Raw genomic sequence first — 115121 nt, forward strand, 5'->3', positions numbered from 1 at the left:
GGAGAGAAAAAAGACAATACCCGAATATAAGCTGCTCCCTTAAAATTCCGCAGGCTCACCCGTTCCGTTTTACCGTTATGTCTGTTTCAGCAGCGATAATCGTAAAAGACAATTTTCGTACGGTCGCAAATTTAAGCTGCACTTTAACTTTTCACAGTCAGAATTTGGAAAAAAAAGTGAGGCTTATATTCAGGCCAATACGGTATTATCAGTCCACGAATAGGCATTCAAGCAGCTGAATTAACTTAGGATCATAGAATTGTAGAGTTAGAAGGGACCACAAGGGCCATATAGTCCAACCCCTTGCAATGCATGAATCTTCCCCCAAAGTGGAGCTCGAACCCAACACCCTGAGATAGAGTCTCATGCTCCACCAACTGAACTTAACAGTTGGGAAGTAAGACAAGGGCCACCAGAAATTTAGGTACATCTGTTCCTACAGGGTCAGATTTAAGGTGCTGGTTTTGACCACTAAAGCCCTTCGCGGCCTAGGATCCTCGTACCTACGGGACTGCCTCTCCCGGTATGCCCCACGGAGAGCCTCAAGGTCAATAAATAGCAACACCCTAGTGGTCCCGGGCCCTAAGGAAATCAGATTAGCCTCAACCAGAGCCAGGGCCTTTTCAACACTGGCTCTGGCCTGGTGGAACGCTCTGCCTTATGAGACCAGGGCCTGCGGGATCTGATTTCTTTCCGCAGGGCCCGTAAGACAGAGTTGTTCCGCCTGGCCTTTGGCCTGGAATCAAATCGATCCACTTTCCCTCTTCCTTTTTCCTTCTCCTTCTGTGATGGAACTCCTATTTGGGGACTTCCTGGCTTTTTTTCTGGCCCACTTAGGACCAGTCTGGATAGTTGGCCTTGGTGAAGACTTGATGTTTTCATCCCCCCAAAAGTTTTTGATTTGAGTTCCTACTGAAATGAGGCTGCATTTTAATGTTGTATTTTAATATTGTTTTTAAGTTGTATTTCAATCCATTGTTTTTATACCGGTGTTAGCCGCCCTGAGCCCGGTCTTGGCTGGGGAGGGCGGGGTATAAATAAAATTTAATACCGTGGTGCCTCGCAAGATGAAATTAATCCGTTCCATGAGGCTCTTCGTATAGCGGGTTTTTCGTCTTGTGAAGCAAGCCCATTGACAGCTTAGCGGATTAGCGCTATTAGCGGTTTAGCCGCTTTTAGCGGATCAGCTGGCGAGGGTCTTTACTAAGATCTTCAACAAGTCCTTACACCAGTCTATTGTCCCACCCTGCCTGAAGTCGTCAACTATTGTTCCTCTGCCTAAAAAACCCACTATCAGTAGTTTGAATGACTACAGACCAGTTGCACTGACTCCAATCATCATGAAGTGTTTTGAGAAACTGGTGCGCCGTCACATTATTTCCTGTCTTCCACCAATTTTTGACAACTACCAGTTTGCATACAGGGCAAATAGATCCACAGAAGACGCTATCACCACCACTCTCCATGCTGCTCTGTCCCATCTGGAGCAGCCGGGGAGTTATGTGAGGCTGCTGTTTGTGGATTTTAGCTCTGCTTTTAACACTATCCTCCCCCATAGACTGGTGTCCAAGCTAGAGGCGATTGGACTCTCCAACTCCACCTGTCTCTGGGTTTTGGATTTTTTGTCAGAACGTTCTCAGAGGGTTAGAGTAGGGTCACATATGTCCAAAGCCCTTAGCCTTAACACCGGCTCACCACAGGGTTGTGTGTTGAGTCCCCTGCTCTTTACTCTCTACACGTATGACTGTACAGCCATCTATTCCAGCAACAAAATCATCAAGTTTGCTGATGACACTACGGTGGTGGGGCTCATTTCAGGAGGGGATGAGTCCGCCTATCGGGATGAGGTGGAGCGGCTCTGTGTTTGGTGTGGAGAGAACAATCTGGCTCTTAATACAGCTAAGACCAAGGAATTGGTGGTGGATTACAGGACAAAAAAGGCGGTCATTCAGCCCTTGTATATCAACGGGGAACGGGTGGAGAGGGTGGCGGAATTCAGGTTTTTGGGAGTGACTATCGATCAGGGCATGACTTGGAGCGCAAATACCACTGCTCTGGTGAAGAAGGCTCAGCAGAGAATTTATTTCCTCAGACTTTTAAAGAAGAACAATCTGAGTGAGAAACTGCTGGTGTCCTTCTACCGAGGCTCCATAGAGAGCATTCTCACATACTGTATTTGTGCTTGGTTCTCCAGTTGTACAGCTAGGGAGAAGAAGGTGCTCCAGAAGGTCATAACCACAGCCCAAAGGATTATTGGTCATCCTCTCCCATCTTTGGAAGAACTGTACGGTTCCCGTTGTCTTAGGAAAGCAAACAACATCCTGCAGGATTCATCTCACCCGGGATACAGTCTGTTTGCACTACTGCCTTCTGGCAGGAGATATAGAAACATCAAGTCAAGGACAAATAGACTGAAAAATAGTTTCTATCCAAGAGCTGTGGCCTTTTTGAATGCTGTAACTCGATAGTGTGACCTGGAAGTTTGATGGGTGTGGGTGTGGGTGTGGCTGGAATGTGGTTTGTTTGGTTGTTGTTGCTGTTTTGCTTTTGTTGTTTTTTTAAGGGATGGCATCCAATTTCGTTGCACTGTGCAATGTTGCACTTGTGTAATGACAATAAAGAATCTATCTATCTATCTATCTATCAGCTGATAAGCGGCTTATCAGCGGATTGGCTGATAAGCGGTTTAGCGGCTTAGGAAAAGGGGGGAAAAGGGGGGGGAACCCGCAGGAACTCGCAAGACATTTCGTCTTGCGAAGCAAGCCCATAGGGAAATTTGTTTTGCGAAGCGCCTCCAAAACGGAAAATCCTTTCGTCTAGCGGGTTTTCCGTCTTGCGAGGCGTTCGTCTTGCGGGGCACCACTGTAATAATTTAATAATACATTCTCTAGGGAGATGCAGTTGTTTGTAAATTAAAATAACAAAAAGATTTGTTTAAATTCCCAAAACCACCTGACCAACAGCTTCTGAGCTTAAAGGAGGCTGATGACAATGTAAACTATAGAATTGAAGAGCTGGAAGGGGTCCCGAGAGTCATTTGGTCCACCTCATGTCTGCAAAAAACACTTCTTTCCCATTTCCAAATTTGCCCACCACCAGACAAGTTTGGGAAGCCTTGCTACAAAGAAACCAGAAGTTGGAGAGACTGTGCGTGAATCACATATTTGTGACACAAATATGTGGGAGAAAGTTGAAAATGAAAACAGAAGGGGAAATGGAAAAGAGAAAATCGATTTGCTCAAGCCTCTGGCAGCTTATCGTTAGTACCTTGGAGAGAGAAATTGGGGCAGAGGGTTTATGTGTCATGTACCGTATTTTTCGCTCTATAAGACGCACCAGACCATAAGACACACCTAGTTTTTGGAGGAGGGAAACAAAAAAAAAATATTCTGAATCTCAGAAGCCAGAACAACAAGAGGGATCGCTGCGCAGTGAAAGCAGCGATCCCTCTTGCTGTTCTGGCTTCTGGGATAGCTGCGCAGCCTGCATTCGCTCCATAAGACACACACACATTTCCCCTTACTTTTTAGGAGGGAAAAAGTGAGTCTTATAGAGCAAAAAATACGGTAGTTTTAAAATGAAACTTCTTTGTTATACAGGGATGGTTCAGTCTGCAGAACTTTACCCTTCTCTCTCCTCACTCCTTCTAAGAACAAACTCAGCTGCTGAGTACTGACAGTGCTGTAGACAAAACAGGGTCACTGAAAAACAAGAGGGAAGCATTCACTTAGTAAACTGGATCCCAGTGTTTCTGAAATACAAAAAGAAAAAGAAAAGCATGTGGGGGGGACTTCAAATCTGACCATTGATTAGTGAGCATGTTTCATGAGAACAAAATACAGAGTTTGGGAGGGAGGAAGAAAGCTTGAGGGATGTGGAATGGAATGGAATGTCCTGACAGCAGGATGTGGCTGGTGGGAACCCTGAGCAAGTATACTCTGTACTGCAACATTTTGCTGTAGGTCCCACCTGTATAGCTCAGAGGGAACTCTCTGAGTAACGGGCAGAGGATAAAACAGGTGCTGGACTAGGACCAGGGAGACCAGAGCTCACCTTCCCTGCCAGGGTCCATGATCTTTTCTTGCCTACTCCTGAACCTTTATCTCCCCTCCCAAAAAAATCTGGAGCAGCATTACACAGCTGAAGAGCTACATACTGGTCTGCCAGGTCATAGTCTGACACACTAACCCAGGGGTCCCCAAACTAAGGCCCGTGGGCCAGATAAGGCCTGAGGGACTCGTTTATCTGGCCTGCAGCGACCCAGCCACCCACTGCCGCCGCCCGCTCTTAACGGCGCTGTGCTGCACGGCTGCCCACTTCGGGGTCGGAGGAGCACCAGAAATAGCTTGTGTGCATGTGCAAGCATTGAGCGCATGCGCAAGCGTTATTTCCGGTGCACATCCGGGTCGGAGGAGGCCTGTGCACATGCGCACAAGCTATTTCCAGTGCTCCTCCGGCCCAGAAGTGCACTGGAAATAGTGTGTGCGCACACATATGGGCACGCGCCCCCCACCCTCCGGCCCACCGCGCAATCGGTGCTGGAGACACTGGCCCGAGGTGCGGTAAGTTTGCTGACCCCTGCACTAACCACTACACTGCATAACTGAGTTTCTGTATTACAGTTCATAAGACAAGTGTTATACAATTGATCTACCATAAAGCTGATCATCTTTGGATCAGTGAGTTGCATCAGGGATAGGGGGCATGTGGCCCTCCAAATGTTGGTAGACTACACCTCTCACTGTCCCTATCCATTTGCGGTGCTGGCAGGGGCAAATGGGGGGGGGGGTGGTTCAACATCCGAAGGCAAGGGTGGACCTTGGTAATATGCCACTTTGTGCAAAGACAACATTTGATGCCCTCCCAGCAGCCCTCTGCAGCACCAGTTTAAGATGGATAAACAACACATCACTCCTTGGGAAGAAGGTGCAAGGCTCTAGCAGGGTCCTAGAGCCCTCCCTTCTTCCCAAAGCATGGTAAGTGCTTGCCCAGCTTTGGAAGAGAGGAAAGAGGACTCTAGGATCCCCTCATGCCTTGGCCTTCTGACAGCTCCCTCCCTGTGAGAAGCGAGGTTACAGGGAACCAGGCAGAGGGCCTTCTCAGTAGTGGCACCCACCCTGGGGGAAGCCCTCTCATCAGATGTCAAGGAAATAAACAACTATCTGACTTTTAGAAGACGTCTGACGGCAGCCCTGTTTAGGGAAGTTTTTAATGTTTGATGTTTTATCATGTTTTTAATATTCTGTTGGGAGTCACCCAGAGTGGCTGGGAAAACCCAGCCAGATGGGCAGGGTATAAATAAATTATTATTATTTATTATTACTGTTAGTCCCAAAGCCTGACAAGAGCTTACCAGGCTCTGAGACAGCGCCCTCTTCGGATGCTCAACCAGAACTCCTGGACTGCTTGTGCTGCCCTAAATCCCCCTCTTCTGAAGCATCACAGGCTGCTCATCCCTGATTTATGTTTTGGAATCTTTTTGAAGTGGCTCGAGCGCTCTGTAGTTTATTTGGAAAGAATGAAGAATCTTCCTCCCCACTGCCCCACATCTCTCATGTCCAAACACTGAGCAAAAAGGATGTTGTCCCTGATCATTGCTATACTGACACTGTCCTGCTGTGGGGAGAAGTGGGCCATGTCCCCCAACAGCCCTCCCCAACCTGGTGCCCTCCAGATGTTTTAAACTGCACCTTCCATCAGCTCCAGCAGTCTGCTTGGCCTGTGGTTAGGGATGATGGGAGTTGTAGTCCAAAATACCTGGCAGAATGGAGAAGGGCATCTGAGAAGGATTTTGCCCCCAGTTTCATATAGGGGTGGAAAAGAGGAGGGGCAGGCAGAAATTTCCAGATTCAGTCCCTGGCATTTCTCGATAGGTCAGGGGAAAAACACTACCAGTCCATATAGACCAGGGTTTCCCAACCTTGCATCTCCAGCTTGTTTTGGAATACATTACCCATCATCCCTGACCACTGGTCCTGCTAGGGATGATGGGAGTTGTAGTCCAAAAACAGCTGGAGACCCAGGGTTGGGACCCTGATGCAGACCATACTCTGCTTAGGTAGACCAGTGGTCTGGCTCCATATAACAAGGCTACCCAGGTACCCGTGGTGTGCAGTGAACTAGAAGTGATGAGATGAGGTCAGGGATCTTATCAGCATCACTGTTTTCATCTCTTTAGCTCTGGGGACTCTTGACATTGATGGTTCAAAATGACAGGCAATAGGTTTCTCTAGGAGGACAAAATAGATTAACATGCAGCTGGGCTGAGCAAATCTAATCTGTTCATATTTAGAGATTTGCTTAAATCCTGATTTGATTTAAGAACATGTTAAAGTTGTTACTCCACCGACCAAATCTGATTAGGCATTCACTGGATATTGCTTGTGTTCATTTGGAGGTTCATTTCACTAGCTAGTAATTATTTTGGAGGGAGAGGGATACAGATCTATTATACTTAAATTGCTAAATTAAGTGGTCAGCCATCTCTCCTGGGCCACTTTCCACATGGAGAGAAACTAGGCTCAGAATTGCTTCCCCCGTTCTCTATATAATAGCAGCAATAATTTTATTATTTATATGTCACCCATCTGACTGGGTTGACCCAGCCACCCTTGGCGGCTCCCAATAGAATATTAAAAACACAATAAAGCATCAAATCCTTGCTTCAGTTCATTTTCTCTTAGTGTATTCAAAGGCTGGCCCGCAAACAGTGCTTCATTAGATTACATATGACCTATCTGCTACTTGGAGAGTTATGTGCTCCCCACTGTTGTGTTCTCCCCCACTTCCCCAAGTGGCAAAATGTTCCAGGGACTGTACCAGTGATGGCTGGCCCCCATTGGGGGCTGGTAAGCTGGAAGGCAAGGAGCCAAACAGTAGGGGGAGCCAGAGCCAGCTAATTTGACCTTTGTCCCCATCTTCCACCCTGAGTCTATAACTCTATGATCAGGTTGCCTCCTACGTTTTCTGCCAACAAAAAGCCTTAAATGTTGTGACCTTTCCTTATAAGGGTTTTGCTCCATCCCTCTGATCAGTGAGCCTTGTAAAGAGTTTGCCACATTAAAAGTCCTAATTTGCCCCCATCTCTCTCGGCCACCAACACTTATTTTTTTCTTGGAATCTCTGAACAATCTGAATGAAGAGGTCCCTACATGGAGTGTCCAGCACAAAAGTTACCTGGAGGAAAAGATGGCCACATGCTTCTCCACCACAAAGGACTGACATGTGAGCAACAGGGTCCAAGTTTCAGATGTAAACATTCCTTCCGATGCCAAGCATAACATTCCACAACTTTCCATGTTATGCATTTTTAAATACACAGACTAGGGAAGCATTTCTCCCTCGATCAAGCCAGGACAATTTCCCAGGACGAAGTGTGACCCAGTAGTGTGATTTGGGTGCCCCTTTTACATCCTGCCTGTTGAGAAATAACTGGTGGGAAGGGACTTTTATGGCAACCAAGAATCAAGGCCCTGCTCAGAAGTAGTAAGTGTTTATAAAACACATCTCTCTTTCCTCTGCATATTTAGGATTGAGACTAATAACTAAGCATTGCTTCATGCCTGCTGGATTAATGCCATTAAGTGACTTGGACCTGGGCTCCTTTTCTTGCTCAACTACATAATCACTAGGCGTTAACCCAATCCTTGGGTAAACTGTGAGCAGGTTCAGTTCCTCATCTGCAAAATGGGGAATAATGGCACTCTACCCTACCAGCAGCTGTATCGTGCAAACATGCTTGCTTGTAAAAGCTCTTTATGAACTGGTTGCAGAGTATTCAATGCATCCGCAAAGACTGACGGGGCTAAATCTTCTTCCTCCACTGTGGCAGGGAGATGACCCATCCTAAATGTGAGTATGCCAGGGGAAGGGGGCCACAACTGAGTAGACACTGTCAAGGCCTTTTTCAGCAGGCACTCACCAGAACTGTGTTCCGGCACCTCTCAGGTGGGTGCCACTGCCATTATAAGGGAACAAAGGAGGCTTTCATGGTGAGTTCCGGCACCTCTCTTTCGAGAAAAATAGCACTGGGCACAGCAAATGTTAGTCTAGGGGGGTAAAGGTCCCAAATTCAATCCCTGGCATTTCCAGGTAGGGCTACAAAAGACTCCTCTCTTGGACCCGGCTTCCAGTCAGTATAAACAGTGAAGTTAAAGGTTCAATGGTCTGATTCGGTATGAAATGGGACTCTTCCATGTTGTGGATAGCAAGCTTCTTTTGGTCCCATTAATTCTGTTGTCCACGTGGCAATCTCCTCCAAATCACTGCCTTCCCACACTCTCCACAATCCAGATTTCCTCATACCTTCTCCTTTCCAGAGTATCCACAGCATAAGAAAATCCCTGTGGATTTTGCAAAGGAAAACGAAAGTTCAGTGTACTTAATATTCAAGGGCCATCGACTTTTGAATAGAAGCACTACAGTACAGCCATACCGCACAGTGCTCATTTTGACTCCATGCAGTCAGGGGTGTGAGCGTTTTTGTGCTTCCAATAAGGGAGTGACACTTTCCTGCTTATTTTAGACTGAAACTTGCCAGACTGAGAACACAGCTACGCAAAGCAACTCTGCAAACAATACGTGTGTCAGCTGAGGTGGCTTACACCTATTGAGTGTAATCTAGGGCAGCCTCCTGCAAGCTAGCAGGAGTGTAATCTAGGGCAACCTCCAGATGTTGGGTTTGGTGGGAGCTGTAATCCAAAACATCTGGAGGGCACCAGGTTGGAGAAGGATGCTGTGGAGTGTTCCCAGTTTCCAGAGAGGTAGCCATGTTAGTCAGTCCCAAAAACACTGAATCTTGCAGCTCTGTTAAAGTGGAACACAATTATTGTAGCAGAAACTAAGTAGTGTATGAAGTGTTAAGGTAAAAAGGTAAAGGATCCCTGGATGGTGAAGTCCAGTCAAAGGTGATTATGGAATTGTGACGCTCATCTTGCTTTCAGGCTACGGTAGCCAGTGTTTGTCCACAGACAGCTTTCTGGGTCATGTGGCCAGCATGACTAAACTGCTTCGGGTGCAACGGATCACCATGACAGAAGCCAGAGCACATAGAAACATCGTTTACCTTCCCGTCACAGCGGTACCTATTTATCTACTTGCAGTGGCATGCTTTCAAACTACTAGGTTGGCAGGAGCTGGGACAGAGCAACCGGAGCTCACCCTGTAGCGGGGATTCAAACCACCGACCTTCTGATGGGCAAATCTAAGGCTCAGAGGTAAACCTAAAGACCACAGCCTCCCCTTGTTTAGGGAAGCTTTTAATGTTTGATATATTACTGTATTTTAATATTTTGTTGGAAACCGCCCAGAGTGGCTGGGAAAGCCCAGCCAGATGGGCGGGGTATAAATAATATATTATTATTATTATTATTATTATTATTATTATTATTATTATTATTATTAGCAGGTATATAAGACACACACACCCTTGAGTGTATAGCAGGGATAGCCAACATGCTCCCTGCAGAATTTATTGGACTACAACTTACCATCATCTCTGATCAGTAGGTATGATGGCTGGGGCTGGTGGAAATTGGCAGTCCAGCAACATCTGGAGGGCTACAGGTTCCCCATCCTGGTGAAGAAAGAGAAAATGGAAAGCTTGAGGGAAGATGGCAGTTATATGGAAGATGTATATACAGTGGTGCCTCGCAAGACGAAATTAATCCATTCCGTGAGGCTCTTCGTATAGCGGTTTTTTCGTCTTGCGAAGCAAACCCATTGACAGCTTAGAGGATTAGCGCTATTAGCGGTTTAGCGGCTTTTAGTGGATCAGCTGTTAAGTGGCTTATCAGCGGATCAGCTGATAAGCAGTTTAGCGGCTTAGGAAAAGGGGGGGGGAAGGGGAAAAAACCCGCAGGAACTCGCAAGACATTTCGTCTTGCGAAGCAAGCCCATAGGGAAATTTGTTTTGCGAAGCGCCTCCAAAACGGAAAACCCTTTCGTCTAGCGGGTTTTCCATCTTGCGAGGCGTTCGTCTTGCGGGGCACCACTGTACCATGGCCCTGTTTGTACCAAGCACATGCTAATTTCCAAGTCAGCATAAAAAGCTGCCTCTATGGAATTGGAAGGGACCCTGAGGGTCCTTTGGTCCAACTCCCTACAATGCAGGATGCACAGCTTGATCAAACATGACAGATGGCCACCCAACGCCTGCTTTTAGAAGTCCAAGGAAGGAGAACCCACTACCTTCCGAGGGCGTTTGTACCACCATCATACAGTTCTTACCACCAGAAAGTTCTTCCTGATCATTTAGTTGGAATCTCCTTTCTTGTAACTTGAAGCCATTGATTTGACTCCTAGCCTCTGGAGCAGGAGAAAACCAACTTGCTCAATCTTCCACGTGAAAGCCCTTTAGATATTTAAAGATGGCTATCATATCATATCATAGGGACATGGGTGATGCTATGGGTTAAACCACAGAGCCTAGGGCTTGCCGATCAGAAGGTCGGCAGTTCGAATCCCCGTGACAGGCTGAGCTCCAGCTGCTCGGTCCCTGCTCCTGCCAACCTAGCAGTTTGAAAGCACATCAAAAGGGCAAGTAGATAAATAGGTACTGCTCCGGCGGGAAGGTAAAGGGCATTTCTGTGTGATGCTCTGGTTCGCCAGAAGCGGTTTAGTCATGCTGGCCACATGACCCGGAAGCTATACACCGGCTCCCTTGGCCAGTAAAGCGAGATGAGCGCTGCAACCCCAGAGTTGTCCACGACTGGACCTAACGGTCAGGGGTCCCTTTACCTTTACTTATCATATATCTCAGTCTCTTCTGCAAGCTAAACACACCCAACCCCCTCAACTGTTCTTCATAAACTGTTCTTCATAAAGCTTGGTTTCCAGGTGATGCAGTGGTTAGAGGGTCAGGCCAGGACTAGGGAGACCCGGGTTCAAATCCCCCCTTGCCTGTGAAACTCGGGTGACTTAGGCCTAGGTGGCCTTACCTAGGTCTTTACCTTTAAGCCAAACCTACCTTACAGGGTTGTTGTGGAGGTAAAACAACCCAGGAAGCAGTCTTATGCCGAGTTAGAATTTTAATCCTTCTAGCTCAGTAATGCCTACCCTGGCTCACAGGGTTTCAGACAGGAGCCTCTCCCAGTCATACTTTGAGATACCATGGGGGATTGAACCTGCAGTCTTCTGCATGCCAAGCAGAGTCACCACCCTTCTCCTGAGGAGGGAGCGCGGGAGAGAACTAAGTATATCAGCTTGAGCTCCTTGGAAGAAAAGCAATAGATGAAGAAATTAATAAATACGTAATCAACTAAACTGACAAATTCTGGCATTTTCAAGGACTTCACAAACTTTGCTCTACAGCTGCTTTTGGACTACAACTCCTATCATCTCCAGCATAGGAGCCAACTCCTAGAGGTCGAGGTCCCTTCGCCCCACCATTAAATTTTTTGAGTCCCTCCCAGCCCCCGTTTATGAGCATTACCATTCAATTGGTGTGTGTGCACTGCAGCTTGTGATCGGTTATGCACATAGGAGCCAAGGGGCCGAGGGGGTCTTCTGCCTCCCCATAAAATATTTGAGGGGGCGCCCCCCCAAGTTGATTACCATTCAAATAGCGTGCGTGTGTCGCATCATGTGAATGATTATGCGGGGCGGAGCTTACCTACCCCCGCCCCCAATGCTTTATTCAGGTTGGCACCCCTGATCCCTAGGTAGCAGGACCAGTGGTCAGGGATTCTGACGAAGATATCTACGCAGCTCGCTGACTTGTTCGTGGGTCCGAATGAAAGGATCGCGTTAGGCTTTTTTCCTTTGCCCCCCGCCCCTCCTTCTCCCTGGCTCCACCGGCAGCGACGGCGTCAAGCGGCCATCCGGCAGCATCACCAGTTGCAGCGATATCCCAAATCGGCCCCAGTTCTCTACCTGCTTGGCGGGTGCCTTGCAACTTAAACGCCCTTGCTTAGCCCCCGCCTCTGCGATCAGGAAGGGTTCAAAACAAGACGGAACAAGAAGCCGTCGCTGGTGATCACAGTCGGCTTCCTCCAAACAAGAGCTGCAACCCGGGATCCCTTCCGCGCCTCTGGCGTCTCCAACCGCCACCTGTGCGCTCCTCCCGCTTGGCACCTGACGGGGCTCCTCCCTTTCCCCGGGGCGCCGCCCCCTGCCCTCCCCCACCTGCCGGACACGCCCCCACTCGAGTGGCTCCTCCCCCCTCCGGTTTCCCCCCTCCCCCTCGCCCCAGCTCCCGGGCTCCGGCTCCTGCACCTGCTGCCGCTGCTCTCGCTTTTCTCCTGGCCGCGCGTCGGGCGCCTCCTCGGGGAACGGGCGCGATGGAGCCTCTGCCGCTGGCGCTGGGATTGGCTGCGTTGCTGGGTGAGTGAGATGGTCCGGCGGGAGGGATCGGACGGAGGGCGAGGAGAGCGCGGCTCTCCACCCGGGGCGACGGGGCCCGAGCCTTCGCCCAGCCCGTCGGCCGGGGTCTCCCCTGGGCGCCTCAGGTGCGCCTCCGGAGGCGCTTTCCTTCCTCCGCCTGGACGCGCCCCGGCTTGCCCCGCGTCCCCATCTCCCTGGAGTTTCCGAAGTGGCCGCGATCCTTCCCTGCGAGTAAGCTCCGTCTAGCGCAGCTGGGGACGCACTTTTTTGAGGGTGTTGATGCGTTGGATCGCGAATAGGATTGTGCTGCGCGACCCCCCGCGCCAAGGAGGTGAAGAGTGCGGGCGGCGCAGCTTTCGCTCCGCTGCACTGAAAGGCGAACTTTTGCTCTCTGTCTAACCCCGGAGATGGCAGGGGGCTGCTCCGCTCGCTTACTGCGAATCAGTTGCCCTCCCTAAGAACCTGGCTAATCAGCGTGCAACTGCAGTAGGGTCTTTGGTCGGTTTAGTTTTTTCCTCTGCGATTGATGGAGGAAACTGGAGATCCTCGTTAAGGATTGTCAGCAGCTGGGCAAGAACCCGGCGGTGTGAGTTCACTCCGGATTAAAGCAGTAAAAACAGCTAGGCTGTAATCTTGGGCTTGGGTAGAGTTTGGATCGGAGAGAGGGCTCGCTTTAGGTGAGAATCTAGCAAGCTGACTCCTATGCGTGTTTACTTGGAGATAAATCCCACCAGTGCTGGACTTGTGCCCAGGAGCATGATTGTGACCTGAGGTCTGTGTCTGCATAGATGCTTATGCTGGCATGTGGGTAGGTGGTACCAGAGTATGGTCTGATGGTACATGAGGCCACCACCTTGCTGAAGCTAAATGGGTCTGGCTCTGGTCAGTGCCTGGATGGGAGACAACACGTATGCTGCCCTATGGGCTGTGTGGTCGTAGTCAATTGCTGGGTGGTTCTGGCTAATTGCCATGTATGGGCAGTGAACGAATAGCTCTGTATGGTTCTAAAAACACCTGGAAGTCCCACTTCTTCCATAGATCCACTGCCAATGGCGAGAGCCAGCGTGGTGTAGCAGTTGTGCTTAGACGCTGGAGAGCAGGGCTTCCATTCCATGAAGCTCTCTGGGTGATTGTGGATCATGGCCGCTCTCTCTGCCTAAGCTGCCCCTGCAGAGTTGTTGTGAGGATTGGGGGGGGGGGAGGAAATTTTGAGTTCTTGGAGAGAGGGTGGGTGGGCAACAAAATAAAATAAATAGGACCCTTGTGTGTTTTGGTTCTGATTCCCACCCCCACCCCCAAAGGAAAATCTTAGAAATGATCTTCACAGGTTAGTGGTGAGAGGAGTCAGGAAAGATGGTTAAATGGGTCGGAGAAAGCTGTTGCTGGACTCCAGCTGTTGTTAGACTACAACTCCCATCACCAGTTGGCATGTCGATTGATGAAAATTGGGAGTCTGACAACATCTGGAGAGAGCATCATATTAATCATCTAGGGTGCCACAGATCTAGGGTGCCACAGTGTCTCTGCACAGTGGGTGAGAGGTGCTTGATATCATTTGGACATGAGCTGAGGTGCAAGTTAAACTCTCATCTAGAATGGAAGGTTTCTTTCCTCCCTCACCTCCCTTTCCTTTGCTGCCTGGTTACAATAAGCCTCTGCAGCTAATCTCTCCAGTCAAGTTCTGCTCCCCTACCGTTTTTCTTAATCCATCCCGAAGGAGAGGAACATTTGTTTACTTTAATCTCCTTACTGTATTTGCCAACCACCTTTTCCATAGTTCAAAGCGGCTCAGGCATTCTGAAATGCATCCATCTCATTGCCGAAACAATGTTAAGATTATACTCTTTAATCAAACACATGGAGATGTGGAATTACGCTCAACAGGCCAACGGAAACCTTAGTAAACAGAACCCGCTCTCTGGGAAAGGAGAGCCATGAGAAAACAGCCAATGCGAGTCACATTCCAGGTTACTGAGGAGTTAACAAATGTGTTGTAAACCATGATGCGCACTTGAATCTGGAGACAGCTTGTGGTTGTGCACTCTAAGCAGTTTGGTAGGACCTGTGTAGAATCTGTGATTATAAGTGACTTATTGACCTACTCTTAGGGAGAGGGGAGAAATTTGATTCAGTTTGCATTTGAAGGTGAATCTACCTAATTCACACTTTCTCTGGAGCAATCTGTCAGCTGCGACACAGCTACCCTTCAAAATTTGCACTGCTCTGAATTTTGCAGTGCAGTGCAGGATACGAAAATGCATATACTAAAAGCGTGCATGGTAATGTCCATATTAGTGGAAAATAACATACAGAATGCATCATATTAGGGGAAATGGCTTGCAAAAAAATGTGTATTTCAGGCAAAATAGCATATGAAATGTGTATGTTAGGAGAAATTTGCACCAAAATGCTGATGAATTTTCATGAAAATCAATAGGTCAGTGTTTGTTGCAGTCAAAAACAAAATGATGATGTAGAAATGTGAGAGTTAAATATAAGGTTGGGGAGAAAACATGAGGGACTGAAACTGGCAGATCCACACATCCTGCACCCCCCCTCAGTTCCTTAGCAGTTTATTACCCATGCATCAGACTGTCTATTAATCATTTATGGATCCATCCTGAATGATACATTGGGGACAATTTAGGACAAATGGTCTTCAGGTTGTGAGATGTGCCTTCAGCTTGGGAATCCTCCCAGCATCATTGACATCTTTCATTTGCTTGAGAGGAGGAGAAGAGGAAGGCCAAACAGAGGAACAAGATGGGTGTATATGGATAAACGCTCCTCAACATATAAAACCAGGATCAAAAGACCATCCAGCTTGGGATTTAAGCTGAAAAAGCACTCAATCACTTTTTCACCACTTGTTGCTTCCACACAGTCTGCACGTTTCCCTCATAATCCTGTTCTAGTAGCAGGCTGAGTGTGATATTCTACTTCTAAGAGCACTGATAGTGTGCAGTTGTAGTTATTTTGACTTGCTGTGCAGATTTTTGTTATTTCATGGAGCATCTTGGGGGTAGCTATTGGATGGTGTTGAGGTGGTAACTAGTGATAACATCTGTCTAATGATGGGAGGAAAGAGAAATTGAACACAGGAAACCAACTTTAATGCCCAATTGGTTTAAGTGAGAGCATTTGACTCATGGTGGTCACCAGAACTAGAAACGAAAACTATTGTTAGCGTGTCAGATTTTTCCTGGATAGTCATTTGGGGTGTGTGTGTGTGTAAATGACTAATTTAGATTCGTTAATGTCAGTGGGCCTACTCAAGTAGAATCATGTTCTCTTATATGAAGACTGCAGCCACAGAATTGAATCCAGTTGAAATTAGTGAACTTAAGTTAGTCAAGTCCATTAACTTCAATGGGTTGGCTCCGAGTACAACTAGCATTAGATACAATCCACAGATTTTTATTTGTTAGTACTGAAAATGCAAGTATATAAAGCTGTCCTTTTTTCCTGTCTGTCTCTAGTGCTAGCATATTTCAGTTTAGAACCCTATGCCAGTTTTTCTAACTAACATGCAGAGAGGTGGGATCACGTATACACATTGTATACACTGTATACACATTGACACTCAGAGTTCCCACAGTGATCTGTTCACATAGACTCTCAGTGCTTGAGATGACCTTCCCCTCCACGAATTTACCTGGCGTGCTCTGGTCCATGGGGTCACGAAGAGTCGGACACGACTAAACGACTAAACAACAACTTTTAAAGCCACCCAAATTGGAGCCCACTGTAGCCTCCTGGGGGAGCAAGTCCCATACAGTGGCACCTTGGGTTAAGAACTTAATTTGTTCCGGAGGTCCGTTCTTAACCTGAAACTGTTCTTAACCTGAAGCACCACTTTAGCTAATGAGGCCTCCCGCTGCTGCCACACCCCACCGCTGCGCAGTTTCTGTTCTCATCCTGAAGCAAAGTTCTTAACCCGAGACTATTTCTGGGTTAGTGGAGTGTGTAACCTGAAGCGTCTGCAACCCGAGGTACCACTGTAGTTTAACTGTGCACTGCATGAAGAAGATCTAAGCCTTGCTTTGTCTTGGTACAGCTAGCTAGTTTCTATACATGCTCCGCTCTCTATCCTTCATCAAGACAAGCAGAAGACATTAATCAAACTGCAAGGGCACATACCAGCCAAGGGAAAACAGTCATGGAGGGTACAAATGGGCCAGTGTCGGATGTGGCCTGAAGGGAGCCCCAAAGGTCCGAAAGAGAGGCTTGGAGGGTTGCTTTTTGCATCCCATGTGATTTGAGCCTATGCATCTAGATCACTGTGTAAACATGGGTGCCAGACATACGCCAGGAGTTGAAGGTGCACACAACGCGATCGTTCACTTTGCCTTCTATGCAGATAACAGATTAAGATGTCGGCACAGAGCTTTGAACATTTGGGTCCTGGAGTCAGAAGAGGGCACACACTGTTATCACTGTTGGCTTTCTGTTGTTCTTATCCTCTGCCCTTTTCTGAACTACTCTCTTGTTTGTTTGTCTTGGTGGAACTTGGACCGGCAACTACTTCTTCTTAGGGCAGCTGATAATCTGTCTGTATAACATTGTGTAAATGTCGGGGGCCTCTAGCAAACACTTCCGCAAATAATTTCTGGAAAAGGCCGTGAGAGTACTAATCCGTGGCGATATATTCCAGGGTCTAGTTCATGACCGCAATTGCACCAGACCTGAGCAGCCAGGAAAGAGGGGCACGAAATCACACAGGCTTAAAAGAGAGCCGAGCGGACTGTATTCTGGGCACATACATCCACAGATGATCTGTACCAGGGGAACTAAAAACCTTGCCATCAAAATAAATCGGGGGGAGATGAAAATTTATCAGTGTGTGATTGATCCATTGTTGTTGTTTTACGTTTTCTGTAAATTTTTATTCGGAGCAGTTTAGTGGCTTTGCAGAGTTGGGCTACTGTAAGGATAGCAGTGAAAATAGTGTGGGGAGATATGGCCCCAGTCCCCCTAAGTCATCCTGAAACTGCACATTCCTCTCCCCAGAAAACGCCCCGTCACCACCCATACTTTGCTCCCCCCTTGAGAGTTTTTGCCTAGCTGGAATGTGTGCTTGAGTTCTGGCAATACTCTTTGCTTGCCTGGATGAGGAATAGAGTGGGGAATATGGGTAAAAAAGGTAAAGGACCTCTGGACAGTGAAGTCCAGTCAAAGGCGACTATGAGGTTGTGGCGCTCATCTCGCTTTCAGGCCGAGGGAGCCGACGTTTGTCCACAGATAGCTTTCTAGGCCATGTGGCCAGCTTGACTTAACCACTTCTGGTGCAACAGAACACCATGACAGAAACCAGAGCACACAGAAACGCCTTTAACCTTCCCGCCACAGTGGTACCTATTTAACTACTTGCACTGGTGTGCTTTTGAACTGCTAGGTTGGCAGGACCTGGGACAGAGCAACAGGAGCTCACTCCATTGCATGGATTCAAAACACCAACCTTCCAATCAGCAAGCCCAAGAGGCTCAGTGGTTTAGACCACAGCTAGCCTAACGTAAAACTAATATTCATTGCTCTGGTCACTTTCACCTCTGGCCCTGGCTGCCACTGGAAAGTGGCCCCTGGAAAGTTCTTCAGGAGGGAATGTGGCCCCCTGGCTGGAAAAAGGTTGCCCATCCCAACTATATGGGAATATGCTGTTGCTGTTAAGAATAGTATTTATTGGTGGCTTTAAAAAAGGGAAAGAAATGGAACTCAAAATGACCATTAAAAACAAGGATAAAACAACCTACAATACAAAAGCGGCCAGATCCTAAGAATGCCTTACCATCTTAAGATCTGCTCTGGGATGATTTTGTGGGTAGATGGGAATAGATTGAAGTACCAGGCAGTTCACTGTAGAAATTAAGCCCAGCCTCTAATGTGTGGTGTGTGTGTCCCTATTTGGAGAGGTTGACTTCCCAAGTCATCTCCGCTGGGACCCTTGCCCTTGCATGTTTCCTTTAAGTCTTATTATGCTTTCCTAACCCTCCCCCCACCCAGCCCTACGTGACATAGGACATTTGAAGCACGAGTTCTGCGAGTTTGTGGAACTGCCTCTACGTAAAGGAAGTGGCATTTGCCTGATAGCTTTAAAAGGAGATGGAAACGATGACTCTAAAACACAACATTGGGAACATTTTATTATTATTATTTTTAAAAAAATGCATTCTCCCCAGGGAATGAGTTGGGTGGACCATGGCTTTTATTTCTGGCTCTGTTTTCCAGGATCTTGTTGTAACATTCTGAGCTGCACAGCGATGCAGAGAAAAATTACGTACTGACAAGGCAGGGATACAGGGATCCTATTAATTAGATTCCCCTCTACCCTTCTTGAATGTAACAGGAAGGGAGCATTTTGCATTGAGCCATGTGATTCCAAACCTCTTCTTGTGATGTCGTAAATCCAGGGTCCCCTCCAGACTTGTGTGTGGGTTTTTTTTTTGATGGGTATTGGACTGTGCATACCTCATTCCGCTTTATTTCTGTGGCGCTTCCTCAATTTTTTTGCATTATTGCTGTCTGGAGGGTCTGTCTTGTGCTGTAGCACAGCAACCGAAGTAGAAAAACCCATGGAACATATGTGGATATAAAACATGACAGGATTTCAAGAGGAAGCCCCAATAAATGCACTCATAGGAAACAAAGTAGTGTTTCTTTCCCCCCAAAAATTCCAGGTTCTAACTGTACTGAAAGCGGGATTGTGTATAATTTTCCTAATATCATTCTGAACACACCTTATCAGGAATGCACAATAAAAAGGACACCGGGAGAGACCCAAGCTCTGTACTTGATAGTGCAACTAACTCCAATATGAGTTCTGTTGCTTTGGGGAGACTTGTGTACACACCTAGCGTTGTAAAGTTAAAGGGTCCATAGCGGGCAGTTTGCAAGATGTGATACGATACGATAATCTTTATTGTCATTGTCCCATACAGAAGAATGAAACTGAAAAATCTACATAAGACATTCAAAAACCAACAAGCCTGCTATCCCAGCTATCCCAACCTGGTTAGCCCCCCTAAAAACTCTGATACCCCATTTTTAAATACAATATACTCCCATAGAGACTCCTTACACTGCGTTTAAAACCAAAATCGCATTTGGATAGAAACTGTTTCTCAGGTGGCTAGTCCTAGTCTTTATAACCCTGCACCTTCTTCCAGAAGGCAGAAGCTGAAAGAGATCCTGCGCTATCTCTGCAGCTTTCTTATGGCACCTGGAAGCATAGATTTGATCCAAGGTGGGAAGAGTGCACCCAATTATTCTCTCCACAGTCTTTACAACCCTGGACAGCATTGTTGGCATCACCTTGGCCAAGATTGTAGAGGAAGCAGTTATTCCAATGCTCCCTTCCATGTCTTGCAGACAGCTCCCATAGCTACAGACATCACTTGTGTGAATTGGTTCCACTGAACTTGGTAGGCCTTACCTGTCTGTCCCCTCTGGGCTGTGTAAGCCCAGTGGCTTCTGGGCAATGAAAGAACATTCACCTGCAGGCAACTGCTTCTACTTAGTGTGCAGTTGGTAGCTGGAAGTGAGGTCTTTTAGCTCTACCTGATGCTAAGCTACCAAATGATATGCTACTAGGACCTGGGAAATAGCAAAACTGCTGCCAGGGGTGGACTACCTGTGGCCCTCCAGATTTTGTTTGTCTCCCACCAGCCAGCATGGCCAATGGTCAGGGATGATGGAAGTTGTAGTTAGCAACCTCGGGCGGGCCACAGGTTCCTCTAGTTATTTGCAGGATTCTTTGGAAATTTTCACCCCAAACTACTTCACTGCCACAAGTTAAAAAAGTTTCTCATCCTATAGAAGCAGCCTCCTGCCTACAGGATTCTGGTCTTTCAGCTGTTTCTCCCAAATTGTCTGTCTTGAATCTCGCAGTGGGTCCTTAAGAAACATCACTAATCACTCTCCCTTTCACCTAGGGTGCAAACAGCTGTCTTAAGATGCCCTTCAGTTCTTGCTGACATTGCCCTTGATGGATTTCATTTAAATGTCTGAATTCTGTAGCACCTCTCAGATCTTTCATCATGGTTTGCTTTGGAATCTCTTGTCACTGATGTCTGCTGGCCACAATGGCTATGTCCTACCTCCATGACAGACATCGTGCATTTGAATACTAGTTTCTGGGAATTGCAGGTGGGCAGAGTGCTGTTGTGTTCATGTCCAGCTGAACTAGGTGGCCATTGGCCTGATCCAGCAGGCTGGTTTGCCTTACGCTTTTCGGTGTTCATAACATGCCCATAGTTGGTTGATCTGACAAGCTTTTAGTTTCCCCTTTGTTGAATCAACTTTGGCCAGCCTGATCTGTGGGAAAATTTCCAGTGTTGCTCACACACAAATTTTCACCGGAAGGAAGCGAGGTCATAATCATTTCAGCCATCTGTAAAAAGGGAGCAAAAAAAAGAGGTTTGCTATTGGACTGCTAGCAACTGATTTGAAGGGAGGTGCCAGATATCTGTGGCAGAGCATTTTATTTGCATGCAGAAGGGCTTGGGTTCAATCTCTGGCATTTTCCAGTTATCTGGATTAGGTAGTACAGTAGTACCTCGGGTTAAGAACTTAATTCATACTGGAGGTCTGTTCTTAACCTGAAACTGTTCTTAACCTGAAGCACCACTTTAGCTAATGGGGCCTCCTGCTGCCGCTGCGCCGCCACTGCACAATTTCTGTTCTCATCCTGAAGCAAAGTTCTTAACCCGAGGTACTATTTCTGGGTTAGCGGAGTCTGTAACCTGAAGCGTATGTAACCTGAAGCGAATGTAACCTGAGGTACCACTGTACAGAGATGAGGAAACTTTGGCCCAGTGGTACCTCTGGTTGCGAACGGGATCTGTTCCGGAGGCCTGTTTGCAACCTGAAAGGAACACAACCCGCCTCTGCGCATGTTGCAATTTGCCACTTCTGCGCATGCACGTGACGTCATTTTGCGCATCTGCGCATGCATGAGCGGCAAAACCCGGAAGTAAACCTTTCTGGTACTTCTGGGTCACTGCAAGACGCAACCTGAAAATGGTTAACCTAAAGCAAACGTAACACGAGGTATGACTGTAGTCCCTTCAGCCCCTGTCTGCACTGCCAGTCATAAGGCATGATGGGAGTTGTAGGCCAAGAATAACTGAAGGGATGTAGGTTCTCCATCTCTGAGGTAGCAGGTGAGAGGCAAAGCTGCTCTACCTGCGTAGGGAATACTGAGCCAGATGAACAAATAGTCTGATTTGGTATAATGCTGCTTTCTAGACACACGTGCCTGCCCAGTTAGTTTATGTATGTGAAATGGGGGTTGGGGGAGCATCTTGTCTTTTCTTCAAAATGTCTTGCACTCACCTTAACCTTGGGGATTTATCTTGGAGCCCACCTAAGACCTTGGCAATCAGTCCAGGCACCTGCTGCTCTTCAAGGGATAGCAGCGGAGTTGAAAAAACCCCCAACCCTTTCAAACCTCTAAGTGTTTTGTGATCTAAATTACCTCTGAAAGACAGCTCACTATTGCTGATTAAATCGGTCCCCCCATGAAACAAAATCAGAATGGTAAGAGTTAAAAAGCAGTCAGCTAGCTGCTAAGTATTACGGAGTTAGCCAATTCTCCCCCCCCCCCCCCGAATTTTTATTCTCTTGAGTCTTAAAGTTCCTCCTGCCCTGGGGTCGTGAGAAATGCAACGAGGGACTTTCTCAACAAGCGTTGTGCTTAAGGCCAACTCATATCTGTTAATTTTATAAATAGTTCCTGCTCGCAAACAAACTTTTTTCTCCCCCTTGCAACTTTGAATTGGGAATGAGATACTCCCATTCCTACTAGGAAAACGTCTAATTACGAGCACATTTGCACCATACAATTAGAGCACATGGCTTCTGCCAAAGCATTCTGGGAACTGTAGTTTAAGAGTGCGGGGAACTGTAGCTCTGAGAGGAGTAAACTGCAGTACCCAGGATTCTTTGAGGGAAGTCATATGCTTTAAATATGCGGTATGGATAGTTATCAGCACCAGAGAAACTAAGAACGGTAACCTTCAGTCTTCTATTTTGGAGGGTTTCCACCCTTCCCTCTGTCTACTCTTCTATAGTGAAACTTGCCATCTGGGCACCTTCACAAACCAGCAAGGGTCCATCAAACTAATACTGAGACAGAGGGAAGAGTGCTGGTCTCTTGGTTTAATTTCTGTCTCGATTTCACATCGCGTAATCATCTTAATCTTATAGACCCAGGTCATCAAATGAAATCCGCCTTCATCCTTTAATTCCCAAATGTTTAATAGCTTATAGGGGAGGAATCTCTGATTGGAGGACTGTGGTCGGGAATTATGGATGGGTCTCTGAAATGCCCAAAGTCTCCCTTCTCTCTGATTTGCGGTTCAGGTTTTCACTTGGCTCTTTTGAAAGCATATTTTGGATTTGTTTATTTTTTAAAAGACCCAGCAATCAGGAACATTGATTTTTTAAGTCTGGAATAGTGTGGCTCCCTGCTAATTGGGCATTTCTCATCTTTTCCACCTTTTCCTCTAGTTACCTTTTCTTCTCTTTTTTAATCATTCAGGATTCGTTTTGCAAAACCAGAGGGGTGGTGATGAACAGGATTCTTCCCATTCACATACAGTGGTATCTCGGGTTAAGTACTTAATTTGTTCTGGAGGTCTGTTCTTAACCTGAAACTGTTCTTAACCTGAAGCACCTCTTTAGCTAACGGAGCCTCCTGCTGCTGCCACGCCGCCGGAGCACGATTTCTGTTCTCATCCTGAAGCAAAGTTCTTAACCTGAAGCACTGTTTCAGGGTTAGCGGAGTCTGTAACCTGAAGTGTATGTAACCTGAAGTGTATGTAACCTGAGGTACCACTGTATACAGTAGAGTCTGGGCTCCTCCACACAACCCTGTTTATTGAGTGTTCATCTTGATTTGCTTGCACAAAGCTTACATGGAGGCTAGATTGTGTCTTTATTGAGTGTTTGTTCTGATTTGTTTGTGGGGAGGCTATACGACGAGCATTCACCCCAGCTTACTTATACAGTGGTATTTCACCCCACGATTTTCTATGCATTTCCCTGTCACTTTCCAAACAGCAAAAAGTCCATTTTTGAAATGTGGATTTCTTTTGCTGCATCTTTAATCCACTTTAATTGTGCAAACTTAAATTTCCCAGTGATGCGCTTGAATCATTCCCACAAAGTAGTGCCATCCTGGTGACACCTTGGGAAAATTAGATCTTTTGAAGTCTGTCTTATATTGCACTCCACTTCCCCTGTTTTCCTGTTCTCTTACTTAAAAGGTAAAGGGACCCCTGACCATTTGGTCCAGTCATGACCGACTCTGGGGTTGCAGCGCTCATCTTGCTTTATCGGCTGAGGGAGCCGGTGTACAGCTTCCGGGTCATGTGGCCAGCATGACTAAGCCGCTTCTGGCGAACCAGAGCAGCGCACGGAAATGCCGTTTACCTTCCCGCCAGAGGCGTACCTATTTATCTACTTGTACTTTGATGTGCTCTCGAACTGCTAGGTTAGCAGGAGCAGGGACCGAGCAACGGGAGCTCACCCTGTCGCGGGGATTCGAACCGCTGACCTTCTGATCAGCAAGTCCTAGGTTCTGTGGTTTAACCCACAGCGCCACCCGCATCCCTTGTTCTCTTACTTATCCCCACCTAAACAAGGGGGCATCCTACTGACGTAGATCAAAATCGTGCAAGGAAATCGGATCCTGCCAAATGTTGCAATGGAGCAATGTTAAGTTTTTTGTTTTTAAATTTATTTTAGTATTGTTTTTTTATTTTGAATTACATGGCGGGGAGCACACGATAATCTTTTCAGTGCTTAGGCCCTCCAAAGGTCTTCATCTGACATCTGACCCTGGCTGTAGCATCTGCCTTGTGTGCAGAAGGTCTCAGCTTCATTCCCCAGCACCTCTAGATAGAGTTGGAAATGGGTGGGAATGTAGAGAAGTCAATTTTCTTTGGAAATGATATATAATGAACTGAAGAAAATGTTTAAAATGACATTTCCTAAAAAAAAAACCCAGAAGCATTTCTGTTAGGGATTGTAGGACAAGACCTGCCAAGGAAAATAAAGAATTTATTTATGGATGCAACAACAGCGGCAAGAGTCTTGATAGCACAAGGATGGAAAAATGAGGAAACCCCGACCAAAGAACAGTGGCAAGAGAAATTGCGGAATTATGCAGAACTGGCTAAATTGACATACAAACTGTGAGATAAGGACAACTGTGACTTTAAACAAGAATGGGAACTTCTCACAAATTACTTTAAAAGACAACAAAATGAATTGGACTTCTTGGCAGGTTTTGAATAAACATACACAAATTTATTGATTGATAACATGGCAGACAGATAATGTAAGGATTTGTATAATTTTATTACACGCAGAGAATAATATGTGTTGAGAAATCAGAGAGAGGAGCTGAGGGACATCTCTGGGGGAGGGGAGGGAGGGTTTGAGAGGGGGGAAATAATGAATATGATATGTTTTGATATGTTGTTATATTGAAACTGCTAATAAAAATATTTAAAAAATAAATAAATAGATAGAGCTGGAAATGTGGCCAGTCTGAAACTCAGGAGAACGCCTGTCACTGAGTGCAGAGGATGCCGATCTAGATAATGGACCAGTGTCCTCACTCAATATAAGACTGCTTCGTATGTTCTTGGATCAACCTTCTGGGAAGTGCATTCCACACCTTTGTGCTCCTTTTACTGTCCTGCACCCCCAATTTCATCATCATCATCATCATCATCATCATCAACATTTATTTATACCCCACCTGTCTGTCTGGGTTTCTCCAGCCACTCTAGGCGGCTCCCAACAGAATATTAAAAACAAGACAAAACATCAAACATTAAAAGCTTTCCTAAGCAGGGCTGCCTTCAGATGTCTTCTAAAAGTTAGATGTTCATTTCCTTGACATCTGCTGGGAGGGTGTTCCACAGGGCGGGTGCCACTACCGAGAAGGCCCTCTGCCTGGTTCCTTGTAACCTCACTTCTCTCAGGGAGAGAACTGCCAGAAAGCCCTCGGAGCTGGACCTCAGTGTCCAGGCAGAACAATGGAGATGGAGATGCTCCTTCAGGTACACTGGGCCTGATTCATAAGTAAATCAGGATCGATTTGTGATTGACGGCACCCTTGCAACTGGTTCTGTATCAGATTAATCCTCAGCAGGGATTGACGTGCATGAGACAATACGTGGAGGAAGCTCAAGGAAATTAAAGCATAAGCGCTGTGACTTGATGGCAAGGAGTTTCCTTGCCTGTGGGAAGGCCACCTGCGGTAGCCTTAGGGCTCTTGCTGCTGAGTCGGCATTTAAAGACTTTCCTTCATCTTCTTTTTTCCTTCTTTTTGCTGATGATGTACTTTGCCAAAACTGTTGTTTCCCCTTTAGAAGTGCCCTTGTATCCTCCTTGGTTCTGAAAGGAGAACAGGAGATCCCAAAAGTTTTTAGGTGAGTGGGTGCTCTCAGTAGATGCCTCTTTCTGAGCCTCTCTAACTTGGCACCAACAATCTGATTGGCAGATGAGCACAAAAATCTGTATTTGTTTTATGAGGGTTTTTCTTTTAATGGTGCTTTCCTAATTACAATATTCCCAATGACAGCCAAAACCCAAGACGGCCAAATTGCAATCACAAAACTGTTTAAGAACAAGGCAGTATCAAATAAAATCAGATCCAATAAACAGAAAGAAAGAAAGAAAGAAAGAAAGAAAGAAAGAAAGAATAGTTGTAACAGACTCTAGAAGCAGCAGTGTTAGTCAGGACTAACACTAATTAGACGCTGGACTTAATGTTCTTATTGTCACCCACACCCACTTAAGAATGTAACAACAACAACAACAACAACAACAACAAATAAATAAATGAGAAATAAGAAATAATTTTATTATTTATACCCCGCCAATCTGACTGGGTTTCCGCAGCCACTTTGGATGTCTTCCAGAAAAATATAAAAGTATAACAAAACACTAAACATTAAAAACCTTAAATACATTAAATACAGGTCTGCCTTCAGATGTCTTCTAAAAGTTCTGTAGTTCTTTATCTCCTTGACATCCACAGGGCAGGCGCCACTACCGAGAAGGCCTTCTGCCTGGTACCCCCTAACTTCACATTGTGATCTGCATTTTTAAAAATCCACCAAAAAATGGCATTGTGCATTTTCTTCAGAATATGCATTCTGATACTTTTTTAATCTGAGAACACCATCATAAAATTGGGAGAAGAACAAATTCTGAGGGCTGTCTTCTGATCTCCATACCTAGTCCAGGAGATTTGGATCTTGTTGGGGCATATCAGAATTCATTAAGATCTAAGTCTTGAGCATCCCTACATGGGTGTTCCATGACTGGGATTCTTTGTGGTTCCCCCCAGCCACCCCCCCTCCCCCCCTGCATTGTGGAACTTCCACAATGACATCTTTTATTTTATTTATTAGATTTGGCAGTTGCTGTATCTTGCCCAGGGCAACTCAAAGTGACTTGCTACCAAACAGATAGATAGATAATAAGCACCACATGGATACATCAACACCAAGAGGAAAGAAAAATACATTTAAAAACATCCCACCCACTTCTAAAAAGGCCACGGGTAGTTAATCTTTTTTTGCACTTAATTTATTTATTATTAATGTTGCAATGCATATATGAAATCTTTACATATTGATACATATACATTATATTCGTAAATTCACATTTTCGCATTTCATTATGTACCAACATTTATCCATTTCTTATTTCTTGCCCTGTGTCTTCCCTCCACCCGTGCCTGACTTCCTTCTTATTATTTTGTAACTTTCTTATTGAGATTGCAATTTTGTATCTTAATAATTAAACATTCAATCTTATGTATCTGCTTAGTTTAGCTTAGTTTAGCTTAGTTTAGCTTAATTTAACTTTGTGAAATCAGTCTATATGTATCAATAAATTATTGTTGGAGCATCTTTTGGGCATATATTCTTCTACACATTTCCATTCCTGTTTTAAATGCCAAAAGATGGCTACAGAGGAATTTATTTTTTTTTTGCCTGGAGCCTAAAGATATCTAATGACGGTGCCAGGCGATCTCCCCTCAGGAGAGTATTCCACAAATGGGGAGCCACTGCAGAAAAAAAACCACCGTATAGTTTGGCCTTTAATTTTAAAAAAGAAACTGAACTTGTGACACCCTGCCTTAAGTGACAGCAGAAGAAAAAGGGGGAAGTCTTTTAAAGAAATCAGCCTGGGTTTTAGAATTAGCAGGGCAGCGGGGAACCAGCATGGTCTATCTTGAGCGGCTTAGGGGGTCGCCCTGATAAAGCAATGTCAGTTGGCTGTTTCAAAAGGCTCTTTGCCCGTCTGCTTCCTTCTCATGGAGGATCAAGCACCCATCTGGGCTTGACCTAAGTCACTCAAAACGACACACTGTGGAGATCAGGGTGGTCAACCGGGGCTAATGCAAGGCTAATGTGTTCTTACCGTGTCGGGCAAGAAGCGGCGTCGGGACAGCAACCTGTTTCCGGAGAGCAGCTGGTCTGTATCACAGGAACCTACAGAAAGATGGAAATAGGAGCCAATTGCTATGGGGCTGTGATCCCGCCATGCATTTCTTGGTATTGTGCTGAGCATTGTGCAAATACTCTGAACGTGGAAGTGGGTGTTTCCCTGGGAGAGGGTTGTTCTTTAAACATACGTTGTTGTTTTTTTAAAAAAACCCTTAATACTTTAAAAACTCTGAGATAAGAATGCACATGTTATATTTGGCTTTGGAGATGCACTTCAACTGTTCAGCAGACCCTGTCCTCAGTGCTTATCTTGGGTACATTGTATGCAGTTTATCTCAAGTACCTTTTTTCCATCAAATAGGTGAGCCATATTAAGTGTCAAATAATAATTTATTATTTATCCCATGGCCTCCCCAGCCACTCTGGGCGGCTCCCAACAGAATATTAAAATTGCAAGAAAACATCAAACATTAAAAACTTCCCTAAACTGGATTGCCTTCAGATGTCTTCTAAAAGTCAGATAGCTGTTTATTTTCTTGACATCTGATGGGAGGGCGTTCCACAGGGTGGGCACCACTACCAAGAAGGCCCTCTGTCTGGTTTCCTGTAATCTCGCTTCTTGCAGTGAGGGAACTGCCAGAAGGCCTTCGGAGCTGGATCTCAGTGTCTGGGCTGAACGATGTGGGTGGAGACGCTCTTTCAGGTATACCCATTTAGGGCTTTAAAGGTCAGCACCATGTTGTGTGTCAAAGGTAGGCAGCTAACTATTGTGATCCTAAATTCAAAGAGAGGCTCATCTTGTTTAAATGAAATAACCCTCTTGCACAAAGAGACACAGAGGAAAAGGGAAAACAGGTGCAGATGTAGCCCAGCTGTTAAGACCCTTGTGTCTGAGCCAGGTGCTTAAAGCCCACACATCTGGAAACGGCTGCGCTGTTCTCCAGGACGACAAATACTCTGGCTCCCAGCCAGCAGTTTTCTCAGGACCTGTAGGGAGGGAGGAATTTCTCTTTCAGCCTATGCATCAGGTTTTTATGTATTACAGTTTAATTGGTGGACACCCTTGAAACTCCCTTATTCTCATACCATTCATTTCTGCTTGTCTCTCCCTGCCCTTACAATTTGCTGAAACCACTCATCAATCTGCAGCATTTGCTCTGCAACTGCCTGTCTTGCATTGTCTTTAAAAGCCAATGTGAGTGAAAATACACAACTATCCTACTATCTGTTATCAGATAATGCACTACAATTTAGTGGTGGCCTGTGCCCCCTGAGCCTGGCAAGGCAGAAGGGGCAGGGAAACCCACTAGTAGGCAGAGCTAAAGCCAATGACCAGGCCAAGCCAATGGATTCTAGTTTTCTCACCATCCTCTTCCCAGTTGAGTTCTACAAGAGCAAACCTGAGACTAAGGAGGAGGAGGCTGATAAACAGAGGCATTCCCTGGGTGAGTTGTAAGTTGGCAAAGGGGCTTTCTTGTGGGTAGACTGAGACGGATGGGGCAATGCCCCATTGGCCCTAATGGACCAGCCTCCACTCACCTAAATAAGTTATGGGGTGGTAGCTTTCAGCTGACAGGTAGCAGTAGTTGGGACTTAGAGGTGATGGAGTCTTCTGCAGTGGAGGTCTTCAAACAAGCTGTTGGGGAGGCTGTAGCTCCAGATTGTCTCCATCGAGTCCTGCAAGGTCCCCTCTGATTCTGTGCTTTGTTGATCAGCAGTTCAAAATGGAGGCACACCAGCACATGAAAAGCCAGTCTGCTTAATACAGGGCACCTTTAATATCCTTGCATGTGTTCATTTCTCTCCTTTTCTCCAGGGAACTCAGGGTGGCATTCCTCTTTTTCTCACCCTACCCACTTTATCCTCCAAACGACCCTGCGAAGTAGATCTGGCTGAAGTGTAATGACTTTCTGTGAGGATCCTGGCTGAGCAGCAATGTAATGGCAAATTCAGAAATGCAGGATTCCTTCACGATAGTTAGGCATGTCTCTTCTAAGATTAGACGACCCTCTGAGATTATACAACAACTGTCAAACAGTAATAATAATTAGGGGTCCATGGCAGCAATCGAGGCAAATCTCCATCTGTTGCCTTTCAGCTAGATCTACTATTCTCTGGGCACATATGTGGGAAATATATCTTCTTTGTGAGTGACTTAGGTTGTGTTTTCTGTGGAGTTCTCTTGTACATAACAGAACTTATACACCATTCTCCTGAAACGGAAGCACCTTGTGCTTTCAGTGTTCTTAAATGCTCAGCTTTGGAGCATACAGCAGCTTAAAAAGCTCCCTTTTTATGTTGATCATGGAGCTCCATGATGCTGTAAAGAGGGACTCAGCAGGGGCCTGCTGCAGAAATTTCAAAAAGGTAAAAGGTAAAGGACCCCTGGACAATTAAGTCCACTCAAAGATAACTATGGGGTTGTGGTGCTCATCTCGCTTTCAGGTTGAGAGTTTTGCAGAGTTGGGAAAGGTTCAGAATGGTTGTTCATCATGATGGCCACATTTACTTATTTATTTATTTATTTATTTATTTATTTATTTCATAACTAGGATGCTGGACTAGATGGGCCATTGGCCTGATCAAGCAGACTCTTCCTATGGGCTTAAATTAGATGTATACAAAGCAATGCTCAATCGTCATCTTTCTGTATAAAATGTGAGTCCCTGTAGATCTGTATAATGTAAGGGTAAAGGACCCCTGGACAGTTAAGTCCAGTCAAAGGTGACTGTGGGGTGTGGTGCTCATCTTGCTTTTAAGGCCACGGGAACCAGCATTTGTCTACAGACGGCTTTCTGGGTCATGTGGCCAGCATGATTAAACTGCTTCTGGTGCAACAGAATACTGTGACGGAAACCAGAGCACACAGAAACGCTGTTAACTTTCCCACTGCAGTGGTACCTATTTATCAACTTTCACTGGTGTGCTTTCAAACTGCTAGGTTGGCAGGAGATGGGACAGAGCAACCAGAGCTCACCCCACCGATCAGCAAGCTCAAGAGGCTTGGTGGTTTACACCACAGTGCCACCCACGTCCTGCAGAAATAGTAATGGGTCTATTGCAACCCTACCCCCACCCCATGACCCCAGACCACTACACCTGTGGCTGAATGAGGAATTTAATCCAGGTCTGCCCTGCCCTGGTCCTGACACTCAAATCACCACCACCTACTGGTTCTTATTTGGCACAAGATTCACTCACTTGTTCAGAGACAACTCTAGCAAGTCATGCCAACAAGGCCTTAGCAAGGCTTCCCCCAATGGCAAAAATAGGCTCAAGGGGATAGTTTGGAGGTGGAGCATGTGCTTTCCATACAGATGGTCCCAGGTTTTGTCAAGCTCCTTCCAGGCAGTGCTGAGAGAACCTATTTTCTGAAAAGCTGGAGAGCAGCTGCCAGACATCGTATGGGTCAGAGATGAGCAACCTGTGGCCCCCTTGATGTTGGACTGCAAGTCCCATCACCCATGCTGGCTGGGGATGAAGGGAGTTGGTGAAATATGACAACACCAGGAGCATCACAGTTATCCATCCCTGGTGCAGACTGTGCAGATCTAGATGGACCAGTGCTCAGAGTCAGGATAAGGCATCTCCCTATGTTCATATATGATTTACTTGGCACAGCCGGGCTGCATGTGGTGGTTCTTTCTTTGCATTTAATCTCTATTGATTTTTTTTGGTTATACATCACAATTATCATTCTCCATCAAAAAATATACATAAGAAGCAAAGAATATTAAATGAAATTCAGTTATGTAATAAAGTATTAAGACTTCCCTCCACCCGAATGTGGGTCCTCTACAATTCTGTATTAACTGCATATTTGAATAACATCTAGTTCATATTTATCCAATATGTCCATAAGCTAAGTCACCTTGCAGGAGTCATTCAAGGCCTGCCAAAGATTTCAGATGTTTACTATGATCTTTTAGGTATTGTCTGTATTTATCCCATTCGGTGTTAAATTTTTGGTCATCGTGATTCCTAACTTTCCCCATTAGTCTAGCCAGTTCCACATACTCAAATAATCTTATTTGCCATTCTATTTTTTTCTTTATATTGTCTCCTTTCCAGCATTGGGCTAATAACATTCTCGTGGCCGTGGTTGCATAAATAAATAATGTCCTCAAGTCTTTTGATATATCTATTCCACATGTGGTACTTCTATATTGATTCATAAACCATAGTCAGAAGGAAAGCTGTTTGTTATCATTATCCCACCCCAGTTACTGTGGGAATGTTCAGGGAGAGGGTATATTGTTTAATGATAACCTTCCTAACTTCCGTTAGCAAGTTCTATATTTTAGCCGAGTTTAAACATTCCCCTTTAAACGCATAGCAGATCTGCTTGTTGCAGGCTCATCTGAGCCTCTCTAAATAAGATTCCTGGTAAGATCCCTTCTTGTCCCTCTTAAAAAAAATAGACACAACTATCTTATTAAAGTCTATATAAAAGTAATTTACTCACATTCATTCAGTTCACAGTTGGATCCCTGAAGGCAGACTTAGGTTACAAAAGTATATATACATGTGGAACTCTCCCATAAGGGAGTTAGTCGGCTAACAGGTAGAAAAACAAAATGGAGAAGATGGAGCAAAAGAAGAACGTGTGCTCCCCTACCCAGTTTAGGCCACACCCACATCTAGTCACATGCAGAGGACGTTTGTCCCAGCTCAGGAGGAAACAGGTAGTTTTCTCCTGGCTGGTACAAAGCATCCCCTAGCATGTCCATTCTAGGAATGTTGTACTTAACTGCTGTGTGTTTCACATCCCACATTTTCAACACACCAGTGCCAAAATGGCTTCAAAGATAAATATGACTTTTAATCTAAGCCCTGACAATGAATCAGCCAAGGTACGCTTACACAGGAGTCTGCACCAGTGAAATGATTTGACGTTTCTTCCAAATAAGCACCAGAAGGAGAGCTGGCAGTTAGGCTTCCAGCAGACTGAATTGCATGTGTTAATTAAATGTGCTCTATAAACCCTGGAATTGTCAGAGCCAGGGCTAGTTCCTAATGCTTGAAACCTAAGCTTCTTAGGGTGGAATTCAAAGGAGCGTTAAGGAGATATCTCTGTCCGTACAAGTGTTTCTGCTTGCCTGATGGAACGATCCCTCCTCTCTTCACCCCAAACACTATCCTGGGGGTCCTCCCACAAACACCTAGCTTACTGGCGGAGCATGTGGGGGAGGAGAGGGGGGAAACCCCATTACGCTATTGGGACATACTGCACTGGCTTCTGCTAGCACAACCATTTAGTTGAATCTGGCTTTTAAAAGTTCACTGAGCCTTGGACGCTGAACTGTGCTTTCTGCCTTGCAGATCTTAGCGTTTGAGGGTTTAGAGCAGCCTTTTGCAACCTGTGGGTCCCCAGATATTGTTGAACTACAACTCCCATCACCCCTAGCTAGCAAGGCCAGAGCTCAGGGATGATGGGAGCTGTAGTCCAACAACATCTGGGGACCCACAGGTTGAGAACTGCTGGTTTAGAGCATGGGTAAGCAAACTAAGGCCCGGGGGCCGGCCCTAGCCCAATCATCTTCTAAATCCAGCCCACGGATGGTCCGAGAATCAGCATGTTTTTACATGAGTAGAATGTGTCCTTTTATTTAAAATGCATCTCTGGGTTATTTGTGGGGCCTGCCTGGTGTTTTTATACAAGTAGAATGTGTGCTTTAAAAAAAAATAATGCATCTCTGGGTTATTTATGGGACATATGAATTTTCTCATTCCCCCCCCCCCCAATATAGTCCAGCCCCCTACAAGGTCTGATGGACAGTGGACCGGGCCCCCCGTGCTGAAAATGTTTGCTGACCCTTGGTTTAGAGATGCTATGAATGAGAATTGTGTCTGGCAGAGCCAGCTTCTGGTCAAAGAGTGCCTGAGGCCAGCTAGAGGGATGCCCCCGCGTGTGTCAGATGATCAGATCAAACCTTTGTATCAGCTTGACCTTCACTGGTGAAGAAGGCCCTGTTCAGAATCAGCCTGATGACTTGGCAGGTGATGTATCTCTTATGGAGGAGTGGAATCTCCCTGCTTCACTCAATTGCTGGGTACCTCTTTGCTAGGGTGGCCATTGGTTCATTGAAAAAAAGATGGGAGGTAGAGATGGGTCACCATCTTTGCAAAGATTTGCACTTGCCAATCTATGCACAGAGATGCAAAAAGTTGGAACAATGAGTATAATTTAAATAGAAATACAATAAATCTCGCCATAGTAGGGAAGACTGTGACCAGATGGCCTGTGCGCCTTCATAGTCTTCTGTTAATTGTTAATGGGCAACTTCAGGGTCCTTGGTCATTATCTTATGGTTAGGAACCTAGAAGCCTGCCTTATTCTGCATCAGACCCACTGATCCATCTAGCTTCCTGTTGCCTACACTGACTGGCAGTGGCTCTCCAGGGAGTCTCTCCCATCCTTACCTGGAGATGCCCCTCACATGCTCTACCACTTAGCTATGGTGCCTCTGTCCCACAGTGGTCCCAAGCTGCTCGGCCAATCAGCTTTCTGGAGAATTGGTGAATGTGTTGAGACACCTGTATCTGCCGGGCCAAGTTACTAGCATGTTTACGGACTGCTTGCTGCTACCATGTGTTTCTATCAACAAGCATAAGAAATTACATGTGAGAAGTGGTGTGGAGCTGTACGCCCCCCATTCCTCATTTCCCTTTTGCTTTGTATGATTTCCCATCTGATAATCCAGGATTAAATCTAACCAGCTCCGCATTCCCTTTGCTCCAGCCCCCTAACTTTCAAAAGCAGTGATGCAAACTGTGCCTTTGCCCTGAAGTCTCTTTTGCGTCTCTCTCTCTCTCCCCCCCCCACCTCTTCCTTTCACTGAACAGCTCTGTCTCTGGTTATCGCCCCCCCCCCCGCTGGAATATCTTAATTTGGATTAATCTCTGCGGAGAGCCTCTATTCATTGATGCTTTATTTTGTGTCCTTGTTTTCAATTCCCTTTGTCTGTGGATTATAGGCTGGCCTGTGCTAGCACCTTAACTGATGAACAGTGGGGCTTTCAAGGGGGCTTAGTGTAGCCTTCTGGAGTCTTGCGCACTGTAACTAGCTCCTTTTTTTTTAAGCGACCTTGAGCTGAGTCACAACACTCATTCAGATGAGCAGAATTGCCTTAAGGCGACCTTAGATGACCCACAGAGCTTTCATATGGAATAACTATAGTCTCCCCCTGGCTTGATCACTGAGTCTGGCTGTACAAGATGCAGATAATCCCATCTGCGTTCTGTGTAGACGGGATTATCCTGGCCCCCACTTCACATTTACTGAAGCCAGCATCCTTAGTGGACAAAATGGAAAAGTATAGATGTCATTGAACTCCAGCTTCCATCAGCCCTGGCTAGCATGGGAGAAAGAGAGAATGCAGTTAAACTCAGGTCCTGCTGAGGGGCTTCCCATAAGCATCTGACTGAGGACTGTAAAATCATGATGCTGGACTAGATGTGATTTTCGTCTGATCCAGCAGGGCTATTCCTATGTTCTTATGATGGAAGTTCAGTGGCAAGACAAAGAAAGTCTTTGTTATAGCTCAGGCATAGGCAAACTCCAGCCACCCAGATGTTTGGGACTACAATTCCTACCATCCCTAGTTAACAGGACCAGTGATCAGGGATGATGGTAACTGAAGTCCCAAACATCTGGAGGGCTGGAGTTTGCCTGATGCCTATGCCTCTTATAGCTCATGGTTTGGAGCAAGTGGAATTGCAAAGCCAGGTTCAGCCATAATGCTAAGCCAAACCATGGCTTGGCTCTAGGTAGCTCTCTGAGAGGGGCAACATGGCTACAATGTTGTGGTGTAGTGGTTAAGAGCGGTAGTCTCGTAATCTGGGGAACCGGGTTCGCGTCTTCGCTCCTCCACATGCAGATGCTGGGTGACCTTGGGCCAGTCACACTTCTTTGAAGTCTCTCAGCCCCACTCACCTCACAGAGTGTTTGTTGTGGGGGAGGAAGGGAAAGGAGAATGTTAGCCACTTTGAGACTCCTTAAAGGGAGTGAAAGGTGGGATATCAAATCCAAACTCTTCTTCTTCTTCTTCTACTGGGACATGCTCACAAATTCACATTTAGCCATGGTTATGTTCAGTGTTATGTACAAACTTTTGTTTATTTTTATTTTTATTTATGATTTTCAGGTTTATATAATTTCACTAATTTTACAACCATTTTAACATTTCAAAACTTGACTTCCTTCCCCCTCTTTCTGTGGTTCCTTAAATTTATTTTTAATGTTTTCTGCATATCCAAATTAACTTAATTTGCTCATTTATTCATCTACTTTTAATATATACTCTTATAAAACTGCAGGTTATTACAATAATCCTGCCAGTGTTCTTATCTGTTTACAATTTATCGGTAAATATCCAATAAACCATTTCCATTCTTTTATAAAAAGTTTGTTATCTTGATTTCTTATTCTTCCGGTATGTTTTGTCATTTCTGCATATTCCGTAATTTTTTGTATCCATTCTTCCTTTACTGGGGCTTCTGCTTCTTTCCATTTGGGGGCAAGTAACATTCTTGCTGCTGTAGCAGCGTATACAAATAAGTTTCTATGCAGTTTTGGTAGTTCCGTACCTATAATTCCCCAAAGAAAAGCTGTTTTTGTTTTGTTTTTACAAATGTTACTTTAAGCATCCTTTTCAATTCATTATATGTCATTTCCCAGTAAGCTTTAATCTTACTACAAGACCACTGTATATGACAAAAAGAACCTTCTTTCTCTTTACATTTCCAACACCTGCTTGATTTAGATTTATACATTTTTGCCAATTTACTTGGTGTTAGATACCATTGATATATGAAAATGAGATAATTTTCTGTGTTATGTACAAACTAGGCTTTAGACTAGGTAGGGCCAGGGAGACCCACATTCATATCTTCACTCAGCCCTTGAAGCCAGTCATCATCTCTCAGCCTAAACTACTGCACAGGGTTGTTGGGAGGATAAAATCAGTGGGGTAGAGAAATAATAATAATAATAATAATAATAATAATAATAATAATAAAAACATTTATTATTTATACTCCACCCATCTGGCTGGGTATCCCCAGTCACTCTGGGCAGCTTCCAACAAAAGATTAAAAATACATTAAAACATCAGTCATTAAAAACTTCCCTAAACAGGACTGCCTTCAGATGTCTTCTAAACATCAGATAGTTGTTTAATAGAAAGAAACATTGTACACTGTGCTGAGCTGCTCAGAGAAAGGATGAGATAACAACATAAGGAAACACCAAGTCAAAGCCAGCATTTAAAATTGTGCCTGGAGGCCAACTGATAGTTGGTGCTGATCTCGTAGAACTTGTGAAATATGTCCATCATCTCAATCTTTTGTCTGGAAAATCAGAAATAATAGCAACTGATTTATGGGTCAGTTGTGAAGACCACCAAAGTGGAGATTGTGAAGTTGTTTCATGCCTTAAAAATGTCACATATGTTTTATGTGGCAATGATTGGATGATGATGCTTTCAGCTCAGTGTTCTTAAGTGCTACATTGGAGGTGTTGCAAATCTTTTGGAAATGCAAGTATTCTCGCCCCCCAATGTTGAATTTCTGTGCTGACACCACATGTCAGCTGTGCTGACTGCCTAGCAGGCAATGCTCTTGCGATTGTCCTTGTTGTGCTATGTAAGGATTGTGGATGACTTTGTGCGGGTTAATCAGTCCAGTACAAGCACCTCGGGGTGCTCGCTGCGTCTTCAAATGTGCATTCAACGACTCCTTTCAAGGCAGGCCTTAAACATGAGTCAACATGAAGAAGTTGCTTCAGGCCATAGAGTGAGAGTTGGGGAGGGCACTGCACTCTGCATTGGTTTCTGCGCCATGCTTTTAAAAAACGGCAAGCTCTAGTTCACAGCAGTGGGGCATTGCTTCATGTGCAAAAATACAGCTAAAACTAACACCAACCCCCTTGAGAACTTCAAATGGAGGCAGAAAACGGCATTGCCAATTCTAAGCAAAATAGTGACTTTGGAGCCCATTCAGCCAGGAAGGACATTAAATTGGCATTTAAGCCCATTTCAGAATGATTTGGGATTCTCACTATCTCGTAAAAGATTTGGCTCCCCAAGCGCTTTCTTTTCCTAAGAAAATAGGGATTGCCTCTACACTTTCACCTGTCCCGTATTTACGTACCGATTAATTCCCCTGCGTCCAAGAGGTTTCCTCGTTGTTCTAGTGAAAATCCAAACCTACTCACTGAACCAGATCTTATCAGATGTGCCAAAAATCCAAAGAGAGATTTTTCTTAACTGAGCTTCAATTCAGTGGGTAAGATCAGATTTCCGCAAGGCACGGCCTCAGAACAACAAGAGACGCTCTCAGACTGTGGGCAGGAAAGAGTTAATTGGTACATCAAAATATGGGTCAAGTGAAAGTGTGGAGGAGCCTTTACAGGATCAGACAAAGACCTGTCTGTTGATGGATTTTTCTCCTCCCTCCCCCCCCCCCCCCGCTCCCTCTAAAAAAAAAAAAAGTCACACCTGTTTTTCAGTCTGAGACTCTTGTCACCAATAGATAAAAAAAATGCAGGTGCCAGAATTTAGAGTACAGCAAGGTGATCCAAAAAACTGATAATCTTCCTCTTAGATCACACCAGCAACTTGTTTCCTAAAGTTACCATCCAGCTGTTTCACAAGCAGAGTAAGAAGTTCATAGCTAGGGGGCTAACAGAATACACAGGTCTCTAGCTTTAGCGGCAGCCAGCTTCTTATCAGACTCCCTTCAAAGTTCTGTGTTTGACGTTTTAAAACCTTTAATGACCAGGTAAAAGGTAAAGGTACCCCTGCCCGTACGGGCCAGTCTTGACAGACTCTAGGGTCGTGCGCTCATCTCACTCTAGAGGCCGGGAGCCAGCGCTGTCCGGAGACACTTCCGGGTCACGTGGCCAGCGTGATGAAGCTGCTCTGGCGAACCGGCACCAGAGCAGCACACGGAACGCCGTTTACCTTCCCGCTGGTAAGCGGTCCCTATTTATCTACTTGCACCCGGGGGTGCTTTCGAACTGCTAGGTTGGCAGGCGCTGGGACCGAACGACAGGAGCGCACCCCACCACGGGGATTCAAACCGCCGACCATGCGATTGGCAAGTCCTAGGTGCTGAGGTTTTACCCACAGCGCCACCCGTGTCCTCATGACCAGGGACCAGGTCCTAATGACCAAGGACCAGAATAATTCAAGAACTGTCTTCCTCCACATGAACTTGCTCAACAACTTCATTCATCTTCAGAGGTCTTGCTCTGAGTCCCCCTCCTGTCGGAAATAGGTGGGTAGGTACCTGCAACAGGGCCTCTTTGGTTGTGGCACTCAAAATCTGGAACTGTCAGCATGGTTGTCTTTTATGCTGCTACTGCCCCCTATGTTTTTGGGATGGCTTTATGGACATTTTTGTTTTCAACTTCCTGTACTTCTTTCATTTTGATTCTAAGGCGCGGTGTGTTTATTAGAAAAGGTGGGTTATACAGTGGTACCTCGGGTTAAGTACTTAATTCGTTCTGGAGGTCTGTTCTTAACCTGAAACTGTTCTTAACTTGAAGCACCACTTTAGCTAATGGGGCCTCCCGCTGCCGCCGCACCGCCGGAGCACGATTTCTCTTCTCATCCTGAAGCAAAGTTCTTAACCCAAGGTACTATTTCTGGGTTAGCAGAGTCTGTAACCTGAAGCGTATGTAACCCGAGGTACCACTGTAAGTTCAGAAAACAGATCAGGAAAACTTCACTTGTGGGGTAGATTGTACAATCCAGGGGTCAGCAACCTTTTTCAGCACAGACCATGTGGTGGGCTAGACTATATATTTTTTAGGGGGGGGGGTGGACGAATTCCTATGCCCCACAAATAACCCAGAGATGCATTTTAAATAAAAGCACACATTCTACTCGTGGAAAAACACGCTGATTCCTGGACCGTCCGCGGGCCGGATTGAAAAAGTGATAGGGCCGTATCCAGCCCCAGAGCCTTAGGTTGCCTACCCCTGCTACAATCTGTTGCACAACAAGTTTCTGCTAGCATAACTGTTGCATTGCATCCCTCCAGCATGCAGCATTAAAACCTGCTGGCTTAAGAACCATTGCACTAGCAGACAAAGAATCTTGGATGCCATTCATAAGTCTAAAGCAGAAGACCTAAATAGGCAATGGGCAACGATATAGGTGTTTGCACGGCATCCAAAAGAGCTTTCCACTGAGAGGGCTCTATGGTGGTGGTAACACCCCCACCTCCAGTTGGGAACATGGAAACCTGCCTTATTCCATGTTGAGTGCTTGGCCCACCCAGCGAAGTCTCACTAGCAGTGATTTCTCCAGGGTTTCTGACAAGCATCTTTTCCATGCCTAGCTGGAGATGCTGTGGATTGAACTTGCGACCTTTTGTGCTCAGAGCCAGGTGCTCTTCTGCTGAACTCTCTGTCCACTCCCTTTAAAGTCAGGGAGATCAAGGCAGGCCTGGAAGACAGACCTTAACATCTGGAGAGGGTCATCTAATAGAAGTAGCAACGAGAGTCACGCTATATTTACCCCCCTTTTACATACACTGTGCTCAAAGCATGACCAAAAAGAATACATTGCTACCTATCATATCCATAGAATTCAAAATGGTTACACAATAGCCCATATGAAAAATGAAATAAATATAAAGAAACATGACATTTATTGGTCTGGTTTCCAGTAAGAACAAATCTGCCTCTGGCCTCAGTGACAGCTGCAACAGTGGAATGAGTCCTTTTTACATAGCAAGCCCAGTGGAATGAGTCCTTTTTACATAGCAAGACCACTGGTCCATTTGGGTCAGTGTTGTCTACACAATGTGAGGAACCTCAGGGCCTTGGGACCAAAAGTGGGGCCCCAGACTTCTCCATGGGACCCTTGGGAATCTCCCTAGGTGGCCCCATGGCTAACACGATGTGCTGGCTTCAAATGCCAGCAGCTGGAGAACACCCGTTAGCAAAGGTGTCAATGGGCTTTGAAGAAGCATGGACTCAGGTCGAAAGGAAGAAACGTGCTAAGAGGAAGGGGTGCTTGGCAAACCCTCACCATGATCAACTGCTGCCCAGAAACCTATGCCCCCACTGTGGAAGGACGTGTGGATCCAGAATTGGCCTCCGCAGTCACGGACACATTAAGACCATATTCATGGAAGACAATCTTACTTGGCTACGAGTGATTGCCAAAGAAGAGAAGAGAAAAGCAGAAACATGTAGGCCTTCTTTTCCTTTTTATTTTCGTCCCCAGAAAATGGCATTCAAAGGTAAACTGAAACTATACATGGATTCCCCAATGAGCTATTATGGCTAACAGTCTTTGAGAGACTTGCTCTTCATGAGCTTGTATCCTGATTCTTTTTAAGCCTCTATGTTAAAAAAAGCAAAAAACAACAACCCACAATGTCACCTTGTGGAGAATTTTTTGAGTTCATTGTACGTTGTGTGAAAAGTGCTTCTTTTTCTCAGTGCTAAACCTTCTGCCAAAGGGACTTCTTTTGGGTGAACCTGAATTTCTACTGTTTACCCCTTTGCACATGGTTTTGCTGGGTATCAAGTTCTGAGCTGATGAGGTTGGGGGATCTCTAAGATTGGCACAACAACAGAGGGAGCACCTGTAGCAGGTGCTGAGCAAAAAGCAAGGCAGGCGAAGTAGGATGCTTCTATTAAATCTCTGAGTGGCAAAGGTTTAAGTGCCTTCTTGCATTGGTTCTTTAATGCTTATATATAATAAACAGGTTGGGATTGCACCATCTTGTGTTTATTATGCTGTTGGCTTGAATGCTTGCCATATTTTTGCATAAGCATCTCTGCAGCAGATTAATTTTTAGAGCCGATTAAAGCATTAGCCACCTAACTGTTTAAAATCCGCTAAACCTTTAGCAAATGCCAGGAGGGCTGTTTGAGAGGCAAGTCTGAAGATGAGTGATGGGAAGGGTGTTTGTGTATGTGTGTATGTGTGTGTGTGTGTGTGTGTGCGTGTGTGTGTGTGAAAACAGTGTGTTCTAACTTCTCCCCAAGGATTCTGTAATTACTGTGCATGGAGGCAAAGGCCACCAGAACTCAAGAAGTATCCAGACATGACAGAATATTCCTTAGTGTTGAGCAATAGCCATTTTACGTACCTGATACTGCCTGTCTCTGAACGCTGTAGCACCCCTGTCTCCTATTCTCTGCAGCACAGGTGCTCCTGGAGACTGATCCATTAGAGCAAATGGAGCGCTGCCCCACCAAACTCAATCTACCTTCAGCCAGCCTGCCCCCTACCTCCCTGACTTCTTACTTGCACCCACAGGGACTTGGGTGGCACTGTGGTATAAACCACAGAGCCTTGGGCTTGCCGATTGGAAGGTCGGCGGTTCGAATCCGTGTGACGGGATGAGCTCCTGTTGCTCTTTTCCAGCTTCTGCCAACCTAGCAGTTGAAAAGCACACCAGTGCAAGTAGATAAATAGGTACCACTGTGGCGGGAAGGTAAACAGTGTTTCCGTGTGCTCTGGTTTCCGTCACAGTGTCCCGTTGCACCAGAAGCAGTTTAGTCATGCTGGCCACATGACCCAGAAAGCTGTCTGTGGACAAACGCCGGCTCCCTTGGCCTGAAAGTGAGATGAGCACCACAATCCCATAGTCGCCTTTGACTGGGCTTAACCATTCAGGGGTCCCTTTTTTACCTTACTTGCACCCATTCTAGTGATGATGGCTTTGCTGTGCCTCCTTGGTCAGTGATGCTTCTGAATGCAAGTTACTAGAAACAACAGGAGGGAAGGGTGCTCTAGTGCTTAGATCCTGCTTGCAGGTTTCTCACAGGCATCTGGTTGGCCCCTGTGAAAACATGATTCTGGACTAGATGGGCCATTGGCCTGATCCACCAGGCTCTCTTTATATGATTTTAGGGTGTGGCTCTCTGGCAATCAGATTGCTCCTTCTTAGTCTCTCAGTGTCACCCTTGTAAAACTTGGCAGGAAAAAGGTTTGGGGCAAAACTGGTCGGCTCTGCTTGTCATTGGCTCCTCCTAGTGTTTATTGCAGATGGATATTGGACATATGGAAGCAATAAGATGAATAAAAACTGACTCTTTTTGGAATATAAATTGTCCAGACCAAAATTATGGTTTCAAAGCTTTCCTAACAGAATTTGTTCCAAAACAGGCTTACAACAAAAATCCAAATGGTTGCATAAAATCATGTGGTTGTCCAAGCACAGGTTCAGCATCTTAAAAATATGTAAGTACTTCAAACAGAACTGGAATCAAAGCTCTCTCTCCACACAAATTTGATTGTGGTCTGAAGGTGTGTTCTCTCCAGGAGAGTCACATCATTGTCTTTGGTGGCTTGAGAACAAAGACTAGCTCACACAAAATAGCGATTTGCAGCTGAATGCCCCTCCCATGTGATCTGAGTTAAACACCACATCAGAGAGCAGCAGAGATACGTTCTCTGTGAATCATTGACCTATTCGGCACTCAGAGAACTCGTACTTAGCTTCAGTGGAATTTTCCAGTTACCCCTTTAGCAATACACATACAAGCATATGCAGAGTTATTTTCCATTTCAACGTACAATTTACAATTATACATAACACCGTTGACCTCTCTGTCTTCTGCCTCAATGAGCACCAGCCACCATGGTGATGTGGTGCAGTCAGCAGGCATTTTGGCACCTGAGATGGACCCCAAAGTGGCTCTAGAGTAGAAGGGGTGAGCGAAGAGCTACATCAGGAGCAAGGACGGAAGGAAGATTGGCATCTGCTACCCCTGCGGATCCCACCGCCTCACCTGGTTGCTTCACCTGGCCAGCCTGTATGGGTTAACTTCCAGGCTTGGGTTGCAGCTCTCCATTTTTGGAATGGGTGTGTGTATGTGCTTGCAAACAGAGTTCAGTTCTGGGGGAACGTTCACCACAAAGTGTAAAGGTCTGTGTGCATATTTCAGTATTTGAAAACAGAAAAGGGTTTTAAGAACATTGGGTGTTACTTTTTCACATTTCCCTGACAATTTTAAGAGTGTTATCAACACTGGGTGAACAAGCAGCTCTCTCTTTGTGTGATTTTTATACTGCCATTTTATGTTGTGAACTGCCCTGAGATGTACGGATGAACATACAGATTTAACAAACAATAATAAATATTTATGTCAATTAATGAATTATGGGCAGCAAGTGTGGACCACTAATGGAATCCATAAAGCTCACCCCTGAATTCTCCCCCATTTGACCTTATGTGTGCCCCACAGGGAACCTTATTAAACCAGTAGCTTGAGTGACCAGCAGAAAATGTAAAGGATTCTGACCCCTTCAGATCCCCACGCCATGATTTATGCACAAATGCATTTTACTTTTTACTTTTAAATTTTATTTTATTTTTTTGTAAATTGCCTTTTCAACCACAATATTGCACAATGCTGCCCGGATGGCTAATCCTAGAATGAATAATTAAAAGGTGGTAAAACAGGATAAAGTATAACAATGTTTGACACAGCAACCCCAAAGCATCATGCAGGATGGAGAGCTGTTCCTTAGACACCTCAAATGCCCTTCGAGAAGGAAGTGGCCTTCACTTGTCTTGTAAGCCTGGCTACATAGGGGCCAAATATCCCTTGAGGGAGTAAGTATGTAAAGAAGAAGCAGTAGATATGAAAGGTAGCAGTGGTGGCTGCCAGCCCAGGATCCCATATTCTCCAGCTCACCGCTCACCTAGGTCCAAAAGCATCACACACGCATGCAAAATCATGTCCTTAACCCCCTGCTTTTACACAATTCTTACACCCCAGATTCCATTTAAGGTGGTCTATCTGCAATGTAGTGCCCCACTGACTCTCTGACTGACCCCCGTTCTCTACATGTGACTTCATCCCAGAAGTCAGGTGCATGGGCCTTCTCTGAGACAGATGTCCCAGCAAGATTCTAGACTTCCTGACTGCGTTCTGTGTCACTTGAGAACACAGGCAGAAGCAGAATCCTTGCTGGTTCTGCTAGTTTCGCAGTCTGTGAAGTGCTCCCCCTGCCGCCACCTTCTCAGCTGCAAGCATCTGTTCTGACACTGCAATAAGGATAAATTTCACAAGAAACTTTCAGATGGTTCTCTGCCAGCCTTGTGCTTCCCTTTTTCCTAAGCAAGCAAGCCAGCCTTTGACCCACATGGTGGCTACCCTTGGACCTCCACCTTAACAAACTTCTAGGAAGTACCTCTTATTTTTCTCCTTGATAAATGCTGCATTACAAATTAATTGAAGCCACAGCTTTTAAGCAGATAATTAGCTGATCACCTCATCAGCAAGTTAGTACAGTCATACCTCATGTTACGTTCTTTCCAGTTACGTCCCGCGGTGACTCGGAAGTCCCGGAAAGGGTTACTTCTGGGTTTCACCGCTCACACATGCGCAGAAGTGCTAAATCACGCTTCATGCATGCACACAAGTGCCAAATCGCATTGCGCACCTGCGCAGATACGGCGCTTCAGGTTCTGTTCTTTTCATGTTGCGAACGGGCCTCTGGAACGGATCCCGTTCGCAACCAGAGGTACCACTGTAGTCCCCAAAGGTACATAAAGTGATCGTGGATCAGCTCTCACTCGTTGAAACAGTTCATTATCTCGGAAGAACAGTTCATTATCCCAGAAGAACTGTTCTGTTTGCTGTTTGTTGCTGCTGTGCTTAGAGCACCACCTGGCTCCAGTTCATTCTCAACTAAAGTTTGATATAGATATGAACTGTGGAAAGGCTTTCAGTGTTTCTTTGTGGTTACACGCCATTCTAAGCATTCCTGTTGATGGTATATTTATTTGACTTCTATTAGTTTGTGACTTCTTGCACATATTATATGGCTTTTGTTTATGAATTAAGAAACAATTGATAGTGTTTCATAAATATTGCCAATACAGAGGTACCTCTGGGTACGCGCTCCTCTGGTTGCGTATCCTTCAGGATGCGAATGCTCCAAACCCGGAAGTGTTTTTCTGGCTTTCGCCCTACGCGCTGTGCGCATGTGCAGAAGCAGCACCTCTGGTTGCGAATTCCTTGGGATCTGACTGGAGCTCCAGAACGGATCCTGTTCACAACCAAAGGTACCACTGTACATTATTAGCCCACATGTTGCCTTTTGTTGATCACATTTTAATGTTAGGGCAATAATTAATGTGTTCAACAGGTAGCCCACTGACCTGAAATGTTAGTGTTCCTGATTGGTTCACAGGGAAGGTGGGAGGAGATATCATAGGACACACCCACCCACCCGATGGAGTTATTACCTGCCTACATGAGACTATCTTTGCAATGCCAATTTAGCCATGCAAATTGGCCCTAAACAGTTGGATCTTAATAATTTTTAAACCCAGAGGTACCAGGGGCTCTCACACTACCTGCCAGCAGCATTGATGTTTATCTCTTAGGGCACTGTTCTTAAGAAGCCTCCTTGCTATGAGAGAGGTGAGTAGTGATTTGTGAGACACTGTGGAAGAAGTGGCGATGATTGAATCCTAGAACACAGAGAATTTAATCCTGCTGAACAGATCAAACCCATCATTTCGGGGGTGGGGAGATGAAAATCCTTGAATTTAGGTCATTGAATCCAGCCTGGACAAAATTACTTTTTTTTTTTTAAGTTCTTGTCCTGCACACTTCTCATCCTTTTCCTTGCATAACCGCAGCCATACCTGCAATCCTGGCTTGATGGAGCTGCAACTGACTCCTCCATGCTGTGGCAGAAGTTTATTAAAAGCTGTGCAGAGGTTCGACTGGCCTGCATCTGTTAAGCAAACTGGCCAAGATTTGTGTCTTTTACTGAAGCTCTTGTGGGAGGAGGAGTTAGCATGTATTTTTATGGCACTGCCCAGTACCATCCCATGTTGTGGGACTGGAGCTGTGGGACCACCTTCCTCACACTGACATTGCAGTAGTTCACCTGGATAAGGTAAAGGGCAAAAGTGAGGCTGTGCAGGTGTGCAGCAGCAGGAACTCTGGACCGGCTCCTCCAGTGTTCCCATACAGCCCTGAGCTTGCCCTGCCTCAGGTAGGATAAAGTGCTACCAGTGTTTTTTAGGTGAAGGATCTGCCCCACCATACTCAGCTTTCCTGGCACTCCTTCCTTCTCTGAATGGTAGTAGGAAAGCCCAGGACCATTGTTACTGGGTTTAGTTTCCTAAGGGATATATGATGGCCTGGGACTTGGGCTCTGACTTGGAACCAGAGGAGACTCAGTCTGCACCAGATCCTTCGCCTCAGGCATCATCTGAACCAAGTCTGGGGCCTGACCCTGAAGAGTCCCAGTCTGCACAGGTTCCCCTGCAACAAACACCAGCTGGGCCAAGTCAGGGGCCTGAGCCTGCCCTAGCTCCAGATGTGGGGGATTACCTCATTGCATTCAGCTGGGTCATCACTTACAGCTGCTCCACTACCGGTTGGGTCAGGGGAGGCTGAGGCAGCCCCTGGGTCTAGTAACCCACCGACGTCTCCCGAGATGCAGAGACTAAGGTCTGAGAGAAGGAGAGACCTGAGTACTCACAGGAGGAGTGCTCTCCTTCGGGCAAAACAGGGAGGTGAGTCGTCAGGGGATCAGGACTGGCCGCTACCCTGACAAAGATAAAAGGCCAGTGGCGTAGCGTGGGTTGTCAGCACCCGGGGCAAGGCAAGTAATTTGCACCCCCTAACCCGTGGATTTGCGCCCCCTAACCCGTGGATTTGCGCCCCTTAACCCTAACCCCCAGATGTTGCGCCCGGTGTGGCCGGCCCCCCCTGCACCCCCCACGCTACGCCACTGTAAAAGGCTGTCGGACCCTGCCCCAGGTTACGGGAGCAACATTGCTACATGCTAGATCCTGCCTGAGATCATGTACCTGTCCTTGCCTGGTTTTCTGCCTCGTGTCCTGCCTTGGCCCTGTTGGACTGACTCCCAGCGGAACCTTTGGATTCTGGACCGGTCCTGGACCGCATTTCACAGGTTACCCCCAGGCCCAGCACAGGATAGAAGAAAGCACTGGAGATTCAAACCATCTCTGTGATGTTTGCTTTCTTTCAAGATCAGCATCAGTGGAGGCAAGCAGGAACCCACAAAGGCAGAAGAACCCCTGGAGCAGTACTTGGTTAGCCTCCCCAGCTGTACTCCTTGGGTGCTTTCAGGCTGTTTCTGTTTTGTGCAAATCAGTCACTTACCAGCAAATTCAGGTTACACAACTGAAGTTGATTGGCAGCTCTTGTGCAACAAACACACTTCTCCCAAAATAAAATTTATTTTTATTTTTTTGCAGTAACTAAATTAAAACTGGGAAGTGTGGGGTAACACTTCTGGCAACTCCTGCAGCCAAGCTGGTGCCAAATGTATTGCTCTGTTTTCCTTTGGACCACATACGTGAGATTAGACCACATCCGTCTAATCATCTCGGCAGCCCAGGACCTCCATACACACTGCCCTGGCTTGCGACCCAGTGAGATCCTCTCGGTGCTGCCAACACAATGGTTTGTCTTCACCCCCGGAAGTGCGCTCCATTGTCTCTTGAGGCAGATGAATGCCAACAACAAAGGAGTATATTAGAAGAAGTGCACACTGAATGCTGATTCATTTTCATGAGGATTTAAAAACTATTGCTGCAGAAATGTGGAGAACTGATTGGAGCAATGGGGAAATGAAATTGGCAGGTTTATCCATCCCAAATGCTGGCCTGTGGCTTGCGACTACCAGCACATCCCTGGTGCTCCTTCTGCAAACACTGTTCGACTTGGGGCTGCACCAAATAAGGTTGTAAGTGAAATGACCTTGCCCCAGTCTCCGAACATCACAGCAATAACTTTTCTGTCTCCTCTCACATAAGACACTTCAGGAGAGCCAGCGCAGACCCTTAGCTGCAAATTACTGAGCGATGCACACTGCCACTTACCCTGTTGGACTCGTTTGGATGGAGACCCATCCGTTTGTTTATGTGCAGCTGTCAAGTGTCACGTTTGAAAAATGCCTGTATTTTCCACTGTGACACCTCATCAAGGAGGCCACCAGGGAGGAGGCTGCAATGGCTGTTCCCACTGCTTCCTGTGACATATATCATGGGACAACCAGCTGGTGCAGCCCTGTAAGCACAGGAACATCCTGTTATGCTTGTCTAGGGCATTTGTGTGGGAATAGGGAGGCTATATGCTGTGTTGTGCAAGCCTCTGGGCAACTTTGCACCATGTGGATTTGTGGCAACTAGGCTGCTTCGCTATGAACCTAACAGAACCTCCAAAAAGGGATGGATGAATCCAGGGGCAGATTTAGGGCTCAAAGCCCAGTAAGCGAGGTGCTGGGCTTTATAAAGGGGGCATTAGGCTCTGAGAGGGTCATGGAGTCCTCCTGTCTCCTTCCCAAAGCCTAGTTTGCACCCTAAACAGCCTCAGCCCAGTATACCTGAAGGAGCATCTCCATGCCCATCATTCATTTTTTTTAAATATATATAAATATTTATTAAAATTTTTGAATACAAATGCACAAATAATAAACAACCTTACTTATATCATAACGTGGTTTCATCACTTCTTTGGACTCCCTCACGTCTCCCGCTCCCATTTACATCGTAAAAAGGTTTTTCCAAGCAAATTATCAACTTGTTTAGGATCTTATATCCACTCATTTAAATATAATCTAGCAATTCTCCAAAAAATTTATGTTTTCTTTAATCTCACTTATCATCAAATTCAAATCTAATTTAGTGGTGGCCAATTTTTTATAATCTAGCATCCTTCTTAACATTCAACCAAATTGCAATGTTTTTGTAAATACGTCTTAAATTTCTTCCAGTCTTCCTCAATCCTCTCTTCTCCCAGGTCTCGGATTCTGCCAGTCATCTCGGCCAGTTGCATATAGTCCATCAGCTGCATCTGCCACTCTTCCAGTGTGGGTAGATCTTGAGTTTTCCAGTTTTTAGCGATGAGTATCCTTGCTGCCGTTGTTGCATACTCCATGCCCATCATTCAGCCCGGACACTGAGGTCCAGCACCGATGGCCTTCTGGTGGTTCCCTCACTGCAAGAAGCGAAGTTACAGGGAACCAGGCAGAGGGCCTTCTCAGTAGTGGCATCCACCCTGTGGAACGCCCTCCCATCAGATGTCAAGGAAATAAACAACTATCTGACTTTCAGAAAACATCTGAAGACATCCCTGTTTAGGGAAGTTTTTAATGTTTGATGTTTTCTTGTGTTTTAAATATTCTGTTGGAAACCACACAGAGTGGCTGGGGAGGCCTGGCCAGATGGGTGGGGTATAAGTAATAAATTATTATTATTATATTATTATTATTTCCCAGCTTTGGGAAAGTAGGGGGGTTAGGACCCTGCCACTGCCAGAGCCCTCGTGCCTCCTGCAGGGCGCTATAGTACTCATGTCTGTCACTGAGAAATCATCCATTTAGTTTATTTGCAGGGAGGTAATGCAGCAATTAATATCTATCCTGATCTGCTTGCACAGTTGTTATATGCATTCCCATTTCTCATTGATTCCTTCCTTTTCAGTTCATTTCCTGTCACTTTTCTAACAGCAAAGAGTCCATTTTAAAAAGGTGGACTTGTTGTGCTAGGGCAACAGAGTGCTTCAATTCACTTTGATTTGGCAAACCTAAATTTCCCCAGTATGTGCTTTCATCCTTCCTGCATAATACCAACAATCTCAAAGCTGTTGAGGAGAAGAGGGCATAGGTAAGCAGTAAAGCATATGGGTTGCATGCAGAAGGTCAGAGGTTCAATCCCTGGCATTTCCAGGTAGGCCTCGGATTGTCCTGTGTCTAAAATTCTGAAGAACAGCTGGCAGGCACTGTAGATAATGCTGAGATAGATGAGTCAACTTCTGATGGGTTGTATCAAACTAGCTTCTACTCCGAATAGACCCAGAATCGACCTTAGTTAGCAATGCCTATTAATTTCAGTGGGTCTACTCTGTTCCTGTGGAAGGAGAAACTAGGCCTGTAACCAGGGGTGCCATCTTGAATAAAATATGGGGGTGGGCAGGTAAACCCCGCCCCACATAATCACAAGGCATGGCACATACACACCGTTTGAATGGCAACGCCCATCAACTTTGGAGGGTGGCCCCCCTGAAATATTTTAGGAGGGTGAAGGGACCTCACCTGCTAGGAGTTGGCTTCTATGCCTGTAACCATGCCTAAGTATGCTTGCCGATCAGAAGGTTGGCAGTTTGAATCCCTGTGATGGAGTGAGCTCCCATTGCTCTGTCCCAGCTCCTGCCAACCTAGCAGTTCGAAAGCACGCCAGTGCAAGTAGATAAATAGATACTGCTGCGGTGGGAAAGTAAACAGCGTTTCTGTGCGCTCTGGTTTCCATCACGGTGTTCCATTGTGCCAGAAGCAGTTTAGTCCTGCTGGCCACAGGACCCGGAAAGCTACCTGTGGACAAACGCCATCTCCCTTGGCCTTTAATTGAGATGAGCGCCACACCCCATAGTCACCTTTGACTGGACGTAATCGTCATGTGGTCCTTTACCCTTTTACCTTTTATGTATAACTGAAAGTACGGCATATTCTTCCTCTGTTTACCCCTTTTTGTTTCCCTCGGGTCCAACTTGAGATTGTAAGCTCCTTAGGGCAGGGACCCATCTTGCTTCCCTCTGTAAAACTCCATGCATGTTGATGGCACAATACGCAAAGCAATAGATAGTGGGCAATTCTGGGATAGATAGTCGATTTGACTCTGTGTGCAGCAGCTTCACATACGGTACTGTTGTGTTCAGGGCTTCCCATAGGAACTTAGTTGGCCCCTAAGTGGAACAGATGCTTGACTAGATGAAATCCAGCAGGGTTTCCTTATGCTTCTGCATGTGTTTGTGCAAAGTATACTTTTTCCTCTTGTGGAAACTGCAGGAGATCCCAATGTATGACTTAGTGCACTCGCTCCCTTTCCATTCTTTGTTCTGTAGTCCGGGAGATGCATGACAACGGTCTTTGTGATTTTAGTGATGTGGATTGCTTCAGGCACATTTGTTTCAAGATGTCATATGTGCCGTCTGAGAAACAGAGAGGGTGCAAAGCCAGGAAACAATGTGCTCAGAGAAAACCAGCATACAGCTGCATTTAGGCCATATGCCTGGGATCTACAGGTGAAACTCCAAAAATTAGAATATCGTGGGAAAGTTCATTGATTTCAGTAATTCAACTTAAAAGGTGAAACTAATATATGAGATCGACTCATGACATGCAAAGCGAGATATGCTTCCACTTCTCAGAGGTCCAATCTTGCTCGATTTGCAATCCTTGTTTTGCTGATTTCATTTAATATTCTAATTTTCGGAGATGGTTGATTTGGGGTTTTCATAAGCTGTACGCCATGATCACGTAGTGATGTATGGAAGTGAGAGCTGGACCATAAAGAAGGCTGATCACCGAAGAATTGATGCTTTTGAATTATGGTGCTGGAGGAGACTCTCGAGAGTCCCATGGACTGCAAGAAGATCAAACCTCTCCATTCTTAAGGAAATCAGCCCTGAGTGCTCCCTGGAAGGACAGATCCTGAAGCTGAGGCAACAATACTTTGGCCACCTCATGAGAAGAGAAGACTCCCTGGAAAAGACCCTGATGCTGGGAAAGATGGAGGGCACAAGGAGAAGGGGATGACAGAGGACGAGATGGTTGGACAGTGTTCTCGAAGCTACAAACATGAGTCTGACCAAACTGCAGGAGGCAGTGGAAGACAGGAGAAGACAGGAGTGCCTGCGTGCTCTGGTCCATGGGGCCACAAAGAGTCAGACATGACTAAACGACTAAACAACAACAACAACGCCATGATCATCACGATTATAACAAATCAAGGCTTGACATATCTCACTTTGCATGTCATGAGTCTATCTCATATATTAGTTTCACCTTTTAAGCTGAATTACTGAAATCAACGAACTTTTCCACGATATTCTAATTTTTTGAGTTTCACCTGTACATAGAGCACACTAGGCTGGCTTCCCCAAGGCACTTCTTTTCTTTTTTTAAAGAAGAGAAAGCTGGTCATTAAAATGTAAGCAGAGTCCTGAGGATTTCCCTCCAAGCACAGATAGAGCCCCACTCCCCCGAATCCCCTTAATGGGATTGGGAAATGAATGGACAAACACCAATCACACCTCAGGGTGTAAATGGGATTAGCTGATTAACCCTCAGTCAGTGGGCAAGCTTTGTCTTAGCACCGCTGAGCTCCAAAACTGGGCTGAGGGTTGTTTCTCTTCCTTGCCAAGAAATTGGACATGGAAGCCCTGGTCTGAATCTTCCCTAACTGTATTTATTTATTTTAAATTGCTTTTATTTGATTTTACAAATATACATTTATAAGAATACCAAATACATATGCATATAGAGAGATTTCTCTGAATCTCGAGACTTCCCCCAATCCTCTTCATGGGTCCTATTGTCAACATTTTCAACTGCATATTATTTCATAATCTATATTTTATATCCATCCGTATTATCCATAGTGCTTGTTACATTACAAGTGAGATTAAAATCCTGCTAATGTTTTCATCTTCTTACGGTGGTCTCCTAAATAAATTATGATCCCCCCCCCATTCTTTCTTGAAGTTTTTGTCTTCTTGGTTTCTGAGCTTTCCGGTCAGTTTTGCCCTTTCGGCGTAGTCCAACAGCTTGGTTTGCCATTCCTCTCTGGTAGGGACTCTTTCTTCTTCCCATCTGTGGGCTAGTAGCATCCGTACTGCTGTTGTCGCATACATACAAAAGTCTTTTCTGCTCCTTTGGGATGTCGGTACCTACAATTCCTAGTAAGAAAGCTTCTGGGTTGTTGCTTTTTAACAAAAGTTATTTTAAACATTTTTTTTTTCAGTTCATTATATATCATTTCCCAGAAAACTTTATTATCTTAGAATCTCGCCTAACTGTAAAGGCAGGATTGGTCTATTTGTCTGCAAAATAAGAAAGTCAGACTATCCTCCACACGAGCCAGGGCCTTTTCAGTGATGGCTCCAACCTGGTGGAATGCTTGGTCCCATGAGACTAGGACCCTTCAGGATTTAACTTCCTTCCTGTAAGGATTTAACCTGTAAGACAGAGCTATTCTGCCTGGCCTTTAATTTGAATTCAGCCTGATCTTTTATTCCCCTTCTCTTCCCTCCCCCTCTCCTTTTATGAAAATCACCCACTCTGAGACCCCACAGCTAATTCTCCCCTAGCCTCCTGGCTGGCCTAAGTAGGACCAATTCAGCCAGCTAGCCCTGGGGATGATCTAATTGATTTTTTGATTTTTTTATTGTTATTCATGTTTTTATACTGTATTTTATGCTGCTTTTATAATTAAGTGTTTTAAATTTGTTGTTAGCCGCCCTGAGCCCGGTTTTTGAACCAGGAAGGGCAGGGTATAAATAAAAAATTATTATTATTATTATTATTATTATTATTATTATTATTATTATTATTATTTATTATTATTAAAATAAATAGATTCTGCCCCTGCCCTTTCTTTTATAATATCATTTACAATATAAAACTCTCAGTCACAAAGAGAAAAAGGAGAAGCTGTCAGGAGTCCTGAGGCAAGACTGAGCTCAGGTGTAGAGTGGCAGGCTGTGATGGACAAGGAGGGGGAACAGGAGGATGAGATGGAGGAGCTGAGACTGGGGAACAGACCTGGGGAGGCCAGTACAGTGGTGCCTCGCAAGACGAAATTAATCCATTCTGTGAGGCTCTTCGTACTGTATAGCGTTTTTTTTCGTCTTGCGAAGCAAGCCCATTGACAGCTTAGCGGATTAGCGCTATTAGCGGTTTAGCGGCTTTTAGCGATCAGCTGATAAGCGGCTTAGCGGCTTAGGAAAGGGGGGGGAGGGAAAAAAACCTGCAGGAACTCGCAATACATTTTCGTCTTGCGAAGCAAGCCCATTGGGAAGCACCTCCAAAACGGAAAACCCTTTCGTCTAGCAGGTTTTCCGTCTTGCGAGGCGTTCGTCTTGCGGGGCACCACTGTAATCCTGACATCTCAGGATGCAGCTGCACAGCTGGAAAAACAGGGCTCCCATCTCCCCTCCCAGGAAAAAGAGGACAGCATTGGAATGGGGGGTGGGGTTTAACCCACCACTGGGGGTGGAGGAACCAGAGTCAGAAGGGGGGGGGCACTGCCTCGTCACCAAGAGTTGATGGTGCTCCCATAGCTGGGAACAGATGCATCCTCCTTGATGCAGTGAGTGTGTATACACTCAGCAGTCTTGCAAACACAGAAGCCTTGCCAGTAAGCACACCTTGCCCTGTCTTTAAAAGCTTGGCAGGCATTTGTGTTAACTCATTGGGACAACTCCATTGCCTCAGGGCAGTTCTGATCTCCTTGCCCTGGTTTTGGGCTCCTCAGACTTGGACCTCTGCTCCCAGTCCGGCATTCCGTGGCTTGACTCTCCGGTCACCATAAAACAAAGCACAAAGCAACTTAGATAAATGAATAAAAGAACGGTTTTAAAGGGCAGCACCACGTGTGAGTGCAAAATTCTGCACAGCATCTTAATTAAGAACAGAATAAATGGATTTCAAGCCCATTTAAAAGCCAGCTGTGACGGAGCCAAATGAATATCCCTGAAAGATGGGGCCAGCACCAAATAAGGCCCTGTCTCTAGTGCCTGCCAAATGGATTGATCTTAAAGGTGGGCCAGAAAAGAGGACCCCTGAAACCAGCCTTAATGAAATTAATTAGGATAGGAATGGAGAACCTGTTGCCTTCCATTCATTTCACTTCCCAGCATCCCATATCATTTCTTACGCTGGACGGGGCTGGCTGAAGGAAAAGCAGGCCAGCAACATATGGAGGGCCACAGCTTCCTGCTCCCTGCTTTAGTGCTTTAAAGGTCAGCACCAGCATTTTAATACGCTACCCTTTAATAGTGATTATCCGGGGAGCTCACAAGCAACAACAGAACATAATGGGAAAAAGCAGCAATGGAAGAGCAGGCTCAATAAACAGAAACAAAGAGTTGCATTCAGTGTTAGTCATATGCAGAACAGACCCATTGCAATGAATAGACATTACTAATTGCAATCCATCAATTGCAATGGTCTACAAGACATTCTACGGACCACTGAACAAAGTTCACGGACTATAGTTTGGGAACCCTGGGTATACAGCATGTATTGTATGCTATAGTATGGTGTCCATATAGAATAGAGACAGTATATAGTATGTTGTATGCAGGTAAGGTAAAGGTAAAGGACCTCTGGACGGTTAAGTCCAGTCTAAGGCGACTATAGGGTGCGGTGCTCATCTTGCTTCTGGCCGAAGGAGCCAGCGTTTTTCCACAGACAGCTTTCCAGGTCATGTGGCCAACATGACTAAACAAAACAAAACAAATTCCTTCCAGTAGCACCTTAAAGACCAACTAAGTCAGTTCTTGGTATGAGTTTTCGTGTGCATGCACACTTCTTCAGACGAAAGAAGTGCATGCACACGAAAGCTCATACCAAGAACTGACTTAGTTGGTCTTTAAGGTGCTACTGGAAGGAATTTGTTTTGTTTTGACTATGGCAGACCAACACGGCTACCTCTCTGTAACTATGACTAAACAACTTCTGGCACAATGCAACACTGTGACGGAAACCAGAGCGCACGGAAAAGCCGTTTACCTTCCCGTCACAGCTATACCTATTTATCTACTTGCACTGGTGTGCTTTCAAACTGCTAGGTTGGCAGGAGCAATGGGAGCTCACCCTGTCACAGGGATTTGAACCGCCAACCTTCTGATTGGCAAGCCGCAGAGGCTCAGTGGTTTAGACCACAACACCACCCACATCCCTTGTTAGCACAGTGTATATGCTATGCTATGTATAGTATGGTGTACATATCAAATAGAGACAGCACATATAATATGTTGTATGCAGGATAGCACACCGTAGCTCCATGGTAGCGCATTTGCTTTGTATGCAGAATCAATCTTCAATCCCTGACCAAGACCCTTGCCTGAAACCCTAGAGAACTGCTGGCAAGTCTGGGTAGACCAAACTGAATGAGATGGTCCAATAGTCTGGCTCAGTAGAAGGCAGCTTCCTGTATTCCTAATCGTGACTAGGAATTCCCCCATGTGACATCGCATGTAGTTTGGCCCAAAGACCTCCAGGTATGATGGAAGGTGTGGTTTGGAAAGGGCCATAATCTCCTACCTGGGATCTTTCTCTCCGCTAAAATGAAAGTCTGTATTACGGCAGGTCGCAAGCAAGATGCTTCAGCTTGAATCAGTTTAACCTGCTCATTTAAAACTGGATCTATAAACCTCCACTGACAACTGGAATGAGAAAGTCATGTAACACAAAGCCTTGCACTTTCAAACAGCGTGCATCAGAAGAAAATAAATTCCTCAGCAGTGCTAGCCTGGCTGCTCTCCGACCCGGTTCAGGGTAGAAACATATTTTTCCTCTTGTGTGGGATAACTTTTCACAGGGCACACTGAATCTGCTGTGCTTTGCGCCTGTGAGCATGGACTCTGGGCCTCTCCATGCATTCTTTATATTGTGACAACAATGGTAAGGTAAAGGTAAAGGGACCCCTGACCACACTAGGTCCAGTTGTGGCCGACTCTGGGGTTGCGGCGCTCATCTCGCTTTATTGGCCAAGGGAGCCAGCGTACAGCTTCCAGGTCATGTGGCCAGCATGACTAAGCCGCTTCTGGCGAACCAGAGCAGCGCACGGAAACGCCATTTACCTTCCCGCTGGAGTGGTACCTATTTATCTAATTGCACTTTGACGTGCTTTCGAACTGCTAGGTTGGCAGGAGCAGGGACCGAGCAACTGGAGCTCACCCCGTCGCGGGGATTCGAACCGCCAACCTTCTGATTGGCAAGTCCTAGGCTCTGTGGTTTAACCCACAGCGCCACCTGCGTACTGGGGCTGTAATTGGCAATCCCTCTTTCAATATGCTTTGCACCTGCAAAACTGGGTGGTCATGCCGCTTCATTTCCAATCAGCTCATGGCCCATAGCTTCCTGCATAAACCCTGTAACTTTTGTACCACAAATGATCTAGGGCACGATTTCCCAAAGTTGGGTCTCCAGCTGTTTTTGGACTACAATTCCCATCATCCCTAGCTAGCAGGACCAGTGGCAGGGATGATGGGAACTGTAGTCCAAAAACAGCCAGAGACTCAAAGTTTGGGAAGCCCTGTTCTAGGGTTTTTCCAGCTGTTATTGTGCTCCAGTGCATGATTGCCCCCTCCAGATGCTGATAATGCCATAACATTAGGAAAACATCACAACAGTGTGTGAATGGCTTAGTTCCTGCTGCAACCCCATTTTTGAACCTGTGCATGAGGTTTGCGACAGTAGCCAGGTTTTCGAGCCTCTTGTGGCAAAAAAAGAAAAAAAGAAAAGAAATATTGTACCTTGGATTTCATATGGCTTAGTAGCCGAACAAATCGGCACCCAAATGCTGCAAACCCAGAAGTAGGTCTTCCGGTTTGCGAACGTTTTTCGGAAACCAAACTTCTGATGTGGCTTCCATGACTTCCAATTGAGTGCAGGAAGTTCCTGCAGCCAATCAGAAGCCGCACCTTGGTTTTCAAACGGTTCTGAGAGTCAAACGGACTCCCGGAATGGATTAAGTTCATGAACCAAGGTACCACTGTATGAGAAAACTATGTATAAAGGCACCTTGCAACGATCTTTAAATTGTGTACACAGGTGAATAGAATGGAGTATTCTGGAGAAAGGAATGGCTGACTGGAACATGCCGGCTGTCTCCAAACTGCAATGCTCAGTGGCAGGTCCAACTTCTTGTTTGTTTAAAATTTACTTTTGAACCAAATAGCGGCATGAACTGGTGGTGGCAGGAGGGAATTTGTATTTTGGCTGCTTCTAAAAAAAATTGCTCTGCCATTGCAAGAGGAACACAAGACACTGTGGCAGTTGGACCATGAAGACCCCCTCCCCCTTTTAGCAAAAGAAAGAGTGTGTGTCTGGGGGAGCGAGAGCGACTTTTACTGCTGCTAAGTGGATAGTCCGTCTGAATTAGTCTGGCAAATGCCTTCACTTAAATGAGCCTCGTTCCAGATGCATTTTTACTCACAGCGTGCATCAGCAGGGGCTGCAGTTAATCACATTGAATCAAATTGCACATTTAAACTATTAGATTATGTTAAACTTAATCTTCTCCCTGGAGAGGAACATTAACTCTTGGGGGTGTGTTTTCACCTACATTACAAGACAAGGACAATCCAGGAGGATAGATGGATTCTGCCTATCTCAGCTATTTCGGCTTTCTTGCCCTAGCAATACCTGGTGACATCCAGGTGTTTTAGACTACAACTCCCATCATCCCTAGTCCTTGTACTACAACTAGTCTTTGGACTACAACACCCATCATCCCTAGGGATAGTTCTTGTTTATTCTGTTTATTTTTTCAGGAGACATATATTAACTACTCATGTTCTGTCTTATCCCTGAGAATTTATATGTGATTCTCCACAACTTCTCCCAAGCCCAGCTTGGTATATTTCCCCTGATGTTCTGGGCCCATTGAATAATATATTCCTTAACCAGTTCTAGGTCTGTATCGTTATTTCAATAACAAATGATATATTTTCACCAATCTGTGCATAGCTGTCAACTTTTCCCTTTTCTTGCGAGGAATCCCATTCGGAATAAGGGAATTTCCCTTAAAAAAAGGGAAACATTGACAGCTATGAATCTGTGTCTGCCTGCTCTGATTACTGCTTTCTTAAAATCAGTTAGTTCTCTAATTTGATTAAAGTTGGCAATATAATTATTGCCACTGAGGTTTGAAAGTCTTTAAACCACAAAGCGTTTCTGCCTCGCATCCATGGCTTAGCCTCTAATTATGCAATTATATTTCCCCTGAGTAATTAATTTCTTGATTGTAAATAATTCATTATCCCCTGGATTGTAAATAATTTTTATCCCCTCCCCAGCTTAAATTTGAAAAAAAATCTGCAATTGATTCCAAAGGAGGGTGTTCAGAGCTCAACAACTTTTTATAACAAACCCATGTCTTTAAAAAAATGTAAACAGTGGTGCAATTTGAGTCACAGCTATAGAAAGGTAATAACATTGGTCAGACCTGGAACTCTCTGCACCCGTTTTGTGTCCCATTTGATTCAGATGCAGAAATGTCTAGGGGAGATGCTGGCCTGTTTGGCACCCAACCTGAAGAAAGCTCTTGGGTCTTGAGCTCCTTTGCCACTGAAGCACCACAAGTTTATTTTCTCCCATGCTGGTCCTGTGCGATGCCTCTCCTAGAATCACAGAATTCTAGAGTTGGAAGGGACCCTGAGGGTTATCTAGTCGAACCCCGTCCACTGCAGGAATATGCAGCTGTCCCCTATGGTAGGGTTGCCATATGTCTGGGAAATCACTGGAATGACCGGGAAAATGTGGACGTATGGCAGCCTATGCCAAAAGTGTAGATTTTGGCGATCTTCATTAAAAATAGTTCAAAAACTAAAAGCTCTCAGAATCTCTATACCTAAAATGCCTAACAAAAAAGTCTCTGAGTTTTCCCCACAAATGTCCTCCTGAATTTGTTTCTCCTCCCACAGGACCATTTCTGGTCCATGGTTTTGAAAGGTCCCAAGGTGCAAATGAAGCATTATTTGTTTTCCTCCCACTTCCTGTACACTTTTTAAAACTTTCATCTCCCCACCCCAGCCGCATTATTCAGAAAGGTGTGGTATCAGGAAACGTTGTCTGATTAAATACTTAGAAATCTGGACAGACTCCTCTGAATTAAGTGGCAGTTTTGCCCTTCAGTGTCCAGTGACATTCCGCCCCCCCCCCCAAGAAAAAGTATTTATAGCTCTAATACCATGTTGTATGTTGCCAAGAATATGGGAGTTTCCCGAAACGAGTATTTCCTGTTTTTGTTAGGATTTAGAACTGGTGATTGTGAACCAGTTAAAAAACCAGATCTCTCATAAGGGCAACCACTTGTGCATCACTCAAAAAGAGGAAATGCATCACTGATTTGCACAACATGCCAAGTTATATGCATAGATTCAAATGTATAAGCTATGGATATAATTTAAGTAGAAATACAATACAGTGGTACCTCTGGTTACGAACTTAATTTGTTCTGGAGGTCTGTTCTTAACCTGAAACTGTTCTTAACCTGAGGTACTTTAGCTAATGGGGCCTCCCACTGCTGCCGCCGGCACATGATTTCTGTTCTCATCCTGAGGTAAAGTTCTTAACCCGAGGTACTACTTCTGGGTTAGCTGAGTCTGTAACCCAAAGTGTAACCTGAGGTGTTTGTAACCCGAGGTACCACTATATGCCACCTTGAGCTCCTTGGAAGAAAGGTGCAGTATAAATACCATTATTAAATAAATAACACTGCTAACCAGATACTAACTGTCATGGGAGGGGGGTGCTTTATTGAGTCCTCCCTCCAAGCTGCTAATAACTCGCTCAGGCACTGAACGGGTTATCAGGCTTTATAGGCGTTTTCTCTGGCACCAGCTACAGACATCTAATGGCAGTCTAATTCACAGTGTGTTCTCTCCCTCCCCTTGGCAGGTTAACTCAAAGATTTGTAGGGGCTGAGGAATCCTGGCAGCCCCATCACCTCTTCCCACTTTATCACCTGCCTGAGGCCCCACCCAGCAATACCTGCTCACAGAATTGCTCCTTCATGACATCTCTTCTTTTCTTCTGAAGATGAAATTCTAAATCGGGCTTCTTCAAATTCAGCCCTCCAGATGTTTTGAGACTACAATTCTCATCATCCCTGACCACTGGCCCTGCTATCTAGGGATCATGGGAGTTGTAGGCCAAAAACATCTGGAGGGCCAAGTTTGAGGAAGTCTGTTCTAAATGTTAGATTTTTCATCTTCAAGTAGACCTGGACCGTAAACAATATTACTTACTATAACCATTCTGCAACCAACGATATCTGAGCAAATAAATGATGAAACAGGAAATGTACATGAACAATATCCACAAGACTTACTGCAAGATTGAAGTACACCATTTAAAATTAACTTTAATCCTCATAATCCACATAGATTCTAGATAAACAGTCAGCATTTAACATCTATATTCTGCACAAAATCTTATAAACCCCCCCCCCCATCCATCTTTCTTAGGCACCAGAACTACAGGACTTGCTCATGGTGAAGTACTGGGCCTAATAACTCCCAATTCTAACATAGCTTGAATCTCATCTGCAATTTCCTTACAATGTTGCTCTGAAACATGATAAGAGTGATTTACAATGGGAGGCTAGAACTCTCCTTTCTTAGGGTTCATTGTCTTCATGTAGCTGTTTTGGTGCCACCACCCCCCACTCCCCCAAAAGCAGGTGTTGGTTCTTGCCGGTTCTGTGATCCATCCAAACATGGATTATACAGATGACATAACAAAGCCAAATTAGAGTGAAGGAAAGGGACTTTAGCCATTCAATAAAATTGCTATCACATTTGCAAAGTTAAGCAGGTTTGATATGGTTTCAGATTGGATGGTGGGGTACCACATAACAATATTCCTGCATTGCAGGTGGGTTGGAGTAGATGCCCTTTGGGTTCCCTTCTATATCTACAAATCTGTGATTCTGTTATTCGTTCCCTTTCATGCCCTCTCAACCAAATATTAGACTTTTAGCTGGTAAAGCTTTCCCCAAAATGCATCCATTTTAAACTGAACAGCTCCAATTTAACATGTATAGTCATACCTTGGTTCCCGAACGGCTTAGTTGTCAAACAAATTGGCTCCCAAACGCCGCAAACCCGGAAGTAAGTGTTCCGGTTTGCGAACGTTTTTCGGAAGCCAAACGTCCGACGCGGCTTCCGATTGAGTGCAGAAAGCTCCTGCAGCCAATCGGAAGCTGCATCTTGGTTTTCGAATGGTTTTGGGAGTCGAACGGACTCCCGGAACGGATTTAGTTCGAGAACCAAAGTACCACTGAATCATGATGAACACTGTTGCCTTTTGGAAGAAGGTACAAGGTTATAAAGACTAGGACTAGCCGCCTGATAAACAGTTTCTATTCAAATGCAATTTTGGTTTTAAACGCAGTGTAAGGTAGTCTGGGAGTATATTGTATTTAATTACGGGGTATCAGAATTTTTAGGGGGCTAACCAGGCTGGGATAGCTGGGATAGCAGGCTTGTTGGTGTTTGAATGTCTGATGTAGTTTTCAATTTCGTTGTTCTGTATGGGACAATGACAATAAAGATTATCATATCGTATCATCTCGTATCACATTGAATTGTGGCTTGGAATCACTCTTTGAGCTACATGACACACTTCAACACAAGTGTCTTCTGGTCCTCAGACGTGTGTATATTCTGGGGTTTGGCAGATGTGCAGAAAGTACACAGTGTGCTGGATTGGAAGGGACAGTACCTGCCTGGCACACCAGGCTCTTCTTAAATCTGCATAATCTATGGTGGGTTACAGAATTCACCTTTCCTTAGCACTTTGTGTTACCTCCACGAAGGATTTGTGTTTCTTTTGAAAGCATGGAGTAAACACAGGCCTGACGTAACCGTACCAGCCAGGATCCTGGTACTGAGCAATTGTTCTGACCTTTTCCAAGTGGGTGTACATTCTTTAGGTGGGGTAAAGCGGGAGCAAGCAACATTCTCTTTGCTCCCCATCACCTGGGAGTTGCTCATCCCTTTGCATTAACTTCTCTCGAGAGGCAAACAAGTAGGGCATTTTTAATAACTCTGGCTGATGGCCTATCATCCCGTGATGAGTTGCAAATCAATAAATCATGTGCGAAGTGCTGTTATCTAGGCCAGCTCCTATCAGCATCTATGCTCAAAGAACGTTTCCAGTCTGTGCTGCTGGAGACTGCCAGGTTTTTTGAGAGTTGTTTTTGGCTGATGTTTGTTGTGATAAAAATCAGATTCCATCTCCTTGTGCCAGTTGAAGGGAATGGAATGTATAGTCTGGCTAGAATTGCCCCCCCACCTCAGATAGCATTCTCTGCCATCTAGGGCTTTGGGGAGAAAATCTGGGTTTGCACTGCTTGCAAAACAAGCTGCCTGCCTTCTAAGAAACATGTTGCAAAGTGGTGACATTCATTATTCTCCTTTCTTCCCCCTGAAATCTCCTACTTTTAAAGATTTTTTCAAACAGATTTTGCGTCACATAACCCACATCAGTGTCAAGCTTCTAGTTCTCAGGACTTGTGGATTCCATGATTTCAGGAGGCCTTTGCACTATAAATGCTGTTCTAATGTTTAGTGCTTCAGTGTTCCCACCTATGTATTAAATTTTGTGTATTTTGTGTTCTAATTTCTGTAAGCTATGTTGAGACCCAGATGTGGTAAAAAGTGAGGTATATTATAGTGAGGTATATTTACAGCTCTGTTTACTTTTTCTTTTTATTATTGACACCATGCAGTATCTATTTATTGCAGATGCGGTGGCAGGCACTATACATTACTAAATACAGTCATACCTCGGGTTGAATATGCTTCGAGTTGAGCGCGTTCGAGTTGTGCTCCGCGGCAACCCGGAAGTAACAGAGCACGTTACTTCCGGGTTCCGCCGCTTGTGCATGCGCAGACGCTCAAAATGACGTCACGCACAGGCGCAGAAGTGCCGAAAAGTGACACGCGCGCAGACATGCTGTCACTAGTTACGTTTATCTCTAGATGCGAACGGGACTCCGAAACAGATCCTGTTCGTATCTAGAGGTACCACTGTACAGTCCATATTTTAAAAGATGTACAAAAAGATGTGCACATATACCTTCACAGTGATCAGTACGAGATGCAACAAATATTGCTATGTTGATAAGGCTTGGGTGAGACAATAATAATAAATAAATTCCATCATACGCCAAAAAACAAAATTGTCAGTGCATGACTTGTATTTAAGGGGAGAGTATTCCAGGTTCTGCCACACACAAAACTGCTGCATTTCTGCATCAGTGTTCTTTTATTTTCAATGCTTCACAAAAATTCTGCATCAATACTTTCCCTAACATAATGCAATTTTAAATGTTATTTTCACTAATATAAGCATTTAGGCACATTTCCCCTAACATTTCTGCATCCATGACTCAGTTGGACAATTGCATTGCAAAATTCAGAGAGGTGAAAATGTTGAAGGCTTGCTGAGCTCCTGGTTCGTGTATAGTTCCAGGAATGGCAGATTTGGTAGTTCTGCAATGTAATGTGAACCAAACTTAAGTTTCTCCCCATCTGTACCAATGGGTGGGAATAAATCCATCAACAATTGTGTAGCGTTTCAGACATAAGAAGGATCTTGAATATTTAGAGTATCCCATTAGACCTAGATTTGGATCCCCTCCATCAAGCCATGACTTGGGCTAGTCACTATCTTCCAACCTGCCTTACCCCATTAACATTATCATAAGCCGTATATGCCGCTGTAGCTGCCGATCCTGCCAATGGTGGTTTGAGGCAGGTGGCAGCTGTGGAAGCTCAGGCTCATTGACCTCTGGCCTCTTCAGCAGCCTCAGCTTTTGTAGCTGGAGTCAGTCAAGGCCCTGCCCTCCCAGGCCAAGGCAAGGAGCAGGTCTTCCAGGACTCACAGCCAAGATGGTCTTCTACATGCCAGACATGGCTTCCCAGCTGAGATGTGCCCCTCACTTCTCAAAGAAGAAGGACCCACCAGATTCTGTTCTCCATACCAGGGGGTTGTTAGTGTTTGGGCAGTTAACAAAATGCCACACCTGGTTTGACTGAAAACGTGTCTGCCATCCCGGGGATACCTTTGAATTTATTTCCATGGAAACGCATGGATGTGCTATGAACTGAAACAGCTTGCTTAAATGTGGTTGATGCACCCTCAAGGAACTGAGGGAATTGTAAGTTTTGCAAAAGCAGCAACGAGGTACAGGCAAATCTCCCTATTTCAGTTTCTCATTGTTCCAATCTAAAGTTTTGTTTTCTACATTTCCACATCAGGTTGCTATTTATATCTTATTCTGAAAGTCCTCATCAAAATTCATCAGCATTTTAGTACAATTTTCCCCCTGAGAAACATATTTGTTTATTCAAGCTTGCTTAATAAACACATTTTTGCAAAAACACATTTTTGCAAAACAGTTTTCCATAATATAATGCATATGTTATATGTCGTTTTCACTAACACACCCTTATGTAGAACCATAGAATCAAAGAATTCTAGAGCCAGAAGGGACTATGAGGGTCATATATTCCTCTCCAATGAAGGAATTTTTTGCTCAGTATAGGATTCGAATCCATGACCCTGAGCTCAAGAGTCTCATGCTCTTCTGACTGAGCAATTTGCACACTTAATGCCAGGATTTGCACTTTTGTGCCCAATGCTTGGCTGGAAACCTGTGCTACAAAATCCAGAGAAGTGGAAAGATCAAAAGATGGCTCTGTTTTGGAATGTGTGAATTAGTTAAGTTTGCTTTTAAATGCAAACTCAATCAGATTTCTCCCCCAATCCCCCCCCCTCCCGTGCAACAAATATCCATGCCATACAGGGGCAAAGAGTGGGTGGAGTCCTCCCTTTGGGCATCGTCGCGGACGGCCAGCAATGGTTCCCCAAAGGAGCCACTTCCAGAAGCTGATGGCTTTTGCTGTCTCTCTCCGTACTGAGCGATCCGTCACTCCAGCCTCAAGCTGCTGGGGAGTTTCAATATTTAACTTGAAACCCAGCCAGTAAACTGGAAGCTGCTTTCCTTCTGTTCCTGAGGGAACAAATATAGAAGAAGGAGCTGGGAACAATGACGGGAAGAGACTCTCTTCCCAGGCAGCCAGCTACAACGCAGCAGAGCCTGGTTGCAGATTTATTTACAGAATCTGTCCCTTCAGACGCTCTTTCTCCTTCCAACGAGTTCTTTCTTTCTCTGACTGCAGCTGTGGACACAATGGATTCACAGGGATGGCTCTGCAAAACCAACATGGGAAATTATTTCACTAGAACCGGGATGATTCCCCCCGCCATACACACCTGTGTTTTTTATATATATATATATATAAATTTTTATTTGGTTTTACAATTTAATCTCACATTCGCACAAAACGTAGAATCATAAATATAGAATTCACCGAATTCTCAGACGTCCTTCCTCCTCTCCGTGGAGTCCACATTTAATCGCTTTTCGCTGCATCATATATCATCAGCTATATTTCTATAAACTCTGTTTTTATCCATAGTACTTTGCACATTGCAAGTGTTATTGCAATCCTGCTAGTGTTTTTAACTATTACAGCGTTCTCTCAGATAGGTTACATATTTTCCCCAATCCTTATTAAAATTTTTATCATCTGGCTTTCTGATTTTTCTAGTCATTTTAACCATCTCTGCATACTCCATCAGTTTTTTTATCCATTCTTCTATTGTACGGAGGACATACACACCTGTGCATAAACACCTGTGTTTTAACCACAAAAACATGGGAGTGTGGTTGATGTTGAAGCCACAACTGAGGGCAGACTTGCCATGTTTAGGTAGAGCAGGGAAGCAGGGACTCCTGTACACCACATAGAGTTTTAATTGGTTTTTTAAAAAATTAAGCTAATTATGAAAGTTCTTAAATAAATGTCTTTGGGCAAATTATTATTATTATTATTATTATTATTATTATTATTATTGAGAGCCAGTGTGGTATAGTGGTTTAAGAGCAGTAGACTTGTAATCTGGGGAACCGGGTTCGCATCTCCGCTCCTCCACATGCAGCTGCTGGGTGACCTTGGGCCAGTCACACTTCTCTGAAGTCTCTCAGCCCCACTCACCTCACAGAGTGTTTGTTGTGGGGGAAGAAGTGAAAGGAAGGGAAAGTTAGCCACTTTGAGACTCCTTAAAGGGAGTGATAAAGCGGGATATCAAATCCAAACTCTTCTCTTCTTCTTCTTATTTATACAATGCCCTATATCCAGAGGTCTCAGGGTGGTTCACAGAAAAGATCAACATAAAAACCACAATATATATATGATCAAAATAAAAACAACAAGCCAATAACACACACGTCCCCTGAAGTGTAGGTGGGTTCCCATGAGGCAAGACACAGTGATAATGACAAGAACCTTTATTGAACTACATAACTGGGAAACAGGGGCAAAGCAACTGCTTATATACATTCCTGAAAGCCTGGGCCACTCCCACTCCCAACGTGATTGGCTGTCTAAACTTCCAAGATGCGAATCACAATTCAGAGTTCAAGGGCCATTGGCAGAGGCCCAAATCCTGAAATGTTCTGTGATCGGTCGACATGTATCGAATCAGAACACAAGAGCTCAGAATCCTTAGTCCAGACTCAAGCTCAGGCAAACGCAGACCACTGAATACATAACACCCCCCAAAAAACATTTCACTAGAAATGGTGATGGTGGCCGGCTAATGTCTCACTAGTTCCACCCACCCAACCTGCCAAGAAAGTTTAAAGAAATTAAGAGTAGTATCCAGCTTAGGGATGGAGAAGAAATTTGTTTCTGTTCACGTTTCAAGGCGAACCTGCCTAATTTGCATCCTTTGAAATTCGCGCTTCTCCTAATTTTGCCATGGAATTCTCCATCCAGGCAATATGTACAGAAATGCATATACTACAGAGTAAAATGTGCATGAAAATGCATGTATTGGTCAAAAACAGCATATAAAAACACATTATATTAGAGAGGAATCGCTTTGCAGAAATGTGTATAATGTATGGGGTAAAATTGCATTTAAAAATGTGCATATTGAGAGGAATTCATGATGAAATGCTGGTGAAGTTTTCTCTCCCCCCCCCCCTAAAATGCAAACTTTGTGGAAATATGGAGAACTAAAATGAAGGTTGGGGATCGGGGAGAGTGAAATGTTGAGAAGATCCTAATCTAGTGAAGTCAGCTTTTGCTTGTGCAGCAGAACTTTTCCTCCTCCTCACTCCCCATTGCTCCACTCTGAATCTGCGCAGGGTATTCCCCCAGCTCCCTAGAGCAGATTTGGATGGTGCAGGAGGTGCATTGGGAAGGGGGCAGAGAAGAGCAGAAGCTGTCCCTCTCGTGCAGTGGCTTCATTGGAGACAACCTCTCCCCACGCCCTCCCCTCTGTTTTTACAAGAACAAATTCAACATAATAAAAAGAAAAAACTTTTACCATATCCATATATGAGCTTCTCTGAATCTTGCGACTTCTCCCCGTCCCCTGCATGGGTCTTTAACATAATTTTTCTAAAACTACATATCATTACGTTCACCACAGTTTTCATCTCTCTGAATTATCCACACACACACACCTGTTTCTATACAAGTTGTTTTTAAAGTCCCCGTAATGTTCTTATTGGGACGCGGGTGGTGCTGTGGGTTAAACCACTGAGCCTAGGACTTGCCGATCAGAAGGTCAGAGGTTCAAATCCCCGTAACGGGGTGAGCTCCCGTTGCTCGGTCCCTGCTCCTGCCAACCTAGCAGTTCGAAAGCACGTCAAAGTGCAAGTAGATAAATAGGTACTTCTCTGGCGGAAAGGTAAACAGCGTTTCCATGCGCTGCTCTGGTTCTCCAGAAGTGGCTTAATCATGCTGGCCACATGACCCGGAAGCTGTACACCAGCTCCCTCGACCAATAAAGCGAGATGAGCGCCACAACCCCAGAGTCGGCCACGACTGGACCTAATGGTCAGGAGTCCCTTTACCTTTACCTAATGTTCTTATTTATTTACAATGGTCTCCTAAGTAAGTTATGAATTTCCCACATGCTTATTTAAAGTCATTATCTTCTTGATTCCTGTGTCTCCCAGTCAGTTTTGCTATTTCAGCATAGTCCAGCAATTTGGCTTGCCATTCTTCCTTGGTCGGAACTGTTGGTTCTTTCCATCTTTGGGCTAGAAGCATCCTTGCAGCTGTTGTTGCATACACAAACAGTCTTTTCTGGTCTTTTGGGATATTGGAGCCTGTAATTCCTAATAGAAATGCTTCTGGTTTACCAAAGGGAGTGGAAAGTGGAAGGAGACCTGATGTAAATGACCTGGGGCTGGAGACTACTGGCCCACCCCCTAAGAATGTCCCCCACCCCGGAGCCAATTCCAGGGGACCGTGCGTGTTTCGGCACCCACAATAACATATTTGTGGGGCTGGGCCCCCACAAGCTCAATGGGCAAGGTTGAAGCCCTTCATTGTGGGCACCCACAATCTTTGGCACAAGATGGCACTTCTGCCCCTTACCCTGCTGACTTCTCACAGACTCTGGGCCATGAGCTCACTGGCTTCCCTCTGCTGTGGTTTCTTGAGTTCTTGCATTCTTATAACACAGTTAGCTATTATTAGGCAAGTAGTCGTTTCACCCTAGCAAGTGTCCGGTGCAATTAGGCTAATCTAATTTCTTGTGGCCGCAAGCTGAAATAAGGCGAATCCCATCGCCGCTTCCTATCGGGGAGGCATGTAGCTTAATTGGTGTTCCAGGAAACTGGAATTGTGTGTTAACGTCTTAATTCCATGTGCTGTTTAGGCGGAGGCGATTCCTCGCCATTGTTCCAGTTGCCTTTGCGGCACACAACGGAATCTTGTACTTTCCTGAGAACCTTAGTTATCGCCTTGCAGCAGAACTTCCTGCCGGGAAGCTGTAAGACGTTGTCAGGAATCATTGCCAAGCATCTGGTGGCAGAAAGAGCAGATATCTTTATAACCTACAAAGAGTTTAAAAATATCTAAGCCTCCGTGAAAGGCCAATGCCCTCCTGAATGCATTTTGCATCAGAATGCAAGCATTGCTGCCGGACGTCGTTTAAACAATGGGTGTCTCATGCTTTGAAGGTGTCGCCTTTTATGTTGGCCATAGCGTTGATGTCTCATTTTGGTGGTTTTTCATTGATATTCCAGGGAATGCAGTGAATCCAAGAGTTGGCATTGCGGAACATGCCCAACATGACCTTGGCATGTTCAAAGTCCTGGGTTTGTTTGCATATTTAGTGGATCTTTATCCCACTCTGAAGAGGTAAAAAAGGCTATCTGATTATGAAGATCGGCGTTGCACTCATTTTCACCATCTCAAAAGACATAACACAAAAGGAAAATGGTTTGGGGAGGAGGAGGAGGAGGAAGCAAGCAAACTCAGGTATAAATTCTTAGTTACAAAACCAATAATAATAATAATAATAATAATAATAACAACAACAACAACAACAACAATAACAATAGTAATAGTAATAATAATTTTATGCCCCGCCCATCTGGCTGGGTTTCCCCAGCCACTCTGAGTGGCTCCAAAAAGAATATTAAAAACATGATAAAATGATCAGTTGGGGTGAAAAAGTTCAAGACGAGAAGGCCTCTCCCAAAGTTGTTCGTGTTTTAGGTGCACTGATGGAATAGACCTGCATCCCTTCCCTTCCATCTTCTTGTAAAGCCTGATGTAACCGCTGTTGCTAGGTGACAGTTGATGGAGGTCCAGTCCTTGGCATTTCTAATTAAAAGGGTATGGTAATAGGTGCCTGTAGTTTGTTTAAGGGTGTTGGGAAATGTAGTTCTGTGAATGGTAAACTACAGCTCCCATTATTCCTTGAGGAAGCCATATGCTTTGAATGTATGGCATGGTTACCTCTCTCTGTGTGTGCATATGTAAGAGTTGCAAACCCTTGTTGATCTGTCGCAAACCACTCAGAGATTTACCAGCCCATCTTCTGCTCACACCTGCTTTAGACCTCACCGGCCCTCCCCCCCCAAAACAATCTAGGGCTGTATTCAACTAAATCATTGTGCTGGTGGAAGGCAGTGAAAGGATTTCCTCTAGTGCAACGGGGATTCCCCTGTTCATGCCCTGCGCCCTCCCCCAGATCTGCTCTGGAGGGTTGGCGGAAACCCCTGAACAGATTTAAGGTGCATGGAGAGTGGGGAGAAAGGAGAAAACTTCCACTGTGCAAAGAAAATCCTTGCACTGGTGGAACCGTGGCCTTAGAGCTGCATCAAATACAACCTCTAGCCTTTGGATCCACATACATGAATCCCATCATGTTACTTTCCCAACCTCCTATGGCAAATAACCATTATATTCCAAATTCCTGGGATAGCTCAGCCAATAGAGCATGAGACTCTTAATCTCAGGATCGTGGGTTTGAGCCCCATGTTGGACAAAATATTCCTGCATTGAAAGGGGTTAAACTAGATGACCCTTATGGTTCCTTCCAACTCTATGCAATTCTTTGTTACTATGATTCGGTGGAGGGGGGAAGAATTCTACAGATTGAGGCCTGGGAGGTATTTGGATTTGGTTTACGACTCAGAGTTAAACTGTCAGCCTCGTGGGTGGCTAATGCATGCAGCAGAGGGCCAGGCTGCCTGGGTCCTTAGGGCACAGAGTTGGTATGAGCAGATAATGTGTGAGGAGGTGGGAAACGTTATGCTAATGCACCCATGTTGCTCACCCAGTGGAAGAGACGGGTGCCCTATCCTTTGATCTGTGCAATAATGGAGCTGTCACTCCATTGTTCCATGAATATTCTGCCAACGGAGTCATTAGAATCTTGGGCCAGTGACAGGTAATCAATGCTAGCATTTCAAAACTGCAATGTGGAGAGAATCAGGCTTCAACCCCATCAGGCTCATTGGCCCATCTAGCTCAGAACTGGTTGGCATCGGCTTGCCAGGGTCTGAGGCTGGGATTTGGCTACCCGAGAAATTTTTAACCAGTGGTGCTAAGGATTGGGAGCACCTTTTTGTGCAGGGCAAAGCATGTGCCCTTCCACACAGATGCGACCCCAGAATGATCCCTTGGAACGAAGCTGCATAGATAATGGATTGCTGAGAAACCGCCCAAATAAAGGCTAAGTTTGGAGTTTCTGCTGTGATCAGAAAGCAGAATCCAGAACTCAGTGGCTGGGGTCACCCAGGTATTTGGAGAATGCTGCTGTGCTAATGGGGTTCCTGAGTGCATCCTGTTGTTGTTGTTGTTGTTGTTGTTGTTGTTGTTGTTGTTGTTGTTTAGTCGTTTGGTCGTGTCCGACTCTTCGTGACCCCATGGACCAGAGCACGCCAGGCACTCCTGTCTTCCACTGCCTCCCGCAGTTTGGTTAAACTCATGCTGGTAGCTTCGAGAACACTATCCAACCATCTCATCCTCTGTCGTTCCCTTCTCCTTGTGCCCTCAATCTTTCCCAACATCAGGGTCTTTTCCAGGGAGTCTTCTCTTCTCATGAGGTGGCCAAAGTATTGGAGCCTCAACTTCACAATCTGTCCTTCCAGGGAGCACTCAGGGCTGATTTCCTTAAGAATAGATAGGTTTGTTCTTCTTGCAGTCCATGGGACTCTCAAGAGTCTTCTCCAGCACCATAATTCAAAAGCATCAATTCTTTGGCGACCAGCCTTCTTTATGGTCCAGCTCTCACTTCCATACATCACTACTGGGAAAACCATAGCTTTTACTATATGGACCTTTGTTGGCAAGGTGATGTCTCTACTTTTTTAAGATGCTGTCTAGGTTTGTCATTGCTTTTCTCCCAAGATGCATCCTGTTAGCTCTTCACAAATTCAGGAAGAAGCAGATCCGAGCTGCCAAACTACAGAATAGTAGTAGTAGTAGATCTGAGTTGCCAAACTACAGAATGTTTTGGACCATTTAAACATTTCCAGTGATGCTTCTGAATCCCAGTTGCTGGAATCCACGGGAGGGAATAATTGCTCTTGGGTCCTCCTTGAGGGTTTCTCATAGGCATCTCCCCCCTGCCATCGTGAGAACAGGATCTGGTCAAGATGGATTGATCCAGCAGGACTCTTTTTATGTTCCTATGTGTTTCTAGTTGCATAGTCCACAGATGCTCTCTGTCCCCTCCACCCACCCCAGACACTCCCCATTTTTGCTAAATAAAAAGCTTCATATTCCTTCATGCCATTCCATCTGTCATAGTGATGGTTGCTTTCCTAGCCACCAAAGAAAAGGCAGATTAGTGAATTACTCTTTATTTTTATTTGAATTTGTTTGATTTGTAGCCTGCTTTTCCACCAAATGATGCTCAGGGAAGTTAATAATAATAAAGCAAATGTACTGTAATAGCAATGATGACAAAATAAAAGAATGCCAAAGCATCAACAAAATCAACAAAAGCACCAGTTTAAACCAATTTCATTTGTCTCCCCCAAGAGACGTCAAGTGGCCTCATCTTGGGTAGTGGAACCAGATAGTGTGCTCGATACAAGCAAGATTTGGGGGCAGTTGCCATCCTTGTAAGGTGGGTCACAGGCAGGAGCAAAAAGCTACTACCATAAATGGCTTCAACGGGATGGAGAAGTCCCACTATGCGTTCATCCCTACTTGTTGCAAAATTCAGTTAAGAATAAATTCAAAGAATAGCTGCATTTCATATTTGCCTTTTTGGTTCAGGGAGCGTGAATTTGGTAGGGTCATGTCAGACTGTGAAGAAAACTTCTCCTCATCTCTAGTTGCTACAAAGTGAATTGCTGGAGATGAAAATTGAGAACGTAAGAAGTAGTACCTTGCTGGATTGTAGGGAAGGCCCCTTTAATCCATCATCCTCTTTCCAGCAGGAAGATGCTTCTGAGAGAGCCCAGAAGAGAGTAGTGAACAGGTGAACCTGTCAGTTTCGGTTTCTCATTTTCCCATTCTTTAAGTGAAGAGTGTGTGTGTGTGTGTGTGTGTGTGAGAGAGAGAGAGAGAGAGAGAGAGAGAACAAAACAAAACCTCATGAAACTTCATCAGCCTTTCAGTGCAGATTTCTCTTAATAGGTGCACATTTGCATGCAGTTTTGCCTAATATACAGTTTTTCGCAAAGCCATTTCCCCCCAGCATAGTGCATTTTTGTAAATCGCTTTCACTAACATGTGCACCTCTATGCACAGTTTAGCAGATGCATTTTTGTACGCATTACTTGGCTGGAGAACTGCACTGCAAAACTCAAAGAAGTGTGAATTTTGGAGAGCGGCTGTGTTTTGGTCCCTGTGTTGTTTTGGAAAATGTGAATTAGCTAAGCTTGCCTCTGAATCTGAACTGGATCAGATTTTATCTCCACAAGCAGAGCAGGAGGGCAGCAGCTCTTCTCTGCTGCTCACCCCCTCTCTCCCTTCCAGCAACTGATAACCAGAGACATGCCACCTTTGTAATCCAAGTCTTGTCTTCTCTCTTTCTTTTTAATGCACATGCAATCTCAAGCGAGAGCCATACATATGCTGGGGAGAAAGTGGCGGCAGCAACTTCCCAAGCAGATGCTCTTTGCCTCTCCCCTTCCAACCGTGCCCCGCTGACCTCTCTGCAGGAGATAATTCCCCCCAGCTGATCCTTCCCTTGCACTGTCACAAAATAATCCCTGTAGCCGTAACTCCAGCAATTAAACCGGCTTGCCCTGCTGGCCTCAGAACTGCATCGCTGCATTGTCCCCGGGACTCTCATCCGAAGTCCACGAGGCTGCGGTGACGCTGGCGTTCCGCGTCCTCACCTGTTAATATTCCCTGACACTTTGCTTATGGTTTGTGTCATCAGATTTGCCTGGGGAGGCGGTGGCAGTGCCTGCATTTTGTTGTTGCTGTGAACATCACAGTGACAGGTGGCCTTTTTGCTCTGGGCAATCTCCAAGGAAACGAGTGCAGATCTTTCTGCTTGCCGGTGTTAAAGTACCACTTAAAAATGGGGATACTTTGTGTGAAAAGGAGCCCTCTTGCCGACGGCTTGACGGAGATCAGCAGCAGCAAACAGCAGGCATTTGAACGAGAGGAGAAGGATGAGGTGTTTGTTTTTGTGTTGGCTCTTATCCAACCAAGACTGGAACCCTTTCCAGATCTGCCACAGGCTCCCTGTTCAATGTTGTGTATGCCTCTAATGACCTCTTTCCAGAAGTTTGGAAAGTATGTAGACTGAACTTATGAAGGGGGCAGGTGCAGATAACGACCAACCAGGTTTAAAACTAACTGGATGGCAGGTGCATTTAACAATAGGTGGTGGTCCAGTCGTGAGCATTTTCAGAATTCTAGTTGCAATCTATGGAACCTGAGATTAAAATTGCCACTGCTACCTGAGTGATCTGCCGCTGCTTGCCCTGAAGTGGGGCTCAGCTGGTAGGCACTGTGGGTCCTTGGAGACAGAGAGAGAGCCATGGGTGGAGAGCAAGGGGCTGGTTTGCTGCTGACTCTTCGCTGGCTTGTGGAGAAAGAGGAAAGAAGGAGAAGGGGGCAAGAAAACCAGCCTGCCTGATGCATTTCTCCTCTTCTCTCCCTTTGTGATCCCCCCCCCCAGCTCTCCCCATTGGCCTTATAATATGTTAGGGAGTGGGGAGAGACAAAGCAGGCAGCCCCTCCCCAGTTTGATTAATTTTCTTCTTCACCATCTCCCTTCGCCCTTCTTGGCTTGCCCCCTACACTTCATCTCTCCATTCTTCCTTAACGCTGGGGGTGGGCAGGAGCCCCCTGAACAGCCCCTTTCATTCTGCTTATTTTTGTTATTCTGAAATATCTTGTGTAGGGATTACTCCCAAGTACCAACCCATGGGGCACACACCTAAGTACAGTAGGGTGAAAAGGCATGTGTGTGCGGGGGGGGGGGGAACGGTGGCTCTTATAGCTGGTAACTGTTTTTTATGAACTGGTAGAATTGGGAAGGAATCCAAGAGCAGAGAGAGAGAGAGAGAGAGAGAGAGAGAGAGAGGAGGCTTAGATGACAGAAAGTGAGTTGGGAGCCTTGCACTGATGCTTCTAGGAAGGCACCCAGTTGGGGCCACCTCAGCCTCTCTCAGCACCATTTTCGGCACAGCTCAGTGTCCTGTGTGGCAAAGGTGGGATGGGGAGTGAAGGAATGACCACTGAGTGTGGAGCACACTTCCACCCACAGACAGACCTCAGCTGTCTGACTGCATGACCTTCGGGTGTGGAGCACACTTCCATCTGCAGACAAAGCCACAGCTGTCTGAACAGCATGCTGTCTATCTAACCTTTGCCGTGCCCTGTCTGTGACCTTTGTCTCCTTTGTCTCCTTTGTCATACATTGTGCAAGGGGAAAGTGACGCGGTGGAAACAGGTGCCAAAATAACTTTGTGCCACCCCACGATCGCGGGATTGGAAGATGTGTAAAGGTCACAGTCCAAAATGTACTGGTTTTGCATATTGTGCTAATAAAAAGAGCCTCTGCAGAGCTAGCTGGCAGCTTGCCTGTGCACAGCTCACCTGCCTTACCAAACTCCTGCCTCATGTCCTTCACTTCAGGGGAGAGTTTCCCAGGCAAGAGAATGCAGAGGGAGGAGTCTCCAAGGGCAGCCCCAGTTGCCTGTTCACTCAGCATAGGTCCTCCCTGAGCCACCTGCTTGCTCCCAGCTCTCACGCCTTCCAGTGGGAGCTGGCAGGGTGCCTGGCTGAGTGCAACATGTGGAGCCCCTCAATCTGCTTGGCATTCCTGCTGGTGGTGGGCATGCACGTCAGCCTCACATACCAAGGTAGGGGGCTGAGGTGTGGGGACAGAAGTGGGGGGAAGAGAGAGGGGGTGGCGGTGACAGCAGGACAGGTGTGTTGGCTGTCTTGTGAGAAAGCGGGATTCATTCAGAACCATGCGGGTCTGTGTGAGACACTTTTGAAGAAAGGGACACTACAGCCACCTGGCTGAAAGTTACGCTGATTGTGGAAAAGCAAAATAAAAAAATTCCTTCCAGTAGCACCTTAAAGACCAACTAAGTTAGTTCTTGTGGAAAAGCAGCAGTTTTTTTTTGGGGGGGGTGGACACTTCTCTCCCTTGTGAGGGACACACTGAAATGAAGGAGAATATAGTGTGCCTGCCATGGGTTTGCAGTTATTTAGCATAAGGTGTATCCTTTCAGAAATGGTGCATCTGGTAGTTTCTGGGGCAAGAGGAGGCTTCGTTCTTCAAGGTTGTGAGGTGGGGAGGGGGGAGAGACTTTAAACTAAAAGCCTAAGTGTTTTGTCTCCCCAGTCTGTGGTAAGCTTATGGCCTGAACCAGAGGACCACAACAATAATAATGAAATACCGGCCCATAGGGCACACCGTGTTTTTTTTGGGGGGGGGGATAAAGAAAAAAAAAGATTTCCTCCCCAGGCACGGGTGGGGGAAGCCTGAGGTTCCCCCGACCCTAGCCCCCAGAACAGGCTGCTATCCGCAAGCCTAGGAAGCACAGCAGGAACTCCCGCCGGGCTCCCAGAGCTTGCGGATAGCTTCCTGAAGCCTGGAGAGTGAGAGGGGTCGGTGTGCACCGACCCCTCTCGCTCTCCAGGCTTCAGCGAAAGCCTGCATTTGCCCCATAGGACGCACACACATTTCCCCTTCATTTTTGGAGCAGAAAAAGTGTGTCCTATAGGGCGAAAAATATGGTAACTAAAATTGTTGCTGATTTTTTTTAAAAAAAATTAAAAATGCGACCAGACCTTCTGTTTTGGCACCCCCAACTGAGGTTCTAGGAGCCATGTGGTGAATAGCATTTTCACCCTAGTTTTATAGGGATGCAGGTGGCGCTGTGGTCTAAGCCACTGAGCCTCTTGGGCTTGCCAGTCAGAAGGTCGGCGGTTCGAATCCCCACGACTGAATGAGCTCCCGTTGCTCTGTCCCAACTCCTGCCAACCTAGCGGTTTGAAAGCATGCCAGTGCAAGTAAATAAATAGGTACTGCTTGGCAGGAAGGTAAACAGTGTTTCTGTGTGCTCTGGTTTCCGTCATGGTGTTCCATTGTGCCAGAAGCGGTTTAGTCCTGCTGGCCACATGACCTGGGAAGTTGTCTGTGGACAAACGGTGGCTCCCTTGGTCTGAAAGCGAGATGAGTGCCACAACCCCATAGTCACCTTTGACTGGACTTAACCATCCAGGGGTCCTTTACCTTTTTACTTTTGATCCCAGTTTCTAACACTGAGTCCAATGTGCCATGATTGCTGAATTATCCCAAGCCGAGCTACATACTGGGCAAGGATAGCTTTACGCCATCAACAAAACAATACGAGCACTTGCATAACTGGAGCTCTAGTTCTGCGCAGAACACCACTCTGCTGGAAAAGCATCATTGCACAGTTCAAACTCCCTGTTTCAATGAACTCCAAGCAGATGAATGTCACTGACATCTCAGGGAGGAGCAACACACACAGCTTATGTCACTCCCAAATCTCAAGCTTGCTCCTGGTGCTCAGATCCGGCCATCAAGACCTTCCCCTTAATATTCACGCACAGCTGCTAGAAGGGTGGGGCCGAAAGATACTCTGAACTGTGAGGGGTTGTAAAGGAAAAAAAGGATAAATCTTCATAAAATCCATTCATGGAAAAACCTCACAGAATATATAAACACATGTAAATAAATAATTTATATCCTGGACCTTCAACATACATTTCTGTTCCCAGGGTAGCTACTAGATGATGATGATAATGATGATGATGATGATTTTACATTTGTCACTCACTAAATTTTTGCAAAGTAATTTACAATTGTATAAGCATGAAAAGCATCCCAAAGAAGATAAAAAGAACTGATAGTGCTCATCCTGCAATCTTATAAAAGGATGATCCTGTTCCACTCCACTAAAAGATGAATGCTAAAGAATTACTTAAGGGTAGTAGGAAAAGAAAAGACATAATAATAATATTTATTTTATTATTCTAATAATAATAATGTCATAAAAACTAACACAGCAAATTAAAACACGGAACTAAAATGGCAACAGCTCATTCAGACTAAAATCCAACTGTTCTGCTTTAAAAAAATATAATAAAAATGCTCACATTAGCAGTTCTTAAATGCCTGGGAGAGCAAAGGGTTTTGCCTGGTACCTAAATGACAGTAGTAACAAGGTGTCCAGGCAGGATTCCATAGGGAGCATCTTTCCAAGGGGAAAAGACACCACAAAGCAGGCTTTCTCTCTAGTTGCCAGCTGCCCTGCTTCAGACAGCAAAGGCCCTCAGGTATGGGGTCAGAGATGGCAATCTCAGTGGATGAGCCCAGGGGTTGAATGTCTGCTTTGCATGTGGACGTTCCCAGGTTCAATCCTTGGTTTGTCCATTTAGAACAGTTGGGTTTTAGTGTAAGTCCGAAGGGTAGAAGGTGATGTGAAAGACTTTTCTGCGGCCAAAACCTTGGAGAGATTCAGGCATAGCAGGGAACTTGAGGAAGGCTGGACAGGTAATCCATTTACACCTTGATTTTAAAACATCATTTGGACCATCTCTCACCAGGGTCTGCACAAGAGGGTAGTAAGGTTGGTCCAGCAGAGGCCCTCGTGTCTCAGCTATGCTACCATTTCCACTTCGCATATAGGGTTGCCATGAGCCCTCTTTTTCCAGGACATGTCCTCTTTTTCAGGGGTAAAACTTCTGTCTGGCTAGATTTCTTACATTCGCCAAAATGTCTCTGGATATACTTTCTGGATGGGACATGGACATAACTGGTGGTCGAAGACTTGCTTTCCTCTTCTCTTCTGCTACCCCACCTCAGTGATATATCACAGCTTATTTAGCCTACATATAGTAAAAAAGGTAAAGGGACCCCTGACCATTAGGTCCAGTCGTGGCCGGCTCTGGGGTTGTGGTGCTCATCTCGCTTTATTGACCGAGGGAGCCGGTGTACAGCTTCCGGGTCATGTGGCCAGCATGACTAAGCTGCTTCTGGCGAACCAGAGCAGTGCACGGAAATGCTGTTTACCTTCCCGCTGGAGTGGTACCTATTTATCTACTTGCCCTTTGATGTGCTTTCGAACTGCTAGGTTGGCAGGAGCAGGGACCGAGCAACGAGAGCTCACCCGGTCACGGGGATTCAAACCGTGACCTTCTGATCGGCAAGTCCTAGGCTCTGTGGTTTAACCCACAGCGCCACACGCGTCCCTACATATAGTAGGGGTATTTAAAATGAGCGTCGTCATAGTGTCCTCTTTTTTTTTCTTCTCTTCAAAATATGGCAACCCTAAGAAGATCTGAGGCAGCTTAAGAGTTTGCATGCCTCGCCTTTTCCATATTAAGGCTGCTTGCTGAGGGCACTATGTTCAGGGCTCACACAAAATCCTAGAGCCAGCACTGGTTGCCCCTGTTTTGTTTAGGGGCAGAGGGGAGGATCTCATGTCAGAAGACGGAAAAGGCCGGCGCTAACGCTGAGGTCTGCAATTGTGATACCATTTGAATCTGCAAGGAGCTGATAGGAGCCAAGGAGCCGGAATTGTTTGGTAAATCATCTAGACGCCTTATCAAGCAGGATGTTAAGTGCGGCTTCCTGTTGTTGTCTCAGGCGTTTCCAGGGTTTTGTTTCACCAAAGCGTTCTGTGGAAATGGCTGGGCCCAATGTCAGCGTGCCGTTCCTGTGATGCAAGGCGAGGGCATCTTATTGCCATTGTCTTGCATCCTCCACTGAAACGCTTGGCCTTGGAAAGCAGGAAATCCCTTTGGTCTGAAAGCAGATGGTGTATCCTTTAAGGAGACCAAGCAGGGTGGGAGAAGAATGGCACCTTGGCTGTTCCTCATGCACAGGAGCCACCTTTGTGGCTGATATACGAGGAACAGACTTAGACTGAACCAGAGCTCAGGTCAATTTGGGGGATTCGCTTTTTCAAACCTCTCTCTGTTCAGACCCAAAGCTCACTGGGTGACATTGGGCCAGGGTCAAGGATTGCCTTGTGAAGTTGTTGTGAGGCTAAAACGAGGGAGGGAAACCCCTCTTCACTGCCTGCAGCTCCATGGAGCACTATAAATGTAATATATAAAAATTACGGTGAACTAGGCTAGACCAGAAACTATATCTGATGGGGTGTACCTTGGTGTCAGGGAACTGCCATCAGCTCAGAGGCGAGAGGTGGAAGGGCAGTTGCATTATAGGGAACCTCCAAAAGTCTTGGGAAGCAGTTCTTCCTCTGGTGAGGAGGAAAGCCCCAACTCCAGTGGGGAGGAGGTGGTGGAACCAGGGGATGCTAGGGAGAGCCTCAACACTGACCCTGAACAAGCTGGAGAGGAGGGAAGTACCCCTTTGCCAGCGTCCATGCTGTGCAGTAGGCTTTGGCGCAGGGAGGGGAGGAGAAGGTTGGGGGTCACGTGACTGTTATGCTGGGGGAGGTACAAGGACCGACCACTCCCAGATTCTGCTAGCGACTGAGCCAGACATGAACTTGCGACGCTCTTCACTGTAAATAGTTTTGCACTAAGAATAAAGCCTGGGAAAGACAGGTCAGAGTCTTGCCTGTTTGCTCTCGAGCAACCACACCATCACTTGACACTTGGTAATATGCTGCCCTGTGTGAGGCCAACAGTTGACGCCCTTCCTGCTGTCATGGAAGAAGAAAAAGAAGAGAAGAGTTTGGATTTGATATCCCGCTTTATCACTACCCGAAGGAGTCTCAAAGCAGCTAACATTCTCCTTTCCCTTCCTCCCCCACAACAAACACTCTGTGAGGTGAGTGGGGCTGAGAGACTTCAGAGAAGTGTGACTGGCCCAAGGTCACCCAGCAGCTGCATGTGGAGGAACGGAGACGCAAACCCAGTTCCCCAGATTACGAGACTACCGCTCTTAACCACTACACCACACTTAACTTAAAACATGTTGCAGGATCCCCTCCCCCCAAAAAAAATAAATAAACAATAAGCCAGAAGCAATTAATATTTCATCCAGCAGAGCTTTACTGCTACTGAAGGCAAATGAGCATAATGGTCACAAATCCAATACATTCAGGATTGGCCCTGTCCATAAGAAGTCCAGTTGCAGCAGACTTAACTTAAACTTACAATAACTTACTATAAGTCTAAACCTTAACACTAACCATACTATATACAGAACACCACACCAGAAGGAAGAGAGATAGAAAGAGAAAGTGAAACCCCCCAGGCTCCTTCTGGCCCTACTTTTATAGTCAGCATGACCTTGACAGAAAGAGATACAGTGACCAGTTTAAGCCAGCTGTACTCAGCTTCTCTGAAGGAATAACCCCAACACCATGAAACTTCTTCTGGTTTCTTTCACACAGAGAAGCTTCCAGAACCCTCTTGAATTAAGTGGAATAGGAAACACATCCGATCAATACTTTCTGCACTAAGAAATGCAAACTGACACCTGCAGCTCTCGGAGAATGGCCTAAGCCAATTAAACAAGATGACAGGCTTTGTGATGGAGGCGAAGGCAGAGGCTCTGGCAGGGTCCTAGTGCCCTTCCACCCAGTGGTGGACCTACATTTTGGTGGTCCTAAAGCTTGAATTGTTTGGGGGGGGGCCCTTTGCAACCAGCAACAAGGTCTGGGTAACCATTGCTACCTGTTACCTTCTTCAGTAGGGCTGTCCCATGTACTGGATTACCTTACATGTCAAAAGTCACCAGTGTAAATAAAATAAAACATTCCTATGCCTTATAGTTTTTGAGTTGTGTGTGTGTAAATTAGGGAAATCTTATATACATGCAAGACTAAAGTCGTTTCTGGGGGCCCTCCAGGATTAGGGTCCTTGAAGCTTAAGCTTTATTAGTTTCATAGTAGATCCTACCCTGCTCTCAAGTTATTTTGCATGTCAGATTAGAAAGCCCTCCACTCAAAGCTGCAAAAAATAAATAAATTCCTGCCCATCCCACTTCATTAGTGACCATGCGTAGAGAAAGCACACATGACTGATATTTTGTAAAGGGAATTGCAAGGTTGCTGGTGCATCAAAATTCATCAGACAACTGGTTTCTGGTCACTAATTCTTGCACACCAAGCTCCCCTTGTAACAGACTGCATTTCTGATGCTAACCAACATTGCCGTCATATTATTTCTGGGACTTAGGCGAGGAGCAGGCGATGGGCAACGTCTGAAGGATGCATGATAATTCTCCCAACCTCGTGGGCAATTCTCTCTTCTCGCTGACATCTTCTGTGGTATCGCAGTGTCAGGAAGATGCAGAGCGTTCTAAGAGCATGCGATTTCAGCTGATGTTTTGCCCCGGAGCTTCCACGCTCCCGTTGGAACAGTCAGAATCGAGCCCGTCGCTTTCAGGAGCCATTAGCTTCTCTCTTGAACATGCTGGTTGGGGATGCTACAATTAAATCATTAAGAGCTCCCCAAGTGGACCTCTGATGATGAGGAGGATTTTTTTCATGCCTGGAAAGGGCTTCACACGAATGCAGCACAACACCTTCCATCTCCCCTTCATGTTTGCTCCTTGCCCAGTGGTCATTGGTCATCAGGGCTACAGACAAAATGCTCAGTGGAAGAAAATTGAGGATGGGGGATACTGCTCCTTCTCTTTGCCATATTCAGCAGTGATCTGTAAATCACTAAAAGGACAGTAACCATGCCCAACAGAGATGTGTCAGCATAGTTAGAGGACCTGCTAGGTTTGCAAAAAACAATTTTTATTCATGTATATAAAATAAAGTCTGTGCACATGGATGTGTGTAGATAGGAAGTTTCAGAGGGCAGGTGCCGCCATGGTAAAGGTCTAATTCTGACATAATACAGAAGAAGCATCCGAATGAGATGGTATCTGCTGGCGAATGCAGTGATTGGTGGGGAGGTGGTTTTCTGGGTATCCTGGCCCCAAACTGGCTCCCATAAGCACCAGCCATTCTCCCCACAGAACTACAATTCCCAAAGTGGTTTAACAATCAATTCTTCTTCCAGGTAACCCTGGGAATTGTAAATCCATGAGGGGAATAGGAATCTTCTAACCATTCTCAGCAGTCTCAGGAAACTACCGTTCCCAGAATTCTTTGGGGAGATTTCATGGTGGTCTAAAGTGATATGACACTGCTTTAAATGCATAGTGCAGACAGGGCCTAAGACAATTGTGGTCGGCCAGTTTCCCATGTCCCCCCTTTGCAGGACTTTCTGCTCTTGAGTAGACTGGATATTGGAATGCAGTTGTTTTGTCGATAGCTGATGTAAAATGCTTTGGCATCAAGAATGTTCTGTGCTCAGAGTTCAGAGAACAGTTGCCCTCTTCAAGCATGTGTGTTTCTTTAATTAATCAGCTTTCACAGTCCCAAAATAGAAATACTAATGAGAGAGGGTAGTACTGCTATGGCCTCTGTGAGTTTGATGGGTTGTTTTGGAAAGCACAACCCTCAGAAAGGCTGGGTGTCTGGAGGCGACAACTGTGCTCCAATTAATTTGCACAGATTGAACTGTCTTTACCTGCCATTCTGAGGATTGCTGCATGCAAATTCTGCACGGTAGAACAGAGTTGTGCAAGATATTCCAATCCAAACATTTTCCCTCCCTAAACCGGTGGAGTTCCACTGAAAGAATGTGCGGAACATTCCAGAAATGGTGAACATTTTTCTCTTGAAAGAACTGCTACAAACTGGATTATTGCACTGAGCGGTCTGTTGCATTGGAAGAGCTAGCATAAAGCAAAAACTTTCCATTAAAATCTCTTTTAATGGAGCAGTTGATGTTGGAACCCATAGCAACAAGATTGTTAGGCGAAATATGTCATTGACACGCCTCACTTGTAATGGAAGGATCATTTGGGCCACTAGGCACACTAAGGACTTATCCGATTCATCCACCTCCCATTTAGCTGTTTTCCTCTTCAGACCCCACCACCATATTATCTTTAAACCTGGTTCAGACATAATAGGAAACCATGGTTTTCTGCAACATGAATGAGCTTGCATAAGCTTAAGGTCCTGTGCTCTTCCCTCACCATCTCTCTCCTCCCCATTTGTAGTTGCAGGGATGATATGGGAATCCTACAGCCCTGCTTCCAGTTTTAAACAAACCTCTGTACCTTGTGGTATCAGAACTCAGGGAACTGTGGTTTGTTTAAGAGTTGCTTAGTGAGGGCAATTTAGAACCTGAAATCCTCCTCTGATCTTGGCTTGTTTCATTAACTAGAGTAAAGAAAAACCCCACACACATTTCCCAGTTATAGGAGGGAAGCTGTGTTTTGTTGGAAGCACCTGCTTCCACTTTTAATTTTAGCGCATAACCACAATAGAGGAGAACAAACATGAGGTCTGGGTAAGCTCAGGGCTAAATTACCCACCATCCTAAATGCTAAAGCACACCTACCTATCTTGCCTCTTGCTGTGGCAGGCCTGCCTTCCACTGAAAGCAACGGTTAAGCAAAATGAATGAAATAGTAGTGATGAATGAGTAAAAACCAAGTGTCATTTTAGCGAAGGAATATAACTAAGTAGCTGTGCAATTTAATAATGAACACAAATGGAGTACAGAAGAGATTTACGCCCACTTGCGCATCTCCAACCACCAAATATAATGTCAGAAACAGTTACAAAAATGGCACAGGCATGGGAAGTTGGCAGAGTCTGATGAGTTCTGGTCATCGCCTATGGTTTTTAAAATGTATTTATTACAAGAATATTTATACACTGCCAGCAGGGTAGCAGAATTTCCAGATGGTGTACATTTAATTCATTAAAACATCACCGAACTATCTGAAAAAGTACCAATTGCCAACACTGAGTCATGCGATGGATTCTCTTCAATAGGAGCCCATAAAAACTTCACAACCGGATTGGTAGCTGGCACTCTCACTTCCAATGGCTGAGGAAAGCTTTCATTTTCCTGGTGGTGCTTCATTTGAGGGATGGCATCTGCATCACCTGTAGTAAATAAGCAACATCTGTGTCTGTGCTACCCAATTATTATTTTTTCTAAGCATGTTCTAATCCAGGAGTAGCCAGCATAGACTTCAGCTTCAGATAACCATGCTGAGTGGGGCTGAGTCCTGCCACATCTGGGGGGGGGGTATCATGTTGATTGCTCCTCTTCTGATCTATAGAATACTGAACTAGGTACAGTGGTACCTCAGATTACAAACGCTTTGGGTTACAAACACTTTGGGTTACAAATTCCGCTAACCTGGAAGTAGTACCTCAGGTTGAGTACTTTGCCTCAGGATGAGAACAGAAATTGTGCATCGGCGGGAAGCCCCATTAGTGAAAGCGCACCTCAGGTTTCAGGTTAAGAATGGACCTCCAGAATGAATTAAGTTTGTAACCCGAGGTACCACCGTAGTTAATCCAATCTTTATGGCTTCATGGGAGGGTTGTGTATATCTCTGACCTACATAGTGACATACCCTCCAACATTTCTCAGGTGAAAACAAGGGCATTCTATTATGCATCAGGAATAGAACTCAGGAGTATTGAACTTAGTGGGACTTATTTTTGAGTAAAAATTCTTAGGATTGCAGTGCAAGGCTTCAGTCTTTTTTAAAATAAATTTATTTATTTGGTTTTTCAAGTTACAGTTTTACAATCACATGTCCAGCATACAACATAAAGACAAGATTCCATAGAATCTCCTGGACTCCCTTTGTGGGTCCTATTGTTAATCATTTCCTCCTGCATCTTTTGTAATAATCCAAATCTTTTATATCTCCATTATATCCAGAACTCACCATTAGACTACAAGTGTTATTCCAATCCTATTAACAATTTTAACTGTTTACAATGGTTTTTAAGATAAATTATAATCCCCCCATTCTTTATTGAAGTTTTGGTTTTCCTGATTTCTGATTCTTCCGGTCAGGCTGCAGTCTTCCCCCACTTGCTTTGGACTAAGCTCTATTGAATATATTGGGACTAACTTCTGAGTAGACATGCAAAGGCTTACAGGATAAGGCTCCATTTATAAGAAAGGAATAAACACTCCACGTGTTTTCTGAAATATTGCTGGCTGCTGAAGCATTGCAATTAAAGAATTTAAAGTGGATTGGTTACATTTTCCTTCAAAATTAAAGGAAGGGCTTTGTATGTCAGCGCTGACATTTCTTTCATTTGGTGCAGGTATTTTATTTTCCGTATAAACAGGACTCTGTTTTTGCACATGCACACACCACAGCAAAGGCTCCTATTTTGAAAAAGGACTGGAAGGGGAGGGGGTCTGATCACTCCACCACTTTTAATTGTTCTGTGAGATGTACCAGGGAGGAAAAGGGAAAACTAGGACAGTTCAGGTTCAGATCAGAAACCGGGATGGCTTTTGTAATTTGGGGGCTGTCCCTCGAAAATCGGGACACTTGGAAGGTATGCAGTGATGCTGTGGGGCAGAGGTCGGCAACCTAAGGCCCATGGGCTGGAAGCGGTCCATGAGGGTCACTTAACGAGCCCATGAGCCGCCCCCAAACTGAGCCGCCCAAACCAATGCCGCGCGGTGTGGGGACTCTCTTCCGCAGCTCCGGAAATCACTTCTGTGCATGCCCAGATGCCCGAAATCACTTTGATTTTCGGAAATGCGCAGAAGCGATTTCCAGTGCCGCAGACATGCACATACGTGATTTCTGGCGTCACACTGCACTGGCCTGGCCCGCCGAGGATCTCTGTGGGAGTGATCTGGCCCATGCGCAGTAAGCCTTACCGACCCCTGCTCTGGGGCCTTGCCTGCTAAATATTCACGGGAAGTGTGATGGATCCTAGGATCTGAGAAGCAACTGACACCTCTCTCTCTTTCTCTTGGCAGGCCTTTCTTACGGTGCGCTGCAGGTGCAGGTTGGAGCAAAGTCGGTGGTGGTGATTCAAGGACAGAGGGCCATCCTGCCCGTTTGGTATACACCTGAGAGTACGGAGCAGCCCTTTGTCACCTGGCACCTTGAAAGGCCTCATAAACATTCACAGGTAAAGTCCAATTCTGCTTGGGCAGGAATCTCACTGGTTGGCCTAGCTTACCCAGTGTCAGGCTTCACTGAGAGCCAGTATGGTGTAATGGTTAAGAGCGGTAGACTCGTGATCTGGTGAACCGGGTTCACGTCCCCGCTCTTCCACATGCAGCTGCTGGGTGACCTTGGGCCAGTCACACTTCTCTGAAGTCTCTCAGCCCCACTCGCCTCACAGAGTGTTTGTTGTGGGGGAGGAAGGGAAAGGAGATTGTGAGCAGCCTTGAGACGCCGTAGGGTAGTGATAAAGCGGGATATCAAATCCAAACTACTACTACTACTACTACTCTTCTTCTTCTTCTTCTTCTTCTTCTTCTTCTTCTTCTTCTTCTTCTTTTTCCTCCCCCGTGGCCATAAATGAGCAGATCAAATGAAAGGGAATTCTTGCCAGTTAGTTTCTTTAACGAATACAGCGAAGGACAAAAGAAAGCATCTAACCAGAATGGCGGTGCTCCCATTAAGGTTACTCCCCCCTCCATCCCTATTAATCTATGTCACTTTGCTGTTTAAAAAGATTTTCTTGGTTGATGTTTGCAGTGTGGGCTGTTCCCCGCCCCCTGCCCCCCCCCCACTTCCATTTTTCACAATTGACTTCCCCTCCCAGAAATGAAACTTGAAATCTGGATTTCCTTGTTGCAATTGTTGCTGATTTAAAGCTCTGTAGCGTTTATGTTGCAATTTGAGTTCCTTGCAATGGCAAAGCATGAAATATACACCGTGTGAGAAGGAGATATTTGATGACTGTGAGCTTTGATTTACCAGGGCATCTAACACCTGAAGATCTATAGCAGTGTTTCCCACACTTGGGTCTCCAGGTGTTTTTGGACTACAACTCCCATCATCCCTAGCTAGCAGGACCAGTAGTCTGGGATGATGGGGACTGTAGTTCAAAAGCACCTGGAGACCCAAGTTTGGGAAACCCTGGTCTATGGGTTTCCCATCCTAGGCTTAGCTTCAAACTCAAAGGTATCATTAGTGTGTCAGTAAGCAAAGTTGCATGTGCGCAGTCAATTTGCAGAATTCCTTCCTGGGCTAGAAGCGGCCTTTACCAATCCAGAATGACAGCTTCATTTATACACAGCTTGAATGTTTTTATTTATTTATTTATTTTATAATTGGTCCTGTGACTGGGGAGAGACTGTTGTCTTCATTTCCTATTTCCATCTCTGCTCGGTTCTTTGACCAGCTGACAGGCTGCTAAAAATTGTCCAAAGCCCACTTGAGTTGAGAGAATTTTTAGCTGACGGGCTCCTTTGCTTCAACACTGAGTGGATTTTAGCAGCCTGTCATCCGGTCAGCGAGAAATAGCGTCTTGCAGAGATAATTGTGATGATTTGAAGGGTCTGTTTCTGCACGCAGGGATTCATACATTTCCCCTAAACTAATCTGTAGGAGAAAATGGGCCTCTTGTCTCCACGTAACAACCCTTAGCATTAAGATGAAGCTTCGGGACATTTGAAGAGCTTCATAGCCTCCCAAGAATTGCTATTAAAAAGATGGGGGTTTAACTGTCCCAATTAGGCATCGAATAACATGTTAGGGAGGTTCTCAGGCTGGGTGGACAGCAGCATCTCCTGACAGTTACATCCCAGTATTATAAGAAAAATCTTCTCCTTTTCCCTTATGGGGTATTCCAGAACCTGTATAGACTCCTTAAGTGGGCTCCCTATCAGTTGGAGAAAATAACAGAGTCCAACCAAAGTATTCTTTGGCAATCACTCATAGCCGAGTAAGATTATCTTCCATAAACAAAGTTTTAACAATGAGTCCATAAGTGACTGTGGAGGCCAATTCTGGATCTACACGTCCTTCCAAAGTGGGGACATTGGGCAAAGCAGCTAGTAAGCCTGATCTTTATTCAAGGAACTGTTGCAACAGGGTCCCCACTCACAACACGCAGGAGGGAGAACTCTGGCTTATATAGACTTTTGAAATTGCCCACCCTGTAGACCAAGACCACCCCCCCAAAACATCATGCATACATCACAGAAGGAGGCGGTCTACAGCAAAAATCCTGTTTGCCTGGGTACCTGATAATGGTCACTGATTGCATTACCTGGGCAGCCTGGCCATTCTTTTGTGATGGTTAATACTTTCGTTCCTGAATCCAGGTCACAGGCTCACCCTAATCATGCACAAATATGCCCTCAAGGCAGAATTTGCAAGCAAAAAGACCATGAAAAGACTTTCCCCATTTGCCTCTCTTACTGCAGAGGAATATTTGAGGAGAGTCAAAATGACTTCAGGATTGCTCTCCCATACTATTTCAGACACATGGCTCATATATTTAGATATGTGTGCATTTATGAATATTTATTCTATATTTGAGACCTTAAAATTCTTATAACACCAGCAACCACACCTGTGGCTGTATATGTGTAGAGCTGGAACTGGCGTCAACAGTCTGGGTGGTTGGGCATCTGCTGGGAGCTCTCAGCCCTGCAGGGGAACCTATGACCCTCCAGATATTGTTGAACTTCCACTCCCAATAGCCCAATTGGTAGAGCACAAGACTCTTAATCTCAGGGTTATGTGTTCAAGCCCCACATTGGGCAAAAGATTCCTGCATTGGAGGAGGCTGGACTAGATGACCCTCGTAAGCTAAAGGTAAAGGGACCCCTGACCATTAGGTCCAGTCATGACCGACTCTGGGGTTGCGGTGCTCATCTCGCTTTATTGGCCGCGGGAGCCGGCGTACAGCTTCTGGGTCATGTGGCCAGCAGGACTAAGCCGCTTCTGGCGAACCAGAGCAGTGCATGGAAACGCCGCTTACCTTCCCGCCAGAGTGGTACCTATTTATCTACTTGCACTTTGACGTGCTTTTGAACTGCTAAGTTGGCAGGAGCAGGGACCGAGCAACGGGAGCTCACCCCATCGTGGGGATTTGAACCACCAACCTTCTGATCGGCAGCCCTAGGCTCTGTGGTTTAGACCACAGCGCCACCCTCGTACTCCCTTCCAACTTAATAATTCTATGAAATCTATGAAACTCCCATCAGCCTCTGCCAACATGGTGAAGGGACAGTGATGATGGAATTTGTAGTCCAATGGCATGTGGAGGACCTCACATTGGCTAACAGTGATTTATACTCTCCCGCTTATTTTATTTTGTTTAGAAACTCAGATCCTGCTTTTCAAAGCAAAACAAAAACAAAAACCTTTCATAAGATGGGTAACAAAATAAACTAGCCATCAATATAATAAATTTCAATGACACCAACCGTAATAAAATACAGTCAAACAGGTGCAATTCATTTCGATTACAGTGGTACCTTGGTTTTCAAACAGGTTAGTTCTTGAACGTTTTGGCTCCCGAATGCCACAAACAAAAAGTGGATTGCGAACTATTTTTGGAAGCTGAATATCCATTGGGGCTTCTGCAGCTTCTGATTGGCTGCAGGAGCTTCCTGCAGCCAATCAGAAGCCACGCTTTGGTTTTTGAACGTTTTGGAAGTCAAACGGACTTCTGGAACAGATTCCGTTCGACTTCCACAGTACGACCTTATACAAAAATCCTTGCCAACCAATTCTCATAAGGGAATGGACTCATATACATATATGTATCCATTACATGGGACAAAAAGGACAGGTTGCCACGGTCTAAATTTGAGACTTTTAAGCAAATTATCATACAAACCGGTAGGGGCTTTTTCTTAGAGGGGTTGTTCATTGGTAAGAAAAATGAATAGGAGCTTGTAAGAAATTGGAGTACTGTAAACTGCGGCTGCTATGGTGCCAAGATGAAAACCTATTCTGCGACTCAATCTGCTAATTTTTGCCCTCTGCCTCTCTGGATGTTATAGGGAAGGCTCTGCCACACATACAAAGGGAGTTTTTGCTAAGAGTTCAAGTCAGCAGAAAAGGTGATGAGGAAACTGACGGCAGCACCGGCTGTTACGAGGAGAGGCAGGAATCAGGCTGGGAGCAGAGAGTCTCTGAGAAAGAGAGGGGTTCGTTAAAAAGGATATTTTCAGCTAGGAGTAGCAGCGGACCTGGCACTATTACATAATACCCATTTTACATTTGTAAGGAATCAACTGTTTAATGTCACAGTACTTGGACTCTGGAACTCCCTGCCTCTTGAAACCAAGCCAGATGGGCGGGGTATAAATTATTATTATTATTATTATTATTATTATTATTATTATTATTATTATTATTATTAGACAGGCTCCTTCATCACACTTTCGGATGAAGAAACATTTAAGAAACATTTTTGCTTAGAGAAACCTACCCAGAAATGTAGAAAGTTTGTGTGTGTTTTAATCTGTTTTTAGTTTAGCACTGATTTTTCAAATAAATAAATAAATATGTAGTTGCTTTAAACTGTTGCTTTAAACTACCACTAATATTGTTTTATTCATTTGTCAACTGCTTCGAGGTCTTTTGCAATCAAGCCGTGTATACATTTTGTGAAATAATTATAAAACAAATTCATTTATTAACTTTCCCAGCCGCAGTTCTCACGGGGAGTGGGGTGAAGGTTGTATCTCTTCAGGCCACAGGCGACGGCTTACATGATCGGATCTATATGGGAAGCAATTCATAAATGAAATAAGAAATATACCACTGAACAGTAACAGATTAAAAGATTGTCATTGATAAATAGGCTCAGCACAAATGCAGGCATCTTGCAAAGTAACAAATCCAAAAGGAATTAAATCTGGGAAATGAGATTTTTTTAAAAAAGGGTTTATTAACTGAATAAAAGAAAACAAAGCTAAGAAATGTTATCATGAGAATGTTGTCTTTTTCTGCAAGTATGACCAGGGGTAGGGTTGTGTTCAGCCTAGGGGCCATTCTTGGCAGGCCAAGAGATCTAGTTTTGCCCTCCAGCCCTTTTATTTTTTTGCTAAACCAGCCCCTCCCCCATCTGCAATCACTTGCAAACGTCATAAAGGAAGTAGCCACAGGCACTTCAGAAATGAATATTCCTTGCTGAAGAGGGGTGAGAGAGCACGGTAGAGGAAAGGTGTCTTTGCTGTTGATGCCCAAGTGCATTCCTCACACCTCTCCGAAAATCCAAATGGACTTTTCCCAGTTTGGGGTTTTTCCCTTCCCTTCGGCATCCCCGAGTCTCTTCCCAATTTTTGTACGCATGTGTGCATGCACACCTTAAGTACATCTCAGAGCACTTTACAGTTGGTAATGGATTCAGATCCCAAAGACCCTTAGAAGCTGAGAAGCAGCATTCTTCCCATTTTACAGCTGGATGAGCTGATGCAGTCTAGAGAGGTTGCGGATCATGAAGCAGCAGACTGATTCAAAAGTAAAATTTGCCCTCTCCAATCGCCCAGGCTAGCCCAATACAGTGGTACCTCGGGTTACAGACACTTCAGGTTACAGACGCTTCAGGTTACAGACCCCGCTAACCCAGAAATAGTACCTTGGGTTAAGAACTTTGCTTCAGGATGAGAACAGAAATCATGCTCTGGTGGTGCAGCGGCAGCAGGAGGCCCCATTAGCTAAAGTGGTACCACAGGTTAAGAACAGTTTCATGTTAAGAATGGACCTCCAGAACGAATTAAGTTCTTAACCCGAGGTAAGGTAAAGGTAAAGGGACCCCTGACCATTAGGTCCAGTGGTGACCGACTCTGGGGTTGCGGCGCTCATCTCGCTTTACTGGCCAAGGGAGCTGGCGTACAGCTTCTGGGTCCTGTGGCCAGCATGACTAAGCTGTTTCTGGCAAACCAGAGCAGCGCACGGAAATGCCGTTTACCTTCCCGCCGGAGCGGTACCTATTTATCTACTTGCACTTTGACTAACTTTTTAACTCCTAGGTTAACTGGAGCAGGGACCGAGCAACAGGACCTCACCCCGTCACGGGGATTCAAACAGCCGACAGTGGTAATCCGAGGTACCACTGTACATTTTCCTGCCTGAGGCTACGGAAGACTTCCTCCCCTCCCTAAATTCCACATACTGCCCCCTAGATAGGCAGTTTAATCATACTTCAACACTGATGATGGCACAGCATCCTTGATTGCACCTGTGCACAAGAGGCTAGCTTAGGAGCCCATTGGAAAGGCGTCAATGGCAAGAACTGTCAGTCTTCATGGTTTGGGGCAAATATCCAGAGAAGACTCAGCAGGAATCACTTGGGGGACTGCTGCCCTCCTGAGTAGGCATGGCTGAAGTGCAATTTCTGTCGTTTCCCCAATATTAAAGTTCTGTTCTCCACATTTCCACATCAGTTTTTTTTTTTAAAAAGTCATCGTGAAAATTAATCGGTATTTTAGTGTGAGCATTGTTTGCAAGTTTCCCTAATACAGTGGTACCTCAGGTTAAGTACTTAATTCGTTCTGGAGGTCCGTACTTAACCTGAAACTGTTCTTAACCTGAAGCACCACTTTAGCTAATGGGGCCTCCTGCTGCCGCTACGCCGCCAGAGCCTGATTTCTGTTCTTACCCTGAAGCAAAGCTCTTAACCTGAAACACTATTTCTGGGTTAGCAGAGTCTGTAACCTGAAGCGTATGTAACCCGAGGTACCACTGTATAAATAATTCCGATATGTTTTCCCCCGCCTAGTAATACTGTCTGTGCATTTTTATGGACAATTCTCCCTCATAGACACATTTTTGTATTCATTATTTGGTTGCATCACAATATTCAGAGATGCATAAATTGTTTGCATAAGTGTGAATTAGGTGGTTTCACATCAAAATCCAAACAGAACTCTGTTCCCGAGGCAGCTACCTTGATGGTAGGGGCAGTCTTGCTATCCACACACTTACCTATCCCGCTCAGTGCTTCACCTGTAGTTGCACAACCTTTTAATAGATTGTAAATAACTAATGTTAGGGGTTCTCAGGAGCACAGCATGCAGTGGAGGATGGAAAATTTGCCTCTATTATCCTGTACTGAGTTCCAGATTAAAATTGCTACCTTGTTCACAAGCCACTATTAGTTTCCCAGGTGGGAGCGTCCATCATAAATTTAAGCAGGCTGAACTTTTCCCAGCATGTAGATAAGTTCCCTCCAATTTAGCAAATTCACCTGCTTTTTTTAAGGAAATAAAAATAAGTTCTGATGATGATGATGATGATGATTTGTATTCTGATTTCAAGTGGCATTCCCAGAGGCCTTCTTTTCGAGGCTCACTGAGGTCAGATTTTTATTAGGTTTAATATTTGCAATCCACTTTTCCAACAGATGCCATTCATGCAATCAACAATCATGCAAATATGTGGTTTTTTTAAAAAAATTGCAGACGTATTGGGAGTAGCTGACCTGGATTGGGACCCTAGTGAAGAGAGTAGGGATTGCATTCAGCTAATCTTTACACAATGAAATTAACCCAGATCTGAGGCCACATGCCTGCTATTTGCACTAGGTGTTCTGGGGGGGGGGGGACTCCTGCTTGCTGAAGTTTGCTTAAAACCTGCTTAGCATCAGGCACCCTCAGATCATTTCTTAGCTCCATAGCCTCACCTGTGTTCATTTCTGGTGTTTTGATTTGATGCACATAAATAACTAGAACAAGGCAGAAAGATGGAGATCTCAGACTTACCGTACCTTAACCCAGGCTTCCTCAGCCTCGGCCCTCCAGATGTTTTTGGCCTACAACTCCCATGATCCCTAGCTAGCAGGACCAGTGGTCAGGGATGATGGGAATTGTAGTCTCAAAACATCTGGAGGGCTGAGGTTGAGGAAGCCTGCCTTAACCCATCCCACCCCTTGCCCTGGAGAACCAAAATCTCTACAAGCTCTGAGCCATCATTCCCCCCCCCCCCAGATATCCCTGGGAAGTGTGGTTTGTCAAGGGTGTTGAGAGCTGCCAGGAGACCCCTATTCTCCTTGCAGAATTACAGTTCCCAGCGTGATCTAACAATCAATTATTCAAACCACAAACTGGGCAAAAGATTCCTACATCACAGGGGGCTGGACTAGATGACCCTCATGGACTATTCCAACTCTATGATTCTTCTGAGGAAACTCTGGGAATTGAAGCTTTGAGCACTCTCAGGGCGCTTTTAGTCTGGCATTAGCAGGTGGCTTCAGCCGATTTCTCCAGCCACACCTTTCTGCCTCCAAAGAGCAATGCTGGTCTCCCTGTGTGTCTGAACCCAAGCTGCTGGATGCTGTTGCCACGGCAACCAAGCAACATCCGCTTGATGTGCCAGACTTGTCGCTGTGTCAAATGGGGAATGGGTTGTCAAAGCAGAGGAGCTCTGGAGCATCACTGACTCATTTCTGCTTCTTCTATAAAATGGTGATTTTCTTAAGTCAAAATGAGAGCTTTTGGGTTGCGCTCTGTGGTGACCTGGAAGTAACGGAGCACGTTACTTCTGGGTTTCACCATTTGCGCATGCACAGACGGTCAAAATGATGTCACACGCATGCATGGAAGTGGTGAAACGCGACCCACGCATGCGCAGAAGCGCTGTTGCATCTTACGTTCTGTTCAGGATGCGACCGGGGCTCTGGAATGGATCCCGTTTGCATCCCAAGGTAGCACTGTGGTCCTAAACTTTTCCATATATATATATATATATATATATATATATATGCTTTCGTAGATTTTCACGGGTACAGGAATGCAGGTTTTGGTGTCCTCGGGTGTCTTCCCGTGTAAAAGTTGGGGTGTCTAGGCGACGTTTTGACGAGGTCTCACTCGTCATCTTCAGGCTGGTGCTTTCGGCTTCTTGTTACTGGAACAGAGCAGGATCTCAGTGTTTGAGTTCCTATAAATACTGTAGAGGGGGTGTGGTGTATAGCCTCCAATGTTCTGGGCAGAGAGGAAGTTCCCAGGCTAGTGTGCCTTTTCTTCTTTTGTTCCTTAATTACTTGAGAGATATCTTGAGTGATTTCTTGAGTGATATCCTGAGTACCACTTAGGTGGGTCATTAGGTGTGGATTAGTTGTTAAAGTCTTTGTGTCTTGACCTCTTGAACTTTGTGAAGAGTTTTCCTGAGAAGATGGCTGTACTGTACTTAGTTGTGCTCTGGCTTGGCTTCGTGTATAGGGGCGAGCTGTGGTTTTGTGGCTTGTGTCAGCCAGATCTGTGTAGGGATTGCAGGGGGGTGCAGCATCTGGAGGTGCCACCATGGATTGGCTACTGGATGGTGTCTGTAATTCATCTGTGGAGAGGGTCTGGGTTTGGGTCTGGTGTGGTTGATTGGTGTTGGCGTTCTGTGTGCCTCTGGATCTGGTGTCAGTTTTTGTGGGGAGGGCTAATTTCCAGATGTCTGGCAAGCGGGATGTGTCGTCACGCTTGTTCATGTTGTGAGGGTGTTTCTCTATCTCGATGGCTTCCATGATTATTCTCTTGTGGTGATGTTCCGTGTTAAAGAGCAATTTGGAATCTGCAAAATTAATTTCGTGTCCTGTTTCTTTCATGTGTTGGAAAAGAGAGGAAGTTTTTTCTTCTTTTTTGACGGCATTCTTGTGTTCTGCGATACGTGCATTTATTCGTCTGTTTGTTTGTCCAATGTACGTGGCTGGGCAGACTTTGCAGGGTATTTCATAGATCCCTTGGTTTTCCAACTGGATTTTATCCTTGGGGTTTCTGAGGATATTGGCTATTTTTTGGTTGGTGCAAAAGGCTGTTTTGATATTGTGTTTATGGAGGATTTTGCTAATTTTATCTGTAGTGCCCTTGATATAAGGAAGGAGGGCCATGCCATTGTTTTCTTCTGTGTCTTGGTTTTTGGGGGGTGTTTCCTTTTGGATTAGCTTCGTAATCCTGTTTTGCTGGTATCCATTGGCAATTAACACGTTTGAGAGATTCTGTAACTCAGTTGTCAAGTGGTCTTTGTCAGCCAGGCGTTTGGTTCTGGAGATGAGAGTCTTGGCTACGGAGTTTATTTGTGCAGGGTGGTGGTGAGCTTCCTCACACATCTCAACAACTTACACCCCAAAATACAATTCACTATGGAAATAGAAGCCAACAACCAACTTCCCTTCCTTGACGTCCTAATCTACAAAAAACCTGATGGCTCCCTAGGACACACTATCTACCGGAAAAAACCACACACCAACCGCTACTTACATGCACAATCACACCACCACCCTGCACAAATAAACTCCGTAGCCAAGACTCTCATCTCCAGAACCAAACGCCTGGCTGACAAAGACCACTTGACAACTGAGTTACAGAATCTCTCAAACGTGTTAATTGCCAATGGATACCAGCAAAACAGGATTACGAAGCTAATCCATTGGCAATTAACACGTTTGAGAGATTCTGTAACTCAGTTGTCAAGTGGTCTTTGTCAGCCAGGCGTTTGGTTCTGGAGATGAGAGTCTTGGCTACGGAGTTTATTTGTGCAGGGTGGTGGTGAGCTTCCTCACACATCTCAACAACTTACACCCCAAAATACAATTCACTATGGAAATAGAAGCCAACAACCAACTTCCCTTCCTTGACGTCCTAATCTACAAAAAACCTGATGGCTCCCTAGGACACACTATCTACCGGAAAAAAACACACACCAACCGCTACTTACATGCACAATCACACCACCACCCTGCACAAATAAACTCCGTAGCCAAGACTCTCATCTCCAGAACCAAACGCCTGGCTGACAAAGACCACTTGACAACTGAGTTACAGAATCTCTCAAACGTGTTAATTGCCAATGGATACCAGCAAAACAGGATTACGAAGCTAATCCAAAAGGAAACACCCCCCAAAAACCAAGACACAGAAGAAAACAATGGCATGGCCCTCCTTCCTTATATCAAGGGCACTACAGATAAAATTAGCAAAATCCTCCATAAACACAATATCAAAACAGCCTTTTGCACCAACCAAAAAATAGCCAATATCCTCAGAAACCCCAAGGATAAAATCCAGTTGGAAAACCAAGGGATCTATGAAATACCCTGCAAAGTCTGCCCAGCCACGTACATTGGACAAACAAACAGACGAATAAATGCACGTATCGCAGAACACAAGAATGCCGTCAAAAAAGAAGAAAAAACTTCCTCTCTTTTCCAACACATGAAAGAAACAGGACACGAAATTAATTTTGCAGATTCCAAATTGCTCTTTAACACGGAACATCACCACAAGAGAATAATCATGGAAGCCATCGAGATAGAGAAACACCCTCACAACATGAACAAGCGTGACGACACATCCCGCTTGCCAGACATCTGGAAATTAGCCCTCCCCACAAAAACTGACACCAGATCCAGAGGCACACAGAACGCCAACACCAATCAACCACACCAGACCCAAACCCAGACCCTCTCCACAGATGAATTACAGACACCATCCAGTAGCCAATCCATGGTGGCACCTCCAGATGCTGCACCCCCCTGCAATCCCTACACAGATCTGGCTGACACAAGCCACAAAACCACAGCTCGCCCCTATACACGAAGCCAAGCCAGAGCACAACTAAGTACAGTACAGCCATCTTCTCAGGAAAACTCTTCACAAAGTTCAAGAGGTCAAGACACAAAGACTTTAACAACTAATCCACACCTAATGACCCACCTAAGTGGTACTCAGGATATCACTCAAGAAATCACTCAAGATATCTCTCAAGTAATTAAGGAACAAAAGAAGAAAAGGCACACTAGCCTGGGAACTTCCTCTCTGCCCAGAACATTGGAGGCTATACACCACACCCCCTCTACAGTATTTATAGGAACTCAAACACTGAGATCCTGCTCTGTTCCAGTAACAAGAAGCCGAAAGCACCAGCCTGAAGATGACGAGTGAGACCTCGTCGAAACGTCGCCTAGACACCCCAACTTTTACACGGGAAGACACCCGAGGACACCAAAACCTGCATATATATATATATATATATCACACTGATCTTAACTATGGCTCGTTTGAAATAAGACAGCTTCAAGCCAGGTGTGTGGTGTTTTTTTCAACAAACCCTGGTTAAGATGAACTACAGTTTAGAGTTCAGACGTAACACTAAACTGTGGCTAACTGAAATTGGAAGTAAAAGCTTCCAGTCTTTTTCTTGTCACTGCTGTGAAGGAAAAGCAGGGAGGGAGATTGATGCAAACCTGAAGAGAGGGATAGGCCTTGTTCCTATCACGATAAACTATAGACCGTGATGTCCAAACTCAGCCGCTAAGTGTGTGCATGTGCATTTATCAGTGTTGCAATGACACTTTCTTCCTGAAGTGCATCTTCAGTGGCAAAGACACTGCTAGCTGTTTTGCAAGGTAACAGGGATTTCTTAGTAAATATAACCCTAACTAGAGATCAGATTGGGGAAAACTTCTGGAAACATTTCTGGGTCCCTCAAAGTGTTCTCTATATACAGTGATTGTTGAATGTGCTGTGAAATATTTGTTGGAAGGGAGAGGGAACATACACTGTTCCCTTAGCAACCAGACTGCAGCCATGCTGCAGTAGTGAAACCCCTGATGCTGCTCTATTTGCACCAGAACATGCATTAGAAATCACATTCTAAATCACATCCATTTACACATTCTGGAGAGGCCGCAGTTGGCTCAGGGCAGCAGTCTGCGAACGGCTGACCTGTACAAAGAGGGATCACATAGTGACTGTAGTGATGTCACAGAGCTATTCAGATGTATGAGGACATCCCAGTAGCATAGCATGGTTTGCTGCCACCCGGGGCATGCAAACAAACCAAGGGATGGGGCAGGGCACAGAAGGTAAACGGAACCTGCTGTGCAGTCCAGCCAGCACTGCTGGAGCAATGCCAGCTCCAAGCCACTTTTCGAGATTGAGTCCAGCCTTGCAAAGCAGTTCAGGGCTGGCAGGCCAGTCGCGGCATGAGAAAGACACAACAGCCATGCGCCCTTCCATCCCAGCCTTGGCACATGGCTGTTGCGTTCTTCTCATGCTACCCTGCCAGCCCAGAGTTGCTTTGCAATGCTGGGATCTGATCTGAGTGGTTTGTCCGGTTAGGAGCCAAATGTGCCACCCAGAAAAATCTGCCCGAGGCCATTGCCCTGGCAGCCTCCCCCCCACTACGTCCTTGGCGCATCCTTCTATGACAATCGCTGTGTGGTCCTCAATTGTATAAGATAGCCTTCCGTGATTGCACAAGATGCTTTGGGTTATTGTTCATTTTGTTTATTTCAACAGTTTATATGCTGCTTAAAACACCATAGCCCTCTAAGCCAGAGCTTTCTAAATGGTGTGTCGCGACATGTAAGTGTGTCGGCTGCAGTGCATAGGTGTGTCGCATGAACGCTCCCTACACTACTCCCAGAGCTGTAAAGGCGTTCATTTAACCTCCGGTTTGCTAGTAAAGCTGAATTACTGTGTCGCAAAATGATGTATAGCTAAAACATGCGTCACCAATATGAAAAGCTCTGCTCTAAGCAGTGTACAGTAAGGCTGTGATGGATATAATAAACCATTTTTTTAAAAAAGTACTTAAAATGCCAGCTGAAATAGAAATGTCTTCAGTGGAAGTTCAGCAGGGAGTGGAGTTGTCCTGCATCTCCCATCACAGGTGATATTTGGCCGTGTTGACTGGCACTGATAATAATGATGATGATGATGACGATGATGATGATGATGATGATAACCCTAACCCATCTGGCTGGGTTTCCCCAGACATTCTGGGTGGCTCCCAACCGAACACTAAAAACAGAATAAAACTTCAAACATCAAAAACTTCCCTAAACAGAGTTGGGGACCAAAATTTATAGAGAGCACCAGATTGGTGGAGGATCATACAGGACCATGCAGTACAGGTGTGGATGCAAGAGGGCCATGTTTTCCTTCCTGGCCTTGCTTTGCCACAAGCAGCGCTGTTTCCATTCCACCGCAGTTCAGGTTCCATCAAATGCTTTGCAGTTCATCTCACTGCCCACACTATTTTACAGAATTGGTTGTGTAAATTTTGGATTTAACATAATTCTTTCCACACCATTTGTTTAAATGCAAGGGAGACACAATTTATATGAAGGGGGGGGTTGGGACTCTTGCCATTTCCATGCTGTTTGAGGACTGAAGACAACAACAACAGACTAGATTGATTTCCATTCCAACCGTGAGTTCTTTTCCAGATTTCAATTCTGGAATACATGACCAGCGTCAACTTCTGCTCCCATTTCCTGATCCTGTTGGAATTCCCCAGGAGTGAAAAAAAAAAACCCCTCTCTTGTTGACATTCAGGAAATGATGCCAAAATAACAACAAATCAGAGATCAGTGGCAATAATAATAATTAAAACAAAACAAAACAAAAAACATTGTAGAGGTTTGGGGGGAGCTTTCTGCACATACGACAGCACCAGGGTAGCTTTCATTGTAGCCAGCAGCAAAAATGTTCAAGGATGAAAAATCAATCGCAATATTTTGATTTTATGTGACATATGCATCTTTTTTTCAAAGGTATGCATTTATTGATGTACATTTTCACATACCAAGTTCAATGAGCTGACTCATTGAAATTAATGAACTGTTGCACTCCACCCCAATCTCTGAGCGATGCAAGATCCCAGGGGTCCCAGGCATTTACCTAGAGTCTGAATTTCTTTGGAATGAGGCACAGTGGAGACTGTGGTGTCTTTATGATATATGGTTTATTTACACATATATACTACCTGAGCCTCCGCTTTAGGGGTTCACAGCATTAGCACTCCAAGAAGGACTTGCTTCTCTCATAGCCATAGCCTTGGATTCAAAACAGAAACCAACAATTGCCTGCTCCACTACAAAACTCTCAACTATTACACCTATCCTAGTCCAACTGCACCGGCTACCGATTAGTTTCTGGGCCCAATTCAAAGTGCTGGTTTTGACCCATAAAGCCTTAAACGGCTCAGGACTGCAATACCTCAAGGACCGCCTCTTTCCATATGAACCTACCCGGACCCTGAGATCATCTTCTGAGGCCCTCCTTCGTGTGCCTCCTCCTCAAGAGGTTCGAAGGGTGGCAACATGAGAACGGGTCTTCTCTGCAATGGCTCCCCAACTGTAAAACCCTCTCCCCAGGGAAGTTCACCTGATGCCTTCATTATACCCGTTTAGGCACCAGGCAAAAATGTTCCCTTTTAACCAGGCCTTTGGTTGATCTGATTGGCATCCCATACCCTTTTAAAATGTGGCTCTTTTGTGGAGAGTGTTATTGGGTTATTGTTCTTATTTTGATTTTATATATTGTGATATTTTCTGTGAACCGCCCTGAGACCTCCTGGTATAGGGCGGTATATAAATTCAATAAACTAACTAACCAACTAACCAACCAACCAACCAGGGAGGCAGGCCCACCCATTTGCCCTCTGGCACAGAGCCATTCCCTGTGTTCCCTTAACAACTCATCTTTAGTGGGCCATTACCAGGCTGGCTATTCCAGCAATGGAATCTGTGCTGGATCCAGAAATTAGAAGGTTTGATTACCATATTTTTTTGCCTCATAAAATTCTTTAAAGGGAGTGCTGAGCAGAGCCTGTATGCATCTCAGGCTCTGTTCAGCGCTCCCTTTCACGAGCCGCGTGGAGCGTGTGTGCGGCGCTTTGCAGACTTTTCCCCAGGAGGGAGAAGGGCAGCCCGTCACTGCTGCCCTGAAGAGGCTGCGCCCGGCTAAGCCAGAAGATAGAACAGCGAGAGGGAGCGCCGTGCAGCGATCCCTCTTGCTGTTCTGGCTTCTGGGATAGCTGCGCAGCCTGCATTTGCTCCATAAGACACACACACATTCTCCCTTACTTTTTAGGAGGGGGAAAAGTGCGTCTTATAGAGTGAAAAAATATGGTAGATTTTAACACTTGCTGGATCCAGGGATTAGACAGGTCTGGCACCCCACCCCCACCCCAAACTCATAACAGAACCTAAGTAACTTAGGCCATTGATTTCAATGAGGCTACTTTCAGTAGAACTAGCATTGGCTACAACCCCTTGTGTGCAAGCCTTTGGGAGCCAGAGATGCAAGAAGGCATCAGAGAAGGGAGGGAAAGAAAAAGGGATTGAGGCCAGTATTGACCTCAGCACCCCTGACCATCATTCAAGGCACCCCAGGGTGCCACGGCACACTGGTTGAAAACCACTGGCCTAAGAAGTTATATACCCAATCGGCCTCCTTGTGGTTCTTTTATAAAACAAATCACCTTCTGTGGCACCACAGCATTTGTTTCAACATACAATTCTCCTTCTTGTGACATCCGTTCTTCCCGGACACTGGGGTCCAGATCCGAGGGCCTTCTGGCAGTTCCCTCACTGCGAGAAGTCAAGTAACAGGGAACCAGGCAGAGGGCCTTCTCGGTAGTGGCACCCGCCCTGTTGGACGCTCTTCCACCAGATGTCAAAGAGAAAAACAACTACCAGACTTTTAGAAGACATCTAAAGGCAGCCCTGTTTAGGGAAGCTTTTGATATTTTGCTGGAAGCTGCTCAGAGAGGCTGGGGAAACCCAGCCAGATGGGTGGGGTATAAATAAATAATGTATTATTATTATTATTATTATTATTATTATTATTATTATTTCCTCCAGGTACTGGTCATTTTTCCAACACTTCAACACAGTCAACTTTCTTATTGGGCATCATATAGATATTGTTAATAAAAACAACAACATCCATTTAACTTCAAGCTACTTTTGCTAGCATTAAGTTTATGGGATTGGTAGCTTTTGGTTTGTTCTTGTTTGGATTATGTATTTTTTTCTTATCATTTTGTTGTGAAGCGCCCTGTGATCTTTGGATGAAGGGCAGTATACAAATGTTGTTGTGTTTAGTCACTCTGAATTCTCTGTTTTCCTATTTTCCTATTTTGGCAATGCTGTTGTATTAAATCCCTTTCCTGTCTTTTCTGCCTTTCAGATCATGGTGTACATGACCGGCGGGACAAAAGTGGTAGATTCGGATTTCAGCCGTCGGCTCAGCTTCCTCTATCCCATGCCTTTCAATAATGTCTCCATTGCAATTAATAATACCAAAGAAGCCGACTCAGGGCAGTACATGTGCACAGTGAACCTCCTCAACAGTGGGAGCGAGCAAAACATTGGACTCATCAACCTTACAGTCCTAGGTGAATTGAGCCTTGGCTTGCTGTGGGTTTGGGGGAACCTGAGCTTAGAGGTATTTCCTACTGTCCCGAGGGCACTAGGCAAGCAGCTACTTACAGCCCTCATTTTAGCACACCAGACTGAGTTCCTAAGAAAATTCTGCATCACAATTTCATATCACAAATGTGCTTAATGGTTGGGCGTAGGTTTTCTTCTTCGCTGGGTGGTAACATTTTACAAAGACAAATTTTGAAAATATTTTTAAAACAAAAACGTAGCAACAAGGTTTATCCCCTGTAGTGTCACTAGGGCAATATGAACCAAGGCATTAAGAATCAAAGCAGTCAGGATTTCAAGAGAGGTAGCTGATGTGGTCACAGCCCTACAATGATTGCCAATGCTATCAGAATTTGGGATTGACAAATGTGTCAATTTCTGTTGCTCACACCCTAATCCTGTGAACTCCCCCGCCCTTTTTTCTAATGCTCTCATGAAAATGCACATCTGCCTTTGTGTGCATATCTTCTATTATTTGCATCTTTGCATGCAATTTTCCAGCATATAAAGATTTTGTGCACATTATTTTCACTAATGTATGTGTTTGGTGCACACTTTCCCCTAGTACAGTCGTACCTTGGCTTTTGAACAGCTTAGTTCTCGAACGTTTCGATTTCTGAATGCCACAAACCCGAAAGTGACTTTTCCGGTTTGCAAACTATTTTTGGAAGCCGAACGTCCAATCGGGTTTCTGATTGGCTGCAGGAGCTTCCTGCAGCCAATCAGAAGCCGCACTTTGGTTTCCAAAAGTTTTGGAAATCGAACGGACTTCCAGAACAGATTCCATTCAACTTCCAAGGTACCTGCTTTTTCAGTACACATTTTAGTTGTTGGAGATCTGCACTGCAAAAATGGGGCAAGTGTGAATTTCAAATGACAGTTGCATTTCAGTGCATGGGAGCAGTGGCGTAGCGTGGGTTGTCAGCACCCGGGGCAAGGCAAGTAATTTGCGCCCCCTAACCCGTGGATTTGCGCCCCCTAACCCTACTCCTAACCCTAACCCCCAGATGTTGCGCCCGGTGCGGCCGGGCCCCCCTGCACCCCCCCACGCTACGCCACTGCAAGGGAGGCACCAAATTAGATAGGTTTGCATTAAAATACAAACTGAATGGATTTCTCCCTCTCCTTATTCAGAATCAGCTGCAGTGTTGTTTGTGGCCAGAAGATGGCAATGTTATAATTTTCCATCTTATTCACCTTCCTTAACTATGGGCCACTTGATACAGATTTGTAAGCCTCATTATTTGCTTTTGCAGTTCCTCCATCCCTGCCAAAGTGTCAGATTCACGGAAGCCCTCGTGTCGGGGGAAACATTACCATGACCTGCAATTCTACTTTTGGCAAGCCTGTCCCCAAGTACAACTGGAGACGCACTGGACCCACCGATCAAGTTTTCTTTGAACCTGTGCAAGGTAGGAAATAAATATGTCCACGTGGGAACAGATTCAGAGAAGGGTCACGGAGATAGTTGAGGATGTGCAAAGCAGGTCCTGTAAGGAACGTTTGGGGGAACTGGGTAGGCTTACTTCAGAAGGGAGAGGACTGAGGTGCGGAGGGTTTGGGGAGCCCAAGCAATTTGTTGTTGTTTAGTTGTTTAGTCGTGCACTGCTGTTGTTGTTGTTTAGTCATTTAGTCGTGTCCAACTCTTTGTGACCCCATGGACCAGAGCACGCCAGGCACTTCTGCCTTCCACTGCCTCCCGCAGTTTGGTCAGACTCATGTTTGTAGCTTCGAGAACACTGTCCAGCCATCTCGTCCTCTGTCGTCCCCTTCTCCTTGTGCCCTCCATCTTTCCCAACATCAGGGTCTTTTCCAGGGAGTCTTCTCTTCTCATGAGGTGGCCAAAGTATTGGAGCCTCAGCTTCACGATCTGTCCTTCCAGTGAGCACTCAGGGCTGATTTCCTTCAGAATGGAGAGGTTTGATCTTCTTGCAGTCCACGGGACTCTCAGGAGTCTCCTCCAGCACCATAATTCAAAAGCATCCATTCTTGGGCGATCAGCCTTCTTTATGGTCCAGCTCTCACTTCCATACATCACTACTGGGAAAACCATAGCTTTTACTATACGGACATTTGTTGGCAAGGTGATGTCTCTACTTTTTAAGATGCTGTCTTAAAATGCTAGTCGTGCACTAGCATTCTGCAAATTTCTTAATGAGCTTTTAAAGTATTTTAAATCCACTCTTTCATAAAATATAACAACCTAGCCTACAACATATAAAACAAATACAGCTGGCCCTTAAATATCTAGAAGATGGAATTTGAGAAATCAGCATGAGATGCTTAATCTCAGCGTCATGGGTTGGGCAAAAGATTCGTGCATTGCAAGGGTGATCCTCATTGTCACTTCCAACTCTACAATTGCATGGTTCTATAATAAAACATCAGTACATACTGCTTGGTTTAAAGAAAAACTCATGTTGTAAAGGCCTGTCTAAAGCACGACAGTATTTAAAAGGCGTTGCAAGGAGGGAGGGACGGTTTTTGATGAATCTGTACTGGAAGGGAGTTCCACAGGGCAGGGTCTACCACTTCGGTCCTTAGTGAAGGTCAACCAAACATAAGGGGTGAGGGAACCACTAGAAGTGCCCCATTGGAGGATCTCAGCGCTTATAGATGGACTATAAGGGCTCAAGTGGTCATTAATTAATAAATTTTGTTTATTTCATAAAATTTGTGCACTGCTTAATTGTAAATAAACCGCAAAGCAGTTTACAGAGAGTTAATACCCCTTGCACAGATGAAAGCAAAGACTACATTTAAGGACCAGGCTTGAGGGGGAACCCTCCAGATATTGTTGGACTACAACTCCCATCATGCCTGATCATTGGCCATGCTAACTGAGGCTGATGGGAGCTGGAGTCAGGTTCCCCAAGCCTAACTTAGACGTAAAGATGTTTGAAGTACAGGAGAGGTTCAGCTTTGTCTCTGAATTGACAAATAATGATTTGGCTTTATGCGCAAACACAGCCTGTGTACAGCTGGGCTGGATCTACATTGATCTTCTAAATGTTATTAAATTGAACGTTCTATAAGGTTCAGTGGCAGTTTCCCTTTGTCGGTGGGTCTCCACTCTGCAGCGCCCTCTGGTGTCTCATTTTAATAATGCATTTTAACGTTATAAACAACGGGTGTAGATCTGTCCCTGGAGAATAAGGCTATCCAGGGCTACTGGTTGTGACAGCTGAGGCAGTATGCCTTTGAATAACAGTTTCTGGGATTCGCAGGCAGGAGCAAGTGGGTGTTGTGCTCCTGCCCTGCTTGTGTTCTTTACAGAGGCATCTCACACGGTACAAAAACAGCAAGCTGGTCTGGATAAACCTTTGGCCTGACTTAGCAGAGCTCATTCCATGCTTTTAGGACAATATCGCTGGATGAAAAACAAGATCCCAACCGAAATAAGCTGCTGTTCTGAAGCCTTGTTTCTGTTGTAATTTTTGCAGACCGCAAGAGGGGGATTCTGAGACTAAACAACCTCACGGCAAGTATGTCCGGAACCTATTTCTGCAATGCTTCCAGCGATGCTGGCTTTTCCAGCTGCACCATCGCCCTGGAGGTGTATCCACGTGAGTGCAATCTTGGTTTCACCCTACAGAGCTGCTAGTGAACGCTTTGCACGGAAATGGAAGCGTCAAGGGTTCTTAACCCTTCCATACCCAGATTCTTTTCCTGCTGCACATTTTTTACATGACTAGGGAAGGAGAAGAGGGCCTGTGCTGCATTCTGGGGCCAGATCAAGGCTGGATCAACACATATATGAAAAACGCTATTAAAACACTATACAGTGAATGTGGCAAACCCGGAAGTGTATACTTGTGGGTTTCACTATATGTGCATGCACACAAGCACTCTGCGCACTTCACGCATGCACAGAAGTGTTCTATCACGCTGCGTGCATGCACAGAAGTGGTGCCCCATGTTGCAGACTTTCCAGGGTACATATGGACCCCTGGAACGAATTAAGTTTGTATCCAGAGGGTCCATTGTATAGCTCCCAATGCAATTTACTGTTGACAATAGATTGCTGCTCTATAGCGCCATCTGGTGTCACATTTTTATAACACATTTTAAACGTTATAATTGACAGGTGTAGCTGAGTCTCTACCAATGTCAGCGACTGGGCAGAGGAGGAATGGTGGAGACCGCCTCCCCAATTTGACCCTTCCAGAGAAGAAGAAGACAGTTCAGAATTACAACAGGGGTTTGAGGGAGATCACAGAGGCAGATGAAGGGAAAAGCTGGGAAATAATGGGAGAGGAGGAGGAGGAGGAGGAGGAGGAGGAAGAGGAGGAGGAGAAGCACTCGTGGGGGCAACACCTGATGGACTCGGAAAGAATTCCAGGCACACCCACACACCTCCCAGACTCCGGCGAGCCTTGAAAGTAGGAGAGCAAAGAGCTCAAAGGCAGAGGGCACATTTCAGTGCCCATAGCGATGACTCAAGAGGAAGTGGGAGAGGTGGAGGGGGTGGAGATTCACTTGGGACAATACCATTATTCTGAGAGGCTGCATTCCCAAGCTTCTCTCTGTAAATATTGAATAAAAAGCAGATGGTAAGGACTTTTCCTTGTCTTGTCCGTTCCTGGCAACCTGCTGTGGGGGTTGGTTCCTCTGCCGCCCGACAACTATTCTCAATGGCTGTGTTGTATCTCCACTGTCAGAGGAAGTAATGCTTCTCAAGACGAGTTGCTGGAAACCACAGGAGGAGAGAGAGCGCTTTTGTGCTCAGTTCCTGCTTGCAGGCTTTTCATAGGCATCTCATTGGCAACTGTGAGGACACGATGCTGGACTAGATGGGCCACTGGTCTGGTCCAGCAGGGCCCTTCTTTATGTTCCTATCAGATTTCCCACGTCTATGATCCTGGAATCTCTTCTCTTCCCACTCTTATTACCATTTCCTGTTTTCTCTCTGCTGTGACTCCCTTTGCAGCGATCAATGGAGCCATGGTGGCTGGTGCCGTCATAGGAGCCCTCATTGGACTTGGCCTGATCATTTTGTTTCCACTCCAGATGCTCTTCTACAGAAGGAAGATGAAAGAATCACAGGAGGAGATGGCCAATGAGATCAAGTGAGTGAAAACGAGGTTCTTAAATTGCAACACAAGGCAGGCAAGTTGTGACCAGACACGACTAAAGAGGCTAAAATCTGTTTGGAAATACTTTTAAACGCAACAGCAGAAGGCCAGTGAACAGACTGCTGTCTATGAAAGAAACAAGTGCAATAATATCAAACAGAAATCAACAACGCATTATACCTGAATGAACCTCAGGGAAGGGAGAAATTGTCCCTTATTTCTCCCTTCCCTGGAATTCATTTGGGTACAATGCATTGTTGATTTCCATTTGATATTCTTACATTCATATCCACAATAGCTGTTCCATAGTCTAGGCCACCATACCTCTAGAGTTAAGTTAGTAGTTGTTTTCCAGTATTGTGCTAACATATTTCCGTCTGCATACATGGAAAAGATTGGTAGCTCCTAAACAGTAAATTATTGTGGTCATCTATAAACAGATTTGGGACGCGGGTGGCGCTGTGGGTTAAACCACAGAGCCTAGGGCTTGCTGATCAGAAGGTTGGAGGTTCGAATCCCCTCGATGGGGTGAGCTCCCATTGTTCAGTCCCTGCTCCTGCCAACCTAGCAGTTTGAAAGCACATCAAAGTGCAAGTAGATAAATAGATACCACTCCGGCGGGAAGGTAAACGGCATTTCTGCATGCTGCTCTGGTTCACCAGAAGTGGCTTAGTCATTCTGGCCGCATGACTCGGAAGCTGTACGCTGGCTCCCTTGGCCAATAAAGCGAGATGAGCGCCACAACCCCAGAGTCGGCCACGACTGGACCTAATGGTCAGGGGTCCCTTTACCTTTACCTATAAACAGATTTAATAAAAGCTGGCCCTAGGATCAGGTTACACCACCTGTTTCATAACAGAAACAGGAAACTAAAAAGGTTCTTCCTCTCACTCCTTTCCCCTCACTAGTTCATCTTTTTCTCCCCCCTTCCCCACCTCCACAGGGAAGATGCTGTTGCCCCAAAGACTCTTTCCTGGGCGAAAAGTCCTGGCTCTGATATCGTCTCCAAAAACGGCACCTTGTCCTCCATGAACACGACCCGGGATCACAAACTCTACCCGTCCAAGCCGCCCTCAGACACGGCCTCCATCACCACAGCCACTGGGAGCACGGTGGGCTACAAGCCCCCTTTCAGCAACCACCGCGGCGGGACCCACACGCCGACGCCCAGCCTCTCCAGCCAGTCCTTGCCCCTCTACTTCCCGCCCATGGCAAATGGGGTCCATTGCCACCACGCCAATGTGCCAATCCATAGGAACACCCTCCACAGGACAAACGGGGCTCAGCCACAGGCCCCCCGACTACACGAGCCTGCCGCCCCCACCCAAGGGCTCACCTCCTCCACCCTGAGCCGCATGGGGGCCATACCCGTCATGGTGCCTGCTCAGAGCCAAGCAGGATCCTTGGTGTAAGGGCTTGGCGGCACCCTCCAAGTGGTTCTAGCAATCCCATGCAATGCAGAGAGGCTGGAAGCACTGGCTCTGGGATGTCTGCCTGCCTGCCTGCCTGCCTTCAGAGCTCCTGGGTGAGGTTTTGCAGGTGTGTCCTTCAAAGGAGCAGTTTTCAAGGAACCACCATCAATGAGACTTTGCAAAGACTTGTGAGACGGGCCTTTCGTAACACCTTTCAGAACTCTTCCTCTTGGTGCCCGAGTTGTGTCCAGCAGTGGCGGCATCTACTCAAACAAATACCAGTGGGTCCTTGTTTTGCTTTGCAGGATGTGATTCATTCCTTTCTCTCTCTCTCTCTCTTATTGGAGGAAGCAGCTGTGCTGGGATTGGCTATCTTGACTTGGGGGAAAACGTGGCAGGGCAGATCTGAAACCTGCAGCTAGAGTGAGGTGCTTCCTTGACCCGCCTTTCCTGGGAGTAGCCCAAAAGGATTGGAGGGCATTGGGTGCTCTGCAGGAAATATTGCAGTTTAGGTCAAAGGGAAGAGGGGTGTGTGTTCTCTGAACTTGAGTTAGCACAGGAAAGCTGCAGAACGACACCTCTCCTTTTTCAAGTTTCTAGACCATGGGAGATTCTTCAGAGTCAGAGAAGGGCTCTGTAGGATATCCAGTGTCTGGCGCACCTTTAGATCATTGGCCACTTTCCATAACTTGGCTGAAGCAGAATGAGTTATGCAAGCAAAGGAAATGTATGCACATTAGTTTGCTTTGCAGAGTGTTCGTAGCTTGTCTCTTGCTGCAGAATTTGTATTATCTCAGCACAGAGCACACCCAGCCCTGAACAAAGAGCTTCGGTAGTCCAGTCTCTGTTCTGAAATTGCTTTTATTATTATTATCTGGAATGGGGGGTGAAATGGGGTGTCCATAGTATTCCAACCTTGTTGGCTAGTGTAGGTGCCACTCAAAGTAGCAAGAGCCCTTTGGCCACCTGCAGTTCCCAGTTACTCAGATATGAATGTTGCTGTGCAAATTGGATCATTTTCTGTTTGCTATCAAGGGTCCCTGGGAGGGGAGACAAGGCAGGTTAGGCAGAGAGTCTGTGATTTGCTTTGTCACTGAGCAGGAATCCCCCTGCACAAAAGTGGCCAGCAAAGGGAGGGAGGGTTCCCTTGGCTTTTCTGTTCGTTGCCATTTAGGTGACCAACTTTTACTGCTATTTTTAAATAAGGAAAGAAATGCAAGTTTTACAACTGCAAATAGTTTTTATTTTATTTTTTAAAGCTATTTCAAAATTGATTTGCAAATGCTGGGAAGAGTGGGGAGTGTCTGTAGTGCAGACATTGGACCTACCCTGCAATTTCTCTTTGTTTTCTCTGAGTAACCCCTGAATAGACTTTCCCTTCTAAACAGCTTCCTTGTGTCACTGAGCCTCTCCCGTCTCCTAAAAAAACTCCCACAATAACTTGAAGCCCAGTTTTGGATGAATCCTCGCAGTTTTGGCTTTAGGAACGGGGAGTTTTTGGCTGGTTTCTTCTGCCCCCTTGTGATGCACAGAGGAACTGTACCTGGTCAACAATTCCGCCTTGGGGATCTTCAATAATAAGATGTTTCTTCTTCCTGCCCTTCCCAAAAGCTTCTGCAACTAACCTGTATGTAACCTTATATCAGAATATCCTAACAATGGATTCTCTAAGGGCGCCTTCAGTATTTTAATACATATTGTGCAATTATGTTTATTCAATGGACTTTTGATCTTCTGTTTCTTTCTTTTTTTATAAAAGTAGATCTAGCACATAATTTATACTTATAGATATCGACAGGTCTGTGAATCCTGGCTAAAGTCCTCTAACCATTTTCATGCTGGCTAATTTTTTTTAATGGCAATGAGACCCTTCTGTTACATGAGAAGCTAGGATGACACTGAAATATTTTTATGTACAGTTTGAAAAACATATTATTTTTCATAAATAAAAGTATTTGTTTTTTATATTAAAAAAAAAACTTTGGGGAAAGTGTTTGTTTCTGTGGCCTGTTGTGTATGAAAGCAGTTCCACCTTGAAGCAGATTGCTTTATTCATTATTCTTACTGTAAGTATCTATTTTAAATATTCAGGGTAAATGACCTTGAAAGGTGTCTGACATAAAACTGCAACCATATGATTTCAATAAGAAACCAAGCTTTAAGAGGGCAATTGGAAATAATTCTGAACCCAGCTGAGCAAACTGCAAAACTAACTAAACTATCAAGGAATCGCTTAAAGATCCTAGAATGGTACTGGCAGGTATTAAAAACAGCAGGAATTTTAAAAGATGGATTTGGGAAGGCTGAGGTGAAAAGAAAAGTTTTCAACAAATATCGACAATCTAACATTGTTAGCACAATGTTGCTAAAAGTGTATGTGACCAGGTTGGGATTTAGCTGGAGAGACAGCTTCTCAAATGCCCTGGTCTGGAACTGCACAGGGTTTTATATACCCGTAGCAAAATGTTGAATCTAGCACAGTAGCAAACTGGCAGCTGTGACACTGGTGGGACTGTGGTCTAAACCCCTGAGCCTCTTGGGCTTGCTGATCAGAAGGTCGGCAGTTCAAATCCTCACAATGGGGTGAGCTCCTGTTGCTCTGTCCCAGCTTCTGCCAACCTAGCAGTTCAAAAGCATACCAGTGCAAGTAGATAAATAGGTACCATTGTGGTGGGAAGGTTCCCATGCGCTCTGGTTTCCGTCACGGTGTCCCATTGCACCAGAAGTGGTTTAGTCCTGCTGGCCACATGACCCGGAAAGCTGTCCGCGGACAACGCCAGCTCCCTTAGCCTGAAAGTGAGATGAACGCTGCAACCCCATAATCGCCTTTGACTTAACTGTCCAGGGCTCCTTTACCTTTTTTATTACCTTTTACAACACTTTTAACAGGGGTGTCATAAGTTGTCCATAGGTGCCCCAGAGAACAGCCACACAGGAGAGTTTTATGCCAGCCGCAGCTTCTTAACCAATGGAAGCCCCAGCATGTTGCAGTTATTGGGTCCAGAAGCTACTAGGACTTGGACCACCGTTGTGGCTGGCATACCAGCCAAAGCTGACAGCAGGTACTTCTGCACACACATAAGACCTTCAGCCTTCAGAGGTAATGCTGAATCAAGGAGCAACCCCAAAGCTGCGCCCCTGTTCTTTTAGAGTGAGCGCAACCCCATATAGAACAAGCAAACTGACAATTTCCCTGACCTAGGCACACTCGAATGCAGAGCATCCATCTCGCTGGGATTCAGGTTATTGGCTGTCATCCAGTCCATTACCTGAGTCCAGTCGCAGGTTCAGGACTTTCACAATGCCACCTGATCCAGATGTCACAGATTCGAACTCATAACCTTAGGTAGGACGCCAAAATGTGTCAAGTCAAGTTTCATGTTGCACCCATGTCCACTGTAATAAACGAAAATCTGCCCTTATTCCCTTACAGAGGGACCACCCCCAGAAACATCATACATACATCACAGAAGGGGTGTAGCTCAAGACAGCCCCCCAGACACATCATACCTACATCACAGAAAGGGCGGTCTACAACAGAAATCTGAGTGCAT

General features: G+C 45.4%; 1 protein-coding gene and 1 long non-coding RNA gene across 4 annotated transcripts; one reads left to right on the forward strand and one right to left on the reverse strand.

The window, feature by feature from the left end:
- Positions 1 to 2901: 2901 nt before the first annotated feature.
- Positions 2902 to 12182, reverse strand: LOC309331294. Of its 3 annotated transcripts, XR_014151783.1 has the most exons (4): positions 11872 to 12182; positions 10967 to 11164; positions 7177 to 8342; positions 2902 to 3701 (listed from the first exon to the last, which is right to left on the reverse strand). It is a non-coding gene; the product is annotated as an uncharacterized lncRNA (long non-coding RNA). The 3 variants fall into 3 exon arrangements; XR_014151784.1 differs by lacking the exon at positions 2902 to 3701 and having other exon boundaries at positions 6540 to 8342; XR_014151785.1 differs by lacking the exon at positions 2902 to 3701 and having other exon boundaries at positions 6540 to 8342; positions 10967 to 11210.
- A 17-nt stretch (positions 12183 to 12199) lies between these two features.
- Positions 12200 to 113546, forward strand: ESAM (endothelial cell adhesion molecule). Its single transcript, XM_081843340.1, has 7 exons — positions 12200 to 12321; positions 87931 to 88085; positions 104839 to 105046; positions 106337 to 106492; positions 108524 to 108646; positions 110011 to 110149; positions 111099 to 113546. The coding sequence occupies exons 1-7, from the start codon at positions 12279 to 12281 to the stop codon at positions 111565 to 111567; spliced, it is 1293 nt and encodes a 430-aa protein (XP_081699466.1). The 5' UTR covers positions 12200 to 12278; the 3' UTR covers positions 111568 to 113546.
- Positions 113547 to 115121: the final 1575 nt, after the last annotated feature.

This window comes from Podarcis erhardii (genome assembly GCF_964252035.2).
Source record: "Podarcis erhardii genome assembly, chromosome: 16".
Taxonomy (NCBI): Eukaryota; Metazoa; Chordata; class Lepidosauria; order Squamata; family Lacertidae; genus Podarcis; species Podarcis erhardii.

Coding starts and splice junctions, on each gene's coding strand:
- ESAM (XM_081843340.1), top strand. CDS start 12,279: ATGGAGCCTCTGCCGCTGGCGCTGGGATTGGCTGCGTTGCTGG. Junction 105,047..106,336: donor CATCAACCTTACAGTCCTAG/GTGAATTGAGCC, acceptor TTGCTTTTGCAG/TTCCTCCATCCCTGCCAAAG. Junction 106,493..108,523: donor TTTCTTTGAACCTGTGCAAG/GTAGGAAATAAA, acceptor TAATTTTTGCAG/ACCGCAAGAGGGGGATTCTG.